At 47.0% G+C, this 140,791-nt stretch overlaps 5 protein-coding genes and 1 long non-coding RNA gene across 20 annotated transcripts; 3 read left to right on the forward strand and 3 right to left on the reverse strand.

Moving 5' to 3' along the window:
* Positions 1 to 26,724: 26,724 nt before the first annotated feature.
* On the forward strand, positions 26,725 to 35,502 carry Jph4 (junctophilin 4). 2 transcript variants are annotated; one of them, XM_003474477.5, is made up of 6 exons: positions 26,735 to 27,637; positions 28,187 to 28,736; positions 29,411 to 30,182; positions 33,170 to 33,288; positions 33,603 to 34,135; positions 35,024 to 35,502. In XM_003474477.5, the coding sequence occupies exons 2-6, from the start codon at positions 28,358 to 28,360 to the stop codon at positions 35,105 to 35,107; spliced, it is 1,887 nt and encodes a 628-aa protein (XP_003474525.2). In that variant the 5' UTR covers positions 26,735 to 27,637; positions 28,187 to 28,357; the 3' UTR covers positions 35,108 to 35,502. The 2 variants fall into 2 exon arrangements, with proteins under 2 accessions (XP_063092953.1, XP_003474525.2); XM_063236883.1 differs by lacking the exons at positions 33,170 to 33,288; positions 33,603 to 34,135; positions 35,024 to 35,502 and adding an exon at positions 30,524 to 32,528 and having other exon boundaries at positions 26,725 to 27,637.
* Positions 35,503 to 35,697: 195 nt separating this feature from the next.
* On the forward strand, positions 35,698 to 45,188 carry Ap1g2 (adaptor related protein complex 1 subunit gamma 2). Its single transcript, XM_013157366.3, has 22 exons — positions 35,698 to 36,875; positions 37,262 to 37,466; positions 37,872 to 37,996; positions 38,136 to 38,277; positions 38,396 to 38,492; positions 38,664 to 38,740; positions 38,834 to 38,929; positions 39,391 to 39,471; positions 39,797 to 39,895; positions 40,071 to 40,126; positions 40,294 to 40,407; positions 40,504 to 40,644; positions 40,726 to 40,780; positions 40,855 to 40,977; positions 42,015 to 42,101; positions 42,189 to 42,319; positions 42,692 to 42,796; positions 43,096 to 43,222; positions 43,436 to 43,571; positions 44,368 to 44,531; positions 44,738 to 44,836; positions 44,919 to 45,188. Exons 2-22 carry the CDS (start codon positions 37,263 to 37,265, stop codon positions 45,018 to 45,020), a joined length of 2,361 nt encoding a protein of 786 aa, XP_013012820.1. The 5' UTR covers positions 35,698 to 36,875; position 37,262; the 3' UTR covers positions 45,021 to 45,188.
* On the reverse strand, positions 45,177 to 49,211 carry Thtpa (thiamine triphosphatase). Of its 4 annotated transcripts, none has more exons than XM_063236885.1 (3): positions 48,861 to 49,211; positions 47,579 to 48,015; positions 45,177 to 45,989 (listed from the first exon to the last, which is right to left on the reverse strand). In XM_063236885.1, exons 2-3 carry the CDS (start codon positions 48,008 to 48,010, stop codon positions 45,624 to 45,626), a joined length of 798 nt encoding a protein of 265 aa, XP_063092955.1. In that variant the 5' UTR covers positions 48,011 to 48,015; positions 48,861 to 49,211; the 3' UTR covers positions 45,177 to 45,623. The 4 variants fall into 4 exon arrangements, with proteins under 4 accessions (XP_063092955.1, XP_063092954.1, XP_003474529.1 ...); XM_063236884.1 differs by lacking the exon at positions 48,861 to 49,211 and adding an exon at positions 48,609 to 48,785; XM_003474481.5 differs by lacking the exon at positions 48,861 to 49,211 and adding an exon at positions 48,609 to 48,785 and having other exon boundaries at positions 45,742 to 45,989; positions 47,461 to 48,015.
* Positions 48,715 to 80,512, forward strand: Zfhx2 (zinc finger homeobox 2). Of its 4 annotated transcripts, none has more exons than XM_063236881.1 (11): positions 48,715 to 48,904; positions 49,937 to 50,064; positions 67,375 to 69,467; positions 69,657 to 70,174; positions 70,599 to 70,839; positions 72,042 to 72,116; positions 72,700 to 72,758; positions 74,340 to 74,540; positions 75,011 to 75,137; positions 75,287 to 78,754; positions 79,015 to 80,512. In XM_063236881.1, exons 3-11 carry the CDS (start codon positions 67,424 to 67,426, stop codon positions 79,992 to 79,994), a joined length of 7,713 nt encoding a protein of 2,570 aa, XP_063092951.1. In that variant the 5' UTR covers positions 48,715 to 48,904; positions 49,937 to 50,064; positions 67,375 to 67,423; the 3' UTR covers positions 79,995 to 80,512. The 4 variants fall into 4 exon arrangements, with proteins under 4 accessions (XP_063092951.1, XP_063092949.1, XP_063092950.1 ...); XM_063236879.1 differs by lacking the exons at positions 48,715 to 48,904; positions 49,937 to 50,064 and adding exons at positions 51,037 to 51,369; positions 65,025 to 65,147; XM_063236880.1 differs by lacking the exons at positions 48,715 to 48,904; positions 49,937 to 50,064 and adding an exon at positions 51,037 to 51,369.
* On the reverse strand, positions 70,331 to 88,552 carry LOC106028655 (uncharacterized). Of its 7 annotated transcripts, none has more exons than XR_010043361.1 (4): positions 88,223 to 88,552; positions 87,768 to 87,885; positions 70,714 to 86,869; positions 70,331 to 70,604 (listed from the first exon to the last, which is right to left on the reverse strand). It is a non-coding gene; the product is annotated as an uncharacterized LOC106028655 (long non-coding RNA). The 7 variants fall into 7 exon arrangements; XR_010043360.1 differs by having other exon boundaries at positions 70,714 to 87,479; positions 88,223 to 88,538; XR_010043358.1 differs by lacking the exon at positions 88,223 to 88,552 and having other exon boundaries at positions 87,768 to 88,143.
* A 28,305-nt stretch (positions 88,553 to 116,857) lies between these two features.
* Ngdn (neuroguidin) lies at positions 116,858 to 126,416 on the reverse strand. Of its 2 annotated transcripts, XM_003474299.5 has the most exons (11): positions 126,324 to 126,416; positions 125,923 to 125,982; positions 125,317 to 125,388; positions 120,296 to 120,433; positions 119,817 to 119,901; positions 119,679 to 119,731; positions 119,293 to 119,410; positions 119,026 to 119,194; positions 117,638 to 117,794; positions 117,440 to 117,494; positions 116,858 to 117,025 (listed from the first exon to the last, which is right to left on the reverse strand). In XM_003474299.5, the coding sequence occupies exons 1-11, from the start codon at positions 126,363 to 126,365 to the stop codon at positions 117,006 to 117,008; spliced, it is 969 nt and encodes a 322-aa protein (XP_003474347.2). In that variant the 5' UTR covers positions 126,366 to 126,416; the 3' UTR covers positions 116,858 to 117,005. The 2 variants fall into 2 exon arrangements, with proteins under 2 accessions (XP_003474347.2, XP_013013212.1); XM_013157758.3 differs by lacking the exon at positions 125,317 to 125,388 and having other exon boundaries at positions 126,324 to 126,401.
* Between the last annotated feature and the right edge of the window lie 14,375 nt (positions 126,417 to 140,791).

Genomic DNA, 140,791 nt, shown 5'->3' on the forward strand with positions numbered 1-140,791 from the left:
AAATAATTCAGGGTACCACAGAGCCATTTGTTGACTTTGTGGCCCGAATGCAAGATGCTGCCGATAAGATATTTCCTGATCCGGGAGTGGCTCAACCGCTGGTAAGACAGCTGATTTTTGAGCAATGTACAAAGGAGTGCAAGGCAGCGATAGCTCCTCATAAGAACAAGGACCTCAACGCCTGGATTAGGATATGCAGAGAGATAGGGGGGCCGCTCTCCAACTCGGGAGTGGCTGCTCTCCTGGCCGCGGCTGTACAGCAGAGGGGACCTCGTGGGTTAGAAGGGGAATGTAAGGCTAAAGGGTGTTTTGCCTGCGGGGAGCCAGGACACATTAAACGTCATTGCCCAAACAATGCAGATGCTAGGCCTCGCCCTAGGAATGAAGAACCATATGTTTGTGGGCGATGCAAAAAGGGATCACACAAAGCTGAGGAGTGTAGGTCGGTCTTTGATGCTCAGGGCAACCGTATTTGTGGACAAGATGCTAGAGAGCCAAAAAACGGCCAGAGGGGGCCCCCTTCACAGGCGGGCCCCCACCCCAGAGACAGGACAGCTCAGGGTGGCAGCCTTCAACAAGGGCCACCCCTGGGTCAGCAGGTGTGGACCTCAGTGTCGCCTCAGGACTTATATTAGTGCCTGATATGGGTGTTCAAGTGGTTGAAACTACCTTTAAGGGACCGTTACCCGAAAATTCCGTGGGTCTGGTGATCGGGAGATCCTCCACGGCCCTTCGGGGTCTCACAGTAGTCCCAGGGGTCATAGACTCAGACTACACAGGACATATTAAAATTATGGTTCAATCTCTTGTGGGTACTATGGTAATCAATAAAGGAGACAAGATAGCGCAGCTCTTGCTGCTCCCCAGTCTCCACAAGAGATTTCCCTCAAAGCAGAAAATTAGAGAAAGTCAAGGTTTCGGTTCCTCAGGGGAAGTCTTTGAGGGACTCCATATGACACTTGGTAAAAGGCCCATGCTCTCACTTAAGGTCAATGGCAAGAATATAACAGGGCTCCTAGACACAGGAGCTGACCGTTCCATTATCTCCAGAAAGGATTGGCCTTCCAACTGGCCCACCAACACTGCAGATAACACGCTGCAGGGCCTGGGGATGGTGTCAGCTCCTCAGGTTAGTGCTTCAACCCTGCTCTGGTGCGATGAGGAGGGTCATCAGGGCCATTTCCAACCGTTTGTGTTGCAGTTGCCAGTGTCTCTATGGGGAAGGGACATCCTCACTCAGATGGATGTCACGCTTACGTCAAACTGCTCCCCCCAGGCTAAGGATATACTCAGGAACCAGGGATATACCCCCGGCAAAGGCTTGGGCAATGCCCTGCAGGGTCGGACATCCCCAATACCAGTAGAAAACAAAAAAGGTAGGCAAGGATTGGGTTTTTCTTAGGGGCCGCTGAAGAAGCTCTCCTACCCACTTCGATCAAAATCACCTGGAAATCAAATGATCCGGTTTGGGTACCTCAGTGGCCCCTGCCTAAGGAGAAGCTATTAGCCTTGTCAGAAATAGTCAGTACACAACTTAGATTAGGACATATTAAGCCGTCAACCTCCCCATGGAACACCCCCATTTTTATAATTAAGAAAAAGTCTGGCAAGTGGAGGCTGCTCCATGATCTAAGGGCGGTCAACGCGCAGATGCAGCCCCTGGGGGCGGTCCAGAGGGGGCTGCCAGCTCTCTCAGCCATCCCTCAGTCCTGGCCAGTTTATGTTATAGACCTTAGAGACTGTTTCTTCTCAATTCCCCTGCACCCAGAGGACACTCATAGGTTCGCCTTTACTTTGCCCACCATTAACCAAGAAAGCCCTGATCTCAGATACGAGTGGGTAACGTTGCCCCAAGGTATGGCCAACAGTCCCACTATGTGTCAGATTTACCTTGATTCCCTACTGGCCCCCCTACGAAAATCCTTTCCCAAGATAAGATGTATGCATTACATGGACGACCTTTTGCTCAGCGGCAGGGACCCAGACATGCTAAATAATATGCTCAGCCAGTTGGTCGAGGCCCTGAGACAAGCTAATCTGCATGTTGCCCCCGACAAGATTCAGGGAGGAGAAATGGTGACCTACTTAGGCGCGAGAATCTCCCCTATGCTAGTCTCTCCGCAGAAGGTCACCATTAGGACGGATGGCGTTAGGACCCTAAATGACATGCAAAAGCTATTGGGAGACATTAATTGGATTAGGCCATATTTACATATACCAAATTCAGATCTCAAACCCCTGTTCGACCTTCTGAAGGGAGACCCAGATATAGCCTCCCACAGGAGGCTCACTCCTGAGGCAAGAGCTGCCTTACAGAGAGTGGAAAAAGCCTTAGGTGGGGCTACCTTACACAGAATTGAACCAGGGCGACCCTTTGATGTCTGTTTGCTACAGACTAGTCTACAGCCTACAGCGGTGATTTGGCAGAAAGGACCACTACTGTGGATACACCCTAAGGTCTCACCTGCAAAAGTCATAGAACATTACCCGGAGGCAGTCGCTTCATTGGCCCTTGAAGCGCATGATAGAGCTGTCCAACATTTTGGCTCAGGACCACAAGCCATCCGAGTACCCTATACCGCCAGCCAGATCAAGACCCTGGCTGCCTGCATAGATACCTGGGCCATTCTGAGATATGTTTTCCATGGGGATATAAACAATCAATACCCTAAAGACCCTATCTTGTCATTTGTCACTCAGCACCCTATAATTTTTCCAAAGGTTACTGCCTCTGAGCCATTAGTCCTAGCAACTACAATATACACAGATGGCTCCAAGACGGGGATAGGCGCCTATGTGATCCTAGGCAAGCCCCCGGTTACCATACAATTTAAACCAGATCAGCCTCAGGTGGTAGAACTGCAGATCGTTAAAATGATTCTTGAACGGTTCTCAGAAGCCATTAACATTGTCTCCGATTCTAGGTATGTGGTCAATGCTATGCAAGTGCTTGAGACTGCCAGTTTAATTAGATCCACTTCCACAGTGGCTGGACTGTTCCTGTCTATCCAGACATTGCTTCAGAACAGACACCATAAGGTCTTCACCACCCACATAAGAGCACATACATCCCTGCCGGGGCCCATGGCACAGGGGAATGCGGCTGCTGACACTGCCACTCGCCCGTTATGGATTTTTACCTTACTAACACCAATCGAGCGAGCCCGTGCCTTCCATGATAAATTTCATGTTAATGCCAGGACACTAGCAAACCATTTCCATGTTTCTAGAGCAGATGCACGAGATATCGTGCGACTATGTGACTCCTGTGCCACATACAAACCTGCCATACCGATGGGAGTAAACCCTCGAGGTTTGATCCCTGGTGATGTTTGGCAGATGGACATCACACATATACAGGAGTTTGGGACTCTTAAATATGTTCATGTTTCCACAGACACCTGTTCTCACGTCATATTCGCAACAGCAGAAACAGGTGAAAAAGTGTCTAATGTGATCAATCATTGCCTGGCAGCTTGGGCCGCATGGGGCAAACCAAAAATATTAAAAACTGATAATGGACCAGCCTATATAGGCAAAGCCTTCAATGAGTTCTGCAAAATGATGGAGGTTCAATTAAAACATGGTATCCCATACAATCCCCAAGGTCAAGGAATCATTGAGAGGGCTCATAGAAGCCTCAAAGAAATTTTACAAAAACAAAAAGGGGGAGTAGGCCAAGGCCTGGCCCCAAAGGCACGATTATCCATGGCACTATTCACACACAATTTTTTAAATTTAAATAATGATAATCGCTCCCCAGCTGTGGAGCACTGCAACCCTTCCCCCAACCATAAAGGGTGGGTGAAGTGGAAAGATGTCCTGACAGGACAATGGATGGGCCCGGATCCAGTGGTCAGCTGGAACCGAGGCGCGGTTTGTGTTTTCCCACAGGAACCGGGACGAGAACCACTGTGGATACCGGAGAGACTGACACGGGCAACAAAGCCCTCGACTGAAGATCAGACCTGCCCTACTGGAGATCCATCACAGACCAACCAATAAGATGAATAGAAATAGCGGTAGCCCGAAATGGACAAGAAGATCCTCAGGCATATGCATGGCTTGCTCAATTGGCCCACGACCGAGTCTAGATATGGCGGGCATCCCTCATTCTCCTCCATAAGGTGACAATACACAGCAGGGTAGGTGAGTCAATGACGGGTAAGAGCGTGCCTCCCCAGCACGACTCGACCTAAGCCAGGCCCTACCCCATCCTGCACGTAAGCCGCTGGACTGTTAGATGCTGCCCAGGTCTAAATTTCTCTCCGAGGGGATTTCTTTACGGAGAGGAAATGAGTGCAAGCTTGTGTGCATCCAGGTTCCGTCCAGTTTGTGCCTGGCCCTAGAAAAAGGACGAGGGCCTCAGGGCCTTGGCAGACCATGGCATGGCCAACCAGGGTCTAAGCCAAGGACCTACGGTGGACCTACACATAGGGCATAAGCCTCTGCACCCAGTCCAGGAAGGGCTACGATGCGCACATTCATAAAAAATAAAATAGGGGGAGATGTTGGGAGCCGCGTCTGTGATAGCTCGCCTTGCGCGGCGGACGTGCGGCCTGTGGTAAAGAGCAAAGCCTGAGGTAGATTACCCCTCCCATCAAATATGTTAGTTTCCTGCTTACCGCGTAAACAACCTGCTCAACAATATAGTCTGCCTGGCAACTGATGATGTTAGCCAATCAGCTTGCCTTGCTTACTTTAACATGATTGGACACTGTACCCGTATATATACCGGTGCCACCCCTGGGCGGAAGTAGAAGCCAGATAGAAGCCCGGAAGTAGAAGCCCAAAAGGAGCCGCGGAGAGCGGACCGGTAGAGGCTTTGGGGCAGACTGAAGCACAAAAGGAGCCGCGGGGAGCGGACCAGAGGAGGCTTCAGCTGGGAGAACCCAGGGCAGGCTGTACGGAGAAGGAAAATAAAAAGAAAAGGTTGTCCACTACCAGACTTTGTCGTGTGTCCTTCCTGCCGGCCGGGAGCGGACATCGACACCCCATCTCTCTGGACATTATGGCTGCACATCATGCTCAACCGACTACCTTAAGGATGTTGCTTGTCCTGAAAGGTTTTAGAGATGTGCCAGAATCCCCTGGCAGGCAAAATGATGATTACAATCAGGGTGGCTGTAGATCCCCTACAGAGAAGAAAGAACAAACTTGAAAAGAAATATGAATTGCACCCACTAACATAATGGATTTGAAATTAAAAAGAAGTTTCTAAGTGAAGTTGCTAAGCAGGCACAATTGTAAGACTGAAAAGTCAAGCATGGAGTTAATGGGTTTGGGCATTGACTATAGAGATTGATTTTTTTTTTCAAGACAGGACCTCACTAGTTAGTGGAGGCTGGCCTTAAATTTAGCGTATAGTCCAGGCTGGCCTCAAACTCACAGCGATTTTCCTGCCTCAGTATATTGAATGTTGGGATTACAGGCCTGTGCTGCCTCACCTGGCTTTTTGAGTTTATTTGGGCTTTTTAGTGGAGTTGTTGTCGTTGTCATTGTTGCTGTGTGGTTTTTTGTTTTTGGTTTTGGTTTTTTGTTTTGTTTTGTTTTGTTTTGTTTTTATCAGAAATTGAACTCAGAACCTTGCACTTGCCAGGCAAGTGCTTAGGTAACTGAGCTATACTCCCCAGCACATGTTGTTGTTATTGGCTTGTTTGAGTTTTTTTTTTTCTTTTTTTTTTTCTTTTTTTTTTTTTTTTTGTGCCACTGAGCTAAACCCCCGTCCCTGTTGTTTTTAAGACAGGTATTGCTCTATATCCCAGACTCTTCAAACTTGGGATCCTTATTTCAGACTCCAGAGTTCTGAGACTACAAGCATGCACCACTATACCTGACAAGAGATGTGACTGCTGAAGCTACAGATGTGAGTAGAATTGCTAAAAAGGGAACTGCATAGTCAGAAGAGGAGAGGGCCAAGGCAATGTACTGGGAGACTGTGCTGTCATTTACCTGTTGCCTCAACACTGTGATTGCTGGTGATAAAGGTTTACAAATAGCTTCTCCCAGGTCTTCTCCTACTAGCTGGCTTCCTACTAAATTCTGCTAGTGAGAGGCACTGGACGTGAAGGAAGGGACAGAGAAGGGATGTCTTTCTTATTTCCAGACCCTGTTAATGTCCTTCCCAGGGTTCAGCACACTTTTTCTATGGACAGCTGGGTATTAAATAGTTCAGGCTTTGCAGACTGTACTGCCTCTGTTTTACCTACTCAATTCTGCCTTTGCTGCACAAAATAGACACTGACACATGTTAATGACAAGCATGACTGTGTTGCAGTAAAAGTTTATTTACAGACACTGGAGTTTAAGATTTTAATTATACTGATGGCTCCAGAATACTTGCTTCTTTTTCATTTTCAACCATTTAAAACTGTGAGGAACACTGTGGCAGGAGGATCACAAGTACAAGTTCAAACCCAGTCTCAGCAACTTAGCAACTTAGTAAAACCCTGTCTCAAAATGAAAATTTTGAGGACTTCATGGAAGATGGTGGAGTGATAAATAGCAAACAGCCTCTCTGAGAGTCACTGCTCAGAGGCTGAAAAATAGCATCATGAGGAAGACAAAAAGTAAGGAAGTAGATCCCTGAACGAGGAATAATCTGAAGTGTGAACTGAAGCCCGCAGCGAGAATAAGAAGAAAATCTTCAAGGAAGAAGACGACAGTAGGCAGCAGAGCCCTCACCCTGAGACAGGACTCACTGTGCGAGAGGAGCTGTTCACACCTGGTGACATACGGTCATGGTGACAGTGACAGCTGGTGACCCTGAGGCCTCTGCAGAGAGACATGGATGTGGAGAACATTTAGTTCTCCCCAGACATTTAGTTCACCAAAGGCAAATCCAGAGGGCAATGAGGTGGGACAATCCAAAAGACTCCCACCAGGTCTCTCTGAAGTGATAACAACAAAACAACTGAATGAGGCTCTGGAAAAAAAATATTGGAAATAATCTCTCAGATAACTACAGAGATTACCAAAATATACTCTATGCTTATCAACATTAGAGCAGATACAAACAAAAGAATAGATGAGCTTAAGAAAGCTATAGAAGCTCAGCATAGGAAAGAAATGGAATCCATAAAGCAAATTCAGTCAGATATCCAGGAGAACAAAACTCCACTCAAAGTATTTGAAGCAGATTAGGCCAATGTGAGGACAGGATCTCAGATATTGAAGACAGGCTTCAAGTTAGTGACCAGGAAAAGAAAGATTTCTCAAAACTAGCAAGGAGCCATGGGAAATCAATCCAGCAGTTGCTAGATGAGATGAAGAAAAATAACTTAAAATTGATTAGAGTTAATGAAAAAGCAAGAGATACCACATATGACATTTAAAATATGTTCACAGACATCTTGACAGAAAACTTTACTGGTAGTGAAAAAGAATGTGACATAGAGATAAATGAGGCATATAGTACTCATTTAGGAATGATTAGAAAAAAATCTACAACCATAGTCAGTATTCCAAAAATTCAACACAAAAATAGAATCTAAAAGCTGTTAGAGAAAAGAAGCAAATCACCTATAAAGGAAAGCCCATCTGAATTACAGCTGATTTCTCAGCACAAACTCTCAAGTCAAGGACATCCTGGAATGAACTACTCCAAGTTCTAAAGGAAAACAACTTTCAACCTGGATGGATGTATCCCACAAAACCATCTTTCAAAACTGATGGTAAAGGGGCTGGGGATTTAGCTCAGTGGCATAAGCACCTGCCTTGCAAGCAGGCAGTCATGAGTTCAATCCCCGGTACCAATAAAAAAAAATTTTTTTTAAACTTATGGTAAAATAAGATACTTCCATGACAAAGGACATCTGAGGAGATTTATGACCACCAAACCAGCACTCAAAAATGTTCTGAAGGACATTCTAAAAAGAGATAATAAGGACTACAGCTTCATGAACCCAAAAGGAGTCCACCTGACAAGGCAAACAATTAGAGGGAGGAGAAAAAAGGGAGGAGCCAACAACAGAAATATAACATGATAAGGATGTCAATACAAATAACATGATAAGGATGTCAATGTTAATGGCCTCAATTCACTAATCAATGTTAATGGCCTTAATTCACTAATCAAAAGACAAAGACTGGCAGAATGGATCAAGAAGTGTGCTGCATACAAGAAACACATTTAATTCAAAAAGAAATTCATAGACTGAAAGTCAAAGGATGGAAAACAATACTCCGTGAAACAGGAACCCAGAAAAAAGCAGGGTTAGCTATTCTATTTGCAGACTAAGTGAATTTCAAACTAAGACTGACTAAGAGAAACAAAGAAGATAACTCCATCCTCATAAAGGGAGCAATCCAAGAGAAAGGATAACAATAATAAATATATATGCAACAAATACTAGTGCTCCCAACTATGCAAAACAATTATTAACTGACATGAAAAATCAAATAAGCCCTAATACATTATCGAGAGACCTCAATATCCCACTGTCACAATAAGACAGATCAACTAGACAAAAAAATCAATAAGGAAATATTTGAACTAAATCAAACTTTGAATAAATATCTATAGAGTGTTCCACCCCACAACATCAGAATACACATTCTTCTCAGCTACACACAGGATGTTCTCCAAAATATACCATATACTGGCTCATAAGACATGCTTAAATAAACGCAAAGAAATTGAAAATTCACCCATACTATCATACCACAATGCAATCACACAATGCCAAAGGAAATCACAAGAACTTCATAAACAGATGGAAATTAAATAGTACCTTGCTGAACAACAAATGGGTCACAAATGAAATTAAGCAAGAAATTAGACAGTTTCTACAGTTGAAAGATAATTATACAACACACTGGAACTTGTGAGATGAAATAAAAGCAGTCTTAAGCAATAAATACCCATATCAGGAAAACAGAGCAAGAACGTATAAACAATCTAATGTTGAACCTCAAACTTCTAAAAAAGAAGAATAGGCTAAGCCAAAATCTCATATAAGTGAGGAAATTATAAAGATCAGAGCAGAAATTAACACATTGGAGACTTTAAAAAGTACAAAGAATCCATGAAGAGTTGGTTCTTTGAAAGGTTAAATAAAATTGACAAACCCTTAACCAATCTTATAGAAAAAGGAAAAAAAGACTCAAATACATGCAACTAGGAAGAAAAAGAGTAAAATCACAACAGACCCTGCAGAAATCTAGAAAATCAACCATACCTACTATGAAAACTTGTGTTCTAATAAGCTGGAAAATACAAAACTAGGCAGATTCCTAGATACATATGAATTACCAAAGCTGAACCAAGAATATATTAAAATCCTAAATAATTAAAAATCAATAAATTAAATCAAAGTATAATTAAAAACATATCAACAAAGAAAAGCCCTGACAGATTCACTACAAGAAATTTAGTAGAGACCTAAAACCACTACTTTTCAAACTCTTTAATGAAATTGAAAAGGAAGCAAAACTTCCAAGATCATTCATGGAAGCAAGCATTACCCTGATACCAAAACCAGAGAAGGACCCAACTAAGAAAAAGTATTACCTGCCAATTTCCCTAATGAATATTGATGCAAAAATTCTCAATAAGATACTGGCAAACAGACTGCAGCAAATCATCAAGATGATTGTACACCATGATCAAGTGGGATTCATCCCAGGGCAGAATTGTTTGATGGAGAAAATAGAGAAAACATAGAATATGTGAAGCAGGTTCAAAGAGATTACCAGGAAACTAAAAACTCTATCGAAAACTGGCATAACAGCTTGAAAGAAACTAAGGATAGATTATCTGAACTGGAGGGCAGATTTGTAATATGGGAGAAAGAAATGAAAAACTTCTTAAAAATAACAAAGAAACAAACAGCAATAACACAAAGACTAGAAGATGATAAGAGGATCTATAACTTAAGAATAAAGAACATAAAAGAAGAGGTAGGGACACAAACAAATGAACTACAAAAGCTACTCACAGAAATAATCCGGGAGAATTTTCCTGATTTAGCAAAAGGTAAAGATACTCAGATGTATGAAGCATACAGTACCCCAGCCACCTACAACCCAAAGAGAGCTACACCCAGGCATATAATAATCAAAATACCAGAAATCCAATATAAGAACAGAATATTAAAAGCCGTCAGAGACAAGAAACAGATCACTTACAAGGGAACACCCATCAGAATTACAGCAGACTCCTCGGCACAAACCATCAAATCACGAAGAGCATGGGGGGAAATAATTCAAGCTTCGAAAGATAATAACCTCCATCCAAGACTGATATATCTTGCACAACTATCCCTGGAAATTGATGGAAAAACAAAGTGCTTCCAGGATAAAGAGGAACTAGGGGAATATGCAACCACCAATTCAACCCTATAGAGAATACTGCAGGATACTCTAAAAAAGAAAAATACGAAGAATCCAGAAATAGTGGCAGAGAGGCCACAATGAATGGAGCAGAAAACAAAATGAAGACAAACTGACAACTAATGACAGAAAAAGAGCTCAACAGAAATGAGGCAGAGAAGATTGGATGATAGAAACAGCTATTTTGGAGAAAACAATGTCATAATAGGTAATGCTGATTTAATATCATCTTGTTTTGAAGTCCCATCAAGCTTTTGTTCTTCTGTCTCCATAGGTCTTAACATGTTGTATCTTATTGGGTTTTATTATATGTCATAGTATAAACAAAAACTTTTATAGACAAGGAGATTATACAGAAACCATTGTTCATTTTCTGTTAGTTGATTCTAAGTACCCTGTAATACTGTCATTCTCTTGAATGGTTTTACATTGTTTTGATATATTTGATGCTACGGTATATGAAGTTATACTCAAAGATTTCAAGGAAAGAGACAATATGGTAACTACTTTTATGTTGGGATTATCTTGTGGTGAAACATATTTTGCTTAAATGGTTATGTTTTGATCTGCACTGTTTTGTTGTTATGCCCTCTTTTATCTCAATCTCCATTTTATTATTTACTTTTTTATTTTTATCCTTTTAATTAAGGGAAAAATAAATTTAAAATAGCAGGATATATTATAGTAACCCACTTTGATTTTCTATTAACTTGATTTGAAGCCCTGTATCGCTCTCACCATCTTGTTTTAACTGATGTTCCTCTATTCTGTTTTGCTTGATAGTACCAGGTTTGAAAGTTTAGGCAACAGCTGTGAAGATAGTGGGATTCATTATGACTCCCATTCTCATTGACTATTATCTACTTTTGAAGACCTGTAATGTCTCCAATGTCTTGGTTCTGTTCGTTTCATTCTTTACTGTTTTGTTCAATTTTATTATAACTGATGATATAGGCAATTCTATTGGAGATAACAGGAGGCATTATGGTAACCATTGTTGATCATCTTGTATTATGTTTTCACATTATCTATTATGTCCACTCTTTTGATTTGACTGACTCTGTTCTGTTATGTCACATTTGGTTTTACTTTCTTCCAAAAAAGTAATAAGAACTGTGGGAGTAATAAAACTCAAAAACTGTAATAGTCATTGTACAAAAGAGAGGAAAAGAAAGTGCTCTAAACGATATAACTGCATGTATATATAAGTGTATAAGATAGACAATGATATTACTAAGTTTTGTTGGATCATTCAACAGAACTGTTTGCAGTCTCACTGTTTGAATGTCCACTTTATATGCTTTAATTTTGTAACTTGAACAAATATTTCTAAGATGACAATATGTAATCCATTAACTAGTGATTTCCTACTGTTTATTTTTTTTCTGAAATTCTGTATAACTTGTACCCTTTTCTGCTTTTTTTTTCTTTTTCTCCTTAAATAAAATTTAAGAAAAAAAGAAATCAAGCAATAACAAATGCTGGAGGAGCTGTGGGAGAAAAGGAACACTTCTCCACAGTTGGTAAGAATGTAGACTGGTACAACCACTGTGGAAATCAGTCTGGAGACTCCTTAAAAGACTAGGATTGAAGGTCCCATTTGACTCCGCTATTCCTCTGCTGAGGAATAAAACAGAAGCATTAAAAACATCATACCACATCAGTACGTGTGCACCCATGTTTACAGCTGCACAATTTGCAATAGCCAGATCTTGAAAACAACCTAAATGCCCATCAACTGAGGCATGGATAAAAAAGATGTGGTATTTTTATGCAATGGAGTACTACTCATCCATAAAGAAGGATAAACTGGAGACTTTTATAGATAAATGGATGCAACCTGAGACCATACTTACTAGTGAAATAAATAAGACACACATGTGTAACCACCATATTGTCTCATTACTGTGAGATGCTGAAAGGAATAACATATGTATATGTATATGTATATAAAAAATAGTTAAGAATAGTTATACTACTGATTTCTCTGAGTCCACTGAAGAGAAAGATTTGTGCTAGCATTGTTCAGACAATTGAACACAGATGTCTTGTGTTCTGGGTAAATGATTTGGGGATGCCAAAGCACAATATTTGTACCATTGTTGCCTTTATGTACCATGATTGACATGCATTGAAATTTTGTTATAGTTTTTTTTTCTTTTTGTCCTTGAAATAAAATAGAATTGGAAAAAAAAAGATTTACCAAAAATAAAAGTGGGGGAATCACCTGAGCTTAGTGGTGTGAGCCAAAGACCTGCACAGTGAATCCCATCCAACTGTGCAACTTTGGCACCTAGCTGGAACTTGGTAGGGCCCTGCCCAGCATCTTTGATCAGGCTTGGACCTTCAGGTAGGTCCTTCAGGGCCTAGTTGGGCCCTGTCCAGCAACCCCAAGTGGCCAGGGAATAGCCTGAGCTCAGTGGCATGAGCCAAAGGCCTGTACAGTGAACCTCATCCAGCCGTGCAACCGAGGGACCTTGCTTGGAACCTGGTAAGGCCCCACCCAGGAACCACAAGCAGCTGTGGAGCTTTAATGTGCCGTGTGGCATGAGCTGAAGGCCTGCATAGCGTACTCCATCTAGCGGTTCAGCCTTGGTACATCACTCAAAACTTGGTAGAGTCCTGCCCAGCAATGTCAAGCAGCTGGTAAGCTTGGCAGTACTACGTGGGGTAAGCTGAAGGCCTGCCCAGTGTATTCTCCACATTTGAGGAGCCTTTGAGTGCCAGTAGGGACGTGGTAAGACCTAACTAATAAGGAACTGCCTGCAACTGAGGAAACTTGCTGCAGTACTGACAAATATCCTCACCCCAGGAAGCAACTGAGACCTTGCATTCAGCTTCTCCAGGGTAATACAGGAAAATGACAAAGGAAAAGAGCAAAATGCAATCTCAAACCTCCAGCCCATCCCAAACAAGCCTAGGAGACATGGACATAGAAAAAATGTAAGCCATACACCTGAAACATCTGAAATGATAACAACTGAAGTAAAGAAACAACACCATGAAACTATAAAGGAACTCAGATCAGAAATAATCTCCCAGATAAAAGAAGAAATGATAAATATAATAAAAGAAATGCTGAATGCATTTAAAGAAAACACAGTTTGATAAATTGAGTAGCACTGAAAAAAGATGGAAAACTTGAATGAACAAGATAAGAAAGAAACAGAATGCATGAAACAAATTCAAAGAGATATCCAGGGATGGGGGATTTAGCTCAGCAGCATAAGTGTCTGCCTGGCAAGCACTAGGTCATAGTTCGATCCCTGGTACAAAATAGAGATATCCAGGAAATCAAGAATTCCATCAAAACCTGGCAAACTGCCTCAATGAAACTGAAGATATACTCGAAGACAAGATTGCACTACCAAACAAGAAAAGAAAGACTTTGAAGATTGCTCTAGTAAACAGGAAAGGAAAGATGTATGTGTACAGGCTTATCCATGCCTAGAACTTCTCCTAAACAGTTTATAAGAATTGATTGTATTATGTGTGATGGTATGAACAGCTACTTTGAAGAAAATGAGACATTATAGTAGCCATTGTTGATTTTCTATCATCTTGCTGTGAAGTCCTGTAATTCTTTGTTTTGATTGGTTTTAGTCTGTTTTCTATTATTTGATTTCAATATGTGTGAAGGTATGGACAGCTGTTTGGAAGAGAACAAGAGACATTACAGTAGCCATTGCTGATTTTCCTATAGTTTGGTTTTGAAGGCCTGTAATACTTTCATTCTTTTGCTTTGATTGGTTTTATACTATTTTGTTTTGTCTGAATTCATTGTGTGTGAAGATATGGACAAGTATTTCAAAGAAAACAAGAGACATTATGGCAACCACTGTTGATTTCCTGTTGTCTTGTTTTGAAATCCTGTGTTGCTTGCATTGTTTTGTTGTGATCTGATCTGCTTTGTTTTGTTCTGGCCTGCTTTGTTCTATTTTGTTTTGTTTTAATCTTTTTAAAATAAAAAATTTTGAAAAACAATAATATTAAAATTTATATTTGTCATCTAAAAAAAATTTTTTTTTAAAGCAGGTTGGAAAGGAGGAGGCTGAGGATGTAACTTGATGAGCAGGTCCTGGGTTCAGTCTACAGTATTTCTAAAAAGGTGAAAAACGTTTTTAGCTCACAGGCCATAGAGCAGATGGCAAATCTTTTAGAGACTGAGTGCCCAAACTGCAACCCCAAACCCACTTATTTTTCACAAGATGCCAGCGCTGCAATTAAGCCTGAATACTGAGGTTTCAGTTTAGGAAAAAAAACTGTTACCCAAGGCATGGCCGCTGGGGTAAATTGGTTCACACTCCAAAAGGGCGGGCCCTGCATGCCTGCTGCAGCAGCAGGCACAGGTTTACCACCACTGCCATGGAAAGACGGGCATCAGGACAGGCATGATTGTAATTTGGCCTCTTCACTCTTAGCTACTCCCACTGCAGCTAAAAACTATCCTGGAGGTACCAGCATCCCAGAGGCCCCACGCCATCCCCACTCTAAGATCTGAGCAAGAGACCTGTGCAGGCTTCCCCTTCTGGGAACCTGGAGGCACCACCTCATCTCTTCTGTCCCCCCAGCCCTGTGGCAGCTGCTTCTTGAGGGTACCACATCTGGTTACTGCACCAGCTGGGTTTACTCCCCCAGCCTCCCACACTGCAGTAACCAGCTCGCTGCACACCTCCCATCTGTTTGAAATGCATGGCATGGAAACATTTTCCTGCCCAGACCAAGACTGACACAGAAATCCTTTTAACTCCCAGGGGGAAGTGGAAAGGAAAGCCAAAAAATGAAGAATCAGAGAGGTAAGAGGCAAACTTGACACGGAAAGCGAAAAAGATTCAGGATAAAGGGTACAAGGGACCGTGATGCAGAGAGGATGCCTGAGAGAAGGACAACCATTTCAGGACCAGAAAGCTTCGTGTGACGTTCCAGCCTCTACGTGTACACAAGTGAAGACAGGACAGGCACAAGTCTCTGTGTAGGGGCGGTGTCAGCTCTCCCCTCATCGGGAAGCAAGGTCCCCTTTTCCTGAAAAGCTAAGGCCCTGCAGGAATCAGTGCAAGGCCAGAGTTTGAATTACCAACAGGTAATCTCTGTCTGCTTTCCTGGCAGATAATGCACAGTACAATCTCAGTAGGGCCTGGCATTCAGAAAGAATGAAACATCAAAGTGGGAGATATCAGATGGCTGAGTCTGGGCAGGGAACTTAAACCAGTTCCTCCCTGCAGAGAGGGGAACAGGTGCCCTTTCACTCTTCTGCAGTTTGGTCTATAGATTTGCATCCATAGACCTTCACCTTGGGGACACCAGGCATAGTCTCAGAAATCGGAAATAACCAAGGTTCTGATAGGTGACACTGACTGAGAATTGAGGCTCTTGGCCCAGAAATTTTGGCAGAGAATTTGTAGTAGCTTCAAAGACTATAACTGCCTGGAGCCAAAGGAAAGGGAGGAGAGGGAGGCCAGGACAAGAACTACTTCCTGGACAATTCTGGTGCTACACACTCTCAGGCACTTTTCTATATTGTGTGATTTAACTTTCTTAACAACTTGTGAAGCAGAATTGTGCCATTTTAACCGGTAAGAAAAACAGTTCTCAAAAGAGGTCGTGCAGCCTTCCCCAGGACATACCAGCTACAAACTGGCTAGAACTGCCTGACCCAAGCTTGCTCCAGTGTGTTGAGAAGAGCCTCCTGTGCTTCATGAGAGCCCCCAGCAGCTGTAAGGAGCCTGTGGGTAGCCTCAGGCCTAACACTGTAGTTGTATTTACAGAGAGAGACAGTTGCAGTCTGAAGAAGATGCATTGGAGGCCTAAGGAAGTTTATTTCTGTTTCCCCCTCCTTCAGGTATTCCAGCCTCCTTTCTACCACAAGGACCATTTCATCCAAAGGTGGCATCCAATTACTGAGATGCCAGTCAATAAGATGCACCAGTCAATAAGCTTACAGGTGCCTGGTTCCTCTAACTACTAGAGACTGGCCTGCCTTTCTGACCCCACTCCCTATACCAAAGCTTAACTTAAAGAATGGCTCCTCAACTATCACAAAGAATCAACAATTGGGATCGCATCCTATTAAAAAGCTTTTGCACAGCAAGAGAAATCACCAAGAGAGTGAAGAGACAATCCACAGTGTGGGAAAAATGTTTGCCAGCTGTACCTCAGACAAAGGATTACTATCGAAAACATATAAAGAGCTTAAAAAAATCAGACCTCCCAAATTTAAAAACCCAGTGCAAAAATGGGCATCTGAGATTAATACATTTTTCAGATGAAGAAATGAAAATGGCAAATAAATATAGAAAAAATGTTCAACATCACTGGTCATTTTAGAGATGCAAATTAAACAACAGGGATTCCACCTCACCCCAGAAAGAATGGCTATTATCAAGAAATCAACCAATAACAAATGTTGTTATTGCTGTAGGGAAAAAGAAACCCTTCTCCACTGTTTTTGGGAGTGTAGACTGGTGCAACCCCTGTGACAATCAGTGTGGAGATTCCTTAAAGAACTAGGATTGAAGTTCCCATTTCACCCAATTATTCTTCTGCTGAGTATCTTCCCAGAAGCATTAAAAACATCATACCACATCAGTATGTGTGCACCCATGTTTATAGCTGCACAATTTGTAACAGCCAGATCTAGAAAAAACCTAAATGCCCATCAACTGAGGAGTGGATAAAAAAGATGTGGTATTTTTATGCGATGGAGTACTACTCATCCATAAAGAAGGATAAACTGGAGACTTTTATAGGTAAATGGATGCAACCTGAGACCATACTATTAGTGAAATAAATAAGACTCACATGTGTAAACATCGCATCATCTCTCTAATGTGAGAAAGCTGAAATAAATAATATATAAATATATATGACAGTTAAGATAGTTATATTACTAATTTCTCTTGGTTCATTTTGAAAATAAAGGTTTGGGGCTGGGGATTTAGCTCAGCCGCATAAGCGCCTGCCTAGCAAGCAGGCAGTCGTGAGTTTGATCCCCGGTACCGATAAAAAGGAAAAAGACAAAAAAAAAAAAAAGAAAGAAAGAGAATAAAGGTTTATGCTAAATTGTTTGAACAATTAAATGCCCATACCTTGTACTCTGAGTAACTAATTTATTTTTTTTTCAGTAACTAATTTAAAGATAACAACATGCAATGTATTAACCATTGCTACCCTCTAATTATCTTGTTTTGAAATTTTGTCTTATTTTTTTCTCTTTAAAATTGAAAAGAATGACCTCTCAGCTGCCACCGTAGTCCTTCAGTTCCCCCACATGCAGCCCACCTGCCTGGTTCCTGCCTCCTACCTCCCAGTGTGCCCATTTAGCTGGAGTAGCTTGAGCTTTGAATTTCCAAAACAATTTTTTTTTTTTTTTTGTCTTTTTCCTTTTTATCGGTACCGGGGATCGAACTCACGACTGCCTGCCTTCAAGGCAGGCGCTTATGCCACTGAGCTAAATCCCCAGCCCCCTGAATTTCCAAAACAATTTAGAAAACCAGGGTCCCAGCACTCCAAGTCTGGCACCCTAGAAGTCCTGGGGGAGAGGCTCACAAGCTACCTGACTCAGGGCAACTGACAGCCTTCAGCTTTCCATGCATTGCCAGCCTTAGCTTAGCAGTGAAGGCAGAGGCCATTAGTGGAGGCTGGGCAATGTAAGCACGGATTACACAAGGTATAGAACTCTCAAGCTGCACTAGGAATGCAGCCCTGCAGGATTCCAGAGGGGAGAGCCACTACTTCTGCTTGGAGAATGATCCAGAAACTGGAAAGAATGCAATGGGAAAATGGATGTTCAGGAGTAAGTTCTGAGTTGAAGAGAACCAAGGGCCAGGCCTAGAGAGACCAGTGTGCCATTAGCTGAGGTGAAAACATCTACCACTCTTTCCAAAGCTGTTCAGGGGTCCCCTGAAGAGGGTCAGGGCCCTCTGCTCCCACTGCTGCCAAAGTTCTTAAACAATCCTTCCTGTCCACAGTGTGAGGTCACCACTCTCACCGATGTCTGAAGGCCAGAAATAGAGATGAGTCACTTGGCCTTCTAATGTGCTTAATCTAATGCTTAATTTATTAAAGATGAAATAGTGGCCTTTTTCAGTAGCGTTTCTGGATGTGGTGCCAGGGTCCCAACATTTGCATTATTCCTGAACATTACTTTCTGATGGGAAACAGTCACACTACCCTCTATCCCAGTCCAAAGACTGCTCTGGCAGGGGAGGAGGTGCTGGGATCACCACTAAATTGTAGTGCAATGTAAGTTACCGCATTCTTTTTTTCTAATGGCTTATCACACAGGGGACCAAAAGAAGGGATGGAGGTGAGGGGAAGCTCATCTCTCAGGGTGGGATGATAACATAAAACATGTATCCCAAAGGGATGAATCCCCACAGGCACTCCAGACATATGCAGGGAAGCTCCTGTGTCAGGATAAACAGGGGGCTGGCCACGCAGGAAGAGATCCGTCAAAATTCTAGTGAGCAGGAAACCAGTGCGATATGGCAGTAGTCTGTTTGATGATGCAACAGACCCTAGGATCCTTGGTCACTATGTGGTCAGGAACATAAAACCATGTTCAGACATGTGAGGAAACTCCAGAGTCACAGTGAAGTCAGCAACCACATGGCCTTAAAGCCAGGCTAGAAAATTGCAACTCTGGGCACCTCCCATCTGATGGGAAAGACCAAGATGGCTTCCAGAATGAAAGATGGAGGAGGTGATGGAATGGTGTCCTTAGAAAGACATTCTTCCACAAAGTAACAAGAAGGAAGGAAGGAAGGAAGGAAGGAAGGAAGGAAGGAAGGAAGGAAGGAAGGAAGGAAAGAAAGAAAGAAAGAAAGAGAAAGGAAGGGAAGGGAAGGGAAGGGAAGGGAAGGGAAGGGAAGGGAAAGGAAGGGAAGGGGAGGGGAGGGGAGGGAAGACATTCCTGATAAGGTAACAGAGTGTCTTGCCCATCAGGGCTGCTAGAGCAAAGTACCACAGACAGGGTAAGTTATGAATAACAAAACTTCTGGTTCATAGATGGTAATTTTTCACCATGTTCTTATGTGGTAGAAGGGCAGCTTTTATAAGAGCACTATACCTCTGGTGACAGTTCTACTGTTATGACCTTCTCTACTTCCATCAACCATTCCAATGCCATCACATTAGGGATTAGGCTTCATCATATACACTTAGGGGGATGAAAACATTCAGATCAAAGCATAAAGCTGCAAAGAAAAGATCTGGGAGTCTGGGACAAATCTTTCCAGGTGGGGAGAAAGTGGATGAATGGATCAGGTTGGCTGCCTGCTTCACTTAGTTGTTCTCACCAAGGGCAGAATGTGAGGGAATCTGCCTGGAGAAGTCCAGAATGAGGCAGTATAGACAGTGGTTCAAAAAGCAGACTTGGCTTGGGCTATAACTTGGTGGTAAAGTGATAGCCTGGCATGCGCATGGTCCTGGCTTCCATCCCCAGTGCTAAAAGGGGATGGAGGATGGGATGGAGGGAGGGTGGGATGGAGGGAGGGAAAGAAGGTGGGAGGAAAAAAAGAAAAGGCAAGGCGAGGCAGATTTTTGGGCTCCAGCCCAGATCACTGAATCATACAGCAGGGGTAAAGCTCAAGTTCTACAAGCTCCGCAGGTGATTACTGAACGTTAAAGCAGAGAAACCACTGACCTGTTTATACCATCACAGACGAACAGTTGTTTTGAAGAAAACAAGACATCGTAATAGCTAGTGCTGATTTAATATCATCTTGTTTTGAAGTCCCATCAAGCTTTTGTTCTTCTGTCTCCATTGGTTTTATCATGTTGTATCTTATTGGATTTTATTATATGTGATAGTATAAACAAAAATTTTTATAGACAAGGAGATAACATAGAAACCATTGTTCGTTTTCTGTTAGTTGGTTCTAAATACCCTGTAATACTTTCATTCTCTTGAATGGTTTTACACTGTCTCGATATGTTTGATGCTATAGTATACGAAGTTATACTCAAATATTTCAAGGAAAGAGATACTATGGAAACTACTGTTATATCGGGTTATCTTGTGGTGAAACACTATGTTGCTTAAATTGTTCTGTTCTGACCTTGTGTTGTTATGTTGTTATGTCCTCTTTTATCTTAACCTCCTTCTTTTTTAAATTTTTCTTTTTAATAAAAAAATAAAAAAGAAAAATAAAATTAAAAAAAAAGAAAAGAAACCACTGATCTAAGACTTAGTCACAAACCACTCCAAGCCATCGTGCTTTCATCTGTTAAATGAGGATAACAACAGCACCTATTTCACATGGTTATTGTGAGGGACTTAGCACGGGGCTTGGTACATAGGAAGCCTTTGATAAATGTCAGCTATTATTACTATTATCTCCCATCTAATCTGTAAGACAAAAAGAATCCAGGACCTGTAGCACCGTCTTCCTGGACTTCCTGGTTAGTGTCATCTGCTCTGGACCCACAGTGACAGGAAAACCCCAGGTGTACCCCCTCACAGCTGGCACAAGGGGAGGAAAGAGCACTGAGAGCTGCTGGCAGGTCCCCTGGTAGAGGCCCCAGCTCGGTAGCTGCCAGCTGTGTGAAACAGGAGCTGTCAGGCGTGAAGCCTCTCCACATCTCCCACAGACAGAACAGGGGGCGTGCTGGAAGCTCAGCCCCCACCAAAGAGTGAAACTGACCTCAACTGCTCCATGCTCCATGCTCCAGCCTGAACCAATGCACTGTTACTGGTAGGCTATGTAATCAAAGGACAGATGCAAAGAATCCATGTGCCTCTGCTAAGACTTTGTTAAGGAAGTGTAGGGATGGGCACTAAACTCCAGATATGAATGCCCTTACACTTCTGCAAGGGCAAATGTGGGTCAAGGGTAGCACTGCCCAAGAGGATCCAGAGTATAAGCAACAGGAATTGAGTCTGTGGTACCATATCTGGAAGAAGGTAATGAACAAGTATAAAGTAAGGAAAGAAAGGGGGCACCTGCAGGCCTCGTGGAGGAAAGGAAAAACTTCTTTTTTTATTTTTTATTGTTTTCAAGACAGGGTTTCACTATGAGGTTCAGGCTAACTGTGAACTCACTTTGTAGTCCAGGCTGGCCTTGGACTCATGGCGATCCTCCTGCCTCAGCCTCCCGAGTTTTGGGACTACAGGCGTGCACCACCACACCTAAAGGAAAAGCTTCTTTACCTGAAAGTGGATTTCACAGACACCGAAATCTCCTGTGTCTATAATTGGCACATCATTTCAAACAGTTGTTTCCATTTTTCTTCGAAGATGTCACTTTTTTTTGAGTATGTCACCTTTAAAATATTTTTTTTCAATTTTTCTATTTTCACCAGAGAGAGTCAGCAACATGTTAATCAGCCTTAACACATCTGCTTATTTCGTATTTAATAAGGAAGCTCTGTGAAGAGCAGTAGTTACAGCTGCAAGAAGTGAAATTCCACCCTGGGAAATAAGATGGGTGAACTACACATCCAGAAGAAGCCTCAGAATGAAAGAGCTGGATTTCCTGTATTCACACATATCTAATTGTAGTTCAGTTACCAGGCCTCTTCTGACTGCCTCCTTCTCCTCATGCAGCTGCCAAGCAGGGGTTTGGGTAATGATCACAATTTGCTGTATCTTCAGTTTATCTTTATGCGCAAATGAAATCATTATTATGAGATAAAGTGAATCACTAGTATGGGATTTATGAATGCTCAGGGATTTTCCTTCAGATCTATCATGTTGGACCCTGGTCTTGATCCTCAGCCTCTCCAGGTCCCCAGATCCTCTATCTGTTTCAGAGAAAGCCTGCACTGCTCTGTGACTCTCACGGGTCCTAAGCCCACATCCCACCCACATCTGAACAGGGTTTAAGGCGTAGAGCAAATTGTCCTAAAATTAAATTTAAAGCAGTGCCCCAATAACAAGTAACCTGGCTGGTTGCTGCCACATTATCCATGCCATCACCCAGGGCTCAGAAGTATGGATTCAAGACCACTGGCCAGGGGTCAGCCTCCCTTCCCTGATTCCTCACTTCCTGCACTAGTCATTTAAAGTGTACAAAAATGCACACCTCAGTGCGAGCCAGAGTGTCCAGGTAGCTATTAGAATACTGTGCGCCTCCCCATTACCACTCCATCCCACTCCAGGGAAAATTCAGGGTCTTCTCTGTGCTCAGTGGATAATGAAAATGGTCCAACCCCTCAGCCTGACTCCCAAGAACACTCCTGTTTCCAAATAACTGCCATCTGCTCAGCCACCATAGGAAGTATAGGGCTTAGGGAAGAGAAGAACTAGACTTTGGGTGGGGGCATGAACCTCACAAAAACTATTATTCTCTCTCCAGAGACAGAAAAAGGATATGTGTGCTCCATTTACTCAATTTCAGATTCACAATACCTAAAACCTTATCCTTGTGTTTCTCAGCTCACAGATCAAAATTTCTGCTCCTTAGTGAACCCAGTCCCAATGAAACATATTATAGAGAAAAAACAAAAGCCAATGGGAGGAGGAGGAGGAAAGAGAAAAAAAAGGAATATAAAAAGAATTAAGGTGTGTTATGTACATGTATGAACTCCTCATGATTAGTGTAATCATTGTACACTCCAAACATGTACTAATTAAAAATAAATTTTAAAATAAAAAGGAGGAGAAGAAGAGAAAGAAACCAAATTCTCATAAATCCAGTGTAGTTTCTGACAGCCTGGCTCTTTTCAGCAACCTGTGAGAGCAGGAACAAACAGACAGAGAAGGACAGCCTTGCAGAACACTCTGGAATCATGATCTATGAGCAGAGAGGAGCTGTGCATCTAGCCAGCAATGGCCAAACAGAGGAAATGCAGTGTCTGGCTGCTGGCCATTCTTACCCTCTCCCACCCGCAGTATCACTGGCCCCATCCTGACCCCTGGTGGTGCCCATTAGATAGATAAGGCAGGAGAGCTTCCCAGCTTCTCCCCCTGTTTCTGGGCAGCTGGTAGGTAGCAGGTCCTCTTAGCCCCCAGACCTCAGCCAGATCACTCCTCAATGACACTGTATTTCCTAGGGCCCTTCCAGGAGGTTTACTCCACTGGAGTCACCAGATGCCTTTTTAATGTAAGCCTGACAATCAAAGAAAGGCATATAAAGAAAGCACTCTTGGGGCTGGGGATTTAGCTCAGCAACATAAGCACCTGCCTTGCAAGCAGGTGGTCAGGAGTTCGATCCCTGGTACCGATTTAAAAAAAAAAAAAAACACTCTTTACCTGTCAAGCTGACAGTGAAAGAGAGAGACCTTACCTTACAACTAAGGTCAGTGTGGGTTAGGGTACAATAAGATCAGCACTTTCATGCTCAATTGTTGAGTGTAAATCTGTCCTACCATTCTAGAAGTGATTCTGACAAAATAAAGTCAGTCTTCTTTAAAAATAGACTAACATAACACAATACCTTGGATTTTAAATGAATGGAAGAGGAGAAAAACAAGATTAGCCAAGACTGAATTACTAAAGCTGAGTGATGGGTACACAGAAGTTTTTTATTCTATGTGGTGTGCCTTAGTGTATTTTTTTAATTTCCTGGATAAAATATTTGAAATGAAACATCAGAGATACAAAGATTATACAGAAATGTTAATTTTTAATGGTATAAATGTGCAAACAATATAAAAGTGCTACACTAGAAGAGTTCAACAAATTATGGAGCATCCAAACAGCAAATATTATGCAGCCATTAAAGATTCAAGGATGCTTTAATGACATGGAAATCGCTTACAATGTATAGCTAAGCGAGTTAGTAGGATACAAAATCATATGTGTGACATTTAACAAATTGAATTCAATTTTAAAATGCAAAGAAAATATTACATAAAGATACACTGAAAGATTTGTTACATAGTCAGACTATTGGGTGATTTTCATTTTTCTAATTGAATTGTTATATATTTTCCTAATTCTTCAGTGAGAATATCTTACTTTTAAAACAGGACTCCCCAAAATACATCTATTAAAGCATTCAAACTTAGAAGTCTGATAAATATTGGGCTCCAAATGTCACCATATGTTAGTTGGACAACACTGAGCAAATTAACTTCTGAATCTCAGATGAGCACCTATAAAAGTGGCACAATGTCGAGCTGTTTTTCTTTTCTTTTGTCTTTCTTTTTTTTTTTTTTTTTTTGGTGTTGGGGATTGAACTCACAACCTCACATTTGCTAAGCAGGCACTTACGCCACTGAGCTAAACCCCCGGCACCAAGCTATTTTTCAAGCCACCGTTTACTGAACACTTGCTATGCAGTGGTACTATGCCAACTATTTACCCTCTAAATACTATACATACCATCACACATATAATTCGTATATGATTGTTTCAATTTCTGCAATAAGCAGTGGAATAGATTATGATGTTCCTGTTTTAGAGATATACAAACTCAGCTCAGACAACATAGACTATGTGCTCAGGTTTTTCCATCTTTGGAAGCCCAGCTCTTAGTCTCCAGCCTGGACTGCTCACAGTTACAGTTTTGATTCTAGGATTGGATGAGGTAATACAGAAGGAGTGCCAAGCACAGTACCCAGCTCCTAGTGCAGAGCTGCTCCCATTAACACTGGTTCCCTTTTCCATGGCACCTGAATATCACTAAATTGTGGTAAACTTAAAAAGGGACTCCCTGAAAAAAGTGTCCCTTCCCTAAAAAGGGGTACTGCAGGCTGTGGTAGGGAGAGACCAAAAAGGGGCTGCAAGATTGATTCTCTCTCCAAAAAATACAAATCCACGCACTCCAGGGTTCTCTTGTTCAAGATCAGGGCTTCATCAAACCCTGTCACCAATAAGGCATTTTGCCTTAACTCCTGCTCAAGAACAGGGCACAGGTCCTCCAGGCCCACTGATTGCTTTTACTTGTTTTTCCCCTTTTTTTCAGAAAAGAGGAATCACAGGGACGAGGTACTGTGTGGAGAAGGAAGGGCTAAATATCTAGAGTTGAGCCATGCAGCTGGGCCTGCCCCAGAGCACTCTTGTGTGGGAGTCAGAGTCAGTGCCTCTTTCCCTCCGGAGCCAGCTGAAGTTCAGTTCCACTGTAGTCCTATTTCTACCCTGTGAACTTGTCAGGGCACTAACCACACTAGAAAGCTTCATAGGTGACTGTCTTCTGTACTAGACAGGAAACTCCATGAGGGCAAGCACCAGGTATTCTCCCCTGGAAATCCAGCTCCTGGTCATAGTTTGCTGGTGAACAGCAAGCTATATTGATGGTGATGAATAGAGAAATGAATGAACTCTAGCAACAGTGATGTCCCAAGTGGAACCATTGCTTCCTTGTTTTGTGCCAAACACCCAAAATATATGGTCCCTACACTGTAGGCTTAACGTTCACAGGTTTCTTTTCATATAAAATTTGAGAAAAACACAGTGCAAGGGAAATCCCTGTTTCTTTCATGCTCTTTATCTTACCAAAGAACTCAAAATGGTGACTTTGAGCCTAAGGGAGGCTCCCAAGCACATGGAACACTGGGAGAAATTACTTGACTCAAAAAATCTGAAGTCTTCTGTGGGTGTAGCTTACTGGTAAAGCATATGCTTAGCATGCCCAGGCTGCTGGATTTGAGTTTTAGCACAAAAAGAAAATTCATGTAGTGTTATAATCTTAGTTCTGCCACCTCTGCTTTGTGGTTTCTTCTGAGTGACTTCCTCTTCTGGCCCTATTTTTCTCCTCTAAAATGGGGGTGGAGGCCTGTTCAGCCAATTGAGTGGATGTCTCTACCTACTGTGTGTAACTGGACACAGTAACAATGTCTTCCTTCTTCCCAGGTGCTTAGGGGCAGGGATAGAACTGGATGCAAATCCCTGAAGAAGAAGAAGAAGAAGAAGAAGAAGAAGAAGAAGAAGAAGAAGAAGAAGAAGAAGAAGAAGAAGAAGAAGAAGAAGCAGAAGAAGAAGAAGAAGAAGAAGGGAACTCTGTGTGCCTACATCTGGCTGTAAATACTAAGGTCCAGATGTGCAGCCCCTCTCTGGTGAAGAGACAGAAATAGGGGGATTGTGAGCTAGAAAGGTCCTTGCCACAAGAAGAGCCTGCCCAAACATATTTCTGTGTCTTTGCTTCTAGGTTCACAAAAGATAAGACTGTAAAGCCCCCAAATCTTCATTCCCTAGCTAAATTAAAGCACCACACCCTAACACAAAAACAACACACCCCTCTCCCTTTAGAGGGCCAATCCTGGGAGAAACAGATGATGAGGGCAGAGGATGGTGAGGTCTGGAGCCAGGCTTTGGGCAGGAAGGTGGCAGGTTCACCTCCCCTCCTAGGGCCCCACCCCCACCCAGCAGCGCTTCAGCTCTCTTACCTCGATCTGGGCTCTGCCTGCCAGGATTTCTATAGCCACGCCTGCCCGTCCCTGCAGTGCTTTCTCCCTCCCTTCACTACCTTATTTTGCTCTCTCAGGCTCCAAGTCAGTTTCTGGATTTCCCCCTCTTTTCTCCCCGCTCTTCCCCTCCGCGGCCATCCCTCACCAGCCCGAGTGGATGTCCCTCCCTCCCTCCTTCCCTCCCTGTCGGCATCTGCCACCTCCTTGGCTCTCTCCCTGCACCTCTTTCTTTGTATTCTGCTCGCCCTCTCCCCGCCTCTAGAGCATCTCTCCTCCCCCGCCCGGCTCCGGCCTCCCCCTGCTACCCCATCTTCAGCTCAGTCTCCTCCCTCCAGCTCCTCTCTCCTCCCCTCGCCTCACCCCACTCCCGCCTGCATGCCAGGGTTCCTTTCTACCTGGGGGTCTCTATACCTTTCAGTCCTCCTCCCCCTCCCCACTGCCTCCTCTTTCACTGCAGGATCAGTGGGACCCATTCTTTTCTCCCTGGGCACACCCCCCCCAACCCCATCCCCATCGCTGCCACTGGCTCTTCTTCATCCTCTTCTCCTCCCCACCCTCTCCTCTCTCTTTTCTCTTCTCTCTGCCCCTTTAAATCTGCCTGGCCCAGCCTCCCCCGTGATGCTGGGATGGAGCAAACATTGATTTGTGCTGGGATGGAATCGGAATTTTGATTTTTTTCTTTTTCTTCTCCCAACCAAAAGAAGAAAAAATAATAAAAACACTCCCTCTTGATAGCCCTCCCTTCTCATCCAGCGCCCAGCTCCTCTTTCCTATCTCTATCCAAAGCAGATTTTTTTCCCTCTACACTATTCTCTTCTCCCTCCACCCCTGCCACGACCTCACCGCCCAGCTGAAGAGAGAGGGGACTCTCCCACAGCTCCCCCACCTCGCCTTCCCTCTCTGGGTTGGAGCAGTCTCTCCGGAAGAGGAGGGGGCTTGGCTAGCCCGGGTGGGAGTGGAGGTATCCTGCCATGGACGCCTTGCCTGGGAGGCAGCCTGCGCCTCAGCCCACATGGTGAGTACCTGCCTCCTCCTTTCCACCCGTCTGCCCATCCCCACCCTGGCTTTTCCCCTAGGGAGCTTCCCCCATCTCTATCCTTTCCCCCACAGACCGTTTTCCCACCTCGGTCCCATCTCCCCGCTACAGCCTCTACACCACCCACCTTGGGTTTGCTGGGGAAGCCAAAGAACCAGGACAGAGGGGTTCTAATATCAGCTGGGAAGCGGTGGCCTACCATTCTGCCCAGCTCCCTCTTAACACCACCACCACCACCACCACCCCCCGCAACTGCCATTCCCTACTCGGCAATCTAGGGTTCTAGGTTGAAGAAGTGGGACTCCTGCTTGGGGTTGGAGCCCCAAGTCCTGGGAGGAGCCCTCTACAAGTTGGGAGGATGGACAAGCCCCCGCGCCCCCAAAGCTTGGGAGCGGCCGGAAGATGCTACTGACGGGGCGGGGGAGGGGGTCCTGGGGGGCGGTGCTGATGCTCCTGAGCCACCTGGTCCGGGAGTGGGGGCAAAAAGGAGAGGTCTCGCTCTCCATTTGCCCCCTTCTTTCTCCACAGCCACTCAGGATGAGGGTCCGGCCCTGCCTGCCCGCGCTGGGGCCCCTCCGCCCAGCCCCGGTCTAACTGCCCCCGCCCCCAGGCCTCGTCGGGCCCCCAGACCCCCAGCCGGCTCTCCAGCCTCAGGATGCGCTGAGCCACCGGGGGGCTGAGGCCACGCCAACTACATGCATGTCCCCCGGGGGCAAGTTCGACTTTGACGACGGGGGCTGCTACGTGGGGGGCTGGGAGGCGGGGCGGGCACATGGCTACGGCGTGTGCACGGGGCCCGGAGCCCAGGGCGAGTACAGCGGCTGCTGGGCGCACGGCTTCGAGTCACTGGGCGTCTTCACCGGGCCCGGTGGACACAGTTACCAGGGCCACTGGCAACAGGGCAAGCGCGAAGGGCTGGGCGTGGAGCGCAAGAGCCGCTGGACGTACCGCGGCGAGTGGCTGGGCGGACTGAAAGGGCGCAGCGGCGTGTGGGAGAGTGCGTCCGGCCTGCGCTACGCAGGACTCTGGAAGGACGGCTTTCAGGATGGCTACGGCACCGAGACCTACTCCGACGGAGGTGCGGGCCCGGCCCACTGCTGTCGCCCTCGCATCCGCGGGTGCCTTCCCCTGCCACTTGCCCCCCACACCCTGCTGTTCCCCACGCACATGTGTTCCCCAGACACATGTGCCCCTGCGCCCATTCTTCTGCTTCTCCATGCACCCATCTGTCCTGCATACTGTTCCCCATCCACAGCCCCATTTTTCTGCCTCTCCCACCAGCGAGCGCACGCGTACTCCTCCTTTGACTGTCTTCTGCCTGCTTCCCAACCTCTACCTGCGGGTTCCAGACTGTGCCCTGCCTGCCTGGAGGCTCACACCACTGCCCCAGTCAGCATGTCCTCACAATTGTTTGCCTGTCACAAGCTTATCTTATACACCTCCCCCCACCGTGTCTCCCTGCCCCTCACACCCTTTATCTGTCACACACTCCCAGCCTGCCTACCCCGCCTTTCCGTCTACCCACAGTGCATTCTAATGCACGTGTCTTCTGATACCTGCACTTCACTGCTTGGCTACAACTTGCCACCTAGCCTGCCCTGGCCGCCTCTCCCAGTGCCCTTTCCAAGCCTCCATACCCGCTGCCTCCACCTCTCCCACCTGACACTTGGGCTTCCAACGGTTTGGGGGCCTGGGATGCAAGGAGCCCAAGCGCCAGGTTCTGACTCTCTCCCACCTCTGTTCTGCCTGCAGGCACATACCAGGGCCAGTGGCAGGCTGGGAAACGCCATGGCTACGGGGTGCGCCAGAGTGTACCCTACCATCAGGCGGCGCTGCTGCGCTCACCCCGCCGCACCTCCCTGGACTCAGGCCACAGCGACCCCCCGACGCCGCCCCCGCCCCTGCCCCTGCCCGGCGATGAGGGAGGCAGCCCAGCCTCTGGCTCCCGGGGCGGCTTCGTGCTGGCCGGGCCTGGGGACGCCGACGGTGCATCCTCCCGCAAGCGCACTCCAGCGGCAGGTGGATTCTTCCGCCGCTCGCTGCTGCTCAGCGGGCTCCGGGCAGGTGGGCGCCGCAGTTCCCTGGGCAGCAAGCGGGGATCCCTGCGCAGCGAGGTGAGCAGCGAGGTGGGCAGCACCGGACCACCGGGTTCCGAGGCCAGCGGGCCCCCAGCCCCAGCACCTCCAGCCCTCATTGAGGGCTCAGCCACTGAAGTGTATGCGGGCGAGTGGCGAGCTGACAGGCGCAGTGGCTTCGGAGTGAGCCAGCGCTCCAACGGGCTGCGCTATGAGGGCGAGTGGCTGGGCAACCGACGGCACGGCTATGGGCGCACCACCCGTCCGGACGGCTCCCGGGAAGAGGGCAAGTACAAGCGTAACCGGCTGGTGCACGGGGGCCGTGTTCGCAGCCTCCTGCCTCTGGCCCTGCGTCGGGGCAAAGTCAAGGAGAAAGTGGACAGGGCGGTCGAAGGCGCCCGTCGAGCCGTGAGTGCTGCCCGCCAGCGTCAGGAGATCGCCGCTGCCAGGTGGGCTAAAAGTAGAGAATGCTGTATGTATAGGAAAGCAGAGGGGTGTCTAAGAGGCCCTTAAGGGGCAAGGCCTAGGGCCTGATGGGAAAGAGCACGCCTAAGGCCCTGCAGCTGTAGCCCTGGATTTGGGGTGTTTATATGTGAGGCTACAGGTGGATGTGGGTGTAATTGGGTGGCTGGGCATTCCCAGAAGTGCACAAAACTGTCTCAGTGTCTTTTCTATGGAGATGTGTGTCTGTTGAATCCATCAGTTGTGTGTATGAGAATAGCAGTGAGCCTTCTTTGTTGCTACCCAGAAACCTCTTCAAACTGACCTGTCCCTGGTCTTCCTCTTGCAGCCCATCCAGCCTTCTGGCCTCAGGCTAGGAGCATCAGCCTTGGGCAGAAGTGGGAGTGGTCTCTTCCCAACTATGCTCCAGCCTGGCACCCTTTCAGCCCTGGGCCTTGGGGAGATTTAATCTTTGCAGCCTGTCTACCCACCTGAAAAAGCTAGTCTCTCCCAGCTTTGCTTCCCCTGACTTTAACCATAGGTGAAGGTAGGGGGAGAAGAGACATACCTGTAAATGGAAATTTCTTTCTGTAAATCAGATTATATTTCCATGCATCAGGAAACTCACTATCCAAAGCAGTGCTTCCCAACAATAATGTAATGTGAGCCAAATATGTCATCATAAATCTTTTATTAGCCACATTAAAAATAAAATGACACAACACCTGCCTGACAAGTGCAGAGTCCTGAGTTTGATTCCCAGTACCAAAAATAGATAAATAAATAAGAAATGGGTGAAAAAACTTTAACATTTATATTAAACCAATATACCCAAAATTTTTTAATTCATAATCAATGTAGTTATTGAGATTATACATTCCCTTTGGACCAAGCCTTTAAAATCTAATGTGTAAATTACACTAATAAGAACATTTTCATTCAGACTAGTCACATTTCAAATGTTTAATAACCACCTATGGCTTGTGACTCTGAATTAGACACCACAGACGTAAAGAAAGCCAAAACTCTATTTGTAATTGGATTCGTGGACCCCTGATTTATAAAGCTCATAATTTGAGTGTTTATATATTGCAGTTTCTTTAAAAGAGATGGAGCACATTTAAGACATTTGAGACTGTTCCAGAGAGCTAGATAGAGATAAGGATATGTCCAAATATAATTCAGTGAATTTATATAATAGGTTACAAAGTGTGCGTGTGCGTGTGTGTATGTGTGTGTGTGTGTGTTTATGCCTTAGTATGAACATGTCAAATCCAGAGTAATGCCTGTGCCAGAGAATGTACAGATGTAGATGTATCTGAGAATCTGGTTGTTAGAATCCAGGGCTTTAAGCCAGGAAAGGGGGAGGGCAAAGCAACAGGGAACATTTTGGGCTAGATAAGGTGGAGGCATATGCAAGAAAAAACTGAGCTCAGTAACTAGAGGATCAGGCTGTAGGAAAAGGCTGGTTGGTATCCCCGGCAACAGGCCTGGCAACTCTGATTGGCTGCTGGCTGCCATGGGAACAGCACAGCCTCTGCAGCAGGTGCCTCGGCCAGGTAGCCTGAGCCTGGCCTTGATGCCTGAGCACAGACTAAATCAACTGCTTAAATGTCATCATCTGTACCTTCCAGACACAAAAACACAGGCCCTTGTCATGTCATGGTTGTCAAGAGAACTCAGTGAAACTCAAGACCGTGATTTCATACTCTACCCCAAACCCCAAGACCAGCTTAGTTTCAAGACAGGGTGAGTCATGAGGTAGTCTGAACACACTAAGACAGCAAAGGACAGGGTTATCTGAAGTCCTTTCATAAACAGGAGTTGGACTTAAGACTACAGTGGACATCACTATCCCTCAGGTCCAGATTGCCTTTCTAAGCCAGATAAAACAGACCTGAGGCCTGAAGGAGTCAGAGGTCTTGAACCATTCAAGCTCATAGCAAGTCTATCTGATTATCTTTGTCCCACACTTGAGTCAGAATTACAGAACTAATTTAATGATTGCAAGCCATCTCCAACTAATAGCTGAGAGGGAAAGGGAAGGACAAATTGAGGAACATCTGACATTAGGAAAACTGAGAAACAACAATGGACAAAGGATTGATAATGCTTCAGGATGACCTGTACCTAGGGAGCAGGCCAAGATAAAACAGGGGTGTATGGAAAGGAGACTACGAGTTTACCCCAAAAGAATAATTGAAATATTGAGCAAATACTGAGAGAAGAGGATGCAATTGTAGCATACAGGGGAGATCCACTCTCAGTCCAGTTCTCAACCTCAGAAAAGCATAAGGCAGGGCAGTGACAGAGTGGGAAGAATGGTGTGGAAAGAGGCCACAAAAAAGTCAAAAGGGAAATTCCCATGCTGGGAAAACTGCCCTGGAAAAGGTAGGATTAAATAATTAGGAAAGCTAGCAGTGGCAAGGGGGAGGGGGCCTAGGAACAAGGGGGCAAGGGAGAGGTGGAACTGTAAGGAAAGAAAAAGATCATGGTACAGGACAGTCCCCTGGACACCACAGGAAGGCATGTGAGCCCAGGTGTGAGGGGTTGGTAACAACAGGAAGTCGCAAAGATGGCGATCAGCAGAGCTTGTAAGCATCAAGCGGGGTACAGAGGATGTGCTGTCACTAGGCAGGGAAGAAGACAGCAATGGAACAGCAGGGTTTGGAGAGGGCCTTGCCCCTGCCACTGGAAGGAGGAAGTGTTACTACAGGATGCAAGGGTAGAGGATGTGAGAGAGCAGGAAGGTGTGACAGAGGTAAACAGCCCAGTCCAGGAGAGAGAATGAGAGCAGGCAGGGCAGGGAATGAGAGCCTGGCCTGCCCAGGAAGGGAGCAGCTGGCAGAGCCTGAGGAAGGGCGAGGACTGCAGGTGAGCTCAGATAAGACTTGAGGGGTGTGAAATGGTGGGGACATGAATGAGGGGGCTAGGGTGTCTGAGCAGTTGAAGTGGAGGGAGATCCACTAAGTCTGTATCTCCTGGGACCTAACAGGGCAGCAGATGCCCTCCTAAAGGCAGTGGCAGCCAGCAGCATTGCTGAGAAGGCTGTGGAGGCAGCACGGATGGCCAAACTGATCGCTGAGGACCTACAACCCATGCTAGAGGCTCCAGGTGAGATGTGGGCAGCCTGGGGAATGGGTGAGCCCCTGGAAGCCAGAGAGGCTCAAACGGGTGGCAAGCACCACCGGAAGTCTGGGGATGGGAAAAGCCAAGGTACAGAGTCCAAGGGTATAAAGGATGGGAACCACACCCAGTTTTCTGGGGAGTGGAACTTGGAATTATGCAGCAGGCTAATGGGGTTTTAGGTCTGGTGTTGAAAAACTTGGAGGCTGGGGGATACCAAAGACCTGGGCAGAGCCTCGGGCTGCGACTGCTCTAGCCTGCAGCCAGGCAAGCACCACTGATGCTCAGCTATCCCTACCCAGGCCGCAGACCCAGGCAGGACTCAGAAGGTTCCGACACAGAGCCCTTGGATGAGGACAGCCCTGGGGTTTACGAGAACGGACTAACCCCATCAGAGGGCTCCCCCGAACTGCCCAGCAGTCCTGCCTCCTCCCGCCAACCCTGGCGAGCCCCTGCGTGCCGGAACCCACTGCCGCCTGGAGGGGACTGGGGTCCCTTCTCCAGCCCCAAAGCTTGGCCTGAGGAGTGGGGGGGGCCGGGTGAGCAGGCAGAGGAACTAGCTGGCTATGAGGCTGAGGATGAGGCTGGGATACAGGGGCCAGGGCCCAGAGATGGTTCCTTACTCCTTGGAGGCTGCAGTGACAGTTCCGGAAGCCTTCGAGAAGAGGAGGGTGAAGATGAAGAGCCCTTGCCTCAACTGAGGGCTTCGGGAGGCTCAGAACCTGAGCCCGTTGCCTGTCCAGTCCTGAGGGGCCCTTCCCCAAGGGGTCTGGATGCTGGGTACCTGATGGAAGAATCTGAGGAGCCTGCTGCAACTGAAAGACCTGCCCAGCCGGTGAGACACCCCTGTCCCCACTTTCAAAGCCTGGCCTCACACCCTTTCCAGACCTCTGTCTGATTCCCTGAGGGGCATTGATTTCCACTCAGCTTCCTCTCTGCCAGACTAGTCTTGGACCATATTCCACTTCAAAAAAAAAAAAAAAAAAAAAAAAAAATAGACAATTTTAAGCTAGAAGGAACCTTAGAGACCTTCAAGTCCAGCTCCCTCATTTGACAGATGGGGGAACTGAGACTCACAGTAGTTAAAGTAACTTTACCACAGTATCAAACTAATAATTAATGATAGAACCAGAACATATTTGCCTGTTCTCCTTCCATATCATTTCCAGCTCCCAGTTTCCTACTCCACCCCCACCCCCACCTCCGCACTTTCTCTCTTTGGTGCCCAGAAATAAAAAAAGAAAAAATTCTTCCCTCACTCCCCCTCCCTCTCCTGGGAAGAAAGAAAATAGGGGAAAAAAGGCAGAGGACCAGAAGAGGAGGAGTTTCCCCGTAACCCTCTGTTCTGATTGGATTCCAGGCCATCTCCTGTTTCCTGGCAACCACATCCTCACCCCCTGCATCCTTCTGCCTTACTGCAGCACTGGCTGCTGATGCCAGTGTCTGCTACTAAGGCCGGGCACCTTCTGCCTGGGCCACATGATATGCTGATGGGAGGGGAGTGGAAGGAGGAGACAGAAAAGGGCTGGCCCTGTCTCGAAAGTGCCTGAGCAAAGGTGGGGCTCTGCCTGAGAGCAGGGAATTGTTTTGCAATAGGAAACAAAGGTTGGAGATCCACCTGCTCTCTGGAGGGATGTATCTACTGAAGCCAGGACAGAGAGACAGGATTTAGCAATGGGTTTGGACTGCAGGGACTGAGGCTGCTTCCCCCATGTCTCTCTAGGGAGCTGCCAACCCGCTGGTGGTGGGAGCCGTGGCCCTCCTGGACCTCAGTCTGGCGTTCCTGTTCTCCCAGCTCCTCACCTGAGGCTATTTCCTGGCCTAGTTCTGGCTTTGGTTGCCTGCCTCTTCACCCCTTTGGCCTGCCTTTTTCTCTTTTCCTCATCCTGGTTGTTTTTTCGCCTTTTTCTCTTCTGTCCCTCTTGGTTTTGGTCTCTTGCTTTTGCCTTCCCTCTCTCTCTTCTTTCAGATGCTCTTATTTGCCCTGGACCTCTTGCTCCCTCACCCTATTCTTCTCTAGATTGTTTACATATGAAGGGCTTTTCTCTCTCAGAGTTGCTCTCCTCTCTGAGACACACAAATCTAAGTCAGACCATTGCCCCGTGCCCTCCCCACATTTTCTTTAAACCTACACTCTGCTGAGGGTGGGGATTTGGTGTCTTGAGGAGTGTGCTGGAAGCTGAATGCAGAGGAGGAAGAAAATGGAAATGAGGCAACTAAATGCTGGACCAGCTGCTGGCTGAGCCTGTGGCTTCCTGGCCCAAGTGAACAGGCTGGAGGAGATGCTGCCTCCACCTCTTACCTTGGAGGATATTACCTCACCTCCCGACTCCCAGCTAGGTTCTTGCCTAACTTGATCCTTCCTGGAGGAAGTTAAAGGAAGGGAATAATAGAACAAAGTCCTAGAAACCCCCTTTCTTTCCCTACAGCCGGTCGCTCTTACGACCCCTGTGAGGGCATGCAATGCCAAGAGCAGTGTGTAAAGGAACAAAACAACCTCCCATGCAGCAAAGCCCACCCCTCTGGCTTTGCCACTGACCTCTCTGCCCTTTAAAAGTGTATTTGGTTGGTCCGGACTCACTTGTGGCCTTTGATTAAATTCCTATGGGGCCTGATGGAGACACTTGTACTGCAGAGGGTTAGAGGCATTTGAGCTAGGACCCTGTTCCCCAACTCTGGCATTCCTAGTCGGGGAGTCGTTTCTGGGGGGGTAGAACCAAGCTAACGGAGCTCATTGGACAGCAGAAGTGACAAGTCCAGTAGTCTCCGGGTTCTGTCCCTTCCCCCATCACATCAGAATCTTGTGGGATGGGAAACCAGCGGCAGAAGGAGGGGACCAAAGGAAGCTGCCATCTCCTCTACTTCCCAGGAAGGGAAGAGTTGGGCCTAGGGTGAGGTGGGTGGAGAGCCCTCTGGGAGGTTGCTGGCTGATCCCCTGTACTAGCTTTTCCCCTGGGGGCAGGAAGCCCTAGAAAGAGGGGATTGTAGGGTCCCCTGGGGATCTTTCCTCCCTCCCCTGCATGAGGTAGAGACTACTGCCCTACAACCCCTCCCTCGAGGAATGGCCTTGCCCGGGAATGCCCACCACACATACCCTCTTTTTTTCTAGTCAAACTCTGTTTACTCCTTGGCCTGCCTCCCTCCTCCCTCCCCTTTCAACCTTTACTTCTGATTTCTATTACATGGAATTTGGGATTGAAGTTATACAACAGTGCCGCCAACACCAAGTCTTGCAGGAAAAAAAATACAAAGAAATTTAACAAAAAATATATTAATAAAAAAGTTCAAAAAAGGGGGGAGTCGTCATTTACTTTGGGCTGCGATGGCTTCAGACCCAAGCTCTCAGAGGCTTTCCCGGCGATACGGATGTAAAAGAAGCAGGTTTATTGTACAGTCCCGCACCCTGCACGGGCCACAGCTCCATCCCCTCAGGCGGCCTGAGGTCTAAAGGCTGACAGGGGCGGGAAACGTCGTGGAGGCGGGGAGAGGGAAGGACCTGATCAAGCTCCAACCCTACTGGGCCCTGCACCAGGAAGCGCTGGGGGGTAGAGAAGCACAGTTAAAACTGAACACAGGTGAGACTCGGGCGTTGTGGGGCCGGAAAACTGAAGCATCCAGAGTTGGAAATGGAGGGAAGGGATCTCGCCACCGCAGCGGCGCAGAGCCCGGGAAGGGAAAAGCGCTGAGCTGCAGACGGGCCACCAGGTCGGGGAGGGAGGGGGCAATGGGCGGGGTTGTGGCGCACGCTCGCTAGGAACAGGCGTGGGGCGGGACGCATGCGTATTGGGAGCACTTTGGGCGGTGGGATTTGGAGACCCGGGTGGGCAAAGGGAAATGTCGACTCAGTTTTAGCGTAGCGGTGGCACCTGGGTCCTTAAGGTCTTGGCGCGGGACGAGGCTGACCCCCTGGCAGAGAGTATTAAAGCCTTCTCCACCCCTGAGCTCTGACTCTGTCCCCCAGAATGCTGGTGTCTTCGCTAAAGCTTCACGACCTCATCGAGGAGATTCGCGGGGCCAAGACTCAGGCCCAGGAACGGGAGGTGATCCAAAAGGAGTGCGCCCATATCCGGGCGGCCTTCCGTGATGGGGACCCCATGCAGAGGCACCGCCAGCTAGCCAAACTGCTCTACGTCCACATGTTGGGCTACCCCGCCCACTTTGGACAGGTAATGGCCCAAGAGCTTTCCCTCTGGAGTGTGAGGAGGAAGGCCAATAAGACAGGGTTCGTAGAACTGCTTGCGCATTTGTGCCCCTACCGCTTTCATTTCCCCGTTCCTGAGCCCTCACATCATGCACTGAAAAACTGCTTCACAGGTGGCAACCCCTATTCATCAGCTGACCTAAACCCTTCATTGCCGGGCCAGGCCAGCCCCATTTAAGGCACCCCCTTTCCTCTCATCCTCCTCCACTCCTGGGTCCTTGAAACCGCCCACCAACCTGACTCTTAAGCATCTGGCTGAAGAGGGTGGCAGTATATGATGTCCCACATGTTACAGTAAACTGATGTTAAGGCAGACAATGGAGCGGGAATGTTAGGGTCTCTGGTTTTATCCCTGCTTCCTTCTCTACAGATGGAGTGCCTGAAACTGATCGCTTCTCCCAGATTCATAGACAAGAGGGTGGGCTACCTGGGGGCCATGCTTCTGTTGGATGAGAGGCACGATGCCCACCTGCTTATTACCAACAGCATCAAAAAGTGAGAAGGTTCTGGGGGCATTTGAAATCAGGGAGACGGGAGAGTGGAAAACAGAAATCCTAATGGGCTGCCTGCTATTCAGGGTGGGAAGGCCGAATTTTCTCAGAGGCCCTAAGGGTTCATCTTCCCAACCCTGCAGTGACCTGAGCCAGGGGATTCAGCCAGTTCAAGGCCTTGCTCTGTGCACTCTGAGCACCATGGGATCTGCTGAGATGTGCCGGGACCTGGCCACAGAAGTGGAGAAGCTGCTCCTGCAGCCAGGCCCCTATGTACGCAAAAAGGTGAGATACAGCTCTAAGCACTCGCACCTCCAAAACTCTCCCTGGTCTGCCAGGTAGGAGTGGTGAGGAACCCAACCTGGTGGACCCTTGACCTATCTGAAGCCTCTGACCCCTGCAGGCTATTCTTACTGCAGTGCACATGGTCCGAAAAGTCCCTGAACTCTCTGACATCTTCCTTCCACCGTGTGTCACACTGCTTCATGAGCGCCACCATGGTAAGACTGCTGACTCCCCATCCTCTGCTTCAGGTCTGGCTATAGATAGAAGTGAAAAACGGGATAGCAGCACCAGCTCTTAGGACAAAGGGTTGCATACCCATACAGACATGCATGCATTAGACTCTCCTGCGCCCTGACCCACAATTTACTTCCCCACCCTGACCCCAGGCATCCTGCTGGGCACCATCACACTGATCACGGAGCTCTGCCAACGAAGCCCTGCAGCCCTCAGGCACTTTCAAAAGGTGGGCTGGAGAAAGATGGGCATGGTGGAGGAATGGGACATACAGTTGAGAGGATGATGATGGATGTTGAAACAAGGCTGTGCCCCTCTCCAGGTGGTACCCAAGCTGGTGCAGATCCTCCGAACTCTAGTGACAGCAGGATACTCCACAGAGCACAACATATCTGGAGTCAGTGACCCTTTTCTGCAGGTGGGAAACCTCCCCCTGTTTTGCCCCTGAAATAGAGAAGCCTTAGCAGTAAGACCATTGCCAGTAGTCACTTTCTAGAGGACACTTAGGCTCAGCATCATGGGCAGGAGGCTAGCAAGCTCAGGATTTCTCTGGTCACCCCAGGACCAGTTGGGGAGAGGGAATGCTTGAAGTTCAGAAAATCCAGTTTAGGCCAGGGATATAGCTCAATGGCACAGCACCTACCTGGCAAGGGCGAGGTCCTGAGTTTGATTCCTGGTATCACAAAGAAAAAAAAATCCAGTTTTTAAAAATAGAAGCTTGTCGTAACTCCCCTGACCTCCCACACGAAGGACCTGTGGAGATGAGAGGTGGGTAAAAGGTGCTAAAAGGTTAGCCAGATCTCTTAGTGTTGGATTTTTCTCCTCTGGCCCACAACTCCTATTAACTCCTTCATGTTTTACTGGTTAACCCAACCTTAGGTGCAGATACTTCGTCTGCTTCGGATCCTAGGCCGGAACCACGAGGAAAGCAGTGAGACCATGAATGACTTGCTGGCCCAGGTTGGGGCTTGGAAGGGGGTCACTGCTTAGATCCCCCTGTGGAGGGAAGCTGGGGTCCATCAGCCCAGGGTATCACTCAAGGGACCCCTACTGTGCAGCAGCCATGTAAGCACCCCCTCCATCTTCTCTAGCCAGTGAAATCCATGTAGGAGGAACACAGGCTGTTATAGTGCTACTGCCCCAGTGCCCAGGCTGGCCCTAGCACATAATAGGGTTTGGGGAACTTTGTTGGGTGGTTGTGAAATGAACAGAAGTGAAAAACAGAAGTGCCAGCACCCTAGGATGGAGAACAAGCCCTGCGCACGTGCATCTCCCATTCATTTAGGTGGCCACCAACACAGACACCCGCCGAAATGCTGGCAGTGCAGTCCTATATGAGACAGTACTCACCATCATGGACATCCGTTCTGCAGCTGGCCTACGGGTATCATCGCATGTGTCCTTCCCCTGGGCCCTACCTGCCTTACCCTCAGCCAGGCACACGTGGGCCCTATTCATTGGCTTCTCCCCCATACCTGTCACCCTATACCATGCAGTCCCTTCTCCTGAGTGAATACGTTGTGTCTTCTGTGAATGTCTCAGCACTTTGTCCCTCATAGGTTCTAGCTGTCAACATTCTTGGCCGCTTCCTGCTCAAGAGTGATAGGAACATTAGGTAAGAATCCCTGGTGTCTTGCTAGGCTGTGCCACTAAACCCTGGCCTTCTGCACTCCTCCCTCCAGAGCCCCCCAATCTACCTACTTCTTACCATTATACCCAGAGCAGGACAGACTATCAGTGCTGTTGGCCATGGTATGATAGAGCCTTTCCCACCCTGGCCAGGTATGTGGCCCTGACCTCATTGCTGAGGCTGGTGCAGTCTGATCACAGTGCCGTTCAGCGACATCGGCCTACTGTGGTAGAATGTTTGCGGGAAACTGATGCCTCCCTTAGCCGGTAAGCAGAGATGGGACAAAAGGACAGGGGACCCAGTATGTGGTGGTCAGAGCAGCAAGTTGACCTGGAATACCTACAGACACCCTCCTTCCCCAGGCGGGCCCTGGAACTGAGCCTGGCTCTGGTGAACAGCTCCAATGTTCGAGTGATGACACAGGAGCTGCAGGCCTTTCTGGAGTCCTGCCCCTCGGATCTTCGGGCTGACTGTGCCTCAGGAATCCTGCTGGCTGCAGAGAGGTGAGGTGACAAGTGCCAGGAGACAGAGAGGGTATAGTCTGCTAAGGGATAGTGCCAGGACTGATAAGCTGTCTGCCCTAGGTTTGCTCCAACTAAGCGGTGGCATATAGATACCATCCTGCATGTGCTGACAACGGTGAGATGGGCTAGTTAGAGCTGGGCAGGAGTGGGCAGAATTCCTCACACTGACAGGCTACCCACCCACTCCAGGCAGGTGCCTATGTGCGGGATGATGCAGTGGCCAACCTGACTCTGCTGATTGGAGGGGCCCAGGAGTTACATGCCTACTCTGTGCACCGCCTCTACCATGCCCTGGCAGAGGACATCTCTCAGGTACCATCCCTACTTGCCATGGTCGAGGACTGCCCAGTAACTTCCTGACCCCTTCTGGGCCACTTTTCTGCTCTGGATTGTGAACTGTTTTTCCATCAGGGGCACAGCTGTCTACTTACTGCAGGAGACACTGCAGAACAGAGCCAGCCACTAGGCATAGCATGATCAAATGTGCCTGTGATCTCAGTACTCTGGAAAGCTGAGGCAGGTAGCAGGATCCTAAGGTCAAACCCATTTGGGGCAATTGAGTGACTAAAGATCTTTTTTTGTTTGTTTGTTTTGTTTTTTATCGGTACCGGAAATCAAACTCACAACTGCCTGCTTGCAAGGCAACTGCAAATCCCCAGCTGAGCTAAATACCCAACCCCGTGACTAAAGATCTTATCACAAAATAAAAACTGCTGGAGGTACGGCTCAATGTGAAGGCCCTGGGCTCAGTCCTTAGTACCACACACACACACACACCTGGACTCCTGTCCTGCCTCTGCTACCAACTGGCTGTGTAAATCCCAGATGATTAACCTTTTTAAGGCCCCATGGGCTCAGTTTTCCATCCTGCCCACATCCCAGAGCTGCCTGAAAAATCAAATGAGATGGATAAAAGATTGTGCACTACTTATTTTATTATTACCTCAAATGAAAATTAACAGGTATCTGTGGCCCCCCTCCTTTTGAGACGAGTCTCATTAAGTAGCTTAGACTGGCCTCAACCTCTTGAGTGCTGTTATTACAGGCATCCACCACCACACCCAGCTGTGTAGCCTCCTTTTCCATCTTCACTAAGGTGGGTAGGAACCCTCCTTAGAACTTCCTTAGAGCAAGCACTGTGCAGGCTCCATTATGTGGTAAGGCCATGTAGTTCTCATGCTTGGCCACCAGAGAGCAGTAGGCGCTCAGGAACCGGACAGAGCCTGCCAGCCAACTTCCCTTTCACCACCCTACCAATCCCCTGATCTTTGCACTGCCTAAGGAATGTTTCCATCTAAAAGAAAGGAGAGGACCCCACACACTTGCCCATCAGTGTTTCTCCCACACAGCAACCACTGGTGCAGGTGGCCACCTGGTGCATAGGGGAGTACGGGGACTTCCTGCTGGAGAACTGTGAGGAAACAGAAACCCTTCAGGTGAGACCTCCGAGGAAAGTGCCCTGAGGAGGGACCCAGGACAGGGAGCAGGGCTGGACTCAGGGTCACTCCCTGCATCCACACCAGAAGGTAGAAGAGGAGGAGGTGCTGGCACTACTGGAAAAGGTGCTACAGTCCCACCTGTCCCTGCCAGCCACCCGCGGATATGCCCTCACAGCCCTCATGAAGCTCAGCACTCGGCTCCAGGGGGACATCAAGTAAGAAGTGGCTCCAGTCCCTGCACTGAAAGAGCTCCCTACACTGTCTCCCAGTTTGTAAATTCTCAGATTCATGTGCTGAATCCTCCAAGCCTATGAGCCACTTATCTTAGGTGGGTTTTTTTGTTTGTTTTGTTTTTGTGCTATGCAGTTCAGGCTGACCTTGGGCCCACTTTGTATCCCAGGCTGGCCCCAAACTTGCAACAATCCTCCTGCCTCAGCCTCCCAAGTGCTGGGATTACAGGAGTGCACCACCATGCTCGGCTGGTTTGGGTGCCTTATTACTCCATGGGGCCTCCCCTTCCCTGCCACATCATGGAGTAAAAGGGCAGGACAAACTGCCACTGCCACTCACATGCCACATTGGGTCAGCCGCATCCGCCAGGTGGTGTCCATCTACGGGAGCTGTGTGGACGTGGAGCTGCAGCAGCGGGCCGTGGAGTATAACACACTCTTCCAGAAGTATGACCACATGAGGTGCGCCCAGCAATCTGCTGCCGAGTGGGACCCAAATCCCTACTCTGTCCCAAATGCCCCCTTCTAGGTCTCTCAATCTTCTTGCATCCTTCCTCACCCAGTGAAAACCCTGACACACAGACACTGAAGCTAAACTGACTCCCTATCCTCCACATTGGCAATAATATACCATCTTATGAAATACAGGACACTTCTGATCCCCATGTAAGGGAACCCCTTGTTCCTAGTCCTCCTGCCAGACGCATCTTGTGAGAAGTGCAGGCATCACACAAAAGAACACCTTGATTCCATCATTTCAGGGCTGCCATCCTTGAAAAGATCCCCCTTGTGGAGCACGGTAATCATCAGGCTGAAGCAGCAGCAAAAGAAAGCCAAGCAGCAGCCCAGCTTTCTGAAGACAAGGCCTCTGTCCCCACAGAGCCCCAGGTGAGGAGGCTGGAGGGCCTACAGCAGTGGTAGTTTTAAGACAAAAGGTGTTACCACGAGTTGTACACTGAAACCTCAGTATTCAGGTTTAACTGCAGTGTTGGCACTTTGTAATACGTGGGTTTGGGGTTGCGGTTTCACCATCACTGCGCTGGAGCAAGGACTTGGTTGGGCTTACGTGTCCAGCCCTGATCCTTCCATTCTTTCCTCCAGACCTCAAAGCTCTTGGATCTGCTAGATCTCCTGGATGATACTCCTGGGGACACCCAGCAGCCACCCACTTTGAACCCCTGCCCAGTGGGTGGCTTAGTCCACCTCCTGGACCTTCCTTGTGCGCCTCCACCCCCAGGTAAACCTCAGCAAAGGGACCATGTGGTAGAGAAGGTGCGTGGAAATGTGCTTTCCCCTTTGGAGCCGCAGTCTGCAGCTTATGTTTGCCCTTGTGTGTCCTGCCCCCAATCCAGAGCGCCCCATCTTGGTAGGCTAAGGGGTTCAATCATGCCAGTCCCCTCTGTCCATTCTTCAGTGTTTTCTTTCCCCACCCTGCAGAGCCCTGCTACCTTCTCATACCACTTGCCCAGTGCCTGCTCCACTGGCCCTTCGGTTTCTCCAGCCCTTCCACCTCAAGCCCTTGGCATTCATGTTTTGCTTTGTCACCATGAAATGTCAGTTGCTCTCCCCTACTGCTCCTATTTGAGGTAGTTCTTCCTGGTTATTCTGGCTTCATTTATTTCACTCATAGTACCCATTACACCCCAAGTATCTTTTTGTTTTTGCTTCTCCCATACCACTAGGCTATTAGCTTTAACCTTTTTTCTTTTTTGTTTTTTTGTGCTGGAAATCAAACTCATGACCTTGTGCTTGCTGGGCAGGTGCTGTGCTGCTGAGCTATATCCCCAGCCCTTACCCCTGTATATTGTTTTAAAGGTTTTTTATTTTATTTGAAATTTTGAGCTAGGGTCTCACTAAGTTGCCCAAGCTGGCCATGAATTTGTGTCCCTTCAACCTCAACCTATCTGCTTGTCAACTTTGTCACAAGTGTCTCAGGAGTGAGGGGTGAGAGGTGCTCACTCTGTCGTCACTTAGTGAGGGAATGAACATGTTCTCTCAAGCCTGTACACCGAGTGCCTCTCTTTCTATTCCAGCTCCCATCCCGAATCTCAAAGTGTTTGAACGCGAGGGTGTACGACTGAATCTGTCTTTTACTCGACCCCCTGGAACCCCTCCTTTGCTCTTAATCACTGTCACCACTACCAACTCCTCAGAGGATGATGTCACCCACTTCGTCTGCCAGGCAGCGGTGCCCAAGGTTTGCACAGATCAGGGTACAGAGATGGCCTAGCATCCAGAAGCAGCCCCAAAGCAGAGGAGGTGGGTGGGAGACAGAATGTGATGGAAGGGAACAACACACAGAGCACGATGTAGGGGAAGAGGGCTTGGAGCCACTCTGTATGAAGGGGCTTCCTGAGCCAAGCCAGCTGCCTTTCCGTGGTCTCCCAAACCTCCCATGTTCAGAATTTTCAGCTGCAGCTCCAGGCCCCTAGTGGAAACACAGCTCCAGCTCGGAGTGGCCTGCCCATCACTCAGCTCTTCAGAGTCCTCAATCCTAACAAAGTGAGTTCCAGGGCCTCATGGCTAAGACTTAGACGTGGAAGACGTCATGGGCACTAACCCTGGTCTGTGCTCCTGTTCCTAGGCCCCTTTGCGGCTAAAGCTACGCGTCACCTACAACCACTTTGGCCAGTCGGTGCAGGAGATCTTTGAGGTGCACAACTTGCCTGTGGAGACATGGCAATAATTATCGCTACTCACTCCGCAAAGACCCTGGTCCCAGCAGCTGTGAACCCACCGCTGAGGGCCACCACTAGGTGGCACTCTGGCGCTGCATTTGTCACTGCAAAACTGAGGGCCAACCCCTTCCCCCACAAGTACGAAAAGCGCAATAAAACCTGAAGGAGGTGGAAAACCGTATTTGGATATGTCTGAGGTAGAAAATATATATAAATAACAGCAAGGAAAGAACTTTCTCACATAGGAAGTGTGAATCTGTCCTGGAACTCTATCTCTTTCCAGGTCTGGGAACACATGTATCTCAGAACTGCCACAAGAGGCACTCTGCCCTCTGGGCCAGAGGTGGGCATTGTGACAAAAATTAAAGCAGAATTTCTAACAAGAATACCCAACCCAACCTCCCTGCTGCTATTCCCCACAACCCAAGGCAGGGAAATCCCTGCTGCCTCCCCTCATCTCTAACTCAGCTGTAAGGCAGTTTCAGAGCCGCTGGCAGAATCAATGGCATCGACCAAGGGAGGGGGGGTGGCAAGGGATTTTCCTGTGCTTAACTACTGATCACGGCTAAGTGGAAATCCTATAAACACGAGCGGAAATCAATGGAGGCTGCTTAGCGGCCAGGGGAGAGGGGCGGCCCACAGATTGCATCTGACTGATGAGGGAGAGAAGGCAACCAGGGAGGGCTCTCGGAAGGGTAACTAAGGACAGGGTGAAAGAACAGGCAGAGCTGGAGAGAGGGGGGGCACTGTTCGAAGGAAAGAGGCACCATGAGTGCAAGTGTGGACCCCACTGAACCCAGAGTTCTTTTGCCCTTTGAGAAGGGACACCCCCTAACCCAAGTGGTTGTCAGGATGTTCAGTCCCCTGTGGCTTCTCTCCAGTGGTATGTGCTTGTAGCAGGCGTTGGTAGTCCTGAGGCCGGAAGCGCTGCAGGTACACGATGAGCTTGGCAGGTGCCTTCTCATGTGCTGGCACACCTATAGGCAAGATGACAATGAGCAACCACACACATTTGAACTTTGCCCCCAGCCCAGCCAGCCAGGACCCTAAAGTTGTCTACAAGGCAGCACTGAGATTCTGAATGCCATCCACCAGCTTCTCACCACCCCTTCAATGGACCTAAAGTGGAAATGAGACCTAAAAGAGCCACTTCAGGCAGGAGTGGCTGGGAAGCCACACATGAGCCCATCATCTAGGAAGAAAAAACTAAGAGGTGCCCAGACACCACGAAGACAGAGAATGCCTCAACACAGACTCATTTCAGTTACTGTCCCTGTCCCCCAATCAAGATTGAAGCCCTTCGAGGCAGCCCAAAGCTCATTAGCTTGGTAATGAAGCACATACAAAGATGTACACAGAAAGAAACCAAGAAAGAAAGAAAAAAGAGCTATAGCTGTAAGGCAGGATTTACACACAATTACTACTTCTGGAACTGCCATTATTGTGGGTGCCCAGCACATGCTGAGCATGTAGCAGGAAACCGAGTGTATGACTGCTGAGGAAACTCAAACAGCATCCCAGGGATGTCAGCCCTGTGCGGTGCACAATCCCACAGGTGTGTGCATGAACTAGCCTTTTTTTTTTTTTAACTTTTTTTTTTTTTATCGATACCGGCGATCGAACTCACGACTGCCTGCTTGCAAGGCAGGTGCTTATGCTGCTGAGCTAAATCCCCAGCCCCAGATGAACTATCCTTAAGGAAACTAAAAATGGGAACAAAAAAATTTGCCAACGATTACCCTACTGCCTCATAAATGCAACGTTCTCGCCCTTAAAGGCAGAAGGATACATGAGGATCTAGGAAATAGTAAAAACAAAAGGACAGCAGAAGTTTGAGGAAGGAAAAGTCGAAGCAAAGAGCTGACAAATGGAACTGGAGAGTTGGCCAGAGGTTAAGTGAGACACAATGACTGGGAAAATCAGAAATGCACTGAAGGAGTGAATCCAAATTAACTACAGTAAAATGGGAAACTGGATTTGATAAAACTGTGTAAACAAACTGGGTCTGGTAGTAAACAGCTGTAATCCCAGCACTCACACTCAGGAAACAGATCACCATGTGTTCGAGGCCAGCCTGGGCTACATTATGAGTTTAAGGCCACATAGTAAGACCTTGTCTTTAAAAAAGAGAGAGAGAGAGAGAGAGCCGGGCGTCGTGGCTCATGCCTGTAATCCCAGCACTAGGGAGGCTGAGGCAGGAGGATCATTGCGAGTTCAAGACCGGCTACAAAGTGAGCTCAAGGCCAGCCTGAACTGCATAGAGACCCTGTCTCAAAAAAGACAACAACAAAAAAACTATACAAGCAAATGGCATCCTCTAAAAAATTACTAAAACAATTCTCGTTACAGAAATAACCCAGAAATACTCAGTCATTCTTTGCCCCAGTAGATACCTCCGGAAAAGGCAGAAGTGGAGCAGGGAAAGCACAGAAAGCCTGTCTCCCTCACCAAGCATTTTGCTGAGGCTCTGGATCTTCTCTAGGGCAGATGGTACCTCAGCTTCCTCACGCACCAGGGCCTCTACCTCACCCACTGTGTAACCAAAGTCGGCTGTATCCAGGTCCACCTTGAGCAGGGGCTCTTCATCTTCATCAGCTCCAGAGAACATCAGCTTCCAGGAACTCCGCTTAGTCACAAAACTAGCTACTTCCTGCAGCCCCAGTGGACTCAGCACAGCAGCTACACCTCCACTCCCCAGCTCCTCAGCTTCTAGCACCTGACACAGGCGGGCCACAATTGCAGGATCAGATGTGAGTTCCACATACTTAGTGTGGGCTCCTGAGACACCCACTGCTCCAGGACATTTTAATTCCCATCCACTACCCTCTCGTTGTCGCAGCCAGTGGTCAGACTGCATGAGGGTCAGCTCGGGGGTGTCATAATAGATGTCTCTGAAGGTGATCTGGTGCTCCAGAGAGCCTCCCAACTCCTGCAGCCGTTCCTCTGTGCCAGGCCCTGGAACAAATTTTCGCTCCACCTCTATCATGCCCTGGGCCATGCTACCTGCAACAAACAATTTCAACAAACATTCATTGAGTGCCAGGGGCTGGGGATTTAGCTCAGCGGCATAAGCGCCTGCCTTGCAAGCAGGCAGTCGTGAGTTAGATGCTCGGTACAGATAAAAAGGATAAAGACAAAAAAAAAAAAGAAAGAAAGAAAGAAAAGCAGGACATAAATAGATAGGGCAATACAGTCATTGAGTGCCCAAGAGTGTCCAGCCTGTGGGGCTACAGGTCAGCAGTGATCCAGGCCTGGATGGGCTTATGTGCTGCAAAGGACTCTGACTCAGTGATACAGGCCTTCCATGATAAAACTGTATGCAAAATGGGTCCTCTAGAAAATTGCTACAAATAAATTCGTTACAAAAATAACCCAGAGCCCCTTGGTCAATATTTGATTCTGCAACACTGACAGGTCTCCAGTTAATCTGTGATGTTCTCAACCCAAAGCGCTCTCTAGAAAGCAGGCCTTACATCAGATGTCTTTTCAACGCCCCCTCGATTCATCTTGCTTCCCAAGGAAGCCAGTAGTAGCTCACTGCTCGTAGTCACCCACCCTCTTCACCAGAGCACCTGCCCCTGGAGTCCCGGTCTCACCTCAAAGCCCCAGAGTCTCCCTCTCGCGGGACCCGGAGATGGGGGAAGGGAACCCACACCACACTCGCGAGGAATGCCGGGAGCAGGCCCTGGCCCCGGACCTCAGCCCGGCTGAATGCGAGAGGCCGGTCCCTGCACTAGCGGCCATATTAGGCTCACAGTAGCGGTGCCGAGGGCCGGCTGGGGCCAGAGAGTCCTGTTAGGTTATGGGCGGCCGCGACCCTCGAGGTGGGCAAGGAAGTAAGACAGTACCGTCATGTTCCGCTTCTCATCCCCTATCCCTCCTGGAGCGCGAGGTCAGTCGGGTCTTCGGGTTCAGGCTGAGCCCAGCACCCTAGGGTCCGATGCATGATGGGAGATGTAGTTCTAAAGGAGACTCGCCGGCTCGCCCCACCCGTCGCTATAGTGACCGGAAAGCTGCAATTAGTGCCAGCGGGACTCTACCGAGAGCTGAACTGGGGTTGCAGCACTGTGGGGCAAGCTGGATGCAAGGAGCTGAATGAAGCCCTAGTATCCATCCTCTGGCACAAGTCATTCACTAGAGACCATGACTGGTACATATTATGGTGGCCCCCTAAGTGCTATATGGTGGTGGAGATTAAGTCTGCTTTAGCTACTCTGGAGTTTTAAGGCAGATTTAATAATCCTGATATGGATATTTTGGTGTAACAAACTTTCTGTCATAGGAGGAAAGGGTACTTTGAATGAGAAACAAACATGTAGGATTTCAACAGTTGGAGACAGGAATAGTGTGAGCAAAGACCCAGAAACAAAAGCACCTGGCCAGTTTGTAAGTAGAGATCAGTTTAGACACGCAGCTGAGGGGCAGGTGGGAAAAGATCTTGAATGAGTGCCAGACCAAGAGTTTGTCAGTGTCCAGCACTCCCTGAGTAAATTTTGTCAGGAGAGTAAGACACAGGGATGACCCTCTTGACTACCTTGAGAGACCAAACAGAGAAAGTGTCTTCTTGTCTCAGAGTAGTAGGATTATGTGTAGACTTTACCTTTGACCCTCTGGGTGACAATACTGTCAACTCCTAAGCTTGCTCCTATGATAGGTGAGAAGTGCCAGGTTTTCCACACCTGCCCTCTCCTTATTGTGTAATTGGAAACACTTGGGAAGTACTGTAGGAGGTCACTTCAAGACATGACATCTTGAACTTTGATTGTCTTAGATGTATCTGTCCCCTCACCCCATGCCAAGCACTACCCAGCAGGCAGGGAACAGACCTCAGTCCCTAACCCTTCTCATAGCCTGCATTTCATGCATCCTTTGCTTTTCAGGTTTTGGACCAAGAAAAATGTCTCATGTTTTCCTTTTGTGTAAGGTCCCGTCCAGACTAGACTCCAGAGACAGACACACCTGGAAAGCTCTGCTTCCCAAATGCTTGGCCTTGGATAACTGTGCCACCTCCCTAAGACTGCTTTGTCCTTGGTAAAATGAGGACTCTCACAGGTAACAAACTGTCATGTAGTAGAAACTCAAAATGTTAGTTTCTCCTCTCTCCCAGCTTCCTCTGTGAATTTGGTGGGGAGGCTATTAGAGCAGTAGGCCTTAGCAGGCAGGTACTTTGGACTCAGAAGCCAGACCACTGAGATTTGGATCCTGGCATTGTCACTTATTGGCCGGGTGACCTTGGGCTGGTTATTTGTACCTTGGTTTCCTCAGCTGTAAAGTGGGACTAATAGTATCTGTCTCATGAGGATTACATAGTGTATGTTAAAGTGCTTGGAACTATCTGTGAACACTCAATAAATCTTAAAAGTTATTATTGAAATATACAGTGTTTCTGAGCTGATAAACTGAAAAGCAGGAGCCAGAACCTCCTACAGAGCTCAGGGAACTATGTGACTGCGTGGAAGAGACAGAAGCTCTCCAAGATTGCTGTGCAAGAGCAGGTTCCAGTACCCTAGTCGGAAGGGAGATGAATTCAATAAATAAGAAGGGAGTGGGGGAGAGGGAAAAAACAGACCCCCGGCAGCTCTGGCAAGCTGGCAGAAGCCAAAGCTTGTACAGCTGATTTAAAACAACAAAAAGCGTATGGTTTCTATAAACGGGAGGAAGAGGAGGAGAGAACACGAAGAGGTAAAAGGAATCTGCCTTCTTTTCAAGCACCGGGTGGGGTTGCACCAAGGTCTAAGGAGGCGGAAGGTTGGCCTGGCCAGCAAGCAGCGGGAGCACAGGTCGTCGCGGTGTTTTAGCGTTGAAGGGTGCGGGCGGGCGCAGCGCTTGCGGGCCAAAGGGTGGAGGCGGGCAAACTACAACTCCCGGCATGCATCGCGACGGACGAGCCGCTGCACCTGCTCAGTGGGGCCGCCCCGGCGCCTGGGTATTGATTATTCCATTGTGTGGGACGCTTCGGCTCCAGCCAGTGAATGAGGCGGAGGAGTGAGGGCGAGGAGGAGGAGGAGGAGGAGAACAAGAAGGAGGAGGAGGAGGAGGAGGAGGAGGAGGCAGGGAGCGAGCTAGTGCCCAGGGTGAATCAATGGAAACCCCCTCACGAAGCTGGGAAAACACTTCAGCCGCAGCCAAATAGCATTGATTATTTTCCTTCACTTCCCTCACCGCTGTGAATTTATTTATTTATTTTTTCCATCTCCGTCCCCGACGCCCCGGAGCGAGTGCTGGAGGGAGGGAGGAGGAGGGGGGAAAGGAATCAACACATCGGAGAAGTCCCTTCCAAGAGCCGCCCCCTCCCCTCCCCGCCTCGCGCTGCTCGGCGGCCGCGGTTCGACTCCCGTCCCTGCTTCCAGCTGAGGTGTAAGTGCATCGATTTCCGATGCTGCTGGGGTTTTTTTTTTCCTCTTTTTTTTTCCTCCTCTCCCTCTCACTGTTCTTCCCTTCCTTGCTCTTTGGAAGCTGGAGATCGAGGGGAGAGGAGGCGCTCGGATACTGCTGCTGGAGGGGACGAGAGGGACGGGAAGAGGCTGGGGGAGGGGACACAGACGGACCGACAGACCGAGAGCCTGGGGAGGGGGGCAGGGGTATGGGGGAGAAGCATGCGGGCGGGGATTGGGACAGAGGGTGACGGGGACGGGAAGGCGGGCCGGCAGACGGACGGACGGGAGGTAGCGAGAGCTTGGACGGATCGCGCCGAGCCGCGCGGGGCGCGGGGTTCCCGGAGGGAAGGGGAGGCCGGGTGAGTGCGAGGGCTCCGAGCTGTCAGCTCGGAGCGGCCCGAGTCGCGGCGGCCCCCCGTCGGCTGCGGGATGGGGGAGGAACGGCGGCCGTAGGACTGATGGATGGGCTAGTGCGCTGGGGTGCGGGGCGGAGGGGACATGGATACCCTCCTTCCTCCTTCCACCTGAAGTTGAGCTGCTTTTTTTTTTTTTTTTTTTTTTTTTTTTTTTTTTTTTGAAAAGGTATGAATAGGTAACAGGAAGCCCCATTCAAGGTGAAGCGTATTTGTGCTGCTGTCCCCCACACACACTCTCCGTGGCTCAGCTGCCCCTCTCTATAAGTAGTCCCATCATTTTTGAGCACTGTACCACGCTTTTCGCTGTGCCTGTAGCCCAGCTGATCCCTGTCATATGTCCCTGGTCGATGTTGCCGATCTTCACATCGTCTCCTTACCCCATCCATCTCCAGCTCTGTGTGTCACTGTCTCTGCTGTGAACCTTCCCATCCGAGTGATCTTCTCCCTGTGTGTCCCTGTCACTATGTGTCACGCCTTGGCTGCCTGTTTGGCCAGCTAGGACTCCATGCCCTCTCCTTCAGGGTAGGTCCAGATATCGCTGGTCTTTTCCGTGCTACTTAGGAGTTTGCTTATCAGCCATGATTATGATTGTGGTAGCCACTAGTCAGGGGCCTGAAGAGTCGGGGATGAAGCAGATGTGCCCCCCGCTCCCCCCCCCACCCCTCACCCCCGCCAAGAATCCAGTGTCTTTTCGGCCAGAACAGCCTCCTCTTCCCATTCACTAGGGAGGATTTGGAACTTCCTTAGCGTGTTGACTGTCTCCTTTTGCCATGTGTCTGTCTCCCATCAAGATCTCACCTTGTGGTCTGTGTCATGTGCCCGCTTTCCACCAACCTCTTGTGTGCTGACTTAATTCTTTTCCCTCTCTCCTCACTTTACCATTTTTTTTTTCATTTTCCTGTTTTACTTCTTTTTTTCCTCTATTCTGGTATCCTGCAGAGTAATCCTTGCTTATTCACCACCTTTGTTCCCATAATCTGCCTTCTCCCTACCTCTTCTCCTTGGTCACCCTAAGTTCCTCTTATCCCTCACACTGTTGCCCAGCGTTTTAACCCTAGCGTAGGAGATACCACGGACAGGCCGCTGGGAGGGGTGGGGATATGGTTTGTGAAGGCACATAAACAGGCCAAGAAATCAATTTAATGGGCTTCTAGGGGCATATAACCCCTTCATCAATCAGTGCCATTATGTCAGTTAACTGTCAACTTTGATTTTGTAAGGGGACATTCTCTAGGACTCTAAGCTCCACCCTGCCCAGATGCCCCCATTTTCAGTTCGTTCTAAATATCAGTGGCTGTTTTCTTTACTTTTTAGTTCATCTTCCTCTTAGGCCCCCACTGTTATCATATTTGGATTCAGCACCATTCTTTGTGAGGCACTTTTTATTATTGTGAGAGTAGCTGTCTTCTTCAAGGGGCCATGCTCATTCAGCCTAAAGAAATGTGGTAAAGGTAGATAAAGGATCTGGCGAGTTTATCTTGGTTTTGAGCCCATCATTTTTTCTAGACCTCAGAGCTTCCAAGGGTAAAAGAAGGTGGATATGTGCACATGATAGAGGATTTCAGAGGTGACCAGAATTACAGAAGGGAAGGGGAGGATGAGTACAATCAACACATAGGGTAGAGAAATGTACAACATGAGAGACGAGCAAAGGAAGAAAATCTATGCAGAATGGGGGGAAGGGGATGAGTGGAGGGGTGATTAATGAAAAATTGGGAGAATGAAATGGATACAAGTTAATAGCTATGCAGAAGGAAAGAAGAGAAATGATAGAATATTCCTAAAGAGCAGTCAACAAAAAAGCAATATCAAGTGAATACAATGTGGTAAAATGGGGGAAGGGAGGACTTGACGAATGAGGTAGGAGAAGAGTGTGGTACAAAGAAGGTAAGTGGATAGCAAAGGCGAGAGTGCTGAAGCAGATCAGAGCCTCGCGGAGCCTGGTAGGAGGCAAAGAGGAGAGGATGAGATATCAAAGGAAACAAATGCCTCTTGGGTGAGGAGGACTGTGGAGAAGGAGGAAGACTGACGGATGCAGAAAGCACTGCAGGAGGGTAGATGATTTGGGGGGGAAACGGCAAAGCAGAAATACCACTAGGCCTCCAGAAAGAGCTGTCCGTGAGAGGGAAAGCAAGTACAGGGATAGCCAGTGAAGGGAGAGGATAGAAAACCTCTCGTTCCAGTAGCTTCATCACTCAGTCTCCTTCCAAAGGCCTTTGCACTTCATTTCCAGGCCAGGAGAACACAAGCAATGAGATGAAAAAGTAGAATTCCCATTTACTTGTAATGACAGGAACTTGAATCTTCCTGGCCCCCTGACAACCAAAGACCTCAAGCCTCTGATGTCATAAATTGCTGGTGTTGCCTTGGCAACCTGACAGGGTTCCTCCCTCTGTGATGTCAGAGGCAGCTGGTGTTACCTTGAGACCTATACAGGAACAACTTGCTGCTTTGCTGGGAAGCTGTATCATCATACATGGGCTGAGGCCTGGTCCTAGTTGGATCTGTACAGTTCCTACCCTCTTAGCTTGACCTTCCTTCCCTGGAGCTGTTCTAGCTGAAAACAACAATTATCAAAAGCCCCTCTTGTTTGTGCTTGAGGTTTGCTAGAGCCTGACAGGAGTAAGAGGAAGACACCTAGGGAGAAGGAGGTGTTGAAGTCAGATGGTAGGGCCGAAAGGCAGGCAAAGATGGAAGAAAACTGGAAGTGGCAGTTGCAGAATGGACAAGAAAGGCTTTGTGACAGGGAGGAGACTTGTCGAAATGTTAGAAGAACCCTGGGTTTGGGTTTAGGAATGGAGGCTAAAGCTAGAAGTGCAGAAGAAAAAGTATCAGAGCTGTGGTGGAATGTAAATTGATGCTTGCACAGAGGAAGGGAGGGTTCTGAAATGCCAGAGGGTACAGTGGAATTTGGCTATGGAGGAAAGGAAAAAAATTCCTTTGGTCTGAGAGACTAAGCCTACTGGTGTGAGTCACATTGGTCACCTGAGCAGGGGCTGCATCTGTCTAGTTTCTTTTTACCCAAGGCCTTCACATTGAACTATATCCCCATCCTTTTTTTTTTTAAATGTATTTTTTTATTCATTAGGATTGCACTAAGTTACCAAGACTGGGTTCAAATCTGAGATCCTCCTGCCTCAGCCTCCAAAAGTGCTAGGTTTACAGGCATGCACACCCGTATCCAGCTAGTTTCTTTTTTTTTTTTTTTTGTCTTTTTCATTTTTATTGGTACCGGGGATTGAACTCACGACCGCCTGCTTGCAAGGCAGGTACTTATGCCGCTGAGCTAAATTCCCAGCCCCTCCAGCTAGTTTCTAGTAGCACTAACACAGTGCCTGCCACACAAAACAGACTTAATATCTACTAAGCAAATGCCAACAGAAACTGGAGAGAAGAGCTGGAAGGAAGTTAACCTGACATAACAATAAAGCCTGAGACAGAGAGTTAGGGGTGCACTTGAGGCCAGGGCTGACTCTAGGGGCTTATCAGGAAATAGATCGGGAAGAAAACATGAATGAACAGTCCTAGGAGCCCCAGAGGAAGATGTGGAGGAGGACAGAGAAGAGAGGCGGTTTCCAGAAAAGGTTTCCAAGGAGAGTAGATAATTTGAATTGAAAGTAGTATCCTTACCCCATTCCTAATCATGCAACTATAAATGAATCTGCCATGCACGCTCACACACATACACACACGCCCATGCACACACTCACAGATAGTCTGTCACCAGACTGCCCAGGTTGGATCTGAACCTGATCCTGTTCAAATGCCTCAGCCTCCAAGAGTGCTGGCTAGGATTACAGGCTTCAGGCATGTGCCACCACACCCAACTCTGACTGCCCATTGTTGAAAGAATCTAGAAGCACCAAGAAGAGGGAGAGATGAGATACAGAGCTCACCACAACTCTCAAGGTGGTACCTGCAGAAACAGAGGGATCTAAATACACAAAAGCCATAGCGGAAAAAGGTGTACCAAATCAAGTCAGGGATTGTATTGTGATGCTGAACCTTGTGGAGCTTTCAGTGTTACAGCCTTCTGTGGAACCAGTGCTGTAGGCTTCCCACGCCTGGCCTATCCTGTTCTGCAAAAGACCCTGAAAGAGTTGAGAAATCAAGGGAAGACAGGTGAAAGTGAGCCGAGACCCTCAGAGAGTCTGGCTATAATAAGAAAGGCCGTATGTGGGAAAGCGGTGGTGAGTGAGGGCCTGAAGGAAGGACAGTAGTGGCTGTATACACTGTCAGCCTCTGCCACAGACTTTGGCAGCTCATATTTTGCAGCAGGCGACAGGCTGTCGACACGGCAGTCCTTTACCTCACCGTTAGAAACTCATTTCATTGATTTTTCCATCTTTCTTTTCAGGCTCCTCACGCTAAGCTCAGGCATCCCACCACCCACTTTCCCAGAGCCCCTTCCCCTGTATTGAAAGCCCAAGGGAACTGTCTGCCTGTCCCTCTTCCAGCCCAGGCTGGTGAGGCAGGGGTGAAAGTTCAGAGGACATCCAGCGTGGTGAAATCCTGTGCTTCTGTGGCCATGTTACAACAGTAGTGTAGGGACTGCATGTATCTGGTAGAAGGCGTCTTTTTCTAATTTCCACTAAGACAGTTGAGCCACTGGAATGGTGTGGGCATAGGATAAGGACTTGCGCAGTTAGGACATAATTGGCCCAGAGTGTGCAAGAGCCCCCTGTGAAAAGAGTGTGGACATGTACGGGCTGGTCTTTTGTGACAGGACATGTCGAAGTGCAAAGTCAATGGGGCAGATGGGGGTGAGCCAGAAATTTTTACTTCATGTGTAGACATTTCCCCAGTCACAGCTAACTGCCCTGGGCTGTTCCCTTTGGGGCTGGGCTTCAGCTAAAGGTCAAGAGTCAATTGCCAGTCATTTGGCATCTGAGTGAAGGAGGCCAGAGGGTGGGACCAGAGTGTTAGATTGCATTTCCCTGGAGGAACTGATGGAGTAAATGCCATTTCCAACCCCCAGCCCCCCTTACTCAGTCTTTCATTTGTTTTTATCAGTAACAAAAACCTAAGATACCCCTGCACTCGCCCCCCACACCCCCCCCCATCTCCCCTTCCATTTTCTTGGATCTTGGATCTGGGTCTCAGAGTTTCTGCCCCCTCTCAGGGGCTTCACAGCTGTCTGCCGTATCACTGGTCAGTTTAGGTTGCAAATGCCTTTTTTCCATCTGTGGCTGCCTCAGACTACATGGCTTTTAAACACCTAGAGATACAAACTGGTGCTTTAAGGAAAGAAGTGCTCTGGAGGTTAGAAAGAGATAACAGCCCTGAAGGACATGAAAGGGTCAGTAGAGACTGGGCAGAGAGAAATAGGAAAGGGTGACAGAGACGGAAGAAAAGAGCCTGCCTGTGATGCAAGCCTTTAAGGCCAGCACTGGGGAGGCTGAGAGAGGAGAATTACTGCAAATTTGAGCCCAGCCTGGGCTACATAGGTAGTGAGTTTAAGGCCAGTCCAGAATACATATGAGACCCTGTCTCAAAAAAAAAAAGAGGTGTGTTGGGGGGGGATACAGCTCCCCGGCACATGTGCCTGCCAGGCAAGTGCAAAGTCCTGAGTTCGATTCCTAGTACCAAAAAAAAAAAAAAAAAAAAGTGGAGAGATGTCCACATTTTAAATGAAAAAGGAGGGCTGGGGATATAGCTTAGCAGTACAGCACCTGCCTGGCACGCAAGAGGTTGTGAGTTCAATCCCCTGTACAAAAAAAAAGACAAAAAATTAGGAAAGAGGGAGGAGGTTGTGAGGACTAGATAAAAATTTAGACAGAAAGGCAGGGGCCTGGGCAGCACCACCACCAAGAATGGGGGGGGATGGTGGTGACACACAGCAGACCTGCAGAGCCGGCTGTGGCCTCAGCCTCCACAGCTGTCCTGAGTTCAAGCCGTGCTGGCTTTGACCCTTGTGGGAGGAACTGAAGTGGCAAATTAACGATGATAATGAAGTCACTGCTCCTTGTTTGTCTTTGCTGGTTTCCCCTTGAGATTTGTCCTTTGGCCAGACAGGGCAGTGTGGGGGAGGGAAGAACCGCGGTGAAGGAGGGGGGAGGCAGTGGAAAGGAGGGAGAACTGGAAATGTAGAGGACAAATTCAGGTGGGCCCTGAGTGTAGGGAGAGGAAGCCGGGAATGGAGAAGAGGCTGACGACAGACGAGAAAAGAGAAGGGAGAAGGAAAGACGGATAGGGAAAAGAACAATGGGGACCAGGGGAGGGAAACCTGAGGGAGGAGCAGAGAAGGAGAGGTGGGACCGAGCAATGGCGAGCCAGAGGGAAAGAATGCCGCCGAGGCTGCCCAAGCTGCAGCTGGTGGGACCCATGGGCGGGGCCTCATCTCCATCTCTAATGGCTGTGAAATGAGGTTAGCTCCATTAGAGGCGGCGAGAGTGTAACGAGATCACACTCATTAGGGCCGGGCCATCCCAGTAATTACCACCACCCCAAACACGCCAGTGCCAGCCGGCCACCAAGCACAGGCAGCACACAGCAACACAGCAGCAGCACACTGCAAGCACCGGGCACCCTGCGCTGACGCGAAAGCCCAGGGTCCACTCAGGTGTAACCGGAGGGCCTGGGGAAATCGGTCTTGGGCAAGAGCAGGCACCTGGACTATTCGCCAAGGCGCCTGAACAGCCATCAGCTACACATCCCCAATGCACAAAGGGCTATAAACATGCATATTCCCCAACTCAGGAAATAAGGCGTGTAGATAGATAGTTATCATTTCCATTTATTGATCACATCAAAAGTGCCAATCTCAGTAATGATCATCTCAATGGACACAACTCCATGAGGTATAATTTCCCATTCTCTGTGTAAAGAAACTTAATTGAAGTGTTAAGCAACTTGGCTAGAATCATTTAGGTCTTAAAACTAGAACTAGTCTCAGATTCCAGATCTGATTTTAAAGGCTGTGAGTTTTTCTATTTTGTTTTTAGTGCGGGAGTTGAACCCAGGGCCATGAACATACCTGATGAAGATTATATGCTAACGTGGATACATAAATCTAGATGTCACCTTCAAGAGACCTGCCCATGGGTCAGGTCTCCCCAGCTAGGCACAATATCATCATCCAGATAACCTTAACCTCACAACACTCACAGAACGGCCAATAGCCCTACATAGATGCAGTGTGAGTGGCGCCCCCTGGAGTTGCACAAAGCAGTGGTCCTGTTCCAGCCCATCTTTGTTTTTTGTGGTTTGAGACAAGGTCTTCCTGTGTACTTCAGGCTGGCCTTGAACACGTGCTGGGATTACAGGCATGTGCCACCACACCTGGTTTAGTGGCCCTTTTTATGCTAAACAAACCCCCAGTGGCAGTCTAGCACATTCCAGCTCGCTCGGAGCAAAGCACATATGCTGAATGGGACACACAAGGGCAGAGTAACACTCAGGTCTTATTCAAAACACACCAGCCAGAACTCAGAAGATTATAAGTTAACCCAACAGCAGAGGCGCTGTATTTAGGCTGCCAAGTTCCACTTTTGCCTCCACTTGGGATCACACAATGGATGTGCACCACCACATCTGGCATGGAAATATTTTACATTTTGGAATGTTTACTTCAAGTATCTTCAGGAGGAGACCCAATTCTAAACACAAAACTCATTTGTGTTTACTATATAACATATACAGACAGCGTGTAGGTAAGTTTACACAGTATTTTTAGTGCACCTCTGTTTTGTCTATGACTCATCCCATGAGGCCAGGTATGGAATTTGCTAACAGAATTGGCATGTTGGTGCTCAAAAAAGTTTCAGATTTTTGGCCAGGTGTGGTGGTAAATGACTATAATCACAACAGTCTGGGAGGTTGAGGCAGTACTGGGGACCTGGCCAATATCCCCAACTCCCTGTATGAGGGGTACAGTGAAGGATGAAGACAAAAACAAACAAATTTAGTAATGCATAAAAGGGGGGCTGGGAGATGAGTGTTTCCGGATGGGCACAGACAATGACACTCAAACTAGCCTTTTTTAATGGGGTGCACATGATAATCTGAGGGAGTATCATCATTTAGAGGGTGGTGGTGATTTTAAACTAATGAGAATTTTGCCCTGGAATGTCTTTAGTCTTAGATTTAGTCTTAGATCTTAGTCTTAGAAGGTGGGAGAGGTGAGATAATGGGAAATCTCAAAAGGTTGATACTAGTAATCCCAAACCTATCCTTTAGGGAAGTATGTAAAACTAACCACTGTGAATTTGTGGACCCCTACAAGACAGAAGGATTGCCCAGCTACACCCAGCCCAGGCAATTTAGCAGTTTAGCAGGGCCCGATCTCATTTTTTTTTTTTAAAAGCTAGTGATATAGCGGTTCAATTCTAAGTACCCCTCTCCCCCAACACACACACAGACACCTCTCAGTTTCAGATTTGGGAGATAAAATGTTTAAAATTTTGGAGCATTCTGGATTTTTTGTTTGTTTACAGTGCAGGAATCAAACTCAGTGCCTTACCCAGGCAAGGCAGGCACTGTACCACTGAGCTACACCCCCAGCCTGCATTTTAGATTTTGGGTTTACAGAGTAAGTATGCTCAACCTCTGGTAGTACTTGTTGTTAATAGCATTTAATTGACTCACTGCATCACATAGGTTCTCATCAGGTCAAAGAACCAGAAAGATTTAATGATCCTTTTACAATGGTACCCTTCCAGGGGGCCAGGGATTGTAGCTCAGTGGCACAAGTGCCTGCCTGGCAGGTGCAAGGTTCTGAGTTTGATCCCCTGTTAAACAACAAAACAAAACAAACAGTGACATCCTTTCAAATAACTGTAGCAGAGCTGCCTGAGATTTTCTCCATACTCAGGAAGATCACCGTGTTCTGTAGAGGTCCCCAGTGCTAGAGGATCTTGTATCTGAATTCAAGGGCACAAGGCACAACCCCAGCCCTCACACTGAAGAAGGGTGCTGAGCTGGCTGAGCCTGAGCTATGTAGAACAGGACCCCTCTTGTGCCTCTCCAGCACATGCACTGTGATATCAAACAGCTCTGCGCTGCTGTTCCAAAATATCTAACACTTTCCAAGTCATCCAAGGAGGGAGAGGCTAGGCAGGAGGCGTCTCCCTGGACACCAGCCCCTGCCAACAGCAAACAGCACAGCACTGGTCAATAACCATGCACATGTGCCTACTGCCCCCTGCCTACCCCTGCCTACCCCTGCCTATGAGCCCTCCCCCTTTTTCTGCACATCTTGCCCAATTTCTTCGTGCCCACATGAGACAGCAAGGTTTCAGACCCCCTTCTGCTGCCCCCCCTCTCACTGGAGTCAGTTTCCCAATGAGTGCTGGAGCTGCAGGCCTGGAAGAGACCAATGTTTTTATATGTATATCAGGATCCCCTTTATCCTCCTCCTTACTTCTCTGCCTCTGCCTCTACCTCTCTCCCTCTTTTTTTCCCTCTGACTTAACCATTGTTTTCTTTCTTTTTTTTTTTTTTTTTTCCTTTTTATCGGTACCGGGGATCGAACTCACAACTGCCTGCTTGCAAGGCAGGCGCTTATGCCGCTGAGCTAAATCCCCAGCCCCAACCATTGTTTTCTTTACCCTCTATGACATTTCTTCTACTTGTCTATTTTATTTGCTATAATATTCATTTTCTCTCTTTTGGACAAAACTTAGCTTTTGTGAAGTAAGCATTCTAGCATTCCCTGAATATTTATGAGGGATCAGGGAGAGAGATGCAGAAGAGATAAGTAGAATTGAAATGGAGAAATAAGGATTACTGTTATTTTACCTTTCTTTTAGCTACAAAAGGTAAAATTCAGAGGTGGGCGTGGTGACACATGCCTGTATTCTGAGCACTCAAGCTGAGGCCAGAGACCTGTTTAAGGCCACCCTGGGCTATACTAAGCTCAGGGGAGCTGAGCTACATAGCAAGTTAAAGGGCAGCCTGGGCTACACTGTGAGATCCTGTCTCAAAAAAATAAAGAAAGAAAATGATATCTTTAAATGCAGGGAGAGGCCATAGTAATTTTTTTTTTTTAACACACTCTGGCTACCTAGTTAATAATATCCTTGAACTCACAGCTGTCTTCCTGCCTCTGCCTTCCCAGTGCTGGGATTAAAAGTATATGCCATCACATCCAACTGAGGCCACAATTTTGATCCAGTTATGAGTTTCTGCTATACCCAGTCAGTGTGTGAGTCTAGGCAAAACTTTCACTCTGCTCTGTGATAACTGGCGTTTCTAGGCCCACCAATCAAGAAAGCCAAGTAAGAAGTCAACTACACTGTTGAGAAAACTATATTTCAATCCTGCCTACCTATTTTGCCCTTTTTTGAAAAGGATAGAAATCTGATCAGGCATGGTGGCACTTGCCTGTAATCTCAACACTGGGGAGGCTGTGCAAGAAGATTGCTGAGTTCAAGCCCAACTTGGGCTACATAGTGAGTTCAAGGCCAGCCTGAACTAAAGAGCCAGACTTTGTCTCAACACAAAATATAAATAAAACATGAGGGCTGGGGGTTTAGCTCAGAGGCACAGGTGCCTGCCTGCCAAGCGCAAGGTCATGAGTTCAATCCCTGGTACCAAAAAAAAAAAGAGCCAGACAAGGTGATGCATGCCTGTAATCCCAGCAACTGGGAACTCAGGAGGCTGAGGCAGAAGGATCACTGTGAGGCCAAGGCCAGCCTAGACAACATAGTGAGTTCAAACCCAACCTGAAATACATCGTGATGCCTTGTTTTTAAAAAAAAAAAAAAAGAAGGAAAAAAAAGGGCAGAGATCAGAGGATGAGCCCATTAAGAAAGGTCAAAGTAATAGGTGTCAGCCTCTGTGCAGACACCTTGCTATGATCCAGGGGAGGAATCAAGGAAAAGAACTTACCTCACTGTCACTCAACAGATGCACTTGTCACACATTTCCTGCTCTGTTCTCTAAAACTGGAGGGCAGTAGCATTCTTATTTTCCCAGATAAACAAGCTGTATCTTCATCAGTAACTTTCAAGGGACAGTGGAGCTGGGATGGAACTTGGGTCTGCATTGGATCCAAAGCCCATGGTCTTTTATTACTGTAAGAAATAAAGCTCAGTTGCCAGGAAAGGTGGCAAACCCCAGCTGCTCTGGAGGCTGAGGCCAAAGGATCACAAGTTAGAAGCCAACTCCGACAATTTAGCAAAATCCTGTGTCAAGGTAAAATAAAAAGGGCTGGGATTTGGGAATGGTGATGCATTCCTATTCCAGAGATTCTGGGAGGCTGAGGCAGAAGGATCACAAGTTTGAGCACAGATTGGACAATTTAGTGATTTATGAGGTCCTGAGTTAAAAGGGAGAGGGTGGCTTAGTGCAAAGGATCTGGGTTCAGTTCCCATTATGGGTAGGCGGGGCAGGAGGCTGGAGTGCAGCTCAGGGGTGGAGACATGCCTACTACTCGCCAGGCCCTAGGTTCAATCACCAGCACTTCTGGGAGAGGTTTCTCAAGGGACTGGGGGTGTAGCTTAGCGGCAGAGCATTTGCCTAGAATGAGCACGATCCTGGGTTTGATTCTGCAGCACCACAAGAGGAAGGAGGGTGGGGAGGAAGCTCAACTGCTTGGTTTATTTGCTGTTTATATCATTAGTCTCCTGACACAGGGAACCACACTCCATCTGTCCTGGTACTTTTCCCCTTTTCTCCACGGTAGCCTCCTCTTGAAAGCAACAGGTCAAACCAAAATGGGAAAAAGACAAGGGCAAAGTGAATGTGGAAACAGCAGTACAAAACTTTTTGCCCTATATTGGGTGTGGTGGCACATAACTATGACCGCAGCATTCTAGGAGGCTGAGACCCCAAGTTCAAGGCCAGTCTGCACTATTTATGAGTTCAAGGCCAGCATAATTTCTTTTGAAACTATGTCTCAAAAAAATACCATTTTTTCCCTGTAGTTGGGTTTGGAGAAAAGGAGGCAGGTTTTGCTGAGAGTTTTTTGGAAGGGAATTGAAGAGGAGAAAATCAGGCCTGCATCGGTCAGCCCTGTCTTTGGTGGTGTTCCCTTGGTGACCACTGGGGGGCAGTAGTGTTTCTTTTTCCTGCCTGGTCTGCCCGAGCTGGGAGAGGGTGGTACCAAGGGAAGTATGCTCTTGCTGGCTTCTCCGGAGGAAACCCCCCTAGTCTGCTTTATCTGGGTTCTGCAGCCAGCTCACCCCACACCCTGGCTTCTCATCTGGGAGGGTCACGCTCTTGCTTTCATTTTTGGTCCTTCCTTTGCTCTTGTCCCTCGCACCCCGGGCTCCAGTAATTCTCCCTTTTAGCTTGTGTCCCATCTTGCTGGATCTCAAAGCCTGCCTCTTCGGCTTTGCATCTGCTTCCACAGTTTCACATCCAGGCCCTTTGGTTTCTGTCTCCTAAAATCTCTGTCTGTCTCTTTCTCTTTCTCTCTCCCCGTCCTGGTGTACATGCTGTTGCCTTCTGGCTGGCTCACTCCGTTCCAGGTCCTGTATCTCTGCTTACTTCTGTAGTTCAGTCCCTGTAACTGTTTTGTGTGTGTGTTTTTGTTTGTGAGGCAGTGACTCCTGCTGGGCCTGACAGTGGCACTTCCATCACTGCCTCTCCTCTGGAGGAATAACCAGAGATCCATGTGCCAAGTAAGGAAAGAAGGCAGTTCAAAAAAAGAGAAAAGGATCTGTCTCTGCAGTGCCCTCCTCCGGTCCTCCTCACCCTTGTGAGGGAAGGAAGCCTGAGGGAGGAAAGACAGGACGAAGGGGCAGCCAGGAAGCTCTGGAAACCGAAGGCCATTTCGGAGCTAGCAGATCCATCTTGGGATGACTACACCCTCAGAACTCTCCGCCCTCCCTTGGCTCCAGGCCTCCCTCCCCCCACCCTCCTCAGTGGCAGCAGCCTTGTAATTTAAAGCTCTCTCTGTCGCCTCTAATGTGATCCTCTCGTTTTATTGACTCTCTCTGCCGTCTGTGGCGCCCCTTCACATCAATCTCTGCTCTAATCACACTGCCTGCCAGCTCCCCAGCCCCTCTCCTCCAGAGACCCCCAGCCCTGGCCTCCACCCAGGTCCTTTTGACAGTCCCCTACCTCCAGTGGACGTTGGGCCTCCCCCCTCCGCCCTCTTCCCCCTCCCTTGAGACGTAGGAATGTCAGGGTCCTCCCTTTACTCATACCTGAGATGGCTCCCTGGGGAGGAGGGTACCCTGGAGGAAAGCAGGACTTGCAGAGCCTGGGTGAACAAGTGCATTGGCGCTTGGATGAGGGGTTACTTTTAGGCCCATTTCTGTGTTATCTCCAGTTTAAGGTGGGAACGGCAGAGAAAAGGGCATGAGATTCAAGGAGGGGAGGCAGAAAGGATGGAGCGAATGGAAGGAGAAAAAAGTGAAAAGTAATTGCTGCAGCTAAAGATCTGTAATACATGGTGAGTGATGCAAGAAGCCCTAAGAAGAAAGGGGGAGGGGAATTTGTGGCAGTGGGAGGTAGGGGGAGAGGCACTGAGGCAGAGATAAATTTGCAATTGAAATTCCTTCCCAAAGGGGAGGAGGGATAGGTTGGGACACAGGAAGAGATTTGCAATTTTAAACAGCTGCCGACCTACCCTGGGTCCATCCGGGTCTCACAAGCTAGCCAAAAGCTTGGCTTCTTTGGTTCCTATCCAGGCATTAAGCTATTATTTCTTCCAGTCCTAGGAACTAAATACTTGGAAGCGCATATCAGAGGGTTACTGCAGAGAGTCTACTTAGGTCTCCCCTGAGCTGTGAGGTGGAGTTGAGTTAGGTACCCAGAAGGAGCTGGTGACAGTAGGCAGCCTGCTGGAGGAGCACCCACCAGGCTCAGCTCCAGGAGCAAGGGCCCCAGCTCTCCCGCCAGGTAAGGTGGTGGAAGGCAGTGGGCCCAACCTGTAGCAAGGACAGGAGCACATCAGCCACTCATAAATCACTGCACTTACTCCCTCCCACCACCAAGGATCCCTAGGAAGAATACCTTCTTTCCACAACTTCAGGGGCCAGTTTTCTCTTTCTACTCCCCAGTCCAATTTCTTCACTTACCTTTAGGTTTTCAGACCCCCTGCCCAGCCTTCCCTCCCACCCCTTTCGTAGGAACTGATTTGCATTCTCATTAGCATGCTAAGCCAGCCCCTCTCAGCTCCTTAAAGCTGTGTGGCTTCATGCCTGGCTAGACTCTCTCAAGAAAGGAGGGGGAGAAACAGAGGTCTGCCCCCTGGTTGGGGCCATCACAAGGACCCATTCTAAATTGAAGAATTTGGGGGTGAGGGTTCAAGGTTGCCAAGGAAAAGAGGTCATTCCCTTCGCCCTCTCCCTGAAGCAGTCTTGCTTGAGTGCCAAAGTTAGACATGCTCAGGTATGCAAGGAGAAAAGATGGCGGCAGGTGCTTGGGATACCTCAAGAAGGGATAGAGAGAGGCATGGGGAATTGATGACTTTGAGAGATTATGGTGGCAAAAAGGTTGGGAGAAGCATTGGTGTGTTTAGACAGCTGCAGGCAGTCCAGGACTCCCTGTTACTCTTTTAGAGGTTTATTTGTCCTGTAACTATATATGTCTAGTCCTTTCCTAGTTTTACCGCTTTGGAACCTAATGACCACCAGTAGCTCACTTGTTTCTTTCTTTTTCTTTTTTTTTCGTCTTTTTCATTTTTATCGGTACCAGGGATTGAACTTGCAAGAAAGGCGCTGATGCCGCTGAGCTAAATCCCCAGCCCCTAACTTGTTTCTTAGTTGCCTCATCAATAAAATAAGGTTGCTATGAGGTTAAATGAGATAATTGATAAGCTCTTAACATCAGGCCAGGACTGTGGTGTATGTGCTACATAATAGCTATGAATAACATTCTTTTAAAATCTCTTTGGGAAGGGCTGGCGATTTAGCTCAGCGGCATACGCGCCTGCCCTGCAAGCAGGCAGTCGTGAGTTCGATCCCCAGTACCCCGATAAAAAGCAAAAAGACAAAAAAAAAGCCCTTTGGGAAGGAGGGGGCAACATAAGAGCTATTGTCTTTCAACTGGCCAGGGAAACTCCCACCTGGGAAACATGCTCCTGACCACAGATGGGTCTGGAAGCCTACCAGGGAAGTTAGCTCAGTGGCTCAAGTACCAACCTGGTAAGTGCAAGGTTGTGAGTTTGATCCCCAGTACAAGGAAAGGGAGGTGGTATTTGGGAAGGTCAAAGAAAAGTTTTGGGGCTTTTAGCCTAAGCAACTGGAATAGATAAATGGTATCAACCTTTTCTTTTTCTTTCTTTTTTTTTTTTTTTTTTTGGTCTTTTTGAGATAGGGTCTCGCTATGCAGTTTAGGCTGGCCTTAAGCTCACTTTATATATAGCCCAGGCTGGTCTCAAACTTTCAACAGTCCTTCTGCCTCAGCCTCCCGAGTGCTGAGATTCAAGCATGTGCCACCATACCCAGCATGGTATCAACTTTTGATGTACACAGTTGAGATTAAGAGGAACAGATTCTGGGAGAAATAATGAACGAGTTAATTTCTGAAGCCTATTGGACACTAAGTGAAGCTTCGGGTTAGCGAGTGGGTGTCTGAATCTGCAGCTAGGAGAAAACGAAGCTGGAGTATCCAGAGACTGAGCCTGGTTGGTGTCCCTGTGGCCTCACTGTCCTGCTCTCTGGGTTTCCCTGCAGGGTACTGGCCGTCACGCTGAAATGAACCTCCAGCATTCCTCCGTCTACCATGGCCACCCTTAACTCAGCCTGTACTGCTGGCACCACCCCCTCCCCTGGGCACAATGCCCCGTCCCCGCCTCCGGACACCTCCTCTTCCAGCACCTCCTCTGACCCTGTCACCAAAGATCCCCCTGCTGCCCCCTCCACCTCTGAGAGCATGAGGCCCTCAGAGCTCGGGGGACAGCCTCTGGAGCCAAGCTGTAATCTCACCCCACCAAAGGAGATCGGGGAGCCCCAAGAAGAGCCTGGCTGTGGTGGCTTCACACCAAAGGACCTGGGAGTAGAAAAGGACAAAGAGCAGGAGGAGGAGGAAGAAGGGCTCTCTCCCATGGACCTAAGCAACCACTTGTTCTTTTCAGCTGGTGGTGAGGCCTACCTAGCAGCCAAGCTGTCCTTGCCAGGCAGCAATGAACTCCTGTTACCAAAGGGCTTCCCCTGGGGTGAGGCAGGCATCAAGGAAGAGCCGAACCTGCCTCTCCTTGCCCACCCAACCCCCACACACCTCACTGCCCTTCACATCCAACATGGCTTTGACCCAATCCAAGGCTTTAGCTCTTCTGACCAAATTCTGTCCCATGATACCTCAGCGCCATCTCCGGCTGCCTGTGAGGGAAGGGATGGAGCCTTCTGGAGCTACCAGCTGGCTCCAAATCCACCCGGAGATCCCAAAGATGGTCCCACGGGGAGCAGTAGGGGAGATCACAGGGCACTCTTCTGGTTCTGCCTTCAGTGCCGTCTGGGTTTTAGCAGGCCCCAGGCCTTTATGGAGCACACACAGTCTCATGGGGTGAAGCTAACCCCTGCTCAACACCAGGGCCTGCTAGGCAGCCCAGCAGTGCTCCAGGAGGGAGACGAGGGCTGTACAGCCCTTATTAGCTTTCTGGAACCAAAATCCCTTGTTTGTCCCCCTCTTGAAACACCCCTTGACAACAGCAGCACAGTGAACATGGAGACGAATGCACCCCAGACTGAGGATGGTCATCCTGAGGCAGAAGTCCAGACCCTTGTCCTCCCCACTGAAGAAGTCATGGCTCTCAGCCCACCCTCCCCACCCACAACTCTAGCCACCTGGGACCCCAGCCCAACCCAAGCCAAAGAATTGCCAGTAGTAGCAGGCGAGGCAGGGCCAGATTGGTTCCCTGAGGGGCAAGAGGATGGAGGACTCTGTCCCCCACTCAACCAAAGCTCACCCACCTCTAAGGAAGGGGGCGCCCTCCCCCCTTTAGGGGGCTCCCCTGAAGACTCCAGTGACCCACCCCAGCCCTACCGCCTGACCGACGACTACACTCCAGCTCCTGCAGCCTTCCAGGGCCTCAGCCTGTCCAGCCACATGTCCCTGCTACACTCCCGGAATTCTTGCAAGACCCTAAAGTGTCCCAAGTGCAACTGGCACTACAAGTACCAGCAGACACTGGATGTGCACATGCGGGAGAAACACCCAGAGAGCAACAGCCACTGTAGCTACTGCAGTGCCGGGGGCGCACACCCCCGCCTAGCCCGGGGAGAGAGCTACAACTGCGGCTATAAGCCCTACCGATGCGCTGTCTGCAACTACTCCACTACCACCAAAGGCAACCTCAGCATCCACATGCAGTCTGACAAGCACCTGGCCAACCTGCAGGGCTTCCAGGCAGGACCTGGGGGACAAGGAAGCCCCCCAGAAGCATCACTCCTACCCTCTGCAGGAGACAAAGAGCCCAAGACCAAATCATCCTGGCAGTGCAAGGTGTGCAGCTATGAGACAAACATCTCCCGCAACTTGCGCATCCACATGACCTCTGAGAAGCACATGCAGAACGTCCTAATGCTGCACCAGGGGCTGCCATTGGGCCTGCCCCCTGGTCTGGTGGGGCCAGGACCTCCTCCCCCACCAGGGGCAGCCCCAAGCAACCCCCCTGAACTCTTCCAGTACTTCGGGTCCCAGGCTTTAGGGCAGACTCAGACTCCCATGCCTGGCCCCGGGCTGAGGCCAGACAAGCCCCTGGAAGCCCAGCTGCTTCTCAACGGTTTCCACCATCTTGGAGCACCTACCCGAAAGTTCCCCACACCTGGTAAGCTCCCTGAACTCTATCCTTCTGTCCGGGCTGACGTCTACCACCCTTGCTTTCTCCCAAAGGCAAGTTTCTGGCTTAGTTAACCATAACGTCCTCTGAGTACCATCCAACTTACTAACCCACCTCTCCATATAACTGACCCTGCCCCATCTCTTTCTTAGACACTAATCTGGCTCTGTCTCCTAGCCCCTGGCAGCCTCTCCCCTGAGGCCCACCTGCCTCCAAGTCAGCTCCTGGGCTCCTCGTCCGATGGCTTGTCCACCTCACCACCCCCGGATGACAGCCCATCCCTGAAGGTGTTCCGCTGCCTGGTGTGCCAGGCCTTCAGCACAGACAGCCTGGAGCTGCTGCTCTACCACTGCAGTGTTGGTCGAAGTCTCCCAGAAGCTGAATGGAAGGAGGTGGCAGGTGATACCCACCGCTGCAAGCTCTGCTGCTATGGCACCCAGCTCAAGGCCAACTTCCAACTCCACCTCAAGACCGACAAACATGCACAGAAGTACCAGCTAGCAGCCCATTTGCGGGAAGGGGGTGGGGCCATGGGCACTCCCTCCCCAGTCTCCCTAGGTGATGGGACCCCTTATGGGTCTATTTCCCCCCTGCATCTGCGCTGCAACATCTGTGACTTTGAGTCCAATAGCAAGGAGAAGATGCAGCTGCATGCCCGGGGCTCAGCCCATGAAGAAAACAGCCAGATCTATAAGGTGAGGCTGGGGCAGGAAAGAGAAGGGGAAGGAGATGGTGAGAGGAGGTGCAGAGTAGGGAAGTCAAGTCAGCAGAAATGAAGAAAAGGGAAGTAAGCACCAGGGTTAACTGGACAGACCCAGAGAATCTAGAGACCAAAGGATAGTAGACTCTGAGAACATGAAACAAAGACTTTATTCAGCTCTTCTGGTATTTGGGGCTGGAGGGAGGAGTCAGTGTCAGCTCAGTCCATCGCATTACCAAAAGTTCAAAAAGACAGAAGCAGATTTCATTCACATACAGGAGGGAGTGCTGTCCAGGCCAAGCAGATACTCAGGTGATCACTGGAGGGAAACGGCCTTGGGAGGAAGTGTGGGAAGCAAAGTCTGTGATATGGAGGTGTCCCTTTAGGGCCTGAGTGCCAGCCACTTCCCATGCTTCTAGTTTCTGCTGGAAATGGAAGGAGCAGAGGCAGGGATGGACCTGGGGCTTTACCACTGCCTGCTGTGTGCCTGGGAAACACCCTCCCGCTTGGCTGTGTTGCAACACCTCCGCGCACCTGCCCACCGGGATGCTCAAGCCCAGAGGCGTCTGCAGCTGCTACAGAATGGCCCATCAGCCGAGGACGGACTCTCAGCTCTTCAGAGCATCCTAAGCTTCAGCCATGGGCAGCTCCGAGCTCCTGGTGAGGAAGAGGGGCCTGGAGAATGAGGACTGGGCAGGTGGGCAGCAGGGAGCTAAGAGGGTGAAACAGGAAGGAGAAATAGGTCTCATCAACAGCACGAAGAAAACAGCCATGGAGGGAAATAAGCTAGGATGGGGGCTACAGAATCACAGTGGCTGCCCTGTGAGGAGAGGGTACAAGAGGGAATTTGGAGGCATGCTGAGAAGGGCTGGGTAGAGAATAGAGAACAGGAAGGGAGATGAGGGGAAATCGCCCAGTGAGTCAGTATTGACTGGTGTCCTAGCACCTGTGGGGGTGGGAAACCACAGGCTGAAGCTGGTCAGAAAGGAGAGAAAGCAGCAGGGATGGGAAGAGGCACCAATAAACTTCCTGGCCTCTTCCTCTCTTAGGAGGTCTTCAGCCCTACGGCTGGGCTTAGAGCTCCCCTTAGGCGGCTGAAGCTGTGCCAGCAGGGGCCAGAAACAGCCCAGCACCATCGATCCAAAAGGTGCAGAAGAGCCTGGAAGGGGCTGTCAAACAGAGATGGGCATGGACTGCAGGCTTTGCAGAGGCCAGCAGTGGGCGAGGGTGAGGGCACAGGCAGCAGGAACCAGGAACAAGCGGCATTGACTGGTGCTAATTGAATTGCCAATATGCTGGCTGGAGTTAAGTGCTGGAGGGGCCCAGATCAATAGCTAACGATCCTGGCGCAGGGCTGAATGGAGTTAAGGAACTTTAACACTTTAATTAGGCTGCCACTGAAAATAAATTCCTACACATCTGTCAATTCTTACTTGAGTGGTAATCTTCTCTCCCAGCTAGGCCTGCTGCTCCTGCTCACCACCACTGCCTTTCCATTCAACTTCAGCACCTTCCAGAATGCCCCTCCCACTATATTTTTGGGATTCCCTGCTTCTAGGGTCAGTCAAGACAAGGGTCCAAGTGTAGTCCAGTTTCTGTTGCCTATTGTAAGGCTTATTTCTACAAAAAGACAAGGGTGGCAAGATTTGCCTGAAATGATCTCTTAAGCCCTCCTAGTTCCATTACTATAATTTTGCCTTTCGCCTTCTTGGTGATGATTTCTTTCGGGGGTTTTATCCTCTCCTACCTGTTGATTACCCATTTATCTCTTCTTTGTTGACTGGCTGCTTGTCCTGCTTCCTCTGTCCTCTCTTCCCTGATGCTTCACCTCTTTAAGTTAACTCTTCCCCTATCCTACACAGGGAAGACTCCTGTCACCCCCCTAGCCGAGCCACCCACCTTTGAGAAAGATCTCCAGAACAAGACAGAACAGTTGGGTGAGTTGCTTCTGTGGTCCTATTTTCTTTCTTGTCCCCCAGTCCCAGTCCTCCATAACATTCTGACATGCTCACAGGTCGTCACAGAGATCTAAGCCCCCAACAAAGCCTCCTATGCTGAGGCTACATTGGTCCGTGAAAGGGCTCATTAGGCTGGGCATGGTGGCACACACCTGTAACCCCAGTACTTGGGAGGTTGCACGAGGATTGTTGTGAGTTTGAGACCAGCCTATGTTGCAAACTGAGTTCAAGGCCAGCCTGAACTGCATAGAAAGACCTTGTCTTAAAAAGATTAAAAAAAAAAAAGGAGGGGCTCATTAGAGGGAAGGGAGGCTGAGCTAGATGCTTCTACCTTCTCAGAGGACCCAACCCTGGCCACCTTACCCACCTACAGTTAGCCCCTGCCTGGCTGCTGACTCAGGCCTCACCTGGGTACTGAGTTTCTTGCCCTTTTGCCTGTTCCAAGAACCCACTTTGCTGCCCAGAAAGTCCTCTACTACAAATCATCTTAAGGGCTGGGTGTCTGTGAACAGAAAAGGGAAGGCTGTCGGAGTCTCTTAATCTGCTCTGCTTTCATCCTCAGCTTCTGAAGAGGCAGAGAACAAGACTGGCCCTTCCAGAGACAGTGCCAACCAAACCACGGTCAGAACTGGGGAAACGGGACCAGTTGAGAGGGGGGTCTGGTCATATTCTAGGCACTTTTAGTATACTTGTGACTTATTTCACTCAGAATCCCACATGTGAGAAATTATATCAGGGCCAATTACATATGTTAAGCATAAACAACAGAAATGGCCCAAGGGATGGGGTACAGCAGATGAGAGGAAGGGATGGTAGGAGTTAGAGGGAGAGGTACAAGAGAGGAACTATATTAAAGCAGGGATGAGGGAGACAGATGGCAGGAAAGGAGGAAAGAGTGAAGAGATGAAAAGAGAAAGGCAAAACTAAAGACCAGCTACCACGTGGGGTATGTTGGCAGGCACTATAACCCCAGTGTGGCCCAGACAGGAGAATCACTCACTGTAGGTTCAAGGCCAGCCTGAGCTACATACTGAGTTCAAAGGCAGCCTGGACTAAGAGGGAGACCCTGTCTCAAAAAAAATAAACAACAAAAAGACCAACTGCAGAGAGACAACTACACGCAGATATTTTCATCCTGCAGAAAGCTGAGTCTGAATGAGACTGTCCTGACACCCTCTTCTGGAAGGTGGAAGCACCAACCAAATGATTCATGCTGAAAGCATGTCCTGCAAGCCTCCAAGCCCCCAGGATTTGGACCTAGCAGGATCTCAGAGTGGTTTAGCTTTGCGATCTGAAAGTTGATTCTGAAGGGTTCCCACCCTCTGGCCTTGAGATGCTATTCGGGGACTCACGGCTTGTCTCCCTTTTAACTCCTGCTCAACAGATCTGTTATGATGTCCGCTCTAAGGCTTAGTGGGTACATTAAGATGAGCATCTGGATTCTCTCCTCTACAGCCACCCACTTCAGGTGACAGGAGAGAGAGGAAATGAGCCACAGATAAGTTTGCTCTGCAGCTCAGGCTGGCCAGCTGAGACAGTCAGGTGGTGACAGCAGGCCTTTCCTGGCTCTGCCCCTCCTGAAGTATGGGCAGGAGTGTGCTGCAGCTCAGGCCCCATGGGGAAGATAGGGCATTTGTTCATATTACAAAGACAGGGGAAAAAAATGTGGGAGCTTCTGAACCAGAGGGAAAATGAGCCAATTTCTGAGCAGACAGGTAGGACCCCTCTGTGGGAAACGTTCAGGAACCTTCAGTGGCAAAAGTGAGTAGAGATCTCTGGGTCTAGAAGGTACCCAAAGGAACTGGATGCATTTCACAGAGAAGATACAGGCAGGACAGGTGTGAGCCAAAAAACTAAATGTGAGATGGAGGCAGGTACAGTGCTGTCAGCTGGAGAATTGAGTATGTCAGCAGAGATACAGAAAAACCAACAACAATAACAAAAAAAATAGAGGCCAAGATGAGTAGAAAGTGCCAAAGAAAGGAGGAAAGCAAGGTCACGGCTTACGCTAAATCTTCTGTCTCAGTCCAAGAGAGGTGGGAGAGAAGCCAGCTCTCAGGTTTTGGGGCTGAGGTGCCTTCCCATCTGGCTTGTTCCTACTAAACTGGGAGGAGGGACAGCTGCACCGGCAAACCCGGATGACTGTGTAATGGTGGGTCCCCTTCCCTGACACCTCCTCCACTGTCCATTTGTGCTCCCCAGGTGTACTGCTGTCCATACTGCAGTTTCTCGAGCCCAGAGTCTGACCAAGTGAGGGCTCATACACTCTCCCAGCATGCAGTGCAGCCCAAATACAGGTGCCCACTGTGCCAGGAGCAGCTGGTAGGCCGGCCTGCCCTGCACTTCCACCTCAGCCACCTGCACAACGTAGTCCCTGAATGTGTTGAGAAGCTGCTGCTTGTGGTGAGTACAGGCTGGGTGAGGATGGTCCACTGAGGCTTAGGCAGGACTGTGCAGTGCCCTGCAGACAAGTGTAGGTGTTAGGGGGAGGCTGATGAAGAAAGCATCATTTCACAGATTTGGAGTGGGATTTTGAGTTGGAGGGACTCTCAGAGCTAAGCCTGGCTGGCTGCATCTACTGGATGAGGAAACTCAGCACTTCTCACTTCCATTAAATCTGGAGATGACAAACAAGACAGCAACTCCAGGTCTGTCAGGGCCAGGTGGCCTCGAGGAAAGCTGACCTTGGCCTGGGGAAGGAGGGAGGCTGAGAGGAAAGGCAGCATCTCAGGCCTTCGTCGTAGGGAAGCAGCCAGTAGGAGGTGTGTTTGTCCAGAAAGGCTGATCTATGGGAGGGAAGCTCAGCACAGGAATAGCACAGCGGGCAATGGGGATGGGAGATGGTGAAGCCACCAGAGCTTTTTACATTACAGGCCACACCCATAGAGATGGCCTTTCCAACCAAAGTGCTGCCTGGGCCCTCACTCGGCCCTCTGGAGGATGGCCCACAAGCCCCCACTCCTGGGCCAGAGCCCACACCAAGCAGAGACCAGACAGCAGGTAAGGAAGAAGACAGCATACCTTCCCTGGGGATGGGCTAAGAAGATCTAAAGAACAGTGAAGCCAGGCTTTGTTGCCCTAGATTTTAAAGATACGAGGGCCATCCTGAACGAAGTTCTTTGCTCACTGCACTTTCTTGTCTTCCATAGAAGGCCCTAACCTGACCTCAGAAGCTAGCCCAGATTCTCCTCCTGAGCCTCCTCTGGCCCCAGCTGAGGCTCCAGACAAGCCACTGGGAAGCCCTGAGCAACCTTCTTCTGCAGCTCCATCTCCAGCCCCTCAGCCTGACACCCAAACTGAAGAAACAGCTCCTCCACCCACGATGGCTGAAGAAGAAGAGGGGACTACGGGGGAGCCCCGCTCTGCAGAGCCAGCCCCAGCTGATCCTCGCCATCCTCTGACCTATCGGAAAACTACTAACTTTGCCCTGGACAAGTTTCTGGACCCTGCCCGGCCCTACAAGTGCACTGTGTGTAAGGAGTCCTTCACTCAGAAGAACATCCTTTTGGTTCATTATAATTCTGTCTCCCACCTCCATAAGATGAAGAAGGCTGCAATTGACCCTTCGGGCCCTGCCCGTGGAGAGGCTGGTGCCCCACCAACCACCACCACTGCCACTGACAAGCCCTTTAAGTGCACAGTCTGCCGGGTTTCCTACAACCAGAGCTCTACGCTAGAGATCCACATGCGGTCAGTTCTGCACCAGACTCGCTCCAGAGGGCCCAAGACCGATGCCAAGGCTGAGGGGCCAGAGCGTAGCCAAGAAGAGCCCAAGGAAGGCGAGACTGAGGGGGAGGTGGGCACTGAGAAGAAGGGCCCTGACCCCAGTGGCTTCATATCTGGGCTGCCCTTCCTGTCCCCACCTCCGCCCCCCTTGGACCTGCACCGATTCCCAGCCCCTATCTTCACTCCACCAGTATTTCCCCCCTTCCCTCTGATGCCCGAATCACTGCTTAAGCTCCAGCAGCAACAGCTGCTCCTTCCCTTCTATCTCCATGACCTCAAGGTAGGGCCCAAGCTGGCACTAGCTGGGCCTGCACCCATGCTGTCCCTACCATCTGTCACCCCACCTCCTCCACCCCCACCCCCTAAAGCTGAGCTGGCTGAGCAGGAATGGGAGCGGCCTGTCGTGGCTGAGGAGGGGAATGAGGCAGGGCCATCCTCACCACCCCACCCATCACCCAATGAGGCCACCCGCACCGCAGCCAAAGCCCTTCTAGAAAACTTCGGCTTTGAGCTCGTGATTCAGTACAATGAAGGGAAGCAGGCTGTGCCCCCTCCCCCAACACCTCCTCCTCCAGAGGCCCTAGGGGGTGGGGACAAGCTGGCCTGTGGGGCCTGTGGGAAACTCTTCTCCAATATGCTTATCCTCAAAACACATGAGGAGCATGTCCACCGCCGCTTTCTGCCCTTCGAGGCACTGAGCCGTTATGCCGCCCAGTTTCGAAAGAGCTATGATAGCCTATACCCACCCCCTGTGGAGCCCCCCAAACTTCCCGATGGGTCTCTCGAGTCACCTGCTCCTCAACTGGGCCCACCTTTCCGGGTTCCGGAGCCTGAGGCAGGAGGAACCCATGCCCCTGAAGAGCAAAGCCGGGCAGGAGGATGCTGGCCTACAGAGGAGGAAGAAAGCTCCAAAGGGAACCATCCTCTCCTAGCTCCTGCAGGCCGCAGGTTCTCCAGAACCAAGTTCACAGAGTTCCAGACCCAGGCCCTGCAGTCTTTCTTTGAGACCAGTGCTTACCCCAAGGATGGAGAGGTGGAGCGACTCTCAAGTCTCTTGGGTCTGGCTAGCCGTGTGGTAGTAGTGTGGTTCCAGAATGCCCGCCAGAAAGCACGCAAAAATGCCTGTGAAGGTGGGCCTGTGCCAACCGGAGGAAGCTCTGGGGGAGCCTCTGGCTGCAGGCGATGCCACACCACTTTCTCCTGTGTTTTTGAGTTGGTACGGCACCTTAAGAAGTGTTACGATGATCAGACCCCTGAAGAGGAGGAGGAAGAAACAGAGAGAAGGGAAGAGGAGGAAGTGGTAGAAGAAGATGCAGAGGAGGAACAGAGCTTGGAAGCCCCAGCAGGACCTAAGGGTCCATCACCAGAACCTCCAGAAGTGGAAGAGCTGAGCCAGGCAGAGGCAACCAAGTCAGGAAGCAAAGAGCCCGAAGGGAATCCCTCGCCTTCCCCAGCCCACACCTGTGAGCAGTGTGCCATCTCCTTCCCCAGCCAGGACCTTCTCATCAGTCACCGCCGACTACATTTCTTGCCATCTGTGCAACCCAGCGCTCCTCCCCAGCTCCTAGATCTGCCTTTGCTGGTGTTTGGGGAGCGAAACCCGCTGGCAGCTGGCACCCCACCGGTGCCAGGGCCACCCCTCAAAAGGAAGCATGAGGACGGCAGCCTGTCCCCAACAGGCAGTGAAGCAGGGGGTGCAGTGGATGGGGATCCCCCCAGGGACAAGCGCCTGCGCACCACCATCCTGCCTGAGCAGTTGGAGATCCTGTACCGTTGGTACATGCAGGACTCCAACCCAACACGCAAGATGCTTGACTGTATCTCCGAGGAGGTGGGGCTCAAAAAGCGAGTAGTACAGGTCTGGTTCCAGAATACCAGGGCCAGGGAAAGGAAAGGCCAGTTTCGAAGCACTCCTGGTGGGGTGTCCAGTCCCGCAGTCAAACCCACTGTTGGATCTACCCCTGCACCTTTTCCCAAGTTCAACCTCCTGTTGGGCAAGTCAGACGACAGCACTGGGAAGGAGTCCTCAAAGAGGGAAGCACCCGCTTTTCCCTACCCCACGGCCACCCCAGGTGCTGGGCCCCCACCTTTCCTACCACCAGGGAAGGAGGCCAGTACATCCACACCAGAGCCACTGCTACCTCTCCCACCTCCCCCTCTACCCAGTGAGGACGAGGGCCCTGAAGAGTCATCTAAAGCATCTCCAGAGAGTGAAGCTTGCAGTCCATCTGCAGGAGACCTAAGTGACTCATCTGCTTCCAGCCTGGCTGAGCCAGAGTCCCCTGGGGCTGGAGGGACCAGTGGGGGCCCAGGAGGAGGGAATGGGGTTCCTGATGGGATGGGGCAGCGGCGTTACAGGACACAGATGAGCAGCTTGCAGCTGAAGATCATGAAAGCCTGCTATGAAGCCTACCGCACCCCCACCATGCAGGAATGTGAAGTGCTGGGGGAGGAGATCGGGCTGCCCAAGAGAGTCATTCAGGTCTGGTTCCAGAATGCTCGTGCCAAGGAAAAGAAGGCCAAACTGCAGGGGATGGCCACAGGGGGAAACGGGGCCAGCAGCGAGGGCCTCTTGGCAGCCCAGCGCACTGACTGCCCCTACTGTGATGTCAAGTATGATTTCTATGTCTCCTGCCGAGGCCATCTCTTTTCCCGCCAGCACCTGGCCAAACTCAAGGAGGCAGTCCGGGCCCAGCTGAAGAGCGAAAGCAAGTGCTACGACTTGGCCCCAGCACCTGAGGCAGCCCCAGCTCCCAAAGCTCCACCTGCCACCACACCTGCCTCCTTGCCCCTTGGGGCTGCCCCAGCCCTGCCTCGCCTGGCCCCAGTCCTCTTGTCTGGCCCAGCTCTGGCCCAGCCACCACTTAGCAGCTTAGCTCCTTTCAATTCAGGTGAGTGGGACAGTTGCCCTTGCTTTGTCTTCCTGACCCTCCCATGTCCAGTGTCTACCTGTGTCCCTCCTTTGTTCTAGGCCAGTGGTGATGAACCTATGGCACACATGCCGCCATGGGCTGTTCACCATTGAAAGCTTTGCAAAGTTCACCATCACTGCCTAGGCTCCCGGGAAAAGAGGGAAGGGAGCATGGGAGCTGGGAATGTGGGTGTGGAGGCAGGAAATGGCTAATGCTTCATCACCCTTTGATCTTGCTAGGCCCTGCAGCCTCCTCAGGCCTCCTCAGCCTTGCTACTTCTGTCCTGCCTGCTACCACAGTGGTCCAGACTGCTGGCCCAGGCCGCCCCTTACCTCAGAGACCTGTGCCCGACCAAACCAACACCTCCACAGCAAGCACCACTGACCCTGTCCTGGGCCTGCCCACTGAGCCCTCAGGGAACAAGGTCTCTGGTGAGCGAAAGCCACTAACAGCCCCTACCAACTCTTCCACTGATGCCCTCAAGAACCTCAAAGCATTGAAGGCCACTGTCCCAGCCCTGTTGGGAGGCCAATTCCTGCCCTTCCCTTTGCCCCCTGCAGGGGGGGCAGCACCACCAGCTGTCTTTGGCCCCCAGTTACAGGGGGCCTACTTCCAGCAGCTCTATGGCATGAAGAAGGGGCTATTTCCCATGAACCCTGTGATACCTCAGACCCTCATTGGGCTGCTCCCCAATGCCCTACTCCAGCCACCCCCTCAGCCCCCTGAGCCCACAGGCACAGCACCTCCAAAGCCTCCTGAACTGCCAGCTCCGGGGGAGGGAGAAGCTGGTGAGGCTGATGAGCTGCTGACAGGCAGCACTGGCATCTCCACCGTGGATGTGACTCACCGTTACCTGTGCCGCCAATGCAAGATGGCATTTGATGGGGAGGCCCCGGCCATTGCCCACCAGAGATCCTTCTGCTTCTTTGGGCGGGGCTCAGGAGGCTCTGTGCCCCCCCCATTACGGGTGCCCATCTGCACCTACCACTGCCTGGCATGTGAGGTGCTGCTGAGTGGCCGTGAAGCCCTGGCTTCCCACCTACGCTCGTCAGCCCACAGGCGCAAGGCAGCCCCGCCCCCAGGGGGCCCACCCATCACCGTCACCAACACCGCCACTGCTGCCACAGCTGCTGTGGCTTTTGCCAAAGAGGAAGCAAGATTACCTCACACGGACTCCAACCCAAAAACTACTACTACCTCTACACTTCTAGCTTTATAAACAGATAAACCAAGATGGGAGATGGGAGGGCTCCTACTTGTACCCCAAGGGGTATTTGGTGGGAGCTCAGATCCCTGGCCCCAACCTTTGGCTCCGCCCACCTCATGGGAACCTTCAGTTCCCACCCTCAGTGGGCCTCACACACCCCACCTCCAGCAGACTCCTGCCTCCTCCCTTACCCACAGACACACACTGATCCTTATCCTTGGTCCTTGCAGGTGTCAACCTTGCCCCGTGTCTTCACAGACACACATAGACACAGCCCTTGGCATCCATATTACTCATACCTATCTGCCCACCATGCACAAAATACACACTTGGTTCCATTTTTACTCTCCCCACTGAATCAGCATTCCCCCACTCCTTTAAATGCATACACACACTCTATCCCATGGTGTTCCCCTGGGCAAACACACAAACTAAAACAGAAGAAGAAGAAAAGAAAGAAGAAGAAAGAAAGAAAACCCAAGACAAAGAAGGGGAACAAAATAAACTTTGTCACTCCCCCTTCTTCCCACCCCCTTTGTCTAGAGCATCATAGCGTTCAAACTCTTCCCAAAAACAGTGGGCTCCCAAGTTTGGAGCCTGAGATGGGCAGGGAGCCCACAAAACTCAACCAAACTGGAGGTTGGCAGGAGGAGAAGTGCTCCCAGTTCACTCTCCCCAGACCCCTCCTTCCTAGCCCTCTCCTCCCCAGATAGGGGGGCCCTGTGGCCTGGACTCTAGGAGAAGCCGCCCCAGGAACCCCTCTGCCAGCCCCACCCTGCACCCTGGGAACTGCAGTAGTTTATTCTCAAAGGCTTTAAACACAGAGATCCTCTCAGCAGCCATGGGTCTGCCCCTTGGCCTACCCCTGCTATGGGGCAGTTCAGCCTCTGGGGACCGGCACTGCCCACCAACGGCAAATCCAAAGTTATTTTAAAAAGACTGAAACACAACCAAAAAAACGAGAGCAAGAGAGAGTGAGTGCACATATGCACAAAAGAGATGGAGAGATCAGAAAATGAACTAAAGAAAAACCAACTTGGAAAATACAAAAAAAAAAAAAAAAAAAAACCTCTCCCATCAAACAAGTGGTTTTTTTGTTTTGTTTTCTGTTTGTGCCACCCTTCCCTTGTTTTAAGGGTGTCTTTAAACTACCTTGTCTCTGGAGAAAAACCAAACAGCTTTAACTTCCTGCTGGTGTCTGGTGATCCTCACAGGACTGCAGCCTTCTCACCATGCCAGCCTCAGAGGCAAGGCCGGTAACCTGGAGAAGAGCCCGGACTCTAGGGAGAGATGCGTCCCTCTCCCCTGAATTGAGTATTTCCAAGATAGACAACATCCCCTTATTCTCAGTTGTCAGCAAAGCCAATGTCAACAGAAGTACCTCGGCAGTACCAGAAAGATAGGGGTAGGCAGATGGGGCAGTTTGTTTTGTGAAACTGAGGTATGCATCTCTTACTCTACTCATTTACTTTTTCTACAAGCCACTCTTCCCCTCCCCTGTGGCCCCGTCACATTTCTGGACACTAAACCTTCTTTGCTTTTACGGAGCCCCCTGTTCCCCGTCTACTTTTCTATCCCCCTGTCCTCTGCCCTTGGTCGTGCTCCCCACAATCTAGCCCAGCATAGCTCCTCCATTACAGAGGAGGCATCCACGATGGAGCCAGGGGTCTAGAGCTGGCACCGTTTGAGGAAGACATTCATAGCAATGGGCATGCAAGGAGAGGACTAGAGCCCACCATGAGCCTTTGGTAGGGGGCTATCAGTAGGGGGCCCCACAGAAGACTGACCAGGGGGAAGTTTCCTCACCTCACTGCTTCCAAAACTACCAGGGGCATTAATTCTGGCAACTCCAAAGCCCAGCTAAGGTGGACAGGATAGAGAATTAGGTATTTTATTTTAGTAAGGAAAAGCCTGCAAAATTTCCTATGTTGCCCAGAAACTTTCTTCTAGTCTGATATCCCTGAGGTCACGCTGCTCGGGCTGTCTCCACTATTGCCCATTTAATATTCCTAAATCAGTCCTGGGACTTAGGTTTTCCAGTCTCTCAGTGATTCTGCTCTATAAATGCTAATCATGAAGCAGTGGCTTGTGTGCAGAAGAGATGGAGAGAAAAATTTCAACTCAGTCCTTAGTCCCCATGTATTCTGTGAATATTACTTCCTGTCCCATCTATTTTAAAATTAAAACATATCCCAACCAATTGCAGGCAGGATGGAGCTAGTTACTATGACACCAAAAATGGCAGTTACAAATATAGACAACAGAGGAAAAGTGACCAACTGTGGTCTGGCCCTGGCTGCTGTCCTTTCCTCACTTCTTGACATTCCTCCTGTACCCCGCCCTCCCTGTCCTCTTCTCTCTCCTGTTGAAGTTCTGTGTATAAAACTATTTTCTTAGCAGCATGCATATGAGGAAAGATGCTTTTTAACTCTGTGCTTTCTGCGAATGTGACTCATGTATAAAACTTAAAAAAAAAAAACTCAGAAAAAGAGGAAACGTTTTAAAGAACATTTGGCAAACACCTAGCCCTGGATGATTAAAAGCATGGTGTCATGCATTTTAGGGACTTACAGCCAGGGTAGGTTGGCTTACTTTGAACTATGAATGTCTTCCTCAAGAGTTAATGCCCTCAGGGCTGGGGATTTAGCTCAGTGGCATAAGCACCTGCCTTGGAAGCAGGCAGTCGTGAGTTCGATCCCTGGTACCGGTAAAAACAGAAAAAGACCAAAAAAAAAAAAAAAAGACCCTCTAACACCTCACACCTAAACACCCTGGCCTAGGAGGCACTGGGGCACTGTGTACATGCATAGCAGAGTGACGAGCTGCCACTGAACAACTGTACCCTGGAATTTTGTGGAGAAAATGGCTGGGCTGGCTGCTGACAGGTCAGTTGGCATGCTACTTGAGGGTACATCGTTCCATATTCCCAAGGAGCATTCCATTTTCACACTAGATGTCCTGGCAGTAACCTTGCTTCAGAGAACAACACATGGTGGCACTTCTGATGGACAGAGGGCTGAGTCAGCCTAGCCCTGTGCAGAATACTAGAGGTGACAGGATGTTGTGGAGGAATAGACTTAGCTCCAGCACCCGGCACACTGATATCTATTTTATAGCCTCCAGCCACCCTATGTATAATGTGACCCTGAATCAATGGCTCATAAGACTTCCACAGCCTGGAGCAAAGAACTAAGATTTCTGAAATATGAAATCCTAAAAAAGCATGCAAATGCAGGTCCCTACTTATGCCAGGGTCATTACTGAAGAGGAGGAAGTACAAATGATCTCAGCTGTCTTTGTTCTAAACCAGAATCTTTGTGAGGATAACTTAAGGTACTTCTTAACTAGGAACAAAAATCTAACTGCTGAACATGAGAAACTTTAAACTTTAGTGGCCAAATGGGGCAATATCTGTAGCAGGATTACAAAAACAAACCTGTTCTTACCCTAGTCCTCCAGCCCTGGAGTAATTAAGAGAACTGTGTGTAAGAACCAAGAAAGCCAGTTATTCCAGGCTTAGTAGTACCCACCTGCTTATTCTATTTGTTCCTTATCTGCTTACAGACCTAATAGACCAGATCATTTATTCCCCCAAATCTCCACATCCTGACTAATGTTAAGACATGTGTTCATCCAGTCATTCATCCTTGTAAAGATATTCAAATCTGAAACCAAAGGGGAAAAAAACCCTGAAATAAGTACAGCAATATACTGTACTTTTTGCTGTATATAAGTACAGCAAAACAGGCACACTGATGCTAAGAAAAAGAAGCAGACCTCAGCTGCAGGTGTCCAGAGATACACACAAATGCCAGCAAGGCACCCCCTGGAGAGAGGGAGACATGAGAGACAGAAAGAGTCTCTGGATCACGCTTTACACTTGCCAATACATGCTAGTTTCATTTACACTAAAGTCGATAAGAAATGGGGAGAAAAGTTCCTTAAATGACTCTGGACTCCAAGGAGGAGAGGTAAAAAAGACATTAGGAAGAAAGGTTGCAAAGGTTTTGTTTTGTTCTGTTCTTTGAGACAGGGTCTCACTGTATTCCAGGCAGGGCCTGAATTCACTATGTAGCCCAGGCTGGCCTTGAACTGGCCTTGAACTCACTGAGATCTTTTTGCCTAAGCTTCCTGAGCATCGGGATTACAAGCATGCATTGCTAATACCTAGTGGAGAAGCAGGTTAACTAACACAAGTGAACCAGAAAGAAGCCCAGCCTGTCCCTGTATCCTATCCAACCACACACACATTCTTTCACAAACAATAGCTAAAACACTGGAACAAGTAAGTAACAGGGACTCAGTGCTGCTCCACACTGCAGTCCCTCCCTGATGTCAAATCTGCATGCGGCTTTTCAGCTTGAAGAATGCCCACACTGCTCACTTCTGGATCCCCACCAAATGCTCAAACAACAGCAGCTCTGTAAATTGCTGAGTGTCAGCAGTAAGTCTGGCCCTGTATTCTACTGACCCTACTTCATCCCCTGGGATCCAGCCTTCAGGAAGTCGTGACAAAGGCCTGTCCTGTACTCTGCCACAAAATCCACACAAGTATCACTGGACCACAGACAACAATCTCCTGGCAATGCTCATAACCTAATGTTTTTTGATGTTTTTGAGAAATACATGGGCAGAACACCACTGAGAATCTAGGGGTGAAAGGAAGAACGATCTTCACAGTACACACACACAGTCCAAACATACGTATCCCACACATGCCTGCATAAAGACATGAATATTGCTGAGGAGGAAGAAAGAAGCAAAGGCAGCAGAACCCCAGACCAGATCAACTGTAAATGCCGTCTCTGAGGACAGCTGTTTCTCAGGGTTTGCCCATGAGTATCATGTCACCTGAGCTTGTTTAAAATGCACGTTTCTGGACCATCCCTCAGACCAACTGAATCAGAAACTCCTGCTGAAGTGATCTACACTCTCTGGAGGTTGAGAATCGCCAGCTAAGAGAGCTCATTCCCATGTACACCTGTAACTTGTCACAACTTTGCAGCACCCAGACCAGCCCTGTTACACACGCCTGGGGCTACTGCGGTGTCCTGGCTCCCCTCATGTCTTCATGACAGTGACATCACCAACCCCTTCACTCCGACATATTAGAAATCCAATAGTGTCTTTGGCTTATGTTGGCTGCTCTTGAACAGGACAGAAAATATAAACGTTGTCCACTCACCCCCTTGGCTGAGTGCCTTCTGCTTTCTCCTCTGCTGTGGAAACCACCTTACTTCTTCTGAAGCTGCCATCCACTCCAGAGATGCTGAAATCAGAACTTTCCCAGCCCTGAGCAGCTCAGCCCCACATGGACAATGAATGGCTTTACTTCCCTCCGGACAGGCCTAACTTCCTTCTTGACATCACCCAGAGCCAAATTTTCCACAGATCTGCCAGGCCACTGACCTACAGTTTCTTTGTACCCAAAAGCAGGGAAAGCCAATCCAACTAGAAACTTCCAGATAGCAGCTTAAAGGGCTGGTCTCTGTTACTACAGATGCAAGGATTTTTCTCCAATGGGCCTTTCCCTCCACATGAGCTCACTGCTCATCTTCACTCTCCCTTCTAGCATAGATTTCAAAGACACGAAACCTACCCAACTCAATTTGAGGTATCACTGAGAAATTCCTAACCACAAAATCTCCTTGCATCCTTTCTGGATGGGCAAGTCCTAGGTGCCAGTGCCTTCCTAACACTTGCCTACCTCTCCAGACCTAGACTACCTCTCCATCTTTCCAGGACATTTTTTTTTTTTTTTTTTTTTGGTACCAGGGGTCAAATTCACAACCTTGCACTTGCCAGGCAGCTGCTTGTGCAGCTGAGCTACATCCCCAGCCTGAATATAAACCTTTTAACAAAGGAGAAACAATAAGTTCGTCTCAACTATAGCTCAGCCAATCACAGGGCACAAGGTAATTATGTACTAGTTCCTGTTGCCCTGCTATCCAACAGCAAGCTCTGAAGGTCTCTCCTTCCTCCGTCATCCCTTCCAATCTCTTTTATCTGATATCCTTTTTTTCCCCTCTCTCTCTCCCAGTCCTGGGGATTGAATCTAGGCCTCATGTACGCTAGCAAGTACTCTACCATTGAGCTACATCCCCAGTCCATTTCTGTGACAACACAGCTGGCATGTCTCTCTCCAGGCTCCCTTTTCACCCTCCTGTACTTTGGGTTCCCTTTGCCTAGCTGTTCAAACACAGTAGAGCACCATGTAAATTCCCTTTTTGGAGGCAGTGAGGAAAAGAGGGAGGTGGGTGTCCAGGAGAATGGCAGAACTGGGGTGGCCTAGAGAATGCTGGCCCCGCCCAGCTGTTAGGGGCATCGTCTCTGGCCACTTCCTACCTAGCACAGAGTTCCACCCAATGCCTGGCACTCTGTGTGCGGGCTCCTCTCTCTCCTTGCCACCAAGTGGCGTTGTGAGCATGTCGGGCGGTTTTGGGTTTGCCGCAGTGCCAGGATTTGAGACATTGTTCACATGCCAGTGCAGCACTGCCAAGTGTGGCGGCATCTAGTTGGTTGGGTGCCAAGCAGTAGGACCCAGGTGGTGATGGAAAGATGAAAGAGGGGTGAGGCAAAGGGAGGCACCAGAAAGAAAAATCAGACACCTCGCTTGTTAGAGTGAGGTTCAAATGGGATTGGCAGAAAGGTGCCCTCGCCACTCTAGAGCCCGCCTCACCAAGCACGCCCTGCCCCCACCACCGCACCTGCAACAGTGGCACATACAGACCGGGCTGGAGGACCTGGCTATCTTCAGCAAGGAACTGGCTGGAGGCCAAGCAGGACTGGCAGTTGCTCTCCACTCTTCTTGCTTGGGGTCTTAGCAATGGCGGGCTTCTTCCTTTGTGTCCTCACGCTGCCTTCTATCTGTCATTCATTCCTCATGCCTAAGAAGAAATTGGAAGGAGGTCCTGGCAGAAAAAAAGTCTGTTCTTTCAAATAAAGACCCCCATCTCACCTCCTCTTTTCTCACTCCTGGCACAACAACTCTTCCACCAGACTAATGGGAGGCACTGTTACCCTTCCTTGTTCTATACAATGCCAGCACTCATGCCAGTCTCCATGGACAGTGCCACCCCCCTTCATGCCCCAGTCCCCTTGCTGTCTCCTTCAGTGCTGTGACAAAGGGCCATGTTGCCAGCCCAAACAAGTTTCCCTGGGCAGTGGTGGCACTGTCCATCCTCGCCAGCTCTGGAACTCTTTCTTGGTATTTCCATGTCTACTCTCTACCACTTCACTTTCCCAGGCTGGAACAGAGCAACCACCTCAAAGTCCAACCATTTCTCAGAGCTGAGCTTCTAGAAGGCCAGCAACAATTCTTGTCCCTCCTCCCTGCCTCCAGGGTCCACCATTCCCCTCTGCTCCAGCACTGGGCACTGGCCTGACAGATGTGATGCCAACAGCTCCTGTGTACCGCGCCTTCCTCCCAGAGCACAGGGACTGTTGTCGCTGCCCCTCCATTCGCCTCCTCCCATCTCCATGGGCACAGGATGGCAGCTGCAGTGCCAATGCCCGCAAGCAGGCGGAATGAAGCAACTCATGCACCCTCTTCTCCCCGCCCAGGCCCCACACCCTTCCCCTCTGTCTTCCACTCCATCCCTCTGTTTTTCTGGTTGGACACTAAATTGGCAACCGCAATGCCAACCCCCACCCATGCCCAGGAGGCTCACAGACAGCACACACTTACACATACATGTACACACGTACACACACACACACACGCACACGGCCCCATGAGTGCCAGGCAGCAGTGGCAGACACACAGCAATGCACAGTGACTGGTACCCGAGGAGGCAGCCAGATTCGGCACCTGATCCAGCACCCGTTTGGGATTGGGTGGGTAGGCAAGCGGGCGGAGGGGTGATGGAGGCAGACGATGGCCCTAGGTTGGCAGCCGATGGAGCTGGGAGAATGGAGGGAACAGATGCTCTTTGCCCAGCCTCCCTCCTTTTCCCTCCCTGAGATCAGTGCCAAGCTGGGGGGATGGGTAAAGGGGAAGATGGGGGAAGGGTGGCATTTGGAGAGCTGGCAGGCGGGGTGGGGAGCTGGGTCCGCCCAGGCTGGGCAGTGCCGGCACTGGCTGCCGCCTCTCCACTCTGCCATCTGTCTCGCTTCTCTCCCCACCCCCTTTCTCTCTTTTTCTCTCCGTTTCCTTCATCTACAGCGAAAGAGGAAAGCAGGATCCTCATTCCACCCACCCCCAACCTCTGCAGACCCCCCTCTTCCTCCCCAAAACTCACCACACCATACCACCACCAAGCCATCTGTGCTCTCGCTTCCTGGCTCGGTCACCTTCTTTCACTTGCCTTCGCCCTTATACCAATACAGGTGCAATTTTAAAAGATATATACATATACGTGTGTGTGTGTATATACACAGACACACATACACTATATATATATATATATATATATATATATACACACTATATACATATATATATATATATTTTTAAAGCAACTTAGAAGAAAAACTATTCTCTTTGGAATGTCCAATTCTTCGTAGTCTGGATCCTCGGTACCAATATTTATGGAAGGCAGAGGGAGGGGACCCTGTCCTCAGCTGGTGCCCATGAATACCATGCCAGGGAGGAGGGTGGCTGGGGTGGGTGGGGGTGGGGTGGGGTATCGGGAAGGCTCTCTTCTCTCTGCGCCTGTGGTTTCTTTTTTTTTCTGCTCTTCCACTTCCGGAGCAGATTCAAATGGATCTAGAGCCTTCCCCACCCCCAGCCCCAGTTCCCAAGGCCCTGCGCCCTTCTCCCTGCTTTTCATTTTATTCCTCGATCACTCTTTCCGGGTTTTTTTGTGTGTGTGCATGTGCGTGTGCGCAAGTGTGTTTGCATCCATGGCGGTGGGCACTGTGCCAGCCGCCGCACAGCCATCTGCGATGCCTTCTGCGGGCTCTGCTATTTCTCCCTGCCACCTCCAGCCCCCAACCCTTCCCTTACCCCAGCTCCCCACCCCCCACCTCCCACCCCAATCATTAATTAGCTACTGAATTAATTAAATCGCAAATGCTAATTAACATTCCTACAGGGCAGGCTGCCAGGCTGGGGGGCAGAGGGGATAAGAAGACAAGTGGAGATTGGGAGGAAAAAGGAGAGCCAATCTGCTTAGAGGAATAGCTGGGAGACAGAAGGAACCCAAAAGAGGGATGAGGGAGAAAGCAGAGTGGCGATGGGCAGGTGGGGTAGGAGGGGAGCATGGAACGAGGGTATAAAAACTGAGGTCCAAGTGAGTGCAACCAAGTCCTTCCCACCCAAAGAAGACACAGCCAACTCCATGTGTGGAAGCTTGCCTCTACCTAGCTCAGCCTCGAGTGTCAACAGCTAATATCCATAAACCAGCCACAGTGACCTTCAGACATGGTCACCAAGAGGCTCAGTGGGGCCTATACTCTGCTCATCCTCTGTCAAGGTGAAGGTGTCAGTTCAATGGGGACAATGGCTAGTGTTGCCTGCATGGCTGGCTTAGGAAGACCATGAAAAAACAATGCCTATCTTTGGGGTTTCTGAGAAGAAAAATAGGCATTCCTAATCCACTGGGAAACTCAAGAGTTGGGCAGCGGGACAAACTATCTAATTTTGAACCCCTACAGTTTTTTTTTTTTTTTTTTTTTTTTGTCTTTTTCATTTTTACCGGTACCAGGAATCGAACTCACGACTGCCTGCTTGCAAGGCAGGCACTTATGCCGCTGAGCTAAATCCCCAGCCCCACCCCTACAGTTTTTAATGGGAGAGAGGTCAGGGTAGTGATACTTCTTCCCGGTGGTATTCTGTGAAGCACTAATCTGGTAAGATGCCCTCAAACATGAAAATGACTCCTCCAATCAAGCTAGTGTGGAAAATACTGTGTATTTTCTCTTTGGAGATTCACAATTCATACTGGCATGTTAAAGGCTCTGAGAAGTCTATTTTAGAAAAAGAAGGAAGGAAGGAAAGGGAGGAGAGAGGAAGGGAAAAAAAGAAAGGAAAGAAAGAAAAGGAAGGATGAAAGAAAGAGGGAAAGAAGGAGGGAAGGAAGACGAGGAAAGAAAAATTGTGTGTGTGGTTTTCTTGAGACAGGGTCTCACTACGCAGTTCGGGCGGCCTTGGGCTCATTTTGTAATTTAGGCTGGTCTCAAACTTTCAACAATCCTCCTACCTCGGCCTCCCAAGTGCTGGGATTACAGACATGAGCCACTATGCCTGACTTAGAAGAAACTATCGATAGTGTGTAGCCTACTGATTCTCATACTCATTTGGTCATGGAACCCTACTTTAACGAAAAAATTTTTTCCAATTAGAGATCTAACCCAGAGCATTGAGCTTGCTAAGCAAGCACTCTGCCACTAAATTACAACCTTGGATCCTAGTGTGTGTGTGTGTGTGTGTGTGTGTGTGTGTGTGTGTGTGTTTTCCAGACCTTAATTTTTAATGTATTCTTACAAAGTGTTCTGCATTTGGGTCATTAAGAGATCAGACTGGTCCGACCCTAGAAACGCCATTCGTAGGTTTTATTCTACTCTTTTTTGTTTGTTCATTTTGCTTTGGTTTTTAGTGGTACTTGGGATTAAACTCAGGGCCTCAAGTATGCTAAGTAAGCAAGTGACCACTAAGCTCTACTTTTATTTTTTATTTTGAGCTAAGGTTTCCCTGTGTTACCCAGACTGCTCTCAAACTTGTCTTTGTGCCTCAGCCTGCTGAGCAGCTGAGATTACGTGACTGCCACCGCGACTTGCCTGTCAGTGAAATTCCAACAGTCCATGAACAGGGGCACAGCAGAAAGGCTCTGTCTTTCAAACGTAAGGCAGGAAGCTCAAGGTGGAGAAACTATTACTCTTTAGAATCATAGACCCCTACTTTCAGAGCTACCAAGCCCCTCAGCAACCAGTAAGTCTAACTCTACAGTTTTAAAGTAGAAGCAACTGAAACTCAGAGGTGAAGAGATTTGTCCAAGGTCACAATGCCATTAAAATGACAGTGCTGACATGACTCTGTCCCCATGTCTGGTTGTTAAAAGTCCAGGCCAAGGCCGAGGGAAGACTTAGTAGTCACTCAGAGTTTTTTGTTTGTTTGTTTTTTTATCAGTACCGGGGATTGAACTCACGTCTACATGCTTGCAAGGCAGGCACTTATGCTCCTGAGCTAAATCCCCAGCCCCAATCACCCAGAGTTCTGAAGGCTCCTCCCAAAGAGCCCCCTTCCCTCTTCTGACTAAGGCCCAGGCCCAGGCTTTTCTGGCTCTAGAATCATGCAGCTGCTGCCTGTCCCTGGGCACTATCCTGTGTCTCTGTGGAAACAGGGGCAGGAGCTATACTTTACAGAACCTCTCATGAGTTCTTGATATCCTGAACTCAGAACCTCAGCTCTAAGCCATCTTTGCACTTTCTTCCACAATACCTGCAGCCCACCCTTACCACTCTGCCATAGAGCACTGCCACCAATCCAAAGCTTCTACTATCACTGCCTCAAGCCCATTCTAGTCTGGACACGGCAAGTGTCCCCTGGGCCATCTCCGGCTGTACTTTTAGCAATTTTCCCTTTTTCCATCCTCACTTTGGCAAGTAGATCCCTGAGGTCACTTAACCTCTCCATTAGAGTCCTCAGGTATGTACTCTTCAACCTGCAGGGTCATGCAACTCACTACAGTATGAATACTGCACCAGCACCCCAGGGTTCTGTTGAACTTTTTTTTTTAATCGGTACCAGGGATCAAACTCGCGACTGCGCACTTGCAAGACAAGCGTTTATGCCGATGAGCTAAATCCCCAGCCCCTCACCCCAGGCTTCTGAATGAACATTATCCTCACGATCAGTGTCCCTCCTGCCATACTGTTAGCCATCTTCTCTTACATAGCCCTCTATGGAGACCAACTGTGATGGGTAGAGATGGAGCTCGTTTTAAAAGACTGTAGAACGTTATTAAATTGTTTTTGGATTCTGGATCCTACTGTATGGGCCTGCTGTATTTCATACCCACACTCCCAGTGCATGCCCTGTCCTGCCTACAACTTAGCAAAGATGTGACTCTTTACAAGAGAATTTACCACACCATTTTAAAAAGAGAACAGAGATTTGAAATAAAAATTTTATTTGCCGAAGATACCTATATCCACATTTCCAAGTCATCAGTTTCCTTGCAGCTCTAAAAGTCTGAATGTGTCATCTGACCCCATCTCCTCCTCTCTCTAACCTTTCCACAGAAGCCCACACTCCTGATAGCTCTGGGCAACCTCAGAGTATGACCCACTGTCCATCTGCTGACCACTGTTCTAGCCAAGAAACCACAGGATAAAGCGGGACAAAATGACTCAACTGCCCAACTTTAGAGAACAAAAGACAAAACAGATATTCTAACAGGACAAAGTTTTTAAGGAAAACATTTCAGGGCTGCTTTTATCCTGGGGTGTTATCTCAGTCTCAGTGAGACAGGCCAAACTCCACCCTACCACAGTCATGGATTTGGACCTACTTGACTTGCTCTTCTAGAGTCTGTTTTATCTTTCCAACACCTAGGCACAGAGCCACATCGGTAGGAGAGGCACTACAGAGCTACACTATAAATGGTGATTATTATATTATCAGACAACACTGCCAAGCCTGGCAGCTCCTTGCAATGATGGCAGCAGCAGAGGCCTGCTAGAAAATTCAATACTGATAAACTGTATACAGTCTTCTGGAACCATCAGTCTTCCTGACAGCCACTCTAGGCCACCTGCCACTGGCAGCAGAGAGGAGAGAGACTGCTTAATGACAAGGCCCAGAGGCAAGGAAACCAGGCAGAGGGACAAGAAGTCCTTAGTCCCACCACTGCCACAGACCGCCAATCTGAACAAGATGTGCTCCCCACCCCAGGGCCTTTGTGCTGGCTGTTCTTTGGACCTGGTGTACACTTCCCCATACCTGCAAGCTGTCTTCCTGCTCTTTGTTCAGTGAGGCCTATCTCGACCTTCCTATTTAATACTGCAGCTTGCCACTCACCTATCCCCTTTGCCCTGCTGTTTCTTTTTTCTACTTCATTAACATACTGTATAATTTACTTGCTTATGTTTACTGTTTATTTTCTATTTCATACCTCTGGCAGGTAGTCCTGCAAATGGAGGCATAAAGCTCTGTCCACTGGTGCATCCCAAAGTTATGGCTTGAGTCTAGAAACAACCCAGCCCCGTCATGGTTTATGTCAGTGCCCCCTCCAAGTCTCATGCAATCATGGACATGGCTGAATCTAGCATTTGTGATTAGTTTGTTGTCTAGTGCTAAGATTGGTGGTATGAGTGCTACACCCTCCCAGGAGCGGAGCCAACATCCAGTGTAATGGGGGGAAGAGGGTGTGTCTATTTCTCTTGCTGTTGGTGCTTGCTGTTTGCCCCTGGTCATGAACAGTCCCACCATGCCACCTTGTCGCTTGGAACCGACTGAGTAAGGACTGAAACTTCCAAGAACTGTAAGAAATAAGCCTTCCCTTCCCAAATTTTGGGCGTCAGGTATTTTGTCAGAAATACAAGAGAAATGTAACCAAAACATCTTCTCATGTGGTATTAGTGGGCTTTTTCAGAGGTGGCTATGTCTAGCGTGAGATGCTGGGATTAAGGGTGCATGATTAGTAAATTAGTTTACTGATTCGTTTGGCATAGTTCTAGGTTAAAATATAAAGGACAGAAAGAAGGCTATTATGGTTACTCATGCTTGCTTGCCTGGTGCCTTCTGCCTTTGGTCTTCTGCCTGCCGTGAACTGCTTCTCTTCTTCAATGTCCTTGTTTTGCAACCCTGCCTTGGAGCCAGCCAGTTACGGACTGAAAGTTCTACACACCCTGAGCCAAAACAAACCTTTCCTTCTTTAACTTTGGGTGTTGGACATTTTGTCTCAGCCATGAGAAAAGTAACTAAGTCCACCAAACACCAGTAACAGTGCCTGACATGGAGGAGGTGCTTGGTGAACACTTGCTGAAGGAGTGGAGCTACGTTTGTTTTGGTCAGACCCCTTTGCTCAGTCCCATCACTGGCAGTTAGCTGGGCCCAGGGAAGACATACACCATCATTTTGGGGTTCTGTATTTTCTGGCAAGATGGCTGATGAACATCTCACATTCCCTTCTTTTTCTAGTGCAGCCTAAAGAGTCTCACTGTGACAATTAGGAGAAGCTGGACATTCCAGTGGGATGCTGAGCCTTATACACCTTCCCAGGCGGCACTCGGTGTGGCTGTTACGTCCTCCACAGACTTCAGCTCCCTACTCTAGGCTGTCCCAGACTCCCAGACTGAAAAACAACTGCTAGAGCATGAATCTCCTATTTAAGTAACATTAAGAATCACCTGATAGGCAGGTTTTTTTTTTTCTACCGGAGGTATTAAACATTAAAACAGCATTTAGAGAAGCAGGGGTAACAGTGAGGAAGTGGGAGGCAGTGCTGTGAATTAAACTGAAGCACGAGTAGGTCTGCACCACCAGTGCTTGACTCTGCGCCTTGGAATAGCTTTGACAGCCTTCCTTTAGCAATTAAGTTCTAAGTTTATCTATCTCATCTTGGAAAGTAGGCAGATAAAAATGAGTATGTCTGGAATGCTTCCTTCTGTCCATTTGATATGAAGAAATCCAGCAGAAGTCAGTCAAGCAGACTGGGCCTGAGCTCTGCTAGATGCCTCCAAGCGCCCGGCACAACACTCTTGACCAGAGAGACTCTAAAGGATGAAACTGAAATAAGCCTGACATTCCTACCACCAAGGGTGATATTCCTCACCATGCTGCTCTCCAGGACGCAGATGTTCCCACAGGAACGACGCATAGAAGCATCAGTCAGATCTCAGTGGAGAGGCTCCTGGTTCCCTAAGATATGACACTTGAGGCTGTGGCTGGTTGAGGTTTCTGATTATGAATAAGTAAAGCACAGCAGCAACAGGCAACATGAAGAACCTCAGCTTTCCCCAACCTACGGTATATAGGAGTAAGTAGGGAAAAATCCAAGGAGATGCTCCAGGTCACTGGTTGGGGATCAGGAAGATAAAGCAATCAACTACTGAGAAAGTGAATAAAAGAAGTAGATTTAAAATCAGATTTGAGAAAATAGCTGAGTTGGTGTTAGGAATGTTATGATAAAGTGTGTTTAGACTATCCAAGTGGAAGTACCCAGTGAACAGATGAATATAGGTGTTAGGAGCTCAAGGAAGAATTCTGGGCTGATGATAAGGGACTCAGGAATCATTAAAAACTGATGCAGAAGCCAGACGTGGTGGTACGTGCCTGTAATCCCAGCACTCAGAAGCTAAACCAGGAGGATCACTGTGAGTTCAAGACCAGCCTGAGCTACAAAGTAAGCTCAAGGCCAGCCTGAACTGCATAGCAAAACCTTGTCTCAAAAAGACAAAAAATGGGGGGATTTAGCTCAGCAGAATAAGCGCCTGCCTGGCAAGTGCAAGGTCATGAGATGCTCGGTACCAAAAAAACAAAAAACCTGGTGCACTTAAAACTGGGAATGAAGGACATCACCCAGTAAGAAAATAGCCAAGTGAGAAACAAGGAAGAGAACAAATTCTATCTAAGGAATAGGAGAAGGATTTGAGGCAAAGCAAACAAATCCAAAGTAAAAGAGAGGTACAAAGTCAAACAGGACAGTGTGTGTCTCAGAAGTCAAAGGAAGGTTCAGGAAAAAGATGCCAGCAGCTCAAATGCTGGCTTGTTCTGCTTTCGGGCAGAATCAGTGACGGTGCGATCTTCCCAGTCTGTTCCACCTGGGCTACTCTCTGAGTGCTGCTTAGCACAGCTTTGTTTGATGAACCCCATTTTAACATTACAGAGTAAGAAAAACAGTTTTTTTACTCATGGTGAAAGTACAGTGCAGAATCCTGTGCAGATAGCAGTGCTCCAAGAGGGCAGCTGGGGCAGAGTCACCAGGAAGTCTCCACGGGCCAAGACCCACAGACCACAGGCCTGGATAAAGTTACTGACTCTCTCAGGGCAAATTGCCTTAAGCCTCAGTTCCTCATCCATAAAGAAGTTGTAAAACAGCCCAAGTAGTTGTGAAGATTGAGTTAATCTTGCTGATGAGAACATCTTACACCATGATCAGCTGGCACTTAGAAATCAACCCATAAATGCTAATACATGTTCATTTTTTTTCTTCCTTTATAAGCTTTAAAGTCTTTCTTTTTTTTTTTTTTCTTTTTGTCTTTAAGACAGGGTTTCAATGCAATTCAGATTGGTCTTGAACTCACTTTGTACTTCAGACTGGCCTCACATTTGCAGTGATCCTCATGCCTCAGCCTCCCCAGTGCTGGGATTACAGGCTTACGCCATCATGCCTGGCCTAAAGCCTTTCATTTTTTATTTTTTTAGTGTCAGGAATTGAACTCAGGACCTTGTAATTGCCATGCAGGCCTTGTGCCACTGAGATATATCCTCAGCTCAAGTCTTTTAAACCTAGATCTCATGCGATTCTTACAACCAAGAGTGAAATGGAGAAATTCAGCTTCAGAGAAGTTAACTTCCTTATCAATAGTCACACAGATAAATAGCTGCAAAACCATGACTGGAATGCAGGGCAGCTAAATCTTTTTTGTGTGGGTACTTGAAATTGAACTCAATCTTACCCTTGCCAGGGAGGCACTATACCCCTGGCCCAGCTAAGGCTTACTCCAGGATTTTGTCTTCTCCAGCACATAAATGTCCCAAGTCTCAGGGCTGGGGATTTAGCTCAGCAGCATAAGTGCCTGCCTTGCAAGTTTGTGGTTGTTGTGAGTTCGATCCCTGGTACCGAAAAAGACCAAAAAAATAAAAAAGAAAAGAAAAGTCCCAAATCTCTCTTTTATTTTAACCAGCGATCAAACTTACAACCTCACACTTGTCAGGTAGGCACTTGTGCCACTGAGCTAAATCCCCAGCCCTCCCGATCATTTTAGAAGTATATATTCCCTCTTTCATTGATCATTATATGTTGCATAAATCTGATTTTTGTTGTTGTTGTTGTTGTTATCTAGGGATCAAACCCAAGGCCTCACACATACTGGCAAGTGCTGTACCACATAGGCACATCCCAGCCTCTGTATCTTTCATATAGTAGCCTTATTAGCAACTGAATCAATCCACAGAAAATCCACTCTGGGGAATATGAGTCCTGAGAGCACCCCCCCACCACCACTGCTGCCCGCCATGACAGAGCCACATACAAAAGCACAGGAATCCAGATCTCTTCTTCCACACATTACTTACTGCTGGCTCTATGCTTGACCTACAAGCCAAACCCACCTAAGCTGACTACTAAGATTTTTTTCCTTTGGCAGAATCACTTCGCAGCCAGAAGACAAGATACAAGGCAGACACACTGTCGGGGCTCACATTAGTCACTTTACTTCCTTCCTCTGCTTTTTTTTTTTTGAGATAGTTTCACTATGGCTGGCTGGCTCTGAACTCACTCTGTAGCCCAGGCTGGCCTGGAGCTCACAGCAGTCCTCCTGCCTCAGCCTCCTGAGTACTGCAATAATAGGCATGCACTACCCTGCCTGGCCCTTCCTCTGCTTTTGAAGTGACAATGGAAAATGTACGATCAGGCGATGTGCAGTAAGGACATATACTGCATGGGTGGGTTCCCTGCTACACAGAACAAGCCGGGAAGGGGCGTAGGAATGTGCAGATGGGGGCAAGGAGCAGTTTTAGATACGCTGATACAGAGAAAGTGACATCTGAGTAAAGCTATTTTTCTCTGAAACAAAGACGAGAGTACATCAACATAATCTGTAATCATTTCGCCTCCATAGGCCCAGTGCTTCATCTGAAAAGCAGATACGTCTTTGCCAGTGGTGGCAAACCTATGGCACATGTGCCACAGCAGGCACACAGAGCACTCTCTGTCAGTGCACGAGCCAAGTCATCCCAGCAGCTAAGCTTTGGATAATGCGTTTTTCTAAACTAAAACCGTAGTACTCAGGTTTATAGTAATTGCAGCATTGGCTATTTGGGATAAATAAGTGGGTTTTGCGTTGCATTTTGGGTGCTTGGTTCCTAACAGGCTCACCATCATTGCTTTAGGCACTATCGAAAATCAAAGAACACTTAGGAGGCTGAGGCAGGAGGATCGTTGCAATTTGAGACCAGCCTGGGCTACAAAGTGAACTCAAGGCCAGCCTGAACCACATAATGAGATCCTGTCTCAAAAAAAGAAAAAAATTACAGTCAAGGAACAAATCCCTTGAGGTATGTTTTTACTGTTTCTTGTTTGTTTTGCAGTATGGGGGATTGAATTCAGGGCCTTCCCACTGAGTTATGTCCACGACCATTTTCATTTTTTGAGGCAAGGTTTCACTAACTCGCTGTCTGGGTTCAAACTCATGATCCTCTTGCCTCAGGCCCCCAGAATGTTCAAATTATAGGCATGTGTTAGGAGGCCACTGAGGAAGTTGTTTTTACATATTAGATGTTAAGCTTTGCTTTGGGAATTTCCTGCTCCATATATCAGTGAAGAATGACAGTTTCTCCTCTAAAGGTGAGGCAACTGAAGGTAGGCTGGCTCCCCTGAAGTTACCCTGCTGCTAAGTAGCAGAAGTGAGAGTAGTATCCAGACCTTTTTTTTTGTGTGTGCTCAGATTGAGCTCACAACCTCATGCTTGCCAAGCAGGTGCTTGTGCCACTGAGCTATATCCCTGATGAGAACCCAGATCTTCTGATTCATGGTCTAGGGCATTTTGGGAGATATCGGGGATTGAACCCAGCAGTACTCTAACACTAAGCTACACCCCCAGCCCTATTTATTTATGATACAAGGTCTCACTATGTAGCTCAGACTGACTTTGAACTCAGGATCGTCCTGCCTCAGCCTCCTGGTTACAGGTGTGAGCTACCATACCACCTACCCTTTTTACTTTCGGTAACAAGGATGCAGTAAATTGCTGACCACAACTTTGCATCCCACGTCAGTTTCTTTTCTTTTTTTTTTTTTTTACCGGTACCAGGGATTGAACTCACGACTACACACTTGCAAGGCAGGTGTTTATGCAGCTGAGCTAAATCCCCAGCCCCCACATCAGTTTCTTGAGTAGTTGGGATTACAGGTATTGAACCGGGCACATCTCATTATATCACACAGCCTACACTGAAGCCACTCATACCTCCTACAGAACATGTATAGCCTAGTGGCATGGGTCAGACTAAATACAGTCACGGTGACTAAATACAGTCTGACCATACCACTAGGCACGCTACGTTCAGTCCAACATTTGCCTCACAGGATCTTAAAGCACTGTATATACTCTCAGAGCTGACGTGGCTGTACCTGGCTATAATCCTAGCACTTGGGGGTAAGACAGGAAGATCGCTGCCCCAGTGGCCAACCTGGGCTACACAGTGAGTTTATGGCCAGCCTGAATTACAATGTGGGACCCTGTCTCAAAAAAAAACAAACAAACAAACAAAAAAAACAACAACACCAAAAGAAGTTTTATTTCAAGTAACATCATTTTCACCAAGGTCTTAAGAAATGGCTTGCAGGAAATGTACGTAGGACAGTGGTAGGCCACAGTACCTGCCTGGCAATTATGTCAAAGAAAAAAAGAAGGAGAGAGAGAGAGAGAGAGAGAGAGAGAGAGAGAGAGAGAGAGAGAGAGAGAGAGAGAGAGAGAGAGAGAGAGAGAGAGAGAGAGAGAGAGAGAGAAAAGAAAGAAAAAAGGAAAAGAAAAGGAAAAAAAGAAACATCTTACCTTTTGCTGACAATTTTTTTTTTTTTTTTTGGTCTTTTTCCTTTTTATCGGTACCAGCCATCGAACTCACGACCACACAGTTGCAAGGCAGGCGCTTATGCTGCTGAGCTAAACTCCCAGCCCCTTGCTGACAATTCTTATTTTTTTTTTTGTCTTTTTCCTTTTTATCGGTACCAGGGATCGAACTCACGACTGCCTACTTGCAAGGCAGGCGCTTATGCCGCTGAGCTAAATCCCCAGCCCGGCAATTCTTAATCTATTAATATTTACTGAAGGCTCTGCTAAGTTCCTAGCTCCAAGCAGCTGGGCAGTGGAGAGAATGAATTATCAGTATCTCAAGTCCTGCCAATAGTTTATTTCACTAGTAATTACTGAATTGCTTATCCTGCCTCCTTTTTAACCCCTGTGTGTACTTCCCTTAACTTTGACCATGGGCTCTTGGAGTCAGGAAATGTATTCTTCCTTGCACATGAAAGTACTCAGTAAATTGTTAGTTAGTCTAGTTCTAGGTAAAAAAAAATTGAGAGTTGCCGAGATATTTTATTGTCCAGTCACAGCTCCTGCCACTGTACCACCCAGACATGATAAGAGCATGTAAATGGTGCCCACTGCTCTCAGTTGTAGCTAAACAATGCTATCAAGTCTTCTGCTCCAGGAAACTCCACTCAAGTTCTGCCCCTACCACTGAACCCGATTCCCATATGGCCCTGAGACCAGCAGACAGCGTAAGTGTGGGTTCCCACCATACCATGCAGGTGTGGACCGAGGCCTTCCCATCTGACCTGTCTAATGGATCTGCTCAGCTCACCTTATGTCCTGCTTCTCCAAATGGTCAGTCTCAGAGCACACCCTCCTCATGGCTATGTGAACATGTCCGACTGCCCTTCAAATTATGAACCAATTTGTGAGAGGCTCGTGCCTTATCCCAGCACCTAGCACCACCCCTAATAAAACAAAAGCAGCCCTGAAAAATGGTCAGCTAACAAATGCTACCTGTTGCAGACACGACGCTGTCCGAATTGGCCATGGCTAGTCATTCCCTTGTGGACCTGTGGACAGATGTGCTCCTCTTACCCAGGTGAGGGCCATATGTCACCTGGGAAGGGTGCCATGAGCAGTCAGCTCATTAGCAGTGATTAGCTGATGTCACTGCTTCACTGCCTAACCAGAAAATACACGGCTCTTTGGGAATGGAAGCAGGAAACGATAAAATAAGATCAAGAAAGGAATGGAGAGATTCAGTGCGCAGTGCTGGTTAGCACCAGACGAGCAGCCCCTAAAGCTGGCTCTGAAAGGAGAGTGAGTTAAGTGTTCCAACTTGATCCACGGAGGGCCAACTGCACAGAGTTCAGCTATAAGGCAGCCAAGTATTCCCAGAGCTACTGTGTCCTTCTACTGATGCCAAAACCCCAGGCTCGACCCTTCGGTTTCGCCTCCCGCCTCCCTTCCTCCCTCTTCAGATTGCAGGAAAAAATTCCAAACATCAACCTGCTGCTTCCTCTCTCGGCAGTCCTGCCTAGCACAAAACAGTGTTAGCAGTACAGTATCTGCTCTAGTCAGCCTCAGCCATTTGGAAGTCGGTCAGTTAGAGCCTGTGAACACAGAAGGGGGCAGGGCTGGAGGAATGCTGAGTATGCCCTCCCTGCTTAGAGCCAGACCACTGGCTGACTTCAGCCTGACAACAACTTTTGATGAAGTCATGAGTTAAGGCTCCCCTACTAGCTACTTCTTCTTGTCCTGTAACTCCATAGGGTTCCTGTCCCAATTACCTGCCCATACACAAAGAAAGACAAGAAGTGTGTGTGTGATGGTAAGAAGGATGATGAGAAACTATTGGCTCATTTTTAAAATGAAGAATGAGAAGTGGCCCATATGTCTATCAACAGTTGAATGAATAAAGAAAATGTGAAATTACACAGTGGAGTACTACTCTGCCATAAAGAAAGATAAATATGAGTTATTTGTAGGAGAATGGATGCATCTTGAGACCATAACGTTAAATGACATAAATCAAATACATAAACTAAAATATCACAAGGTTTGTCTTACATGAGAAACTCAGAATAAAAATAAAGAGCAAAATAAAAGATAAGAAGGAGTAGGGAGATATATGGTTCTCAAAGGGGAAAGGGATCAAGAGATGGAGGAAAGAGGAAGGGGAGAAGGGATGAAAAAAAAGGAATTGGGGTGTGTTATGTACATGTAGCAATCTCACACACAGAGTGCAAACATTATGCACTGCAAGCATGTACTAACAAAAAAAACAAAAAGACTTCACTGTGGACTGAATCAAAAGTAAAAAGAATAGATAGATAGACAGACAGACAGATCAATCCCAGGCCTGGCTCAGCTGTCACAAGCTCTGTGACTATGACTAAGTTGGCCGCTTCCTTTCCCTGAGCCAGTTTCTTCACCAGATGAGGGTGCCTGACAGCGATAACCTCCAGTATTGCATCCCACATGCCGAGCTCTTTGAGAAATGCTTTGTACCTACTTCTACCACTCAGAAAACCCTGGGAAATAGTTATTATCTTGACTGCAAATGATGAAACCCCTCTCCACACTTACTCTGACACAGGAGAAAATCAAGGAAGCCCTTAAAGGAGCAGAAGGCTCCCTAAACTCATCTACCTTTCACTTTTTCTGTAAAAAACTAAGGCAACGGGACTAAACAGTATTTGTTTTGCTCATCTATTTTAATATTGTTTATTTACTCCTATATGAAAATTAGTAGGGCGAAAGGCGCTGCCCTGTCTCCGAGGCAGGCCCATCTTCACTGCGCATAGCGCTGACCTGACCTCAAGCAGGCTTTTGTAGAACGGATGTGCACACATGTGCATTGACCCCACGTTAACAGCTCCCATGCAAGGTAGCCTGACCCCCACATTCCAAACGAATCGCAGTAACAGCAAAGAGAAAGCAGCCCTGAAAAATGGTCTGGAGAAAATTTGTTAAAATGAGTGATCTAATCCTTCCAATTGCCTCTCATTTGCCAAAATAGAAATGAGAAATATCATTCTGACTCTAAGCAGAGTATGCCCAAACCATTCCAGGCATAGTGGTGACTACCAACAGGAGATGGAGACAGGCACGAGGAAGTTCCAGAAAAGGCACAAGATTCAGACACTTAGACTCTTAAAAATAAAAAGTCAATGAATCTCAGACAACAAAGAAAGAAGAGAGGAAAGATTTTTTGAAAACAACTCCATCTTCACCAACATTTAGGATTCTATCCAGGGCTGCAGTGTACCTAAGTGGTCACGTACTTGCCCTAGCGTGCACAAAGCCCTGGGATCAAACCCCTGCACTGTAACAAAAAAATTCAAAAACTATTCCGCAACACTTGTCATCAAGGAAATACACAAATGGTAGACATTACATACCAGTTTTTAAAAGTCAAGGGAAACTTTAGTCAGAGAAAGATTTTCAAGGAATGGCAAGGTGGCCTATGGCCTAATCCCAGTTATATGGGAGCTGAGGCAGAAAGATTGTAAGTTTGAGTACAGCTTGGAAAACTAGTTAGACACTGCTTCAAAAATAAAAAGAGCTGGTTGAGTGTGTTACATGTTTGTAGTCTCAGCATGCAGTGGGCTGAGGCAGGAGGATCATCATGAATTTGAGGCCAGCCTGAGCTACATAATGAGCTCAAGGTCAGTTTGAACTAAACTTTACAATGCGACCCTGTCTTATAAATAAATATGGCCAGGGAAGTAACTTAGTGGCACAGCGCTTGCCTGGCCAGTGCGAGGTCCTGAGTTCAATTCCCGGTACCATAAATAAATAAGTAGCTGGGTGTGTAGTTTAGTGCTCCCTGAGGTTAAGAGAGAGAGAGAGAGAGAGAGAGAGAGAGAGAGAGAGAGAGAGAGAGAGAGAGGAGTGGAAGGGGAGGGACTAAGACTATCTATAGTATTCTGGGTTACAAAACGAGCTCAAGGCCAGACTGAACTGCACAGTCTCAAAAGAAAAAAAAAAATTCGGAACATGACAATTGGAGGGTATTAATGGTTAATACATTGTATATTGTACATTAGTCATTATTTCTTTTTAAGTGATTGATTCTGTGAGTTTCAGTCATTAAATTTTAGAGCTGGGAAGGATCCCAAGAATTCATCTAAACTAGTGGTTTCCAAATCTGCCTGCCCAGCTGAATTAACAAGATAGCTTGGAAGAGAAGATTTCAGGACTCTGCTTCAGACTGGATTAGAACTTCTGGAAGGTGTGATTAACCTCTTTTTTTTTTTTTTTTTTTTTTTGTATATCTGTAACTATACACCTACTCATCCATGAATATATCTCTACAGAGGGGACATGAGAGTCAAAGGTAGAAAGAAATTTCACAAAGGTGATGCAATTCCCTTTTGTGATATTTAAAGTCTTTTTAAAAATTAATAATAAGCTTTTGAGTTGATTTAATTTAATTAATCCACAAACCAGAATGGAGGTCTTGGCTGCCCGTGGTGGCACATGCCAGTAATTCCAGTACTTGCGAAGCTGAGGCAGGTTCAGGGCCAGCCTGGATGCCAGTGAGTTAAAGATCGGCGTGAACCAAATATGGATCACCCTGTCTTAAAAAAACAAAAGGTTCCCCAAATCTAGAATGGGAGCCTCTATGTCTAGCCCAACAAATTCCACTTCAGAAACAAAGATATATGCAAAAGATGTGAATCTCCACCACAGAAGGAAAAATAAAATCCAATCTAACAAGAAAAGACAGATATTCTACATGTCTAACAAGTAAGAAATGGTTTTATAATTACAGTATACCCATGATGTTCATTAATATTTTTTATCAGATTTTTAACAGGATAGGGAAATATGACACATTAAACAAAATAAAAAATGAGTGTGTATCAGTGGCTTAATCATAATTTTGAGGTGGGAAAATGTGCATTAAAAAGTAAAAGGAAACCAGGCGTGGTGACACTCACCTGTACTTCCAGCACTCTGGGAGGCAAACGCAGAAGGATCACAGGTTCGAGCTCAGCCTGTGGTTATTTAGTGACTTAGCAAGACGAATCTCAAAATAAGAAAAAAAGCAAGGGAGGAGCCTAGTGACACAGCTCATGTGAAGGTCCTAGGTTCAACCCTCAACACTGCTAAGAAGGAAAGGAAAATACAGTACAGACAGCAGGCAGCTTGTGCCCTTTCTCCGCATTCACTGCTGCCTCTCCTCAGGCCTGCCTTTAGGGCCTGGCTTCAAACACCACTTAGAAAAAAATCTCTTACTCAGCATATAATTTTATCTCACATCACACTTTTTGTAACTTTTGGAAAAATAAAAACCACCATTAAAAAACAGACGGGAGCAGGGCTGGGGATTTAGCTCAGTGGCATAAGCGCCTTGCAAGTGTGTGGCCATGAGTTCGATCCCTGGTACAGGTAAGGAAAAAAAAAAAAACTGGCACGGGAGAGAAGCTCAGTGGTAGGACGCCTGGTAAGCATGTACCAGGCTCTGGGTTTGATCTCCTGCACTGGGCGGGGCGGGGCTCTTTTCAGAGGACAAGTATTTTCCGTAAGTAGGTATGTTACAGTCTAAGCAATGATTTCACTTTAATGTGTGGTTGTGTATTAATTAACACATTCACTGAATGGCTATTAACATATAATTTTGATGCTAGTGCTATGTGTACCCTACAGAGGACCCAAGTCACTTTCTTTGTCACTGGAATAAAATACCTAACCCCACAGCTGAAAAGAGGAGGTTTATTGTAGCTTCCAATTCAGTGGTCAGTAGGCTCAACAGGGTCAGCAGGCTCTGAAGAAACATGGTGGCAGAGGGGTGCTGTGCAGGAAAATCCCCATGGAAGGCAAACAGGAAACAGAGAGAGCAAGGGAAGGAGGAGCTGGGAAGAGAAAAATCCCACTGGGCCACACCCCCAGTGACCTGCCTCTTCCGACCAGACCCCACACTCAACAGCAAGCCGCTATAAGTCCCCCTATTCCTTCCAAAAGCCCCACCTTTGAGTGCATGAGATTTTAGGGGGATATCTAGATATAAACCATAACATCAGATTTCTGACCTCAGGGAACTGCCCAGCTCTGCATAGATACATGAAGGAGTAAGTATCAGTATAAGATATAAAATGATATAGTTGGGTGTGGTACCACATTTCTATAATGTCAGCACTCAGCAGGCTGAGGCAGCAAGATCATTGCAAATTCGAGACCATCCTGGGCTACAAAGTGAGCATAATGCCAACCTGAACTGCATAGTGAGACCGCGTCTCAGAAAGACACACACACATACACACATAAAAAAAGAAATAAGACAATATAAAAGAAATACAGGCAACAGTGCTATAGGAGTTAACACTGATGCACATATAGAGTGAGTTACTGCACTTTATTCTGTATTTTACCCCAATCTAGAATATAAACCTTTTAGATATAGTAGTTCTATTTCTTTCCTTGTTTTCGTATCTAACCCTAATGCCTAATGGTCTAGCAAATAGTAGCTGATTAACAAAATAGTGATATTCAGTGTACAACACTAAATAAGTAATGCTTGTGTAATTTTATTTATGTATTTATTTTTGCATTACTGTGTATTAAATCCAGGGCCTTTGCAATAGACTATATCCCCAGCTCTTTTTTATTTTGAGGGAGGATTTCAAGAGTCACTGAGTTGCCCAAATTAGGTTCAAAGTTCCCAGTTACTTGCCTTAGCCTTCCAGAGTGCTGGGATTACAGGAATCGGTCACTATGTCTGTTTAAATGTGTGAATATTTTTTAGTTGATTATGATAGCAGGAATAATAGAGGGAATGCCATCTGACTAAGATAATGGTGGTTAGGATGATATATAAGATAGCTTTCCCTGGTATATTTCACACTGGAAAAATTTGGAGTACCTACCTTAGGAGACTCCGCAAACCTACCAGATACCATACTGAATAGTTTTCTTTACTTTTTGGAAAGGAAAAGTCAGATTAAATAAACTGTCCCCACTTTTTTCAGGTTGGGCGACAGTGATGACCTTAGTGGAGTCCTCTGTGCCAGCCAGGCAATTCACACCCCATCCTCTTTTCTGCACCAGTGTGAAACTCCAGCCACTCTCATGCCTTTGCAGCCCTCAGCCAAAGAGAGAGCCATGCTAGCCACCAGCAATCTAAACCTCCCTAGGAAGCAATGATCTGAGGGGAAGAGAAGTCATATCCTTAAAAAAGCTGACAGGACCACAGAAAACTCAAGTTTCTCTTAAATGTTATAAAGAAAAGAACTGACATTGAATTGTAATCTTCCCATTTCAGATTTTTCTAGGACACAATGCACACTGCAGGATTAATAAAACACTGCAAGTTCATCTCCCCTAACCCTGACTTAGGCAAACTCTAACCATTCTGAGTAGGTAAGAATTTATCTCTTCATGCCTGTAATTTCAGTACTCAAGAGGCTGAGGCAGAAGGACCTCGAGTTTGAGGTAATAATGTAGGCTATGTAGCAAGTTTAAGGGCAGCCTAGACTACACAGTAGAACCCTGTTATTTAAAAAAAAAAATGCCACCTGAACTTTTTAAACCAGGTGTGGTGGCCCACATCTATAATCTCAGCATTCAGGAGGCTGAAGCAGGAGGATCGCTGCAAGTTTGAGGCCAGCAAGGCTATATAGTGAGTTCAAGGCTAGACTGATATACACAGCAAGACTCTCTCTCTAAAAAAATAAAGTTTCTTCAGTTAAATATCCTACTTCCTTGCAAGGACGTTCTGCTTTCTTTCTAACCTAAAGCACTCCTATTTAAATAATTTTTGGGGGGCTGGGGATTTAGCTCAGTGGCACAAGTGGCTGTCTGGTAAAAAAGGAAGGTTGTGAGTTCAATTTCCAGTCCCCCAAATTTTTTTCCTTTTTTTTTGGTACCGGGGTTTGAACTCACAACCTTGTGCTTGCCAGGCAGGCACTTATGCTGCTGAGCTAAATCCCCGACCAAAAAATTTTAAAAATAAAACTAAGTAATTTTTTTTTTCCTTGAGCAAGCGTAATCTAAGCAGCAAACTGGCATCCTTTGTATCATTATTTCTCGGGTTATTCACACGATTATGTTGGAGACTCAGCTCTACCTCTGAACCTTTAAAGGCTTCAAGACTTTAATTTCTCCTGCGTTAATAATATTAAGTTCCACGATTTCCCTTCTCTGTCTCTTCATAGCTCTTCCAGATTTTTTCTTACTTTTAGATTGTTCTTTCCTTATCTATCTTTTCTTTCCTGTATCTTCCCGTCCCTCAATCTATTCACTTGAATGGACGGAAGTCTTGCTTTAGCACCCCCCATTTTTCTGACCTGGCGTTCCTCCCTGTAGGAATGTTAATTAGCATGTGGAATTTAATTAATTCAGTAGCTAATTAAAAATGAGAGAGGAAGAGTGGGAAAAGAGGGCGGGAGCAACAGAGCCTGCTTCAATGCAGAAGGCACTGCAGATGGTTCTGGGTTGGCTGGCACCATGCCACCGCCCTCCAGCCCCCTCCCCTGCAGCACAGCGAGGGGAGGGACAGAAGTGAGGGGCATAGGCTGGCAGCCTGCAGCAGACTCTCAGTCCTGCTGCCGCTTTGTGCTGGGAGAGACTGAGGGAGAAAAATGAGAATGAAGGGAAGAGACCTGGACAGACCCACACTTAGGAAGAGCCAAGGAAAGGGTGTCCGAACCAAGTAACTGCTCTCTTCCTCAATTCTGGACAAAGCAAGATAGCAATGTCAGAGGGTCGCCAGCTCACAAGGATCGCTGAAGACGAGATGAGACGAGAAAATGCAGCGACTGAGTCACTGGAGAAAAAGGGATCACTTATACTGGCACCAGGGAGCTTCTCTGCTGCCAGAGCAGCAGCGTGGTGTGTGAATCCCACACCACGCTGACCACTCTGAGTGAGCGGGATGAGGAAGATGGCTGTTGGGAATGACAGATGAGAGTAGGCACAAAGGGGCACCAGCGAGCACAGGGACAAAAAGGACCTGAAAGAAAGAAATGAAGGGTACACATGAGGAGGGAAGGGAAAAGTGGAGAGAGGTAAAGAAGAAATAAATGCTGGAGAAGGGAGAGGAAGGCAGGGCCAGAGCCATGCTTTGTTTGGCAAGATGGACAACGTGGGATGGGACACTGAGCTGAAGACGCCCGCACACTGATTCCACTCAGTCTAGGCCTCAGGTACAGGAGGGCAGCGCTAAAGCAGAGGACAGGAGCATAGGTCCGGCAGGGAGTGCCACCTGAGCTGCCAGAGACAGGGAACTCATCTCAGAGGATCCTCCTAAATACTGGATATTTTTGCCAAACCAGGACTTACCAAAAGCAATGGAGAAAAGCTTCCAAGTGAACAGAAAAGGAAGCTAGGATGACAGAAGGCTGCAGGATCCGATTCCCGGAGCTCCAGCGGGGAGATGGGTGAGGAATGGGATTTTCAGCAGTCCCCAGAGGCTCTCTAGGGGTGTCATCTGATACTCTGAGGGAAAAAACGTCCTTTAGAGGAATAGACTTGAGGACTTGAGGTCAGAAAGGGCAAAAGAGCTTGTCTTAGAAACAGCCTCTGTCAGAAGCTAGAGCTAGGAAGCTTTAGGCAGAAAGCCTTGGGAGGGCTAAGTAAGGAGGGCAGAAAGGAAGGTCTGGCTTCAGTGACAGACACCTAAGACTTGGCTGAAGGAAACTAAGAAGGCGAGTGTAAAGCCAGATGAAGGTTGTACGTATGAATTGCCACAGAGCTGAGCGCAGTGCAGAGATCACACAGCTCAGAGACTGGGTTCTGGCAAGGAATTCTGACTTGATCTCTTTACCACCCAAGGCTTCCTGTAACAGCCAGCAGTGAGTCTATCCAAACTGGGAAGGAGAGAAGTAGAAGCTTAGGGGCTTTCAATCCTCTAGAGTGCCCTACCCTGGGCAGGGAGCTCAACCCATACTGGGAGATAAAACAAAGCAGTTCCACAGTTAGTTACCTCGGGCTCAATTAAAGGGAAAACATACACATGCTTTCTAAACCTTGTGCTAGGTTTTACTTAACAAAAATTATGAGAAGTTTACTAACACAGCCACAGTGACAGCCTGACCACTAGAGGGAATTCTGTGTGAGTGAAGATTCAGACAGTATGTAGCACTGGGATAGATAAGTGTGCTGCAAACCAGCTGTAAGCAGAAGAGATCCTAAGTGTGGTATTCACACCAAGCTTCACGCTGCCTTCTGTGACCCCTAAAGGGAAAGAAGGCTCCGGAGAAGAGGCAGACTAGTCACAGTGAGGTCAAACCAAACCTCGAAGGGAATTCGTCCCCTGCTGTGGCAGCCTCAAGGAACCCCAAAAGGCTGACCTATATACTTGCCTCCCTCTGGTGAGCCAGGTCCTTTGCACACCCAGCCTACACAGCCCAGTGCTCTGACTGCTCACATTAACCCAGCAGGCCGACCGTGCTGCTGGCTTCAAGGCTGTCAGTGACCCCAGGAAGAAACCAGGGTACTGGGAGGAAGGAGTAAAGGAGAAGTCAGACACAGAGGTCAGGACATAGTTTTTTTTGTTTTTTTGTTTTTTTGTTTTTTTGTTTTTTTTTTGAGACAGTCTCGCTGTGTAGTTCAGGATTCTTATGTCAGTTCTACTAAATGCCAGGACTACTACTATTTATGTAACCCTGGCAAATTACTTTCCCCGCTAGGGTCTATAAGTAGAAGAAAATAAAAATTAACCAGTACCTTCAATACCTAGAGAAAAAACAGTTGAAACTCACTACTGGTCCAAAGAAGTCTAAAGCTGAAAAGTCTTCATCATTCAACTTAACAACAATTTATGGCACTTGCTTTTTAAAAAAGGTCCTTAACAGAGATCACTATCTGTGATCAGAAGCTATGGCCCTAACTAGGGCTCCCTAAATAGGACAAGAGAGAGGACTAACAAGGGCAAGAGGAAAATCAGTTAAGGAAACGAAAGGTTTCTGGTCCATCAAGTTTATCAATACACACACCTTAGGAAGGCAGGAAAGACAGGAGGCAGGAGGGACATGTCCTCATAGGCATGTGCACAGCTCGGATAATAAAGCAAAGTATATGATGACTTACCCCCCATTTTTCACTGTAGCTACTGCCTGGCCTCTGGCATTCTTGGCTTCTGCCTTAGTCCAGGAGTCAGCCTGGACTCACGCATCCTGTGACAGCCATGCAAGCTAAAGATTTCCTCCTACCAGCAGAAAAGATGCCTTACTGCCACGCTGTGGATAATTCTGAGGACATGTACAAGGAAAGGACTCAACACTACTAATGAGGGAAGTACTAGGATGCTATTAATTCAAAAGGAAAAATTCAGTAAGAGAAAAATGAGCCATCTTACAAACTAGGTACTTTTACAATCAACAACACAGCTGTATTAGCTGAGGCCTGTGACACAGGTCACACACAGTGAGAAGTCTCCAGATAAGGAGGTGAGGAAAGAGCCAGAATGGTCTGGTGAATTTGGGGTATATTCTAGAAAAGCTAAGCAATAAAGGGAGCTGTGGCTGATGTGAGGCAACCACCAAAACTCAGTTGAGATAAAGGAGAAACACAGAAGAGAAAGAAACAGACTGTAAGAGTCAGCTGAGGCCCTGCAGCCAGGATGTGCTCAGTAATGATCAGACAGCCCTAGTGCCCGCAGGTATCACAGTGGCCCCAGCCGGAGCTTTTCAGGACTTGGAAGATCAATAACAGGGTATCTCCTAAGGGACTACAGAACAGGTGTTAGAGCATAGTGTCCTCCAGCCTTCAAAATAAAGGATAACCAGTATGGCTGTTCTTGGCACTCTAAACCTAATGTTTCTGTACAAAGCCCTTAATATCTGAATTCTCATTATTCTCATTTTCCCAGCATACAGACCCAAATTCTGTAGACCCACATAACAAATGCCTTGCCAGTGAATGTCCACTACCCAATCCAGAAACTGAATATGTATGGACAGTAAAGGATGTCTTTCCTCTCTGAGCTCCGTATGTTCCCTTTAGTCTTGTGATTCCCCAGTTTCAGTGTTGATCTCTTAATTTTCCTCACCTCATTCTCCTCTAAAGCACTCTTATCGATAGCCCCCTTACACTAGAAGAATCATTTGTAAGATGCAAAAGGTGGAAAGGATAAAGAAAAAGAAAAGAGGTAAGATAAAGCTTTTAGATAGGGGAGTGAGATGGCGATCCTACAGACAGACAGAAAGCAAGAGAGAAAGCCAGAGAACTGGAGTAGGGGGGAGGGGAGGAAGATGGCACTGCGAGGTGGGGGGACAGCGCCACAAAATTAATTTGAGGAAGGGAACAGTAAAGGAGACGCTGGTGGAATAACAAGCAGGCAGTAGCAGGGCTGGGCAAAAAGGGAGGGTGACCGGGTGGGCAGGAACGATGCTGGGGGAGGGCCTCGCCTGCGGGGTGACGGCAGCACCACCTATGGGTACGGTGAAGGGCTAGACAGCAACAAAGAGGCCCCGGCCTGGGCACTGGAGTCTGGGGTGCAGGCAGGGAGGGAGACACCATGGCCTCTGCCCTATAAACCTCTCAGCCACACCACACGCAGGCTAGAGGATAGATGGTATATGGTCCTCCTGGGAAGAGAGAGACTTAACAAGGTAAGGAGGGAGGAGAGAGAACCCTTGGCTTTTTCCATTCCAAGGGGTCTCCCCTCAGAATTGAGACAAGGAAAAGAGAAGGGCTTGAAAGGGAGTAATGCCAGGTACAGAAAAGAATGGGGGCGCGGCTGTTTCTCTTTTCATTAGCTGGCAAAAGGATTTTATCTTTATTTCTGAGTGATTTCCTTTACCCACTGGACATCAGAGAGCACAGCTCCATCCCTGGGGCAATGGATGCCCCTCACTCAGCTGCTTCCTCTTAGCATCGCAACTCCCAACCACCATTAGAAAGCCCCAGGGATGCACCAGGCTCTAGAAGCAAAGGAAGGGTCCTCCCTTCAGCCAAACAAATCTAGTGGGGAGGCCAGGGTACAGAGCGCAGAGAAAGAGAATGTACAAGCTCCGCCCAGGGAGGGGAGAGTATTTGTAGTGCTTCCAAGGAGGAAGGATCGGTTACATTTTTAATAATAATAAATACATGAAGACAGATTTGCCTGCACTGTTCTGGCTCCTTAGGAAGGGTGGGGGAGGGGAGCCAATGCAGCTGCAGCACGACCAGTATCTTCCCCTCCCCTCCCCCATTAGGCTCAGTATTGCAGCCGCCTCCCCCTCCTCCTTCCCCTCTAACCACAGTCCTTCCCTTCACAGCCCACCCTTTCCTCGGTCCCTTCACACAGCTCTGCACCCCTCTCCCCCATCTCTATCCTCTAACCCTACCTTTCTTTCAGGACTGGTTCTCAATTAACACAGCCATACACTAACTCAAAGAGCACCCACATCTTAGATCTGCTGCCCGACTCTTTTCAACCTCTTCCCCATGTAACAGAAGAAACACAGTATATGTCAGCATTTCCTGGATTCTACCAAAAAGGACTGCTTTTCTCCCCATGTCTATTTCAATGTGACCTCCTTTCTCATACCCTTAAAATTATACTGGCTATCAAATGTGCTTGTGCATAGGGGGTTATCAGGGCCTCCGGACTCAGTGACTACTGCCACCTATTGACCTAAATTTGTTCAAGATAGACCTTTAATACACTTCTTACACAGGAATGCTCTGTTATTTCAAAAGCATCAATAGCTTAAACATGCAAAGGCATGGCTCTTGGGGCTGCTCTGAGACCCTCTGAACAATGAGATCAAAGAAATACAAAAGCAAGACTGGGCAGAGAGCCAAAGTAATGATGCCTTTCTCCATGCAAGGCAGAAAAAGAGGCCCAAAGAATAAAACAAGCAACTTTAAGTCTCCTCAAGGGTCAGTAACCAAAGAAAAGTAGGAGACAGTATATTCTTCAAGTGCTGGTAAAAATCATGTAAAACACAATATGAATGATGTGACCAACAGATGCGGGATTTCATTCATTTGCCCACATCAAGTTGATCAAATCCTTGGTGTGAATCTGGGCTTTACAGAGCCAACAGATCCCGGGGAAGATGAAGGACATTTAAGAGGGTGGCAATTCACATCCAGTCCGTACCAATCAGACCCGGAGTCTGGGCAGATAAACTGTCCTGGGGAAAAGGACAGATCTCAGCACGCAGTGAAGGTGAGCAAGGAGAGCATGAACTCTCCGTGGTGCTGAAATGAACGCCCCATAGTCCTTCAGCCCTTCCTCACAAACAAAATGCTTTTTTCTATTAATGTATCCATGAAGACTGCTGTGAACTCCAGACAGATCCTTCTCCAAGCTTTCACAAAATCCTAACAAGGGCTCAGGATGTGGCTCAGTGGTGCAGTGCTTGCTTAGAATGCACAATACTCTGCACTCAATCCCCCAAAACAAAAACAAAAACAGTAGTTACTGCCACAAAACCCTAACAAAGCATCCGAGGTCAAAACAGCCTTTGCCAAGCTCTCTCTCCCTCACTCCCTGAGATGAAACAACTAAAGAAGAGATGTTAAATTACTCATTCAGAATTTTTACCATCACATGATAACAATGAACAAGAGCTCGTGTGCTCTAACAGATGCTCTTCAGTGGACATTATAAATGATCTCTTATTTGACATTTATATGGGCTGAAAGATCAAAGAACTAAATCTATGGGTAGAAGTAGCAAAAGAAAACTGAACAGAACAGTCATAAACACTGTTCTCCAGTTCTACTGCCTAAAAATGGTTCTTAAAACTATGGACAGTGGAGTTCTAAAGATTGTTTAGATAGTGTTGAGAATCTTGGGGGATGGGGGGAGTCGTAAGAACATGGATCTTAGCCAGGCCTAGTGGCACACAACTGTAATGCCAGGGTTGTGGGAGGCTGATGTAGATCATGAATTTGAGCCTAGCCCAGGTAACTTACTTATTGAAACCCTGTCCCAAAATAACAATAATAATTTTAAAAATAGCTCAGCACATAATACCCAACATCAGGGAAAAAAAAAAAAGAGCCAAACATGGTGCTCATGCCTGTAATCCCAGCACTTGGGAGGCTGAGGCAGGAGGATTGTTGTGAGTTCGAGCCCAGCCTGGGCTACAAAATGAGCTCAAGACCTGCCCGAACTGCATAGAGAAACTCTATCTCAAAAAGACAAAAAAGAGGGGCTGGGGATTTAGCTCAGTGGCATAAGTGTCTGCCTTGCAAGTACGTGGTCGTGAGTTTGATCCCTGGTACTGATAAAAAAAAAAAAAAAAAAAAAAAAAAAGACAAGAAAAAGAACTTCAGGACACCTCATTCTCACTATGAATGCCTGATTTTCATGTTAAAAAATCCACATAAAATATCCTCTAAATAGTTTGCCTGACTTTGGGGCAAATATTCTTAGAATGATTCCTTTCTCAACCAATGGCAAAAGGCCAAGGAAAACAAAAGATGTCCTACAATTAAAGAATCAATATGAGATCCACAAAGGCAGGGATTTCGCTTGTTCTGTTCTATACTACCAAAAGGCCAGCACAGTGCCTAGAACTTGTGATTTCTTTAAAGGCAAGCCTTTAATAAAAATGTAGCAACAGGGAGAGGTGAGCTAGAGATTATAAATTACTTACATTTTTTAAAAAAAGTTCCCTGTTCTCTGTGCTCCTTAGGAACTAGTTCTCCAATTTACGAGTCAAGTGCTTCTGAACAAATTGCTTAAGCTGAAGGTCTCAGATTCGTCACTAGTGAAATAGAGTTATCATATATTTTTGCAGGGATTAAGTGTAAATTTAGCTCAGCATGTAACACAATTTAAGATTTATTTATTTATCTTTTTATCGGTACCGGGGATCGAACTCATGACCGCCTGCTTGCAAGGCAGGTGCTTATGCCACTGAGCTAAATCCCCAGCCCAATTTAAGATTTTTCAAAAAAAATAAATAAATAAATAAATAAATCCCCTAATCCAAAAACCTTAATAAATTAGAAATAAATGCAATGGTCCTAAGAAATCAGCGTGGTAGTTCCAGGCAGAGCATTTTTGAACCAAACCACTTATCCAGGTAGTTTAATCCAGAAAAAGAAAAGAATCTCTACATTTGTTCTTGTGCTATTTAGACTCACTTGAAGGTAAGAGGGCCCAGGAAATGTCAGATAGCTCTCTCAGATCTCCAGGAACTAAAAGAGGCAAGTCCATCTCTAGTGTCATAGATAAAAGTTTTAGGCTGACTTGGAGGGAATCTCAGAGATTCAAATATATTTACTTTTTAGCTGAGCAAAATCAAAGGCCAGAGTTAAGTGATTTGATCAAGATCACACAATTAGCCATAGATCTTGTCTTCTAACTTCTACCAGGCTGTAGCTGACTTAAAATAGATCCTTACCCCAGTCAGGTACACTAATAGAATCCACACTAACAGAATTCAGAATCGACCAAGTATATTCTTGCTCGTGACATTGCCCAGGAAAGCCAGAGACTAAAATTAGATGCTCATGAGACCAAAATATTTTTTAAAAGTTCCAATAAATTAATCCTATGGGTTCAACCTCTCTTTTCATCTTCTGCATTATCTAAGACCTGCAGGATCTCTCACCAATTAAAGTTATTCACTAGAAAAGTACAAAATCTTAGGTCTGTAACTCCCACCAGTCTAACCTGGACTTAGCTATGTTTCTGTAGGGGTTTCCTTCTTTTGACTGTTAAGCTAGGAATTTTCTGCCTGCCTGTTTGCTGGCATTCTTTTGCAACTCTCTATCAAAGGGCTGCTCTTTACTTACTCTGGAAAACAGAGGCCTTTAAGGAGTGTCAAAGAGTTTGGAAAATACAAGACTACACTGATTCTTCCCTCTAGTCTTCTCACTCTACTATTCTCTACAAATGCTAAACAACGGACCAAAGATCAGAAATATATTCAAATTATTTTAGAAAGAAAGCATCCAGAGAAATGAAGACAAGAATAACAACTGCTGGCGTAGAAAAGCAGTTTTTCACTAGTCAAGTACCAAAGATTTCTTGAACTACCAATGCCACCTGGTGGCCAGGCTGGAACATTAGCAAATCCTAAAACACTTGTATTGTACTTTAACAAATCACACAAGAAATCAGGAAAACACGGACTGGGGAAAGTTGATTACATTACACTGTCAAATTTTTTGTAAAATAACTACTAGTTTCTGGGAAAAATATATCATCAAACAAAATTTACAAAGCCAAAACTTCTGGAACTTCCAAGACAATCTCATCTTTCACTTTTCACCCATTCACCAAAAACATACCCAACAGCTCCAGTCATACAATACATGTGCAAAAGGGGCTTAAATTTTTAAACAAAATCAATTTTATTAGTGAAGATCTTTCCATATGTCCAAAGCAAACAATTAATGAATTCCAAAGGAAAAAACTAACATACAGCAAAATGAGAAGTATCCCAGGGATGATACAAAATATGTAAATATGTACACATATAATCATCGCCGCCTCCGAAAACCTGAAAGGAAGGGAAACCAAGAATGAAGCAAAGGACAGCTGGAAAAGCCAATAAAAGGGGGAAAAGGTCTCCTGGAGAGAAGGGCTCCTAGGAAATATGCATTATATCCTCCCAGGACAAAAGACTAAAAGAAAGAATGAAATTAAAATGGGCTAATGTTTCCTTCAGTGACATTTTTATGGTTCAATTAAGGAAGGCTAACAGGATCTGGAGGACCTTAGAGATGAAATCTAGAGATCCTTTTTGGGAATAATGCTGGTTTCAAGTTTATGAAGGAAAATAAATAAAAGTTCCCCTGAAGTGATTAATGTCCAGCATGGAAGAGATACTATGTGGGTTGGTGAGACCTCAGGTAACAATTTGAATTCCCCACCCTGCTTCCCCTGATCACCTAAATCCTAGCAGTTCACTGACCTTTTCGCTTCCGACCTTTCTTAGGTACCTTCTTCCGCTTAACAGGATTCTGATCCTGAAAACAGACAGAGAAGTAAAGGAGCACTAGTGTGTTTCCAGCTGCCAGCATCCCTCCCCAAGTTCTTCATGGTACCAAGCCCCACACACATTTGGCCGAAAGCATGACAGCTGTTTCCTCCCACTGAAACCCGACCTCACCTCATCAAGATGAGCAGGTCCTCCTGTCAATGCACTGATATCACTGAAGTGCGTGAGGGAGTGAAGCTGGGAGCTCATGATATGTGCCCGTTTTCGCCTTCCTTTCTCTCGCTTACTGACACTTAAACGCACCATCATGCTCTCCTCATAGTTAATCCTGTCAGAAAAAGACACACACTATTTCCATCAGGCTCAGACCAGGGTGGTGGAAAGCTACAGTCCAGAGCCTGGAACCTGGTATTTACTCATCCTAGTTCAGAGTTCGCAGAAAATTTGACAACTCAATACCATATGCAGTAGGGTCATGGGGAACCCTCAGTGTCAAGCTTCCACTAGGAATTCCTTCACTCCTAAAAATAAACTCACAGCCCATCCATTCAACGATGTAAAACTTTATACCAGAAAATTCTATTTCAGCTCTCTACAGTCCATCAACTGTATAGACACCTGTGCAAAGGTGATGAGCCTGAACCCAAGGCTCTCTACTTTTCTTCCATGAACTTCAAGTCTTTTCAATGCCAATATAAAAACTTGCCTTTATTGCCTTCTACACAAGAATGAGAGTTGTGACAGTAAAACACAGGATATTAAAACACCTACTAAACAGGTACAGCGGCACACCACTGTAATACCAGCTACTCAGGAAGCTGAGGCAGGAAGATCACAAGTTGCAAGTCAGTCTAGACAGATGAGCAAGATGCTGTCTCAAAATAAAATTTGAAAAGGATTTGTCAGACACAGAGGTTCCATACCTGTAATCAGCACTTGAGAGGCTGAGACAGGAGGACTATTTGAGTTTGAGCTCAGCTTGGGTTATATAGTCAGTTCAAGGACAGCCTGAAGTACATTACTAAGACCTTATCTCAAAAAGGAAGGGAAAGAGACATGGAGGGAGGGATGGTGCTGGCATATAGCCAAGGGATAAAGCACCTGCCTAGTATGCAGGAACCTGGATTCAATCCCCAGTGTAAATGAATGAATGAATGAATGAACGCATGCATGTCCTACTACTGCATGTATTTCTCTCTATATACCATTTGCTTGAACCTACACAGCAGATGGGGAGGGGAACACAATGTTCTGAGGCAGAAAAAAATCACGTTTGAGCCCAACCCAGGTAATTTAGTGACTCAGCAAGTCACTGCCTCAAAATAATTTTAAAAAGGCAGGGGACACAGCTCAATGCAAATGAAGGCCCTGGGTTTAGTCTCCAACAGCAAAATTAAAAAAAAAAAAAAAAAAAACGCACTTTTTTTCTAGTTCTTATTTGGTATTTCAAACTCCTTAATTCTTAAAAAATCACCTCAAGTTTTCACTCTATGTTCACCTAAAGCCTGAGGACAGGTGTCCACAGAGTAGAAATAACTTCTAACTGCACAAGCACAGACCTGTGTTGGTCCTCCTGATTCTGGCGTGTGACGTGGGGATGGCGAGTGTCACGTATCTCCTCTGGAGCATCTGAGTACTGCTCTTTAAGTTCACGAATGACAGAGCTGCTCAACGCTCGCCGCTTAGCTCGTTCCAGACGTTTCTTCTCCCGTTCAGCTTCTGTTTCATCTATGTGATAAAAATACCCAAGGATTATCTTGGAACAGGAAAAAAAAGAGAGAGAGAAACATAGCTCATCCCAAGGAGACAGCAGCCATAATATATACCATAATGCACTGGAACCAAGCGTGGAGGGACATATTTCTTAGACGCTCCTTTTGTAGATTTCTTCGCTGAAGCCTCAGATTGGTCATCCTCTGCTTCATCTTCATCCTCGGAGCTCAACTACAAAAGAAATGATGCACACAAACTGGGGAAGTATTACATAAGTGAGACATAAGTGTTGGAGACATAAGTGAGAAGAAAACTCAAAAGTACAGTGTCTGTTCAAGATAGAAATATGAACAAAAGGAAGAAAAGGGAATCTCATATTGAAACAAGGCACAAGCTAGAACATAAAGTTACAAAAGAATCCTATGAAATTCAAGACTACCATGAGGTTCCTTTAGATGCAAATGCTTCAGGAAAATTAAGAGGAAAATGCAACCCTTACCTTGCTTATCATATTGCTGGGATGAGGTTTAAAACGAAGTGGGTCATTCTCACCTGAAGCACAAAATCCAAGACAATTTGTAAGATCTGGAACTTTATGATGACACTCACCAACTTTTGTGATGGTCCTCTCACTTACTGAGGCTGCCTGTCACTGCAGTCTTGACCAGTTTGTCAATTTGGTACTTCAGTTTTTGGTCCAAGGGACGAAGCTTTTCCAAAACCTACAACGTATTAAACAGGATTACTTTCCCTTAAAGCTAAGTACACAGTAAGGCACCTAAAATATGCACAAAGGAGAGTAAATAAAGAGCAAAATACTTTTTCTCCATTTGTTTTTTCTTACATAAACATAAGAACACACTTAAATAAGAGTTACTGTGTGACAGTTTTGAAGTTCAAGATTTAGAAACCTATAGTTCTTCCAGGCATGGAGGCGTATGCCTGTAATTCACCACTCAGGCAGTGGAGGCAGAAGGATCACCATGAGTTCCACGCCAGCCTGGGCTACACAACTGAGTTTAAGGGCAGCCTGCACTACACAGTGGGACCTTGTCTAAAACCACTCTCCCTCCCAAAAAAGAAACCTACAATTCCAAGATGCCAAAGATCTCATACCGTGCGAATCTCTACTAGTCTCAAAACTGCAGCATGTCCCTGAAGAGATCCTCCTGAGGCTTTGTGCAGGATGAGGTGGCTCAAATCCATTAGGTACATGAGCAGCAGCTGGTCTTTCACTTCCAAGAAGCTCAGACCCTGAGTTAAACAAAACAGAGATGCAAATTCAGTTTTACCCAAAAAAATCACAAGTACCTAAAACAGGATGAGGTGGTTTTTTGTTTTTGTCTTTGGTTTGTTTTTTGGATAAAGCAGTGGCAAACTGTATTCAAGAAAGTAAAAGTGAAGGGTGGGGGAGAAACTGGCTCAACAGACTGAGCTTGGTCAGAGTAAAAGAGGAAAAAAAAAGATAAAAGAACACCTCGTAGAGATGTTCTATGAGAGAGAGCAGGGAGACCTATCACGAGGAAAAACCAGGATAGCCGAGGTTTCCCCAAATTAAAATTTTTTCCAGTTGACTAATATAAAGCATTGGAAGTACAGCAGTTTCTTTTTATCTGTGGTCCTGCCGTCTGTGGTTTTATATACCCAAAGTCAACTGCATCCCCAAAATACATGGGAAATTCCAGAAACAAACAATTCACATTTTAAATTGTCCACTGTTCCACACAGGGTGATGAAATATTGCACTGTCTCACTCTGCTCCACCTGGGACCTAAACCATGGCTTCATCAATGGTATCCACAGTGAGCACACGCCTGCCCATTACTTATTAGCCATATCAGTTTTCAGATCCACTACCAAGGTACTGTGGAACTTTTGCTCAAGTGACCTTTATCCTACCAAATAATGGCCCCAACATGCAAGAAAAACATTTAATAAAAAAGAGACATCAGAGCATAAAATGTGAAAGCACAGATTCACTTTGGTACTATGTGATAACACTACAGGGCATACAGGAAAAATCACATATATATGTATATGTGTATATATATATATATATATATATATACATACACACACTCATACATACCTATACACATACATACAGAGTATATAAAATTTAAAACTATCCATGGTTTTAGGAATGAACTAGGGTGAAGGAGTCTCCAAATATATCCCCTATAGACAAGGAAAGACTACTGTAGTCTCAAGGAGCAGCTAAACTTAAAAATGGCCAAAAGAGAAAATTATGCTAATGCAAGAGAAACAAAGCTCAAAAAGTTGATATAGACAACACCAGGAAAATCAATCAAGTAACCTCCCAAAGAGATTACAACACAGTACCCCCTTAGCAAGAGACATTGACATTTGGGGCCAGATAATTCCTTGTTAAGGAAGCTGTCTTGGCATAGTACCTTTGCAACAGCATCCTTGACCTCAACTCACCGCTGCTCCTTCCCAAATGTTAACAAACAAAAGTGTCTCCATCTGGGCATGGTGGCATAGGCCTACAATCCTATCATTTGGAGGGACTGTGACAGGAGGACAAGTTGGAGCCCAGCCAGGAGAACTCAGTGAAACCTTGTCTCAAAATAAAAACACTATTGGGGCTGGGGATTTAGCTCAGTGGTGTAAGCACCTGCCTAGCAAGCATGAGGTCATGAGTTCAATCCACAGAACCAAAGCAATATAAGGACTACCGATGTTGTGTGTGAAAGCCCCGAGTTCAATCCCAGTAGCAAAAAAACAAGTATATACTGTAAATTTTTAAATTAACTTAATCAGGGCTGGAGATTTAGCTCAGCAGCATAAGCGCCTGCCTGGCAAGTGTAAAGTCATGAGTTTGATTCCTGGTACCAAAAAAAAATTAACTTAATCAAAATAATAACTGATCTTATCCCCACATAACAAAATTACACAATACAAGTAAAAACAATGGTATATATATATATGCACATAAAATTATAAACCAACGTCAGCAAATGTTGTAGAAAGTGTTTATGATTCCAGTGGGGGCAGGGAATACGACACTCACATTTTTATATGCATAAAACAATGTCCAGAAGACAACACACAATTAACTAATACCTTCATGGAGTGAGGCAAGGCTGTTTTTCCAACAAGCATACAGTATAAAAAATACCTCAATTAGAATACCTCAACTAGGGCTAGGGATTTAGCTCAGCAGCCTAAGCACGTACCTGGCAAGCGCAAGGTCATGAGTTCAATTCCCAGTACCAAAAAAAAAAAAAAAACAAAAAAAGAATTTCTCAACTATAATGCACCCTAGTGGTTATCTCAAAGTGGTAATTATATTAATTTTTCATTTTGTTCTTTGTGCTTTTATGTATCCTCCAGATTTTCCAAAACTAAAATTGTATCAAAAATCTGAAAGTCTAACTCAGTGGTAGAGTGACCACCAAGTATGCACAAGGTTTTCAATTCCACCACCACAAGAAGGAAAAAACAAATAAACCAGTATTACAGCCTGAAAATCAAGTAAACAGTCCGGGGAAAACCTATTTCAGACAAGCTAAATACTCAGGCCAAATCTACAGCAATAGAAGGAGAGGTGAAATTCAAATTCAGTCTAACTCTGACACATAAGTCCTGGGCATACTTACACCAATACGTTTAGTTTTTAAATCTGCCCTAGTACAGTACTGAAGAATGAGCAAACGATTTAAAGACTGACAAGCTGAGCTTAGAGTCTGAATTAGGCATTTGGTAGTCACATACTAGGTAAGCCACTTTACCTTGTGACAGTCTCCTCACTTGTAAATACATACAATACTTCTTTCCTGCGCCAAGGCACAAACAAGATAACATGAAAGCACTTTGTGACCTGTTAAGCACCTTGTAAGTCTTTGGCCATAAAAGTTAATTAATAAACATCTGTTCTATGGTGACTTAAAAGCATGCTAGCAGCCCAGAGCTGAAATGTATCAACACGGTTTTCAGGCCAAAAGCAAGAAAAGGTATGAGCAGCAGGCTTTTCTGACTTGCTTGGATAATGTCAAGTTCAAATTGGTTAGAAGCATGTAAGGAAAAAACAAACCAAAAAATTAGGAAAAATAAATACAAGCAATGAGAACAAAAGTGAATGATGAGGAAAAAAGGCAAGCCCTTGAGTGAACAGTGGCCAAGCCTTTAAAACTCTCTGGTGGATGCACCTTCTCCACTTCCTCTTCCACTGTGCCTTGCTCAGTGCAAGGCAGCAGATAGCTCAGGAGGTGGGCTGAGGGCCACCAAGAAAGCCTGGGTAATTGAGGCATGCAACACTGCAAGGACAGGAGCAAGGAAACGGAGGCTCAGGAACCCCTAAAGATCAAAGGAAGAAAACAAAACACCACTTAACGTGAAGATGAAGCAGGAAACTGAAACATCAATCACACGCAGGGAGTAAAAGTAGAAACCCAACGCTCCAGACTGGTTATATTACATAAAGGGTTAATGATGGCAGGAAGGAAGGGGAGAGAAACAAGCAGGGCTTAGAAAATGAACACAACGTTAGAAAGCAAAGAGAGGGAATTTGAGGCAACAAGGGAAATCTAAAGGAGGGGTGGAAATTAAAATAGAAAAAAGTCAAGATACTTTAAAATTTGTTAGCTTTCTGTTACAACTCCCATATTTTAAAATCCTTCAATGATTCTTAACGACATTCTACAATGGTTTTTGTATACACACACACACAATTTTGAGACAGGGGACATTATGTAGTTCAGGCTGGCCTTGAACTCACTATGTAACCCAGGTTGCCTGGAACACAGAAATTCTCCTACTTAATCTCCTGAGTGCTCAGATTATAGGCATGTGCCACCATCCCTGGCAATATGTTTTACACTAGGATGTTTTTTAGCCAATGGTATATTAGCATTACGCCATGTATCAATAGCTTCTTCCCCTCCTCAGTAATGGAGATCGAAGCCACTGAGCTACATCCCTAGCCCCCCCCCCCCTTTTTTTCTTTTTTGTCGGTACCGGGGATCGAACTCACGACTGCCTGCTTGCAAGGCAGGCGCTTATGCCACTGAGCTAAATCCCCAGCCCCCTCTAGTCCTTTTTAGTTACTTCTTTTCTTCTGTTTTTCATATAAGATCTTGCCATGTTGTCGAGGCTCATAGTGATTATCTCAGCTTCCCAAGTGCTAGGGTTATAGGAATGTTCCACCATCCCCAGCCATGTTTTTTAAATTTTAAGAAAAGAGTCATGCATGAAGTTGCCTAGACTGGCCTAGAATTTGTGGTCCTCCTGACTTAGCCCACAGAGTTGGCAGGATTACAGGAATCTGCCTGGCTTAGCACTTTGGGACACATTTCTTTCTTTCTTTTTTTTGTCTTTTTCTTTTTTATTGGTACCAGGGATCAAACTCACGCAAGCAGGCGCTTATGCCGCTGAGCTAAATCCCCAGCCCCTTGGGACACATTTCAAAAGCCTCAGTGGATAGCTGCAATGGCAGATAGTACAAAATTCTATAAATGCTGTTTTTCCAATGCATACATACCAATGATAAATTTCAATTTAAGAGATTAATAAGAACAAGTATCTTAAATGAAACAATCCTTAGCTGACCTACAAAGCTCTTCAGTGTGACTACTTTCTTGTCTTACTTCCTACTATCACACAAAATGTACATCCATACACAAAAATACTTATCCCTTCCCCCAGAATATCACTATGCTTTCAGAACTTTGTATCTGTGTAATGTTTCTTTTTTTTTTTTTTTTTTTTTTTTGCAGTACGGGGGATCAAACTCAGGACCTTGCGCTTGCCAGGCAGGCGCTTACACCACTGAGCTAAATCCCTGGCCCTTGTGTAAAGTTTCTTTCCGTCCCTCTAACTCCTATTTATCCATCAGAGCCATACTACTTTTCTGAGCAGCATTCCTTTATTCCCTCTGTTCCTCTGGCAGTTAATCTCACTCAGTGGCTGGCATAGCACTTTTCATGACCCAGTTACTCAGTAAAGTGACTGCAACTCCTCTTATCTACTATTCTGATGTGTCTTCCCCACCAGGCTCCATCTCATTTATCCTTTGATGCTCTAACATTTAGGAAACATAATATACAATAAATCTATGACACAGAACTATATAACACACCAAGTCAAAGAATGTTCGTTCTTCAAGTACACCTTACCTTCTCTGTAGGATACGCTCCTGCTTGAACTTTTTTTGTCAGTGCCTGCACTTGTGCAGTTACAGCCATTACCTGAAATTAACCCAAAGAAACCCGCTGACTAGGATACAAGTCATGTCTGTGAGTTGAAAAGAGCAAAAACTAAGCAATGCCACCTAAAAGTTATCAGAAACGCTAAATAACAGTCTTATCTTCACAGTTGTCAAAATAGTTTTTGGTAGTTTTTCAAAAGGCAGGAAAAAACTTAAGATTTCTTCTGAAAGCTAAAGAGAACATGTTTCCCAAACTATGAGGACGGGATGAGGACTCACTCTGTACTGACTGAACTTACAAAGCTCAGAATTACATTAATGTACATTAGGCAGGCACCCAAACTGCCAATCATATCACTTTCCCAGCATCGGTTTCCTTGGCTGTAAGAATAAAGGAAATTGACTGTGATTATTTCAGTTCGAAGTTTTCTGTATTTCTTTGAGTGCAAAAGTCAATTAGTTTGAATTCTGGTTTGAAAAAGTTTTCATCAAATCATTTCACTCCGAAAGGACGGCAGCACTCAAATATCTGCCCCAAATCACCAAAGTTTGGGTATAAGACACAAAAAGTTACCTGTTCCTGGAGGTTTTTCAGGAGTGTCACTGCATTTGGTACCTCTGACTCCAGCACCTCCTACAATAAGGAGACGAAAAGTCATTCCATACTCAGGATGATGAGGTTAAACATCTGGAGCGAGAAACCGTCCCATCTCCTCCGAACACCCTAGACTTTGGGCCTTCTCTCTCTGGATGCAGTGGCAGCTCGCCTCCGCCAGTGCCTCGGGCTAACCAGAAAGCTGCGAACTCCAGCCCCGCTCCTTATTGCTGCTCTTGCTTCGCTGTGCCAGGGCAGCTATCTCCATGAAGCAGCTTTCACCACTGTCCTTCCGTGATGCCAACAGTTTGTTTCGAGCAGCTGAAGCAAAAGGAAACAGCTACCAGAATTGAGAAAGGAAGAAAGCACACCGCACTTACCGACGCCGCCATCTTTACATGTCCCGCCCCTTCCGGTGCCATACTTCCTGGGTGCTAATTTCGCCTTCATAGACTTGATAGACAAGCGCTCCTTACAAATGTAAGCCAATAGCAATAGGCGCTCTTTCACTTCCGCCCTGAACGGGATGGAAGGAAGGAGGGGCTTGACTTGGCCAATGGAATAAAGGAAATGGCCAAATTCGGCAGATTTGGGTGTACATCTGATGACGTGTAGGCAGTTTTGGAAAGAAGCATGTTATTGGTAGATTGTGGAAAACCATCGAAGATAAGCCAACAAAAGCTGTGCAAATGATTGACTGAAAGTTAGATGAGCCCAATAGGAAAAAAGAGTTAGCCGAGAGAACTGAGAGTATTGGCTCCTGTATGCCGCAGTGCCAGTGTCTCTTTCACGCCCCCTCTCTTGTAGTGCCCAAATAGGCCGCTGTGTGGCGCGCCTTGGCTTTGCTGGGAAGCAGGCACGTTTGTGGGGCCGCCATTGCCCACTACACCTCCAAGTGGCCTTTGGATCGATCTACAACAGTCCTCCATGTGCAACCATGGTGGGAAAGTCACTTAGTCTCTGAGCCTTTTTCATTAGTAAATAAGAGTTGGGCCTGAGAAGCTCAGAGACAGAGTTTAAAAGCTAACTGCGGGAATACTAGCCTGCCCCGTTGGTGTGTGCCCTGTGCCATGCAATGCCCTTTGCCCTTGGCAATCTGGGGGCCTGAAAGGGAATTCGTTTTACAGAGGAGGAAGTAGTTTAGCACTACATGACTTCCCCAACAGGGCCCTCTTAGGACTTGATCCAAACCGAGGCTTTCTACATACATTTTATTTTTTCACATTCTCAAATATTTCACCACGCTTGCTTCCTGCAGGCTGGTAAAGTGGATTGGGTGGATATTAATTGTTCCCATCCTGTGCTGTGGAAAATAAAATACTACAGTCTTACTAAGTTCCCCAGGCTGCTTTCAACTCCTGGATTCAAGCTGTCCTACATCCATCCGATGAGTGCTGAAACTACAAGCACACACATCAGCCTGAGCAAATAAACACCCTGTACAAAATCATCTAACATGCAATTTAATGATTTTTAGTGTATTCCCATAGTTGTCAAATATTACCATAATTGGTTTTGTTTTGTTTTGTTTTGCAGTAGTGGGGACTGAATTCAGAGCCTTCACTCTGAGATGTATCCCCAGCTCTTTTTGTCCTGCCAAGTTATCTGAGCTGAGTTTTAACTTGCTATCTACCTGCAACAACCTCCCAGAGTACTGGGGTTATGGATGTGCACCACTGTATTCAGTTTGCTATAGTCAGTTTTAGAACATTTTTCCACTCTTGTAAAATAGAACCCATTAGTGGTCACTTCTTCCTCTTCAACCACCCAACCCCACAGTGGACAACCGCTAATATATTTTGCAGACTTCCTTATTCATTAATATGGGATTATGCACTATTAAGTCCTTTGTAGTTTGCTGCTTTCATTTAACATGTTTTCAAGTTTCATTCATCCTGTAGCACATATCACTACATTATTCTTTTTTATTGCTGAATTGTACTTCATTGTATAGGTATACCACATTTGATTATCCATTCATCACTTGATGACATTTAAGCTGTGTTCTCTTTTTGGCTATTAGGAAAAGTTCTGTTATGGACAAATTTTGGTGGGTTTATATATTCTCATTTCTTTCAGTTATATATGTATGAATGGAGTTGCTAGTTTATATGGTAACTCTATATTTAACCATTTGAGGAGCTTTTAGATTTTTCTGAAAGGTTGCACCATTTTACATTCCCATGAGCAAAAACATGGATTCTGATTTTTCCACACCCTTGTAACACTTGTTATAATCTGTCTTCCCAATTATAGCCACAATAGTTCACAGTAAATATGAAGTAGCTTTTTATTTTAGTTTTGATTTGCATTTGCTGGTGGCTAAGTGATGTTAAAATCTTTTCATGTGCATATGAACCATTTGCCTATCTTTGAAGAAATGTCTGTTGAGATCTCAGGTGTAATCTTTATATTTGGAAAGTTTCAACAAAGTTGTGTTTGATTTTCTATTTCAGGAGTAGCTGTATCAGATTGGAAAATTCTTTCACAGAAGAGCCATGAGCTATGCTTGAAAGAGAAGGTAGGAAAAGCCCTCCAAATTCAGAGTGGGGAAGCCCCACCTGAGATGAGTGTGCTGTGCAGACCTATCAGATCGAGGGGTGGGAGACTGGGACAGGAGAGAGTAGGGCAATCAGCCAGTTTATGGAATGACTTTGAATGACAGCCAGAGGCACCTAGGGCTTTGTCTTGGAGGCAACTGAAAACCAAGGAAGTTTTATGAATGACAGGCACTTAAGAAAAGTCACTTTAGAAAATTTATTCTACCACCAATTGATGAAATGAGCATCTGTAATATTAATTAGTTGCTAGTGCAATTATCCAGGTGTGAAAAGGGGCCTTGCTTAGTACTGACAGTGAAAAGGAAGGGAGATGGGCTCTATAGCACAGTAGAAATGGGAATGAATGCCTTTCATCTGGACCCTTTCTCCTCTCCCTTCTCTAATGCCCAACTTATTTTTGGTGTGTGTGGCAGTGTGAAACTGTCTTGCTATATAGTCCAGGCTGGCCTCAAACTCACTGTGAAGTCAGGCTGCCCTGGAACTCCCAGAGCTCGTCCTGCCTCAAACTCCTTCCCTCACAACAGGTAATACCCAGCTTCTTTAGACAGCCTTCTTCATTGCTTCTCTGTGATCACAAATTGAAAACCCTTTATGCAAATAAATGAAAAACTCTAAATGTTACTTTTCCCCAAAATGACTGATTTTAGCACTCAGAATCAGTTAGAATCAATAAGAGAAACCACACCCTTCACAATAACATTCAAAAAAACTGAAATATACTTAGGAATCAATGTATTCCTTTTTTTTTTTTTTTTTTTTTTTTGTACCAGGGATCAAACTTGCGACCTTGCACTTGCCAAACAGGTACTTACGCCTGCTGAGCTAAATCCCCAGCCCTTAGGAATCAATCTAGAAAGGTAGTAAAAGATCTATTTAGTGAAAATTATAATATTCTGAAAAAAGAAATAGAAGATCTTAGAAAATGGAAAGACATTCCTTGTTCATGGATAGGAAGAACAAATATTGTGAAAATGACCATTCTCCCAAAATTGTTATACAGATTTAATGCAATTCCAATCAAAATACCACTAATGGGGGGCTGGGGATTTAGCCCAGCGGCATAAGCACCTGCCTTGCAAGCAGGCGGTCATGAGTTCAATCCCTGGTACCGATAAAAATGAAAAAGACAAAAAAAAAAAAATACCGCTAATGTATCTCACAGATCTTAGAGAAATCATTCCTAAAATTCATCTGGAACCAGAAAAGACCTAGAATAGCAAAGGCAATTCTGGGCAACAAAGACAAGGCAGGAGGCATCTCAATCCCTGACTTGAAGTTATACTACAAAGCTACTGTGATAAAATCAGCATGGTTCTGGAATAAAAACAGACCTGAAAATCAGTAGAATAGATTAGAAGATACAACCACAACTACAAGCACACTCAGCCACCTTATCTTTGACAAAAAGGCCAAACACGTTCACTGAAAGAAAGTCTCTTTAATTAGTGGTACTAGAAGGGCTGGAGGTTTAGCTCAGCGGCATAAGCACCTGCCTTAGAAGCAGACAGTCGTGAGTTCAATCCTTGATACCCATAAAAAGGAAAAAGAAAAAAAAAAAAGTGGTGCTAGAAAAACTGGCTTCCCATACTTTTGGCTTATGCCAAAAACTAAAACTAGACCCATGCCTATCTCTGTGTACTAAACTAAGGTCAAAATGGATCAGAGATCTAAATATTAAAACTGAAACACTAAATCTGCTGGAAGACAAAGTAGGTAGAATTCTTGAAGACATAAGGGTAGGCAGAGAATTCATGAACAAAAATCAAACCGCACAGCAAATACTTCCCAGAATCAACAACTGGTATCTCAACTTATTAAAAAATTCAGCAGTAAACTCACCACCTCATACTTGCTGGGCAAGCACTTATGCCTGCTGAGCTAAATCCCTGGCCCTCTGAACTAAGTCCCTCACCCTATTAAAAAGTGTTTGCATGTCAAAAGAAATCTCCAACAGAGTGAAAAGAAAATCCACCAACTGAGAAAAAAATTTTAGTCAACTGTTCCTCAGACAAAGAAGGACTTTTGACTAGAACATATAAAGATTTTTTTAAATAAATCAGACCCCCGAAATTAAAAGACCCAATCCAAAAATGAGCATCTGAGATGAATACATAGTTCTTAGCTGAAGAAATACAAATGGCAAATAAATACATGAAAAAAGTTCAACATCATTGGTCTTTAGAGAAATGCAAATTAAAACCACACTTTCATTTGACCCAGCTGTTCCACTTCTGGGCATATTCCCAGAATTGGAAGCATCATACCACAGTGATATATGTACACCCTAGAATACTGGCAGGGGGAGTTCACAAAGTATGTTGAGGGAGTCTGAACATTAAATTATAGATGCTGAGCAGGTATTATTGTGTTTTTTTGCTTGTTTTTGGTTTTTGCACTGCTACGGTTGTATGTATTAGGCAAGCACTGTAACACCGAATTACAGTCCCAGCCCTACTAATGTGTTTTAAGAGGGGAAATGACACTAACTGATTTTTTAAAAAAGAGAATAAAAGAGAACAAAGCAGATTTCAGAACAAAACAATGCAAGCAACTCCCCCTGCCAGTGTTCTAGGCTCTAGATCCCCCCACCTCATACTTCCGCTGCAGCCATACTGATTTGAGTCCAGTTCCTATCAGGTCTTCCCTGTGCTGATCTCTCCACTAAGCTCTTTCCTTTCTTGATATTTCCACCCCTTCCTCTAAGTCTCACTTTAAGCACGGTTTCTTCAGTAGAACTTCCTGATCTCTTACCCAGGGGGAATGACCTTGCTTCCTGTTCACAAACCATGCAGCTCTTTTTCCATCATAGCACTGGTACTTCTGCCTTCATAATACTGTGTGCACGCTTGCATACAAGTCCATGTACACACATTTGTGTGTGTTGGGAATGGAATCCAAGGCTTTACACATGCTGGTGAAATGCTAACACTGAAGTATATCCCCAGTCCCATAAGCAAAACTTAACATGAGATTATTCTTGAAAAACAGAATGTAAACCAAATCAGTCAGAAGCTGCCAACAAACTTACATGGTTAGAGACCTTCCAATTGGGTAGATCAAATATCACAACTCTGTAACTACACCCAATCAGGTATTTGCTTTGCTTGCTTTACTTTCACATAAAAGCCTCACGTAAAAGTTCCATAAAAGGGGCTGGGGATTTAGTTCAGCGGCATAAGTGCCTGCCTTACAAGCAGGCAGTCGTGAGTTCAATCCCTGGTACCGATAAAAAGGAAAAAGACAAAAAACAAAACAAAACAAAAAAAAGTTCCATAAAAGCCTCTCTCGGGGCTGGGGATTTAGCTCAGCAGCATAAGCACCTGCCTTGCAAAGCAGCCAGTCGTGAGTTTGATCCCTGGTACCGATACAAATGAAAAAGACAAAAAAAAAAGCCTCTCTCAAACTACTTCTGATTTGGACTTGCCTGACTCACAAGTTAGTTTAAGCAAATAAACTTAAAAAAAATTTTTGTTGTGCCTCTGTTCACTTTTTTAACAATAATAATCTGTGAGCTCCTGAAGTCAGAACTGGGTCTGCCACAAAGTTGGTGCTTGATCAGTTTTGGTGGGATATTGGGATGAATTTCTGGTGTGGTGAGGAATAGTCCCTTTCATGAGACTACTGTCATGCCCATGAACACTAGCTAAAGAGTCAGCCTGGAAGAAGCATCGATCTGGAGTAAGACACCGAGATGGGGCTAATCCTAGGAAAGATTCTCAGTGCAGAGGTTGAAAAGAAGTCCAGGCCAGCATGGCAGCATGTAAAAGAAGTTAGTCCATTACAGCAGTCAGACTCATGGCGATGTTCTAACAGGAGGCAGGGAAATACCCAGAAGGCAAGTGGCAGCATATATGGTAGTATATGCTTCTCATTCAGCAGTCACGGTTTGTTAGGAGCCGTGCTTGTAACTGCATATTCATCATCATGAAGTAGGTACTAACCACTGACACTTTACAGCCAAAACTGAGGTTTAGAGCTAGCATACAAAGTGAGATCTTTTGGTTCCAAAGCTGAGCTCTTGTGTTTATGTTAGTACTTCTTGAACTTTATTGAATGTACACTAAATCACCTGGAGGTCATGTTAAAATGTTAATGTTTCAATAGACCTAGGTTGGGGCCTAGGGTTCCACAAAGCTAACAAACTCCTGCTGATGTTGGTACTGCCAGTCTATAGACTATGCTTTGGATTGTAACACTGTTCTTTTTTTTTTTTTTTTTTTCAGAGTTGAATTCACTCAGGCCACATATAAAGCCAGATCTGTTCGATTCCAAAACCTACGGACTTGCCAGACAAGGTGCATGCTTGTAATCTTGACTACTCAGAAGGTTGAGGCAAGAGAATCTTGAGTTTGAGGTCAGTCTGGGAAACTTAGAGTCTGTCTCAAAGTTTAATAAAAGATTTTTTCATTATTGAGGATTCAACCCAGAGCCTTCACACTGAGTTAAATTCTCAGTCCTTTTTTGTTTTTTGAATCAGGGTCTCTCTAAGTCATTAAATTGCCCAGGCTGGGCTTAAATTTACAGTCCTGCTTTAATCTCCCAGAGTGCTGGAATTACAGGCATGTCCGACCACACTTATCTTATGAATTTTTTTCCTTAGGGGCTTAGCATTTCCCAGACTCAAGCCCCAGTACCAAAATAAATAAGTTCGTCAACAGCGCCTACAATCTTAGACATTAAAATAAACTATGATATCTCCCTCTACTAGCAAGAAGCAGGCCCTCCAGCTTCCAGACTAGGGCTTAAGAGAAAATTCCTGCTCCCTGAGAAATGGACAGGAGCCAGAAAAAACTAAGACACTTACTAGGACAGGATCACAGGCAGAGGGAACAAACCCAGAGATCAGTTACCAGACTGTGGCACAGGGTGGGGCCCAAGTCTTAGGAACAAGACAGAAGCTGACTTTCCAGAACCAGGGCACAGTACACAGTGGTCAATGACTTGGTGCTGAGACTCCAGCTGGGGACTAGAGTCTGCTGAATTCTCCTCCCAGCATAGTGATGGTGAACATTTAGAGGCGGAATGCCAAACTGCAACCCAAAACCCACTTATTTAATCACAAAGTGCTATCACTGTAGTTAGGCCTGAATCCTGAGGTTTTAGTTTGGAAAAACTAACTCTACATTAACATCTTTTGGCTTAAAAGAAAAACACAATAACCCACATGCCAAAGGTTTGCCACCACTGTCCTGGGGCCAGTTACTGAGGCAGGATTGATCCTGCAGTCCCCATGAGCATGAAGAGGAGAAGGCCAGGGAGCTGAAAGTCATATTCATCACCCATGTTCTCCTCCCCAGGGTCCTTAGCACTGCCAAGAGAGGTGAGACGTTCCTAAGGTCAGCTGTATCTTTGAGGTATAGACCCCACTTTCCCATCCTTCCTTCTCTTGACTTTCTCTGATCTGGTCTTCTGCTTGTACGTTTCTTGTTTGTGTGACCAGATGGTTCTGTAGCTCACGCCCTAATCCTTTTAAATGAGCTCTGTCTAGATCCATAATAATTGCTTTATGTTTTTTCCTTTCTTTTTCCACTCCTGCCTGTTCCCTTTGATTGGTCAGAGCCTAGCAAAGTGCTTTCTTCCCTAGGGTAGGTCTCCAGGAAGGTGAGAGACCCAAAAAGCCAGTGTAAGCTCAGCATGGGGAGGGGAAGCCAGGGAGGACCCCAGAGCAGGCAGGGAGAGCAGGGTGTTTCTGACGCTTCTGATCTGCTGCTTTGGCAAGGAGCCCCACCCGCCAGCGTGCGGCTGCTTCTCCGTCAGTGACTATATTGGGATCATGGTCAGAACTTCTCATGGACTTCTGGCCACTTCAGAACTTCCACAACAAAGGATAGGTACACGTGTGACCTTGAGGATAAGTTACAAAGCTTGAAAGAGAATAAATGAGATAAATATCTGTCGATGTCCGCTCCCGGCCGGCAGGAAGGACACACGACAAAGTCTGGCAGTGGACAACCTTTTCTTTTATTTTTCTTCTCCGTACAGCCTGCCCTGGGATCGCTCCCAGCCGAAGCCTCCTCTGGTCCGCTCCCCGCGGCTCCTTTTGGGCTTCTACTTCCGGGCTTCTTCTTCCCCCCCAGGGGTGGCACCAGTATATATACGGATACAGTGTCCAATCATGTTAAAGTAAGCAAGGCAAGCTGATTGGCTAACATCATCAGTTGCCAGGCAGACTATATTATTGAGCGGGTTGCTTACGCGGTAAGCAGGAAACTAATGTGCTCGATGGGAGGGGTAATCTACCTCAGGCTTTACTCTTTACTACAGGCCTCACGTCCGCCAAGTGAGGCGACCGGGCTCGGGGCTGCGGCTCCCAACAAATATCTGCGCATGAATGTGAAAGAAATTATCAGATGTTATATCAATGCTATTGTCACAGAAGACAGTCTTTTTCCCAGGCAGAAACAGGCAATAAACTCTCTGCCACATCAGGATGACTGGAGAGTCCACTGTGTGCCTATTGTCATTTCTGCCAGGCAGAGCTTCTGTGTCCAAGTGATCCCTTTCTAGGGCCAGGGATTTAGCTCAGCAAAAAAACCCCCAAGTGATCCCTCTCCCAAGAGGGAAGATGTCAAGGGGAAAACAAGGCTGTTGCAGAAAGGGGTGTTGTCAGCATCCTTTCACTTACCCTTTCGGGGCCTCTTCAAGTCATTTGTGTGTGTGTGTGTGTGTGTGTGTGTGTGTGTGTGTGTGTGTGTTTGTAATGGGGATCAAACTCACCACCTTGCATTTGATAAGCAGGCACTGTGCTGCTGAGCTATACCCTGGGCCCCCATTTTTATTTTTTTTAAGAGCTCTAGATCCTCAGGTGACCATCTTGAAATAGATCCCTAGGATCATTCACGACATGAGAAACCTCCAAAAGATTAAAACATTTCATTTTTATATATCCCAGTTTAAAAAAATAAAACATGCCACATGTAATGGTACCTGCCTATAAGTTACTCAGGAGGCTGATGCAGAGAGATTGCTTGAGCCTAGGACTTCAAAGCTATCCTGGGAAATATATTGGACTCTTGTCTCATAAAATCCAACATGTATTTTATACATATACAAAAGAGATTCCTTATGGTTACCTTTGGGTAACCATCCTGAGATTACAGAGTGGAAATGGCTCCATTTCTTTTGCTTTATAGAAGACTACCTTAATTTTTATTTTGACTTTTGTATTTTTTGAGACAGAGTCTGACTATGTAATTCAGCCTGGACTTGAACTCACTATGTAGTCCAGGATGGCCTTGAATTCAAGGTGATCCTCCTGTCTCAGCCTCCTGAGTGCTGGGATCACAAATGTGCACCACTGCAATGGACCAGTGATTTGAATTTTTAGAGTAAAAATTCTTAATTATTAGCATTGCTTATGTATCTGAAAAAAAGAGAGAAGGAATGATGGAAAAGAAGGAGAGAGGAAGAGAGAGATTTGAGGAAGAGATTTGAGAGGGAGAAAAGGAGAAACAGACAAAGCAGCAAGCTACATCTACCCTCCTCCTCCTCCTCCCTGAATAAGACCTGGGGAATCTCATCTATGTCCTATGCTGCAGGAACTATTGGAGCCCTCACAGGCACAGCAGCTGTCTCCCTGCTTTAGTATGTTATTCACCACATATTTATTTTATTCAGATTCATCAGTCAAGAGAGCTCAAGATAAAAATATGCACAATAACTTTTAGCCATTAAAAGAATCAAAATAGTGAACAAGATGTAGGGAGACTGAAGGCAAGAGGGAGACCAAAGGAGAAACACACAGGAACAAACTGAGCAAGGAAGTAGACAGCGGTTGCAAGCAAATGGCAGGAAATCCCAGTCCTCCTTAGAAAACCCGAGGATCTGTTACTCTTTACTTAATGTATGGCTACCTCGTCCCGTAGAGCTAGGGCCAGAAGAGTAAACACAGAAGCCACCATCTCCAGGTGTCCCTCGTTCCCTTGAGAATGACATGGCATTGGCCAGCAGTTGTGGACTTGGGTCCCCAGTGTCCTGTTCTTTCAAGATCCACCTCCAAGCTAACTTGTCCCAGAGGCCCTCCCTGTGTCCCCCTTTGCCCCCCTATTTGGACCTGTTTTCCAGTTATCTCAAATATGGCAACTGTTGTCACTTGGGACCTTACTACTATGCCGGTTGTGTGATCATTTTATTGATCTGAAAACTTGGAGCATAGGTTGGCAGTGCCCCGCCTCACCCCTCGGGGTCCGGGTGCTACATGTCAATAGGGGTGTCCAGTGACCTTCCATCTCCTTCCTGCCGCCTCTCCATGCTCTTCTCCAGTGACATTGCCCAGAAGCCAGGACAATGCTTAGCAGATGACCATGCAGGCACGCCTGTCTAATTCTAGTCAAGGGCATGAAGGAAAGGACAGGGCCCAGGGACCTGCACTCTCTTCACCGAGAGGACGCAGGTCTAATAATAGGAGTGGAGATTAGAGAGGGATTTGAACTGCATTGTTATCTCACAGGAATGGCGTTCAGGCCTCTTTTTTTCCAAGCTCCCCCTCTGCCTAAGTGACTGCAAGAATACCACTATCTTTTGCAGCTTCTCTTTTCTCCTTCATCTGCTCTCCTGTCAGCCCCCATTTCTTTCCTCACTATCACCCCGAATTCCTCATCGCTTTTCCTTCCATGTTCTGGTCTCCCGCACCTATTTCCCTATTTCTCTGCCATAACTGCTTCTTTCCATCACTTCCACGAGCACTTCCATGTGTGACATCCATCCTTGTCCTGCCCCTGGTCCTTTCTGGAGTCTTCATCCCACAACGTTCTCAGTGTCTTCAGCAGTGTCTTCTAGACTTTTTCCCCAGCCCTCTGGCCTTTGTCCTTAACTTTGTGTCCACCCTTCCTCTGCCTCCATTACTCTGCCTTCTCCCGCAGCTGAGCTGAGCAAGCACAGGTAGGTGCTGGAGACTGAGGTGGGGAAGAATGCGCTGACGGTCTCCGCTCCCCCAACAACTAGTAACCTGCATCTCCAGTAAGCACTGGGACACCTCTGAGAACAAGTTCCAGGGCATGTAGGCTGTAGGAGACACCTCCTGGAGCCCAGCCATAGCTATTCTTAGGAACTGAGCACCACAAAAGAGCTTTGCCTTTTTTCACTCCACCCCCATGATAGCCAAAGATATAATGTCAGAGACAAGGGGCCCAGCATGGGGAGGCCAGGCTGGAACCAGGCTGTGCTCCCTGCCCTGGTCTCTCCTTGTCATTAGCTTCTGCCGCTGGCAAGGTCATCTCCCCCTACAACACACCGACACACGACGCTGCCATCTTGGCTATTCATGCCATTGCCTTCAGTCCCATGGCAGGAGCTAGCTCTGCCAGCCCTGCCCATGCTATTCTGCAAACCTCCTTCTCTTGTTGTCTTGGGGATCCCCATGGACCTCTTTCTTGACCCTTCCTCCCCCGTCAACAAACCAACCACTGTACTCTCCAGATTCTTTCTCTTCTGCTTGGAAAGACTCAGGTCATTTAACCTAGTAAATGCAAAGCCTTTGATGAAGACTCTTCTTTTATTACTATAGATGGGGACAGTCCCACACTAGTCCCTGCAAGGAGCCCAGCCTGCTTTGAGTCGCAAGTCTGTTCCACAGATCAGTGCAGCAATCTGTCCCTAGGCTGCCTGCTGTCCCCAAAATGCCACCTGTGGGGAGAGCAGCAGCCAGCCATCAAGGCTCCTCCCTTCCAAAGCTGACTTTGAGGGTCTCAGACAAGGAGGTGGGTTACCACCCTCTCTCAGTCTGTTTGTCAATTTAATCACTGTCTAATTTCTCTGAGAACTCTGGGCCAGGATAGCAAAGAACTGACATTACAGTTCTGCACTAAGCCAGGACTTGCATACACAGTAGCAGGCAGAGAAGGGTTTGCTTTCTCCTTAGCTTTTGGGACACCAATCAGAGCCTTGCCCATTGCAACCAAGAAGGTATCCCAGCTCCCAGTTATGGGCTGGTACTACAGGGGCACTTGTGCCTTCAAATTAGGAACTTTCCAGCCCGACTTGAGTCCTCTATGCTGGACCTAAGGAAGACAGTGAGGGTCAAAGGTTGAAAGCTGCAGCTGCTCTGAGCTCCTGCATGCATATCTGAAAATGAGGAGGAAGCTGGCTGAGCTTCACATTTGCAAGCCCACCTTATGGACGATAGGGATCCTGACTCTCCAGGTATTTCCAAACTGTCCTCCAGACTTGTGAAAGAGATGAGAGTTAAAAAAAAAAAAAAAAGACCCAGGAAGTGTATGCGGGAATGAGAAGGCAACTTTTATCACCCGTTCTTCACGTGTTCAGAACTGCCCTATCTTAAAAACAAAATAAACCATGCAACTTGGCTGACTTCCCCTTTGGTTGCTGTCCAATCTCATTCATTTCACTGCCAAACTCCTCAAATGCACAGCTCATACCTACTGCTCCCACTTCCTGTCTACCCTTCCTTTATTAACTCACTGCAGCTTGGCTCTGCATTGTGACTCTACCAGGGCCACTTGCCCTGAGATCACCCAAGTTCCCTCTTGTGTTTTCTTGACACCCTTTCTTTGGAATCTGATGCTTCTGGCCACCTGCTTCTCTTGGAATACTTCTTACAATTTCTAGGAAACTTTCCTTTTCTCGTTCTCCTTGGCTCTTGGGTTGCCTTCTTGGTTCTGTCTGGACTTCTCTTCCTTCTCCCATCCTTGGGTTGTGGGTATCTCTCAGGCCTTTCTTCCTTGCCCCAGTCTCAGGGCAGCCAGCAATCATTTAACAGCCCTGACTGACAGTCCCCTCATTCCAGCTTCCTACAGGGATTAAATTCATCTTCCATCTGTTGCCCCACTATTATCCCCAACCTGCCTTCTTAGGACATGTTCCTTTTATCACCATCCCCATCCTGGCCAACACCATGACTTCACTCCCCATTTTCCATACCCTGGCTGTCCCTAAGGCATTTTGCTCCTTCTTTAGGAATGCCTCATGGCCTTATCCTCTCCTCTTTATACCTTTCGGTCTTAATGTCTACTCTGTCCTCTTCTGGGACTTGTTGCCTCAGCCTCTCTTCTCTCAAAGCACCTCATGATACCCCACGAGGCCCCTCAACATCTGCTTTCATGACAATGCAAAGACTGTCATTGTCTACAGTCTTGGTCATTTTTCATTGCTTCTGGGATATTGTCCATTTCGCTGGTCTGAGAAACATGGTAGATCAATAGAAAGCAAAAAAATCTGGGTTTGAAACCCTAATGTCACATTTGCTGCTTGATTCTGGGCAAACTTGTTAGCCTTGAACCCCATTACTCAGCCATAGAATGCAATTAAGTGACAGGCAGTTGTGAGCATTGATTCAGATAAAATGCATAAACACTGTTCGTGGTACCTGGCAAACATAGACGCTCAACACACAGGTAGCCCTTTCCTTCCTCTACAATGTGGCCATGTCTTTTTTTCTGTCCACTGTATGTCCTCAGACTCTCATAACTTAGTCTGGCAGGGAATGTCTGAGATCTTTCCAACTCACCACAGCATTTGCCGTTCACGCCTTGTTCAGGCTATAATTCTTACCACTTAGAACACATCCTGATTCCCAATGCCATTCAAAGCCTTCTCCTCCTTTCCAGTTCCAATTCTTTGTCCCCAGTTCAAAACCTTGAACTGCTCCACTCCCATTGACCAAGAGTTTTTCCATCCTTGCTTGGACTGGATCTGGTTCCACTATTTAGTCCCTTAGCTTACAGCAAAGCACTTTTGGCTTCTCTAGCCCACAGGAATGACCACAAGGCAGCTTCCTGTGGCTCCCACAGAGCCTGACATACAGAAAGGGTCAAAAAGCATCATCCTGGCTGACAGACCTGGAGCTGGGGGTGGAAGGAAAATGAGACAAGCTGAACTGGGCCATGGACTGCAACAGAGACCACTTAAAACTGTCTACAGAAGGTAGCTCAGACTCTGTAGCATCTATGTTTGTGCAAAGATGTACACACATGCACATGCATGGGGGGGTATAGACACGCACATGCGCACATCCACCTGTACTTATTGTGGGGAGTAGAAGTGAGGAAAGAGAAGCAGGCTATGGTCCTCGGGAGCCTGCTTAAGGAACAGGACTCTTTGAAAAAAGGAATGAAGTACAGAATCATTTCTCCTTGTGGGAAGGGGACTCCTGGTTACCCAGCCTTTTGGCTCCTCACTGAGCTATTACCTTCCACTCTTCATACATCACAAGGTTCTCCATAAGCTGTTCCGATCCAAGCTGGGCATTCATAGGATCTATGATCAGAGCACAGGTCCTGTGAACAGAACAGGAGCTTGTGGAGTGTCCCCAGTCCTAGCTCAATGTAGAG

Source organism: Cavia porcellus, unplaced genomic scaffold (assembly GCF_034190915.1).
Source record: "Cavia porcellus strain 051 isolate PalLab524CR breed Dunkin Hartley unplaced genomic scaffold, mCavPor4.1 scaffold_26, whole genome shotgun sequence".
Lineage (NCBI taxonomy): Eukaryota > Metazoa > Chordata > Mammalia > Rodentia > Caviidae > Cavia > Cavia porcellus.

Coding starts and splice junctions, on each gene's coding strand:
- Jph4 (XM_003474477.5), top strand. CDS start 28,358: ATGTCCCCCGGGGGCAAGTTCGACTTTGACGACGGGGGCTGCTACGTG. Junction 28,737..29,410: donor CGAGACCTACTCCGACGGAG/GTGCGGGCCCGG, acceptor TTCTGCCTGCAG/GCACATACCAGGGCCAGTGG. Junction 34,136..35,023: donor CTGAAAGACCTGCCCAGCCG/GTGAGACACCCC, acceptor ATGTCTCTCTAG/GGAGCTGCCAACCCGCTGGT.
- Ap1g2 (XM_013157366.3), top strand. CDS start 37,263: ATGCTGGTGTCTTCGCTAAAGCTTCACGACCTCATCGAGGAGATTCGC. Junction 40,978..42,014: donor TGGCAGAGGACATCTCTCAG/GTACCATCCCTA, acceptor TCTCCCACACAG/CAACCACTGGTGCAGGTGGC. Junction 43,223..43,435: donor CTGTCCCCACAGAGCCCCAG/GTGAGGAGGCTG, acceptor TCTTTCCTCCAG/ACCTCAAAGCTCTTGGATCT.
- Thtpa (XM_063236885.1), bottom strand. CDS start 48,010: ATGGCCCAGGGCATGATAGAGGTGGAGCGAAAATTTGTTCCAGGGCCT. Junction 45,990..47,578: donor ATGAAGAGCCCCTGCTCAAG/GTGGACCTGGAT, acceptor TCTTGCCTATAG/GTGTGCCAGCACATGAGAAG.
- Zfhx2 (XM_063236881.1), top strand. CDS start 67,424: ATGGCCACCCTTAACTCAGCCTGTACTGCTGGCACCACCCCCTCCCCT. Junction 72,759..74,339: donor ACAGTGCCAACCAAACCACG/GTCAGAACTGGG, acceptor TGTGCTCCCCAG/GTGTACTGCTGTCCATACTG. Junction 78,755..79,014: donor CTTAGCTCCTTTCAATTCAG/GTGAGTGGGACA, acceptor TGATCTTGCTAG/GCCCTGCAGCCTCCTCAGGC.
- Ngdn (XM_003474299.5), bottom strand. CDS start 126,365: ATGGCACCGGAAGGGGCGGGACATGTAAAGATGGCGGCGTCG. Junction 119,195..119,292: donor CTTGGTTCCAGTGCATTATG/GTATATATTATG, acceptor TTTATCACATAG/ATGAAACAGAAGCTGAACGG. Junction 117,026..117,439: donor GAAAGGTCGGAAGCGAAAAG/GTCAGTGAACTG, acceptor CCTTCCTTTCAG/GTTTTCGGAGGCGGCGATGA.